This window comes from Procambarus clarkii, chromosome 83 (assembly GCF_040958095.1).
Source record: "Procambarus clarkii isolate CNS0578487 chromosome 83, FALCON_Pclarkii_2.0, whole genome shotgun sequence".
NCBI classification, from domain to species: domain Eukaryota; kingdom Metazoa; phylum Arthropoda; class Malacostraca; order Decapoda; family Cambaridae; genus Procambarus; species Procambarus clarkii.
The window spans coordinates 2,508,487-2,652,665 of NC_091232.1; the positions used below are offsets into that span (position 1 = coordinate 2,508,487).

The 144,179-nt window shown below is 42.6% G+C and overlaps 4 protein-coding genes and 1 non-coding gene across 11 annotated transcripts in view; 3 read left to right on the forward strand and 2 right to left on the reverse strand.

Moving 5' to 3' along the window:
• alpha-Catr (alpha-catenin related) overlaps positions 1–23,873 on the reverse strand; it is a 318,532-nt gene extending 294,659 nt beyond the window's left edge. For all 7 annotated transcript variants that reach the window (XM_045759535.2, XM_069316274.1, XM_045759536.2 and 4 more), the window contains exon 1: positions 23,769–23,873. In XM_045759535.2, coding sequence (XP_045615491.1) covers positions 23,769–23,858 — 90 coding nt within the window. In that variant the 5' untranslated portion in view covers positions 23,859–23,873. The remainder of the gene's footprint in view (positions 1–23,768) is intronic.
• A 4,192-nt stretch (positions 23,874–28,065) lies between these two features.
• Positions 28,066–87,466, reverse strand: LOC123768758 (ADAMTS-like protein 4). The gene is made up of 11 exons (XM_045759528.2): positions 86,620–87,466; positions 39,452–39,641; positions 37,821–37,990; positions 36,855–37,230; positions 36,505–36,628; positions 35,718–35,931; positions 34,361–34,534; positions 32,929–33,096; positions 31,898–32,077; positions 30,892–31,036; positions 28,066–28,679 (listed from the first exon to the last, which is right to left on the reverse strand). Exons 1-11 carry the CDS (start codon positions 86,641–86,643, stop codon positions 28,567–28,569), a joined length of 1,878 nt encoding a protein of 625 aa, XP_045615484.1. The 5' UTR covers positions 86,644–87,466; the 3' UTR covers positions 28,066–28,566.
• A 4,112-nt stretch (positions 87,467–91,578) lies between these two features.
• On the forward strand, positions 91,579–91,893 carry LOC138358338 (S-antigen protein-like). The gene has a single exon (XM_069316172.1). It carries the CDS (start codon positions 91,579–91,581, stop codon positions 91,891–91,893), a length of 315 nt encoding a protein of 104 aa, XP_069172273.1.
• Positions 91,894–126,520: 34,627 nt separating this feature from the next.
• On the forward strand, positions 126,521–126,602 carry TRNAL-AAG (transfer RNA leucine (anticodon AAG)). The gene has a single exon. It is a non-coding gene; the product is annotated as a tRNA-Leu (tRNA).
• Positions 126,603–139,127: 12,525 nt separating this feature from the next.
• Positions 139,128–140,063, forward strand: LOC138358339 (uncharacterized). Its single transcript, XM_069316173.1, has one exon. It carries the CDS (start codon positions 139,128–139,130, stop codon positions 140,061–140,063), a length of 936 nt encoding a protein of 311 aa, XP_069172274.1.
• The last annotated feature ends 4,116 nt before the right edge of the window (positions 140,064–144,179 follow it).

Sequence of the window (144,179 nt, forward strand, 5' to 3'; positions counted from 1 at the left end):
AGTGGTGGTTGTTATGGTTGTAGGTCGCGGTGGTGGATGGTAGTGGGGTTAGTAGACGTATAGGTGGTAGTAGAGGTATATAATGAATTTCTATCTTAACTGCCTTGTGGGGGGGGGGGGGGGTCAGTTTCCCCGGCTGCCCAGTCTCTAACTTGGCCGCATGGTTGACTGTTTGATCGGCAAAATTGTTGGTGTTTGTAGCTCGCAAGCCGGGCTGGTGGTAGGTCAGAGCTGATGGTAGTGACACTGACAAGCCAGTATAAATCTCATCAATGACAAGCCATTATAAGTCATCAATGACAAGCCAGTAAATCTCATCCTCAGGCCATCTTAGCAAACTACACTAAGAGGTGCTCAACACGGCATTAAGACAACAACGAAGCAGTTGAGCCAGTTAGGTGCGTGCTAGAGGCCACTAACAAGTTCCGAGGAGAGTGTTAACAGCCTCTGTAAACGGTGTGAGAGTTAACTGTTGTGTTGACGCATGTAAGGATGTCATGTACAATGTACACGAGGCAGGTGTTCCTGTTGCGTGACGCAAAGGAGGAATGGAATGTACGTGGGTGATTGTGTTGCAATGTTGTGACGCAGTGGGGGAATGGCATGTACATGGGTGGTTGTGTTACAATGTTGTGACGCAGTGGGGGAATGGCATGTACATGGGTGGTTGTGTTGCAATGTTGTGACGCAGTGGGGGAATGGCATGTACGTGGGTGGTTGTGTTGCAATGTTGTGACGCAGTGGGGGAATGGCATGTATGTGGGTGATTGTGTTGCAATGTTGTGACGCAGTGGGGGAATGGCATGTATGTGGGTGATTGTGTTGCAATGTTGTGACGCAGTGGGGGAATGGCATGTATGTGGGTGATTGTGTTGCAATGTTGTGACGCAGTGGGGGAATGGCATGTACGTGGGTGGTTGTGTTGCAATGTTGTGACGCAGTGGGGGAATGGAATGTATGTGGGTGATTGTGTTGCAATGTTGTGACGCAGTGGGGGAATGACATGTACGTGGGTGGTTGTGTTGCAATGTTGTGACGCAGTGGGGGAATGGCATGTACATGGGTGGTTGTGTTGCAATGTTGTGACGCAGTGGGGGAATGGCATGTACATGGGTGGTTGTGTTGCAATGTTGTGACGCAGTGGGGGAATGGCATGTACATGGGTGGTTGTGTTGCAATGTTGTGACGCAGTGGGGGAATGGCATGTACATGGGTGGTTGTGTTGCAATGTTGTGACGCAGTGGGGGAATGGCATGTACATGGGTGGTTGTGTTGCAATGTTGTGACGCAGTGGGGGAATGGCATGTACATGGGTGGTTGTGTTGCAATGTTGTGACGCAGTAGGGGGTAATAATATACATAGGTAAGTGGGTTTTTTTAAGTGTCTTAAATCATGGAGGTAGTTTGATGTTTTTTGGAGGATTTGTTGCAATGTTGCAGCCTCCAAGAGAGATGGAGCTTTGGAGTGTGGTGTGTTTATATGACATCAGACGGTGTAGGTGTTTAATACAGCAGTCCAGGTGTCCAACGAGGCTGTGTTGGTTGGTCTGCAGCATAAGCTCAGATTTATTCATTCACTCATACATTCTAGGGTGGTGTATTCTTAAGCTTCCCTCCCACAAAACATATACACGAACTTTAATCAAATATTTATGCACTATGATATATATTTTGCATCTTGAAATCTCCATATATCGGTATATAACCGATATATTTGATGTATACACACAGCACAGATGTACCAGGCAAAAACTAATGTGCATATACGCAGGGAATATAAATTCTTGAGTACACAAACTCTGGGACGAAAATCAATCAAGTGAAAAAAAAAACTTCAAGGAAAGAAAATATAAAAAAAGAATTACTGGATAATGTTGATTAAGATTTCTACATTTTTGTTCGCCAAACTTGGGCCATTATGACTGAGGTAACACCTGCAGCTTCCCCCCTCAGCGAGCTGGGAATTAACATTGCTACCCCCAAGCTCACGTACTTCATCTTCCAGGTACAATCACGACATTGCAAGATGTTCCTGCTGTTCCTACTGCTGCTGCTACGTCTATGGTGACTAACTTTCAACCGCCCTAAAACTTGGTGGAAACTAGGGCTTCGTGGCAGGAAAAACACAGCCGGGGGAATGGAAGGGGGGGGGAGTAATCCTCTTGCCATGAAAACAAAAGAGGCAGGAAAAGTCTCAGTTGTGGAGAGAGGGTGGAAAATGGGAGACATATATCGTAAAATATATTATATATTCGTATTTATATACGTATAAATACGTATATACCTACCAATATAGTATATTTTGCTACCTGCTACCAAAATAGTATATTTTGGTAGTAGTCTTTCTTGTAAACATATGTTGTTGAATATGACCAAAAGGGTAAGATTAATAATTCTAACACGAATCTTCTCAATATTTCTTACGTTTTTCTTCACTGTCGAGGGTAATTGACAAATTAACTCTCCAATATAATTATTAACTCTTTGCACCCTCTTTATAACATTTACGTTATACTGAGGGTGCAAAAATGGGGGAATCTTTTTAAGAACAGTAACTATATTATATATATATATATATATTATATATATATATATATATATATATATATATATATATATATATAATATATATATATAATATAATATATATAATATAATATATATAATATAATATATATAATATAATATATATATATATATATATATATATATATATATATATATATATATATATATATATATATATATATATATATATATATATATATTATACATGATATTTCCATTTAACACTGTGGGTGATTTATAACTAAGCTCACGAGCTTACATTATTTATGCGTGCACATTTTATGAGGATGAAAAGTGATCTACAGAACGTTAACAGGTAAGAGACAAACAGCCTAAAAAAATAAAGAGCTTCAAATGGAAAAATAAGTAAACCTTTCGTTAGAGACTGGCAAACATGGTATCTAACAATGTGCCGTTAGTTAATATTAAGAAAGTTGTTAGGAATTACCACGATAAATCATTAGGGATACCTATGCACCTCGTATGTGAAACTGTTGCTGAAGTATTCAGCACCTGCTTGGAACCTAAATTTGTTTAAACACTTAAGAAAGATGGAGAGTCCGGAGATATAAGTGTCACTTAATAAGAGAAGGAGTGTCCAAATTCCTTCTAAAGAAAAAAACTTCTTATGTTCTAAGATTAAGGTTACAGCATACCAGAAATGAAACTCAAGAGAGAACAGTTTACGAAAAATTTTATGGATCAATATGGTGGATCAGAGCCACGTACCATCGGAATAGAGTTAAGCAAAGACTAGAGGACAAGGGGGTGGGATCATGACTATGGGACACGAGGGGTATAGGACCATCTTGAGGTTATCTTGAGATGATTTCGGGGCTTTTAGTGTCCCCGCGGCCCGGTCTTCGACCAGGCCTCCACCTCCAGGAAGCAGCCCGTGACAGCTGACTAACACCCAGGTACCTATTTTACTGCTAGGTAACAGGGGCTTAGGGTGAAAGAAACTCTGCCCATTGTTTCTCGCCGACGCCTAGGATACGTTACGTATGTCCCATACGTTAAGGGACAATGGAGTTTCACCATACTAGAAGATATACATTTTCTTCTGTCCTCCATGGATAGGGTTAGAGATGTGTTAAACATATAGTTCAAGGGTTTATTGAACAATCAACCACAGAAGATGGATGGAGATGGACGAAGGAAACTGAAATGGATGGATGGATGGAAATTGAAGATGGCTGGACGTTGTGTTGAGGCAATGTTGAGGCAGGGTTATAACCCACCGCTGCCACCAATATTATACCCCCCTTTGTTGTAGGTGTGTTGTTGGCTGTAGCAAGGAACTAGAGGTGAACACTGATGTCTAAGGCTTGGCTAATTGAGAGGAGCACAGATCTATAATAGCCGAGATCCACCTATTCGAGCTGGATCTCGATCCACCTATTCGAACTGTGCGTCCTGCCTATGGAATGGGCACTCTGGTCCTGTGGCTAAGGGCTGAATTAAGGGGCTGAGACAGGACACGAGAAAAGGGGGAAGGGGTGGATATCGTGACTAAGGGACACAAGGAGTCCATAACTGCGTGACTCGAGGGTTGAGACCATTACTAGGGGATGTGGAACGAGAGGTGAACCATGGCAATGGGGACGTGACACAAGGGGTGGGACCATAAACAGGGGACACAAACGGGTGTCTAGGTCTACTTCTGTTTCAACCGTTTTCAGCTGATGTTTACAAAACAAATCTCAAGAGACCAACGGACGAACTACTTCGAACTAACCTCAGAAAACATTTTTTCACCACACTATTAAGTTATAGGCTCCTGGTATATGGCCTATATATGAAAAAGAAGAGAAAATTTTTATTTAGTAACGATACGTACCATGATAAAAAAATAAAATAGTTACCCAACAAAGGTTTTCTATAATCTATTTATAACAGAAAATGTGTATAATCGCAGAATGACTATACCATAATAACCACTCAATACTGACGTACCTAAAGGTTACCCTATTTAATGAATTGGGTGGGAAATTAAACACGCTAAATTTGTAACCGGTCATCACTATCAGATCCGAGGTTTTTGTCAAACTGTAATTTTAAGAACAATGCACAAATTAGTTTATTTTTCGGTTTAAACTTGTGCTTCAGGGCCACGGAAGTGAAGTTAGGTACGTTTTCGACTCACACTCTGGCTCGAATCTCGAGTGGAGCAGAAATGATTGGGCAAGTTTCCATTCACCTAATGCCGCTGTTCACCTAGCAATACATAGGTACCCAGAAAGGGTGAATAGTTCGTCCTTGAGAGAAACATAAAACACTCTCCCTGTCTGCTTGTTCCCATACAAAGCGAATTAATAGTAATCAACCTCGGAAGAGTAATGGAAGCCACCACTTTAGCTGACCAACAAACTATCAAGTTAACTTGAAAGTGCATATACACAAGTGTATATACAAGATGTATATACACAAGTGGCATATATACACACCTCTCTGTGTATATATATCACTTGTGATTGGCCCAACAGCTGCCACAGCTTACTCCTCAGCTTGCTAGCAGAGAGGGCGACACAGCCACTCTTCCTTACCTCTTGGGACTACCTGGTACGCGCGCTTTCTCTCAGTCTACTTTCACTCCCCTTTTTCTTGCCCAGAATTTACTGAATTTACCTGAGAGCCACTATAATACTAGTGGCCTCGACAAGAACAAAGTCAGCGGCTTGTCAAAGGTCCCCCCTTCCCCTCTCATTTGCTTTGATGATCTTTTCCAGCTGTATTTTAAAACCCAACAGTTTTACCATTTCCGGTTTCGTGTTAATATTACAGTACCCGGTTTTGACGCCAGGTTGGCGGCCAGTACCCGGTTTTGACGCCAGGTTGGTGGCCAGTGCCCGGTTTTGACGCCAGGTTGGCGGCCAGTGCCCGGTTTTGACGCCAGGTTGGTGGCCAGTACCCGGTCTGGGCGCCAGGCTGGCGGCCAGTACCCGGTCTGGGCGCCAGGCTGGCAGCCAGTACCCGGTCTTGGCGCAAGGCTGGCGGCCAGTACCCGGTCTTGGCGCCAGGCTGGCGGCCAGTACCCGGTCTGGGCGCCAGGCTGGCGGCCAGTACCCGGTCTTGGCGCCAACTCACCGTCAACAAGGACACGCCATTCCCTTTCCCTGTTCTCCCTACGGCTGGATCCCCAACGGGGTTTCCATTCGTTTCATCTTCAGGAAACAAAATCTGACCACAAAAAATTAGGCAAGACATAGAAGGTTGGGAAGACTAGCAGATTTGGATCTTTTTGGACTTTTAGAGTCCAAAATATATCCAAATAACTATTTTGGACTTTTAGAAAATCTGTGGCAAAGTTTCCTCCCCTCCCTACCTCCCCACAAGAGACCATTTTTGTTTTTTTGTCTTTTGTTTAATTCATGTTGGTACATGTGCATTTGTGCAGCTGCGCAAATGAAGGGGAGTACAGAGTGTGTCAAAAACTAGTTATGTGATGCTACAAAATATCCCCATCATTCAGGATGGTTAGTTATACAGGGTCGTGTGGTCAGTAGTCTGCGCTGGTGAACGCATAAGTCTGAGAAGCAGACAAGAGTGACAGGAAAGGTGTTCCGGTGAAAAAAGGAGGGCTTGAGTAACAGAAAAAGGCGAGTTACACTGAGGGGCGAAATCTCAGAGTGGAGATATGTTATCAGCGCAATCCCACAGAGGTTAATACTTGAACCTATTCTGTTAAAGATACATGAAAATGATCTAGAACGAATACGTTCTTCAAACTATTTGCTGATGATGCAAAAATTATGACCGAATAAAACAGAAAGATTGTAGGTGACTACAAAATGATTTTTAAGAAACTTTCAAACAATTAGCATCTGGAGCTTAACTTAAGAAACAGCAAATTAAGTAAACTAAGTGTAGGGAACAGAAGGTCGGACATAAGAAACAAAATGGTAGAAGAAAACCTTCAAGAAACGAGTAGAAAGATCTGAGGGTTGGTATTACACCGAGCCTATAGCCAACAGGAGGCCTGGTCGACGACCGGGCCGCGGGGACACTAAGCCCCGGAAGCACCTCAAGGTAGCTAACATCAAAATAATATAAATCAGCAGCATATGCAAGGTTGGCCAACATTAGCGCTACCTTCAATAAAAATTTGTAAGGAATCCTTTAGAACCTTGAATATTATAAATGTCACACCAATCGTGTTATATGGAGCTCGAGTCCATATCTGGTCAAGCACAGACAAAGTTACAGAATGTTCAGAGGTATGCTATTCAGGGTATGCTGTTCAGCTGTGAATGTTCAGAGGGAGCCGGTCGGCCGAGCCGACAGCACACTGGACTTGTGATCCTGTGGTCCCGGGTTCGATCCCTGGCGCCGGCGAGAAACAATGGGCACAGTTTCTTTCACCCTATGTCCCTGTTACCTAGCAGTAAAATAGGTACCTGGGTGTTAGTCAGCTGTCACGGGCTGCTTCCTGGGGGTGGAGGCCTGGTCGAGGACCGGGCCGCGGGGACACTAAGGCCCCGAAATCATCTCAAGATAACCTCAAGATAGATGCCAGCAGCCTTGTCCCAGAACGACGAGGTATACCATGCAAGGAAAGACTTATAAAGTGAACCTCACGTCGCTGGAAGACACAAAAGTTAGACAGTTATAATGTAGAAAATTCTCTGAGGACTTGATAAGGCAGACATTGAGAGACGGGTTAGTACTGGTAGAAATCGAACAAGGGAACACAAAGGGAAACGAAGTACCTAAATGAGCCACTGAGGCATTTAGGATGATTTTTCAGTGTCAAACAAATTAACAAATGAAATGCACTAAGTAGTGAGGTGGTGGAGGCTGACTCCATACACAGTTTCAAAAATATATATGATAGAGCCCAGTAGGCTCAGGAATCTGCACACCAGTTGATTGACGGTTGAGAGGCGGGACCAAGGAGCCAAAGCTCACCCCCCGCAAGCACAAGTAGGCGAGCACACATACACACACACACACAGGTTGTGTGAGACAGGTTGTGGAAGCAAACTCTATTCATACTTTTAAAATTAGGTATGATAGGGAAATGGGCCAGGAGTCATTGCTGTAAACAACCGATGGCTGGAAAGGCGGGATCCAAGAGCCAATGCTCGATCCTGCATGCACAGATAGGCGAGTACAAATAGGTGAGTACACACACACACACACACACACACACACACACACACACACACACACACACACACACACACACCACTTGGCATCACACAACACAAGCCCCTATTTACAACTTACAAAACCTATTTGTGGCACAATAAAGTGCCAGCCCGTCAAGCTACCCAGCTCTACACGGACCATCAATTCAACGTAGCCACCCCGGGTGAAGGACCTGGAGAGCGAACAGGGATCTCAAACTACCATGATTCGCTTAATTATCGATGTGAACCTATAAGCTGGTGGGGGGAAGGGGGATGGGGTGTAGCGTGGCATATGAGATACAAGGAGGAACGAGCGGGTAATTATTTCTTAGGGAGATGGAGAAGAAGGTAATCGAGGTTATCTTGAGATGATTTCGGGGCTTAAGCGTCCCCCGCGGCCCGGTCCTCGACCAGGCCTCCCGCCAAGAAGCAGCTCATAGCAGCTGTCTAACTCCCAGGTACCTATTTACTGCTGGGTAACAAGGGGGGCCAGATAGTCAAGGTTTAATCTTATCTAACCTTTTCTCCATCTTAGCAAACACGAAGCGCTATTACCCATTCTGTGTCTCTTTACCTATTCCCCCTTCGTCCTCCCCTTTAATCCCCCTTCCCCCATCTCCCTCTTCATTCTTCTTTCACCCACCATTCACCCATCCTCCGTCCCATCTTCATATCTCCCTTCCCTTCATCACAACTCCGCCGCCCTCGTAGACGCTTCAGGGAAGGTGGGAGAGACACGTGCTGTTTGTTTATAGTGTGGGAGGGAAGGAGTGGGAGAGGATAACCAACACCTGACCTGTGTTAGGCTTCCGGGTGTTGATGCCTGTTATCTTGGCCAGGCCAGAACACGCAAATGCATGCACGCGCGAGCACACACACACACACACACACACACACACACACAGGGGGTTAAGGGGCCTCGTAGCCTGGTGGATAGCGCGCAGGATTCGTAATTCTGTGGCGCGGGTTCGATTCCCGCACGAGGCAGAAACAAATGGGCAAAGTTTCTTTCACCCTAAATGCCCCTGTTACCTAGCAGTAAATAGGAACCTGGGAGTTAGTCAGCTGTCACGGGCTGCTTCCTGGGGTGTGTGTGTGTGTGTGTGTGTGTGTGTGTGTGTGTGTGTGTGTGTGTGTGTGTGTGTGGTGTGGAAAAAAAAAAAAAGTAGTTAGTAAACAAGTTGATTGACAGTTGAGAGGCGGGCCGAAAGAGCAAAGCTCAACCCCCGTAAAAACACAACTAGTAAAAACACAAACACACACACACACACACACACACACACACACACACACACACACACACACACACACACACACACACACACACACACACACACACGACTTCTTTCAGTTAAAGCATCTGTTGTTAATCTTAAAGCGAAACACAAGACTGTTTGGTGTTGCGACTCCACACCCCCATCGTCTGGCTGTTGTCTCAGGTATTCCCACACACCGTAAGGTCACCATCAACTGAGAAATCTTTGAGACCAAACCGTTTTCTTCTACTTTCATCTAATCAACCACTACCGAGAGAGAGCATCTCTGCCCTGCCCGTGATGAATTTTATGGATTATAAATTATCTGCATTAAAGATATATATGTATACAACATCTGTGGGCCACAAATACCCGATGTTGAGTGTTTTCAATAAAGATCAACGCAGAGATCTGCTATTTATAACATTAACTCGGCGCCAGTATTCATAGGTTTAAGTGTACCATGATTTTAACATTCATTTCATTCATGGTTTTAGTTTTTAGTTTTCCGTTACCACATTCCTTCTGTGAAAAGTGTGTGTGTGGGTATGAAGGAAAAAATTCGAGTGCTAACAGAACAACCCGTCCTGGACTCAAGTCCATTACGTCCAGCGGTCGACCCCACAGTCTCATGCATAAAGTTAACATGCTGTTCATTCAAAATGGGAATGTTCTCAAATATAAATATTGTACATATATAGGCATAGGTTAGGTTAGGTGTTTAGGTTCTGTTGGCGATTATTTGTATTTATAGTACGTGGGTGAAGCATTTACAGCGTCGTGGTTCGAACAAAATTCGTCAGTGAAGCACTTGTTCCGGAAGTGTTCGAACGAAATCAATAGCGAGTCGTGTGTAAACCGTTTTTCATTCATAAACAGGGGGTTTGGCGGGTGCATGGAATCACTTTTGGGTCTTTATTTGGAGAATGGGCTGAACAGAACAGCATTAAGGCACTTTTGTTTCTGCTACAACGAATCAAACCAACGAATCCGAATCACAGAGTACTCACGTGTCATCTTTTTCTAGATTTTTTTCTAGATCTTTTTCTAGTGAATACAAACGGGTTTAATTTGCATTCACTAAACAATTTACGAGCTCCGAATTAAGCTCTACGAAGTCCTCCTCAACCAGAGGTAGGCCTCGACCCGGGGTCAATAATTGTTCTGAACAACCTGGTTGTTCAACACTACCGGGAAAGCTCACTAGGAGGCCGGAACAAGGTGAGGGAGGCCGCTTGGTGCTCGAGCGGGGAAAACAATACCTGTTGTGGAAGGTGTTCATTAATCATGAAAGTGTTGGCAGCAGCTCAGACAATGCATAGAGGCGGTGGGAGAGGCAGATGGAGGGAACAACACGCCTGGTGGTGGATGGAACTAGAGGAGAGTAGCTCATCTAACAATCCTTAATAGAATCGACTTGAGAATGGTCCAGGACGGACCGAAACGTCGTCGTCGTCCCTTCAACTTCTAGTGTGTGGTCTGGTCAACATACTTCAGCCACGTTATTGTGACTCGTCGCCTGCAATCCTTAATATGTGTAGTCAACTAATCTTTCCATTTGTTTAACATTAGGGGAAACGGTACTCGATAAACAAATAAAAACGGTAGACTTGCGTTTGGCACTCGCAAGACAACGAAAGTTTGAGTTAGCATTAATGTTAATGTCCTTGTTTGACTGCCTGTTCACTCGAGACAGTTAAGCAGGTCTGAGCTGCGTCTTGGCACATGAGACAGGATAAACAACTCAGGGGTTTTCTCATAGGGGGAAGGGTATGGGGTGTGTGTGTGGGGGGGGGGGGAGGAGAGTGCAGTACATGTTGCTGTAGCGGAATGTTCAAAAATAGTACGAGTGACGCTGTCCAATAAACTCGGCCCTTTGGTGCAAATTTAAATATACAATTAGAGGGGCACGGCAGTGTAAGTGCAGTGGCATAGTTGAACAGTCAATAGCATCTACCTTAAGTGCCCTCAGACAAGCTCGGGTTTGCGAGATGCATCTTCTTCTTGAGGTTATCTTAAGATGATTTCGGGGCTTTAGTGTCCCCGCGGCCCGGTCCTGGACCAGGCCTCCACCCGTGACAACTGACTAACACCCCTAACACCCATGGTTGCATAAACCAACCCAGGCTATCTTTGTGGTTAGTAACACAAGCTGTTGGCAAAGAAAGATGGGGGAAGGGAACCGGAGAATGAAGGGAAGAAAGGAAGGGAGGGAGGGATTTAAGGAAGTAGGAAGGGAAATAGAATCAGAAACAGCCTGGACCTTCCTTCCTCTCTATACCATCCACCCTCCTCGCTCACTTGTTCTCGTCACAAACGGAGAATTATATATATAGGAACTTAAGTTGTCAGGGTAGAGCAAAGGGGAGGGGCGGGGTGCTAAGAGCTACACGGAATGTGATTGTGAATGCAAGACGAAGGCCGTCAGCCACGAGGCCCCCACGTATGTGCTGGCTGACACTGGCTACACTTGTGACGAAAGCAAATAAAATCCTCCTGAAAGAAAACATTTAAAAAAGGTGTCTCCTTTGAGATATAAGTAATTAAGTATAAGTGACCTTTTTGTTTTAGATTCTTTAAAGAAAATGTGAGATGGCGCGGTCATTGTGAGGCAAGCAAGAATTGTTTTAATTATCAGGGAAAGCGCCAAGCCATTACGACTTTATAGCACTTGGAAGGGGTCAGGATAAGGCTTTGGGATGGGACGGGGGGGGAAAGGAATGGTGCCCAACCACTTGGACGGTCGGGGGATTGAACGCCGACCTGCATGAAGCGAGACCGTCGCTCAACCGTTCAGTCAAAGTGGCAAGCAAGAAATGATCGCTACCTTTCCGCTATAGTTGGGTTTTGTTTCCCAAATGTAATATGATTGAATGTGAGGACTATTTCGTGAACGTGCGTGCATGAGTGGGAGTGTGTCCATGAGTGTGAGTGCGTGCATGAGTGAAAGTGTGTGAGTGCGTGCGTATACTCCTCGTATACTCGACCAGATTGTGTGCGTGTCTGTGTGTGTATTAACAATTTGTGCGTGTAGAATCGAGCTATTAGCTCTTGGACCCCGCCTTTCTAACCAATCTATTTTTCCTCTATAATGTCTCCTACATATCTTTCTCTAACACACACACACACACATCCCCAGGAAGCAGCCCGTAGCAACTGTCTAACTCCCAGATATTGCTAGGTGAATCGGGGCACCAGGGTGAAAGAAACTCTACTATTTGTTTCTGTATCCGCCGGAAATCGAACCCGGGCCCTTAGGACTACGACCCCGAGCGCTGTCCCCTTAGCCGCGACACCCCCAAGCGCGCGCGCGTGTGTGTGTGTGTGTGTGTGTGTGTGTGTGTGTGTGTGTGTGTGTGTGTGTGTGTGTGTGTGTGTGTGTGTGTGTGTAATTACCTAAGTGTAGTTACAGAATGAGAGTTACGCTCGTGGTGTCCCGTCTTCCCAGCACTCTTTGTCATATAACGCTTAGAAACTACTGTGTGTGTGTGTGAGTGTGTGTGTGTGTGTGTGTACAAGCACGCTCGTACACACACACTGCGGCTATAGTCTGTGTTTAGTGACTTGCTGAGCCCGACTGGCTCCACAGCGTCCAGTAGTCTCCTGGAGCCGCCTGATCCAATAACACATAGTCACTGCTTTTTTTAGTTCAGACAGAGAGCATGAAGTCCGCTGACTCCTAGCGGGGATGTCATGATCCAAGTTCTTGATGTGTTCCCTCATTCTGGGAGAAGATGAGGTCTGGTAGACGTGTCGATTTTCTTTAACTTAGTATTGTCATATTTTACTTTGCTAAGAAAAAAAAGTTTCTTTGCATAATTTCTACAAACTTAACACAAATCGATTTCCCCTCACAATGAGTTTTCTAGATTCCCAGTTTCTCTCTCCATAATTTAGTTCTCCCATAAATTGTAAATTTTGCGAGTTTATTGGGCAGCGCTACTCATCTTGTGAGTGGACACACCGCCATAGTGACAGTATTGGGCAGCGCCACTCATCTTGTGAGTGGACAAACCGCCATAGTGACAGTATTGGGCAGCGCTACTCATCTTGTGAGTAGACACACCGCCATAGTGACAGTATTGGGCAGCGCTACTCATCTTGTGAGTGGACACACCGCCATAGTGACAGTATTGGGCAGCGCTACTCATCTTGTGAGTGGACACACCGCCATAGTGACAGTATTGGGCAGCGCCACTCATCTTGTGAGTGGACAAACCGCCATAGCAGCATGTACAACACTCCCCAATAATTGGTCATTCTGATGTGTGTGTGTGTGTGTGTGTATGTGTGTGTGTGAGTGTGTAGCAATTTTTTGTTTGTTGTTTGTGCATGCACGCTTCATTCCTGTTTATCACAATTTTGTATTGGTCTTGTATTTGCTTGTGGGGGTTATATTTTGGCCTGAAGTGTGGTATATTGCGAAGACCATAATCTCTCCTCCGTCTGCCGTTAGAGGTCTAGTGATGGAGTCTGTACATCCGTTTGTATTACCATATGCTATTTCTTAAAAAAACTTCACTTTCGTTTCACTAGCAGTGTAACACCATTAATGTTTTGTTTCCAATCTTTCGTTATTAAGTCCCAGCTGTGTCTGGGTACAAGTGACGGGATGAACAACTCAGCGGGTTTTCTTCCTATTGGGGAGTGTTGTACACGCTGCTATGGCGGTGTGTCCACTCACAAGATGAGTGGCGCTCCCCAATAAACTCGCCCCTCGGGGCAAAATTTAAATTTAAAATCTGTTATACTCCTTGAAATAAAACACACGAACACAAGAATTCTTACATTCCTGTACAGCCAATAGCACGCATAGCGTTTCGGACAAGTCGTTTGGGACAATGGTTAATCCTTATAGCGTTTCGGACAATGAGTAATCCTATGTTCCCTGGAATACGACCCGCCAAATTCTTAAATAACCACGTACTACCCATTTTACCGTTGGTTAAACAGAGGCTACAGTTAAGGATTTGCGCCCAGTAAATCCTCCCCGGCCAGGATACGAACCCAGGACAAAGCGCTTGCGAAACGCCAGGCGAGTGTCTTACCACTACACCACGGGGACATGTAATATATTGGAGTTTATAGTTATATGCACACAACTCTAGAGTTTATAGTTGTACATTGGCTGGATAACCATTCAAACTTTACAAATGAAAATTTCAGAATTACCCAAGCACGTATGTGAAACCGGTCACCCAATGATAAGATTCTAATGTATTTGTCCTCAAAGTTGTGGCTTCAAAATTAAAATAATTGAACCTGCTAAAATAATTAATCAAATTTATAATATTTTCTTAGGACAAAGGATACCAGCGAGTGATTATATAACATAATAATTGGAATCTGATGCTTATCCTTGTTCCACACTACACCTGACGCTTATCCATGTTCCACACTACACCTGACGCTTATCCATGTTCCACACTACACCTGACGCTTATCCATGTTCCACACTACACTTACCAGAATCTTACCTTAAACTCACGTTGTCAGATGCGCGGCTCCACGACCACATTTAAGTTGCCAGATGTCGAAAATATCGAGAAGAATCGTCACCGATATTTACACTTTCAAAACCGAACACTGCAAACGGCAACTCTAAATTCCGATTTCGAACGCGTTAGCACACACTTCAGAGCAACACGTAGTTCGTAAACGAGATGTCTAAAACTTGTCGTTCTCCTTCCACGAGACCCTTCGTTGCCAGAAGCAAAATAATTAACAAAAATTATGATTCCTACCTGTCCTCAGGCTGTGCTTGTTAAAGTGGTGGACTCATTCATCAATTTTAAAGTACTGCGTATTCGAAATTTGTATTTTCTTATATACAGGGAAATATTATTGCATACTTAAAAGGTGTTGAATATTTGGGACTAAAAAGGCTAGGTGGTTAGGTTCTGTTGGGCATTATTGGTATTTGATGTTCGTGGGTGAAGCATTTGTGCATCTGTGAATCGAGCCGAGGACGTGAACGAAGCACTGCTCGAGAGAACATACACACGTCCTCAGTTACGAGTCGTGTGTAACATGTTTTGCATTCATGAACAGGGTGCAGACGAGGACACGTGACTGAAGATATGATGACCGGACCACACATTACAAGATGGAGAAACGACGACATTACGGTCCTTTCTGAACCATTCTGTGAGTCGTGAGTGAGCTGAGTGAATGAATCTTCCATACAGTATTAAAACAAACACTTTGTTCTCATTTGTAAATTAAAATTATTACATATTGTGGATTTATGTATTCTTATGTCTAGGTTAGGTAAGGTAAGGTTAGGTTAGGTTAGGTTAGGTTAGGTTAGGTGCTTCCGTTACGTTGATTTGGGGGAGTGTTTACTCTGTACGTGAACGAAGCACGTTTCGAGTCATAGCTTCGAACATGGCTAGGTGGACTATATGTCCAAATACTGTCTTATATCGAGGTTTCGTTGTAAGTATTCAGCCTGTCCTCACATACAAAGATCCAAGCTAGTTAATCCAGCCGCCGAACCTCGTGTTTACATATGAAAAGCTGTTTACACACGACTCACAACTTATGTCATCCGAACACTTCCGGAACAAATGTTTCGCTCACGTCCTCTGTTCGAACCACAATTCTATAAATGCTTCATCCACGTACTTCAAATACAAATAATCGCCAACAGAATCTAAACACCTAACCTAACCTACGCCTAACTATACATAGAATTGTAATGTATAATAATATTAATTTATGTATGAGTACAAACCAATTTATAATACACAGTATGTTAACTTTGATGAATGCGTCTGAGGAGGACGGCCGCTGCTTTAAACAGCCTAGTGTGAGGACGTATTGTAATATTAGACTTTCAACCTGTCCTTATTCTATGTACATTCCATCTAGCGGTCGACCCCAAACACGCGTTCAGCAATTTTAACATGTTGTTCATTCAAAATAGCAATTTTTCACATATATAAATTAATATTTTTTACATTAGCATATTGTGCACATTTAGGCATTGGTTAGGTTAGGTGTTTATTTTCTGTTGACGATTATTTGTATTTGTAGTACGAAACACAACGCCTGTACAGTGTTGTGGTTCGAACAAAAGTCGTGAGCGAAGCACATGTTCCGGATATGTTCGGACGTCATCAGTTGTGAGTCGTGTGTAAACCGTTTTTCATTCATAAACAGGGGGTTTGGCTGGTGCATGGAATGGACTTTGGCCATTGTTTATGAGAATGCAGCCCATCCTCCAAACAAAGATCCAAAAGTGATTCCATGCACCCGCCAAACCCCCTGTTTATGAATGAAAAGCGGTTTACACACGACTCACAACTGCTGACGTTCGAACATATCTGGAACAAGTGCTTCACTGACGAATTTTGCTCGAATCGCAACGCTATAAATGCTTCACCCACGTACTACAAATACAAATAATCGCCAATAGAACCAAAACACCTAACCTAACCTATCCTATGACTATATATGCACAATATGCTAATATATTATAATATTAATTTATACTTGAGAAAATTCCTGTTTTGAATGAACAGCATATTAAAATTTATAAATGCGTCTGTGGGGTTGACCGCTGGATGTAATGGACTTGAGTCGAGGACGAGTTGTGATGTGAGTCGTGTGTAAACCGTTTTTCATTCATACACAGGGGGGTTTGGCGGATGCATGGAATGGACTTTGGCCATTATTTATGAGAATGGGCTGTGGGCTGGAGTAAAAAAATTCGAGTCGTGCAATTCGAGCATATAAAATGATCGAAACTGTGATTAAGAAACGTTCGAACGGAATCAACTTCGAATCATAATATCTTAACATTATTTCATTTCCGTCCGCGAAGAGTCTCCTGAAAGGGAGATATCAGATATCTTGTTTACGAACTATGTGTTACTCTGAAGTGTGTGCTAACTCGTTCGATATCGGAAGTTTGAGCTGAAGCTCACAGTATTCAGATATATAAGTGCAAGAACTCGTGACGATTTTTCTCGACATTTTCCACATCTGCAAACTTAATTGCAGAGTTGGAACCGGGCGTCTAACAACGCGGGGGCTTAAGGTAAGGTTCTATGTACCCAGTAACTACGTACATTCATGATAACTGTCTTGCTATTACTAGTAAAAATTATGGTAAATAAAATAACGGCTGTGAGTTGCAGGTATGGAATAGCAAAATGCAATATTTTATAGCATTTCTGAGTTGCAAAATGGAATAGCTTGGGGCTAGCCTTAAACCGCTTCGGATTTCTCCTTTTACAATATTAAACAATCACTTAATGCTTATATTCACTAGTTAAACAAATCACATCGGTTGACCCACATACCTAAACGAACGAATTAGTACGTGTTAATACCACGTGTTCTAAGTAACGTAGATAAGCGTCAGGTATTCATTGTAAATATTGTAAATAAGGATTATTGTTTATGTAAGTAGATTCAATTATTTTCCTTTTATGAAGTCATAATTTAGGGTTAAATTATAGACAAAAATATTCCTAAATGATTCAGTGATCGGGTTCACATACGCACTTGTGTAGTTCTGAACTTTGTTGGCCACATCTAACAGTTTGTAATATTAGGGGTCTACATATCGGGCAGTCTACATTTCGGACAGTCGTAAGCCTTGCTGCAATGTTTACAACGGATGTTGTAAACAGTGTTTACAACTGATGTTGTAAACACCGGCGCCCTCAACATTAACCATCTTTCAGATAAACATTCACCACTTCATAACCAATATTATTTGGGTAACTAAAAATTGTCTTTCCTACTTATATTCTTATCGGAATATTCCTCGTTTGAGCAATATGAAATAATTAAGTTTCTCATGAGAATGATCTTATAAAGTCTGGTGGTTTATTATCATATAATTAATGACTTACGAATCCCTTCAAAACTTTAGTAAGAAACCAGCTGGGAGATCCTATTGTGTTGTTTGACTTGTTTATTTCAGTATCTAACATTTGAAGGTAGAAATAATGTATACTCTTAAGAAAAGAATCAACGATTAATGTTTTCATTGTTCGGGAGGTTTACCAGACTGTTCGTGTCAGCTCCCTGTCCTAGTGTCTTGTTCTGTCAGCACTGAAGGTGAGATGATGTTTAAGATCTAGCTACTCGGAACGAAATGTCCATGTAGCACGGGCTATAGTGAGCCCGGAAGAGGGTGAGGAGGTTTTGTTCTTAAATACCCAGACATCTAAGAATAGAAATTAGCCATCTGACCCTCCATTTATCTTAAAATTTAACACTAGCGATTAAAGATTTCGATAATATCCCACCTTTTGCAGGCGAGGAGTCACAATAACGTGGCTAAAGTATGTTGACCAGATCACACACTAGAAGGTGAAGGGACGACGACGTTTCGGTCCGTCCTGGACCATTCTCAAGTCAATCAATATCCAACCTTTCACTGAGAAGCAGTATATTAAACACAGTAGAGACAAAGGGAGCATTATACATGTCCACAAGTGTCTGATTAGCGTAAACGAGAAGCATTATGTCCTTTGACAGGGCGTGCCAGATTCCGAGCGCTCGTATTTATACTTGGCGAATTCTCCCCCCATGTATAAATACGAACGCTCGGAATCTGTCTCGCCCTGTCAAGGGCCATAATGCAACCCATCCTCCTGATGTTATGATACTTATAGTAACTATACTGGTCGAATGTGCCGACGTGTTGTGATGGATCACCTTCAAGTTCGTTTTCTATCTGGCGCTCGTCCTCTGGGCGGTGTGGGGAAGCCTTTTATAAAGTGTTTGCATTAGTCCAGACTCTGGATGGAAGCCATTTTTGCCAGCTAACAGGTTACAGCATTGATGAAATACCTACAGAATTTGCAGACATACGTTATCAAGTTGAGTTAGTGTCCGCAGAGTTCAACGCTTTCTGTATGTCCAATCCAAATGTAAAGTCATTTAGTCTCTAGAACATTTTTGTTAATTTTCTCAAACCATTAAGTGATATTCATGTTAATTATGATCAACTAACCAAGGGTGTCAATTGTCCGTTGATGTATTTGTTAGCAAACTCTGTGACTAGCTCATCAATGTTATAACTAGCGTAGCTAGTTATAACATTGATGACCCGAATATTGGAGTTCAGCTCCTGGAGTAGTGTTTAATAACTCAACATGTACTTGAGCAACTTTCATGCAGTGTCAAAATATAAATTTATATATACCTATGAGAGAGAATGTCTGTGTAGAGTTGGAGGACAGACGCTTGGGGCTAGTCTCAGCCAAATTTGCAGGGATAATGGTCTGGGGTACGGAAAGAACATAGGCTGGTCGGGGGTAAGCCAAGTTAAATTATTTAAAAATATTAGTAATTATTGATTACCCCCAAAACAATTCTCATGGATTAAATTCTGGTCAAGTGTGAAATATTGGTTGAGATGTCCTCAAATTAATATTTAGAGAGACGAATAGGAAGGGAACTATCAGGGGGGGGGGGAAAGCGCCAAGCCATTACGACTATATAGCACTGGGAAGGGGGATCAGGATAAGGATTTTGGGATGGGACAGGGATGTAGGAACGTAAGTGTCCAACCACTTGGACGGTCGGGGATTGAACGCCGACCTGCATGAAGCGAGACCGTCGCTCTACCGTCCTGCCCAAGTGGTTCGACACTTCTGTTCTTGGTCGGGGAGGATTTACTTGGCGCGAATTCTTAAGTGTAGCCTCTGTTGACCCAGCAGTAAATGGGTACCTGGTTGTTCAACGATTGGGCGGGTCGTATTCCAGGGAAAATTAAAATTAAGGATTTGCCTGAAACGCTATGCGTGCTAGTGGCTATACTAGAATGTAAGAACTCTAGTAGTAGTAGTAGTAGTAGTAGGCATCCATCAGTCTCAGGAGACTATGGTGTTGCTCTTTGGTTGTCGGTCTGGAGTGGCCTCACCAGGGCGCAAAGCCAGGGTAGGTTGATTCGGGGGGAGAAGCTGTTACCCAGGCAGCAGGTCATCCCCTTTCCACGGCGCTGAAAGTCTCCAATGGAAAGGCATACACCAATACGATTGGTTCCAGCGCCAATATATTTACATATACAAGAACTCTATGCAAGAGTTCTAACTCTTGTATATGTAAATAAAACCTAATAAAAAATATTGAGAGAAAGGGAAGGAGGCCCGATGGAATGGGGGTAAAGAATGAGATGGGAGAACAAGGGTGGAATGGGTGTAGGGGAAGGGAGAGACAGACTATTCCAGGTACAACGAGGTATCCCTCCTATATATATTTAATATATATAATATTATATATATGTGTGTGTGTGTGTGTGGTATAAGTATAGGAAGGTGGTAAGAACCACAAGCTTCCCAACACCCCGCTACACTCGTGGTTCAGAGGCGCAGATATTTCATCAACTCCCTGACCACGCTGGCAACATGCGGGGCATCGCACTATGTGTGACGCGGGGCTCAAGACACGAAGATTTCCTAAATACCTCTTATCCTTTTCAGTGTGAATTTCACACTAAAATATCGAAGACATTTTATCCCAGTGACTTGGGGACTTGGAAGCGGCTAAACACATTTGAGCAGAAACAAGTTCCGATGTTTCAGAAATGTTAATTTATAATTTGATTATGTTCTTTGATATGAATTGTGAGTTTGAAGCTGAGGAGAGACAGCTGTATATGAAACAATAGTTCGACACCTGCTAGAAATGAGGGTTGCTTCACTCTCACCCAGCCAGCCCTCACCTGACTCATTATCTAAATATAATATAATTTAGCTGAGAAAGGTGTGTGTGTGTGTGTGTGTGTGTGTGTGTGTGTGAGTGTATTTACTATTTTGTATATTTACTATTTGTGTCTGCAGAATCGAGCAATTAACTCTTGAACCTCGCCTTTATACCATTCTTTTTTCCTCTATTTTATCTACTACATATATTTCTCCTTAAAACACACACACACACACACACACACACACACACACACACACACACACACACACACACACACACACACACACACACACACATGGAAGGAAGCAGCCCGTATCAGCTGTCTAACTCCCAGGTACCTATTTACTGCTAGGTGAACGAATGAAACATCAAGGTGACTAAAACGCTACCCATTTGTTTCCGCCACGCCGGGAATCGAACTCGGGCCATTAGGACAACGACCCCCGAGCGCTGTCCACTCAGCCGCGAGGTCCCCAACGGGAGCCACACTCCCCCAAAGTGTGTGTGTGTGTGTGTTTTACACGTGCGTGCATGCTTCTATATGAAAACTGAGGCAGGGAACAGAGGATTTTTTACAAGGCCATTCGCAGGTGTCAGGACTCTCCCTCCGTCCACCCAATGGTGTTACATTAGGCCAAAAAATGGTCGTATTAGAAAAGAGGGAAGCGACTTGCGAAAGTGACGTACTGTCCCGTTTTCTGTTTTGGGTCCTCTGGTAGGTTAGGAGAGACCACTTTAAATTGAACGTTTTCGCGACGTTGACAAACCTTAAGAGGACGGGCTTGAGAGATGATGATGAGAGGAAGGTGAGCAGTGAGGGAAGGTGGAGAGGGGATTTTATGAGGTCATTCCCCTTTGGTTGAGGGAGTGAGATGGTTATCCTGTAATCTTGTGGGAAAGATATGTTTTATCTTGCCCTGGTTTTTGTTATCGTTTATGTCTTTCGTGGGTGTGGTCATTTGTGTGGTGAGGCTTTTGTGTAGCGAGGTGTGTGTTTGGTGAGGTGTGTGTGTTTGGTGAGGCGTGTGGTGGGTTGTGCGTGTTAGGTGAGGCGTGTGTTGATATTGTGAGGCGTGTGACGGTGTGGGGTGAGTTACTTGGTATATACCTGGATCATACCTGGTGTGGTTACTGCGAGTACTTTAATGTACTTCAAAAATGCATCAATACGAGGTGTTTATTAGTGTGTGGGTGTAGTAGGGTGTGTGGGTGTAGCAGGGTGTGTGGGTGTAGCAGGGTGTGTGGGTGTAGCAGGGTGAGTGGGTGTAGCAGGGTGTGTGGGTGTAGCAGGGTGTGTGGGTGTAGCAGGGTGTGTGGGTGTAGCAGGGTGTGTGGGTGTAGCAGGGTGTGTGGGTGTAGCAGGGTGTGTGGGTGTAGCAGGGTGTGTAGGTGTAGCAGGGTGTGTGGGTGTAGCAGGGTGTGTGGGTGTAGCAGGGTGTGTGGGTGTAGCAGGGTGTGTGGGTGTAGCAGGGTGTGTGGGTGTAGCAGGGTGTGTGGGTGTAGCAGGGTGAGTGGGTGTAGCAGGGTGAGTGGGTGTAGCAGGGTGTGTTGGTGTAGCAGGGTGTGTGGGTGTAGCAGGGTGAGTGGGTGTAGCAGGGTGAGTGGGTGTAGCAGGGTGTGTGGGTGTAGCAGGGTGTGTGGGTGTAGCAGGGTGTGTGGGTGTAGCAGGGTGTGTGGGTGTAGCAGGGTGAGTGGGTGTAGCAGGGTGTGTGGGTGTAGCAGGGTGTGTGGGTGTAGCAGGGTGAGTGGGTGTAGCAGGGTGTGTGGGTGTAGCAGGGTGTGTGGGTGTAGCAGGGTGTGTGGGTGTAGCAGGGTGTGTGGGTGTAGCAGGGTGAGTGGGTGTAGCAGGGTGAGTGGGTGTAGCAGGGTGTGTGGGTGTAGCAGGGTGTGTGGGTGTAGCAGGGTGTGTGGGTGTAGCAGGGTGTGTGGATGTAGCAGGGTGTGTGGGTGTAGCAGGGTGAGTGGGTGTAGCAGGGTGTGTGGATGTAGCAGGGTGTGTGGGTGTAGCAGGGTGTGTGGGTGTAGCAGGGTGTGTGGGTGTAGCAGGGTGTGTGGGTGTAGCAGGGTGAGTGGGTGTAGCAGGGTGAGTGATGGTGTAGGTACACTAGCGTGTATAGAGTACAATAGTGTTACACAATATTAAGTGTCACCACTTTACATTAACATAGTAAATATGTGAATTCAAATTCCGTCATTATATAAATGTCACTACATATATTTTTCTTCAAAATAGACCGCTTCTCCCTTTAAATATTAAATTCCTTGCAAGATCTTTGTTGCATTAAGTCTTGGGTCGAAACGCTACGCGTGTCTGTGGCTTGGCAAGAATGTGCTGGTTCATCACTAATAAATGTACATTCACAACTCATTTCACCTTCTTGTATATATATACACGAAGGTAGTCATTTTCGCTTCATTTTCCTAGTGTATAAATACGCATTATTATTGTTATAACAATAATATTATTGTTGACGACAGGTGTGTGTGTTAAGGAAGGGAAGACTACGCTTGTATCTCTACTCCATTCACGTACTGAAACGCTTGTATCTCTACTCCATTCGCGTACTGAAACGCTTGTATCTCTACTCCATTCACGTACTGAAACGCTTGTATCTCTACTCCATTCGCGTACTGAAACGCTTGTATCTCTACTCCATTCACGTACTGAAACGCTTGTATCTCTACTCCATTCACGTACTGAAACGCTTGTATCTCTACTCCATTCACGTACTGAAACGCAGCAAGGATCCAAACTTTCCCCTGATCTTCCCTATGTTTTACTCGGTACGAATTCCTTGAAGAGCTTGAGCAACACGTGCGAAATGTTTCCAACCTCTAGTGTGGCAAGGGATCATAGCAACTTTGGCACTCTCTCAAGCGCGTGTCGAATTTACGCGCAGCCGGTGGTCGCTGGGACACACGTACGAACGCGAGAACTCTTGTGAGTATTTGCGGTAGCTGTGTGGGGGTAAGGGGGTGAAGTTTCGATAGTTCAGGCTCAAGCCAAGGCCAACTGCAGGGGTCGGGACGCGGTGTCAGCTGGCCGGGGTAAACAGAGCGACGCGGCGAGGGTGAGACTGGCCAGACCACGAGGCCAGTTGGGCACTGGGGCACTCACAGACACCCGGGGGGCACTCACCTGGGTTACGAGGGGTAGCAGTGTCTTCTCTATTGAGCGAGTCTTCACCTGCGGGTCCATGTCGTTATGTTCCCGAGACGGGCTCGCCATGTTGGCCACACTCGCTAACCCGCGCCACTGAGGGCCCCCGGCGTGCCCTTGCCAGCACCCACCCACCCACACGCACGCACGCACACACATCTTCGCTAGACAGGCGTGGGAGCGCACGCTCGCACACTCACGCATACACCCGCACATACACACACATTGGGGCCTCGCGGCTGAGTGGACAGGGCTCGGGGGTCGTAGTCTTAAGGACTCGGGATCGAATCCCGGCCGAGGCGGAAAGAAATGGGCAGTTTCCTTCACCCTAACACATCTATTCACCTAGCAGTAAATACGTACCTGGGAGTTGGACAGCGGCTACGGGCTGCTTCCTGGGGATGTACGTGTGTGTGTACTCGCCTAGTTGTACTCACCAAACATCATTCAGAAACCTAAATAAAGAGGCATTCAGAGCGCTTTACACTGCCTACGTAAGACTAGTCTTAGAGTATGCAGCCCCATCATGGAGCCCCAACTAAAAAAAAACACGTTAGGAAACTGGAAAGGGTTAAAAAATTTGCGACGAGGTTAGTTCCGGAGTTGCATGGGATGGAATATGAAGAGCGACTGAAGGAACTGAACCTGACGACGATAGAAAAACATGGGACATGGGTGAAAGCTGGAAACTCAGCTGAGTCACAGAGATGTTAGAAAGTTTTCTTTTAGCGTGAGAGTAGTGGGGAAATGGAGGGAACTAAAGGAGCACATTGTGGAAGCAATCACTATTCATAGCTTAAAAACTAAGTATAGTAGAGGAGAAGCACACGAGTCATTGCTTTATACAACCGAAGGCTAGGAAGGCGGGGTCCAGGAGTCAGCGCTCGATCATGCTGAACACAAATAGGTGAGTGCATACACACACACACACACACACACACGCACACGCACACACACACACACACACACACACACGCACACACACACACACACACACACACACACACACACACACTGTTAACAGCCGGAATGCACTAGAAAGTGACGGGGTGGAGGCTGACTCCATACACAGTTTCAAATGTAGATATGATAGAGTCCAGTAGGCTCAGAAATCTGTACACCAGTTGATTGACAATTGAGAGGCGAGACCAAAGTTAAAGCTCAACCCCCGCAAGCACAACTAGGCGAGCACAGAAAGGCAGCAAGCGTGCATGCCATCTACTCCCTCGTGCGCGCTATTGACTGCACAACACCGCTGCCTTCAGTGCTCGGACGCCAAACCGAGCGTGAACACTGAGGCTTATAAATGGTCCAACATGAGCATTATGACGTCACACGCCTCGTGCACGAAATACAACATTTGTGTCTGCTTTTACTCCTGAGGTTTGGTCAGGATTAGCTAGATTGGATTTAGGATTGGTTAGGTTGGGATAGGTTTGGATTGGCTAAGGTAGGTTGGATTGGGTTGGGTTAGAATGGACTGGAATGGGTTCGGTTGGGTATGACTGGGCTGGGTTATGTTAATATTGGTTAGGGTGGGATAGGTTTGGATTAGCTAAGGTTGGATTGGGTTAGAATGGACTGGAGTGGGTTCGGTTGGGCATGACTGGGCTGGGTTATGTTAGGTTAGAGTTGTTTATAGCGTAGTGATGACGTAGTAGATTCTTCTCTCAGGTCTTTGACCCTACTCGCCTGAAGTGATGATTGATGAAGAATTAAGCCACCCAAAAGGTGGCACGGGCATGAATAGCCCGGAAGTGGTGGCCCTTTTGAGCCATTACCAGTATCGAGAGCTGATACTGGAGATCTGTGGAGGGGGATTCGCACCTCCACAGCCAGCAGATATACCACGCCTACGGCCAATTCAATATTCTTGCAAACCAAACCTCAAACTTAAATAAAGTCATTAACAAAAATACAGTAAACAGTACACAAATACCACATAACTAGCCAGTATTGTTTTTGAACCGGAGTGGAGAACCCCTTTCTAAATTCAAAAATGTTGATCTTCCATTCAAGGGTTACAGAAAGCATAAGAATAGTAAGAATTCTCAGTAATTCTTATTCTGAGTAAGAATTCTTATTCTCGGTAAGAATTCTTATTCTCAGTAAGAATTCTTATTCTCAGTAAGAATTCTTACTGAGAATGTAAGAATTCTTATTCTCAGTAAGAATAAGTGGGTGTTGATTGACATTGAATTCATTTTTCTTATTCATTTTATATATTACAATTTTTCAAGGATTACATAACTATTATTTGTACAGCATTGCAATTGACAATTAGAGAAGTCATTTAGATAACACTCTGCGTGATATTTCATTAGATATTACTAATCTGCTTCAATAAAATTATGACATTTATTGACATAGATTAATGTTTGTTTACATTTTTTCTTCTACTTAAAACAAAATATGTATTTAACGTGCGTTGTAATTAGTAATAAAGATGTGTGTCCCTTATGTGTAATGTTATTTATTTATATACAAGAAGGTACATTGGGGATTAACAGAGAACAGAGAAATTGAGTTGATTTTACATTCTTGTAAAGCACGCATAGCGTTTCGGGCAAGTTAGTTTAGATCTACCTCAAAGGAGTTACGGTGTCACAGGGGTGTATAATGCTTCAAGATGGAGAAGTGACGACGTTTCGGTCCGTCCTGGACCATTTTATCAAGTTGTGTGCTTGATATTGGTCCAGGGCGGACCCGAAACGTCGTCGTTTCTCCTTCTGAGTTGTGGGTTGGTCATCATTTCTTCAGCTTATTGTGACTCGTCCTCTGCATGTCATGGTTTAGTGTGTGTGTGTGTGTGTGTGTGTGTGTGTGGTCTGGCCCTTGTCCACACACTTTGCGTTCCACGTGATCTACATCACTATACAAGCTGAACTGCCAGAGATACTTGTAGTCTAGTCGTATTCAATATAGTAGGGATTCTGCTGCAGTCTTGGGTGACTATGGAGTTGCGCTCTGCCTTGGCTGGAGTGTTCTCCAGTATATGTCGATATGTATTCCAATACATATCGAATATGTATTCGATATATAACACCAGCAATGTTGCTGTGTAGCTTCATATAGGTGTGCTTTATTTTACACATTTTCTTGTAATAGACTAACATTGATAAATGTTGTATCCAATCATCAATTCATCTGATAGATATTTTCTTAATACTTAGACTTTAATTTGATAGCTAAATAATATAATTTTTTAATCCAAACTTAAATAATCAATACATAAATGAGCATTAATAATAAAATGATCTGAAAAAATCTATAAACGAGGGAATCAGCGTTTGTTGGCCGCTAATTCCTTTAATAAATAAACGTATTTATGCCTGGTTTCAGTGACAATTATATTGCATTCTGATTTTAAGCTATTTAGAGCTAGCAATAATTAATCATAGTTGGATATATTTAAGCTATAAATAGCAGTGTTTTCCTTACGAGAGTAACAAGAATAACGGTTCAATTTGTATAATGCATTCTCAGTTGCTGGTTCCTAGACTTTATGATTCATCCGGCTGATAGAACTATTTGTGTGTGCAATCTGCATGCTGCTGCTTTCCGTTTGTAGATTGCGTATTTAGAAGACTTAAGTAGAGAATGAAGAACGCTTAACAGTTAGTTGAATATATCGCGTGTGATTAGTTTCTTAAGGGACAGATAAATATAGTGATGTCAAAATTACATCTATCAGGACGCCGGGATGAGCTGTGGTTTTCTACGAATATTTGGTATAATCTAAATAAATGAATGTAAGTGGTTGGTCACTGAATACAAAAATAATCAGTCGCTTCTTTCATCATACATGCGTTAAAATTATTTTGTTATAAAATTTTCCTTTCAACTGAAAAAGCTTTAATTCTGTCCTGTGTGACAGTGAATACCAGCATTATCCTCACGTTAATAGGACAATAAGACATGAGATTAGACAAAATTGTAATTAAATTTTGTCAATAAAGATGTTAATAATAATAAGTTCTGTTATATGCTCGTTCTCTGAAAGTTTAGCTTGAATCCTAAGGGTCTCGTAATTCTTACAATCATTCAAAGCCTTGATTGTTACTGGGCAGCTAAGTCCATTTGTTAGGGGAATCATTGTACAGTTCTTGAGTGTATCATTTTGATTACTATTTTACTGTACCAAGCTGGTGTGACACCATTATATGTTTCGTGATTCAGGAGTTCCTGGGACATTACAGTAGTTCTGTTTTATAGTGGCCAGAATTGAACAGTACCATTCTAATGGGAGCCAAACAAGGACAAGGTAAAGTTGAACAATAACAGAAGTTTTATTAATATCAGTTCTAGATATGAATTCCAGTATCCTAATTGTCTTATTTTAAACATTTATACATAATTTTGTCTTAAGATTCCTACTAATAATGGCTCTTAGATCCTTTTTTCTCATATTTAGCAATTGCTACGTTAAGCATATATCCTGTATATTAACATCACCAGAATCCTACATTTGTCACACTTAAACTGCATATGCCAATCTTTCGTCCAATCCACAATGAACAAGAGATTATACACGAGAAGGTCGATTATGCGAAGGAAAATGAATGATCACTCCCCCTGTACTGAAATGGAATTGAATATGTTAAATGACAGTATGTGTACGAAATAAGGGATGAGGAACTGTGTTTGGCTTCTGGGCTCGTGTGAGTTTAGCGAACTCAAGTTATCCCAACGAACCCAAAGGGAAATAGCGAAGGATGCTGGAGTGAAAGGTTGGGCAGCAGGCGAAGATGATGATGTGTGGGGAGGCGCTGCTGATCTACAGCTGCTGGAAGCAGGAGGCGCAGCAGACGGTGCGGTAGTAGGAGTAGCGACAGAGACGGGCCTGCTGGACCAACACGCAGTTCTTGAAGCGGTCCACACAACTCCTGTCTGAGAAGAAAGTCAAGGAGAATGAATGTAAAGAAGTCATTAATGAATATCAATAAGTAGTTGGGGAAACAAAATTTTACCTGAATTTACCTGAGGGGCCACTAATACTAGTGGACTCGACGAGGGGCAGGAAGCCGGTGGCTTGTCAAAGGTCCCCCATTTGGCCTGATGATATTTTGCAGTTGTATTTTAAAACCAGAGTTTTGGCATTTATGACTTCGGCGGGTAGGCTGTTCCATGGATTTATTAGAAAATGAACCAATATTTTAAGAAATTAGGCAGTTTTTTTTGGGCAGTAGTGAAGAAGGGCATAAAAATAATAAAGAAAACTCGTACGAAATAAACATGAATGTTAAATCAGAAAAAAATATTTATAAGAGAGTTGAAAGAATACTTTAATATTGTGACGGGTGAAGTGCTAAGGTGCAGATGTTACCGTGATTGATTTTACTGGTTTCTGAAGAGTGCAAGAAAGAATATAATAAGACTGAACAGAAAGAATATTCGGTCCAGGACGGACCGAAACGTCATCGTCCCTTCACCTTCTAGTGTGTGGTCTGGTCAAGAATATCCCCCCACATATAAATATTGACCAGATAAGTACATCAACGTAGGAGCTGCAGACTTCTGCCTGAAGCGCCATGCGTGTTAGTGGCTTTGCAAGAATGTAAAACATCAATGCTATGTACTCCCATATTCCCAATGTACCTTCTTGTATATAAATAAATAAACTTGAGAAAGTTACAGGTATTGATGATGCCATAGAGTCGGGTTCGTTCTCGACTCACAATCGAGAATTCCGGGTTCGAATCCCGGACGGGACAAGAAATGGTTGGGTGCATTTCCTGTCACCTAATGCACCTGTCCATCTAGCAGTAAGTCAAGCTTGAGAGTAAGTCAGCATGTTATAGGGTTGCATCCTTGGAAGAGTCAGTAATTCGACCTGGGGGGGGGGGTGGGGAAAGGGTCCTCGATATAAGCCTAACATATATTGTATGTGTAAACTGGCTGTCTGTGCCCCGACACAATGAATTATTATTATATAAGCTTCTGAAATTTGGATGAAGAGTTTAGCCCTAATTTTACGTTTTCTTTTTCTTGTTGGAATCATAGAAAACACAAAATATATATGTATGACTAAAATAAAATGCAAATAATAGTCAAACAATATTTTGCAGAAATATTTTTTGGAAGCAATCATGCCACATACTAACAAAATCTTCTGATAAATAAACTAGTAGGTTTATTTTCTTATTAGGTAGTAATAGCTGGAGAGATCTAAAATCTAAGTTATTCTAGCTGCACGCTAAGAATTACGTGAAAAGGAACACCTGAACAGCAGATATTTAACAACTTGGCAAGTGTTAGTAGAATAACGAATGAAAATGTCATGGAAATATATAAATTGCTAATGTTAATAATCTACAAGATTGAGCAGAATGCTAAGAGGTTTAGTCATGTTGAATGAATGGCTCAAGACAGACTGAAGAAGACATTGTATTCAACTGAATTTCAGGGCAAGAGGAGAGGAGGATTTAAGATAATAGGCAAGCATGATGAATAGGGAAGAGGTACAATATGAACATTGCACAGGATGTGGCAGGATACAATGCCGGGTAGCACCAGTTTATATCATTCATTGTGTCGGGGGACAGGAAGCTAGAGTGTATTCATACACGTTTGACTTTAATCGAGGTTTTTATTGATAATTAATTTGTGCACTTAGTCGTATGAGGTGGCGAAGTGCTGATGTATATGACTTACTGGAATGTGATGGTTCTCTGTCATGTGCCAGATATGGTGTATATATAGACTGGTTGAATTGTTTAATATCTTAAAACATTTATTCCAATGCGTTTTTGTTTATTTTGATGAGTAAGGTGAGGGAGGGATGAGTATGCCTCCAACTGTTTAGGTGAGAGGATAGTTGACTAGACCACACACTAGAAGGTGAAGGGACGACGACGTTTCGGTCCATCCTGGACCATTCTCAAGTCGACTGTGACTTGATTGTAACACAATCGACTTGAGAATGGTCCAGGACGGACCGAAACGTCGTCGTCCCTTCACCTTCTAGTGTGTAGTCTGGTCAACATTCTTCAGCCACGTTATTGTGACTCATCGCCTGCGCGTGGGAGGATAGATTATGATGATTTATTTATTTCTAGATTTTTAATCTAAGGGTAGGATTGTGTAGCTATTGCGACCTTACCACTCGGAGCATTACAAGGCTGCTCCACACAGTTGCGGGTGGTGGGCGGCTTCTCCTCCAGGTTACAGCGGGTGGATGGGTGCTGGTGGTGGTCCAGGCACTGAACGGACCGGGTGCGACTCCCACGTCCACATGTACGGGAACACTGCGAACGGTGAAAGTTTTAGTGACCATTGGCTGTTGTTGCTGTTATAGATTCAGCTACTCAGAACAAGTTCCAAGTCGCACGGGCTATGGTGAGCGCGTAACTTACCTGGCACAGGAGCGGGGCAAGTAGCACGGGCTATGGTGAGCGCGTAACTTACCTGGCATAGGAGCGGGGCAAGTAGCACGGGCTATGGTGAGCGCGTAACTTACCTGGCACAGGAGCGGGGCAAGTAGCACGGGCTATGGTGAGCGCGTAACTTACCTGGCACAGGAGCGGGACAAGTAGCACGGGCTATGGTGAGCCCGTAACTTACCTGGCACAGGAGCGGGACAAGTAGTACGGGCTATGGTGAGCCTCGTGGATGGGAGATGTGTGTGTACCATTAGCAACCACGTCCCAATATAAGGTGTCCCAGGAAGGTGTTCCCTCAAGGTGACCATTTTGGTCTTGTGATAAATGTGTGTTTGAACGAAGCTGGGTGTAGGGAAGGTCAAAGGAACTATCAGGAGAAAGCGTTGTTGTTGAAATATTGAAACATAACATATTGAAATGACATATTGAAATGAAACATAAGAAATATTGAGAAAATTCGTGTTAGAATTATTAATCTTACCTTTTCGGTCATATTTAACAACACACAATATATTTATTTATTTATTTATATACAAGAAGGTACATTGGGTTTGTGAGAATACATAGCATAGTATTTACAATCTTGTAAATAATAAATAAATAAATAAATATTTATTTAGGTAAGGTACATACATACAAGAGATTTTACAAAGTCTGTTGGATTAATAGATAGAATGATATAACCATATATATCCATATATATATGGATTAAATAATATAACTAACCTGAGACCAGTCGGTGTAGTACCAGTGTGGGGGGCACGGGTCGGGGTTACAGACGAGAGTGTCATTAGGGCGGATCTCGGAGTTACACTCAATGTCGAGTGTGGCCCGGAAGGTCCCCCTCAGGAACACCACGCACACAACCTCCCGCGACTTTGTTCCGTTCCCGCACTCTTCCGAACACTGTACCACGCAAGCACAGATAGGTGAGGACAAGTGAGTACACACGTTCAGAAATAACTTGTTTAATTATTGATCTGAAAATTTGTGTGATCATAAGGGAAAAATTATTCTGAAATGATCGATTACAGAAACTTATGTTTCACTACTAAACAAAATATTAATGTTAACTCTGATCAGAAATAAAATTAAACTTATAAAATATACTTAGCTAATACAAATTTCAATGTAAAGAAGGAAGAAAATAATACTTTTGAATTCCAGAAACAAAATAAAAGATTGATGATTGATAGAATCTGGTAACATAATTGACATATACGGGATATTCATCCCCGTGCCATCTTTTGGCAGGCTTAATCTTCATCAATCAATTAGTAATTGACAGAATCGATTGGTTGTCTTAACCGTAGGCCTAGACGCATATATATATATATATATATATATATATATATATATATATATATATATATATATATACATATATATATATATATATATATTTATATATATATATATTTATATATATATATATATTTATATATATATATATATATATATATATATATATATATATATATATATATATATATATATATATATATATGCGAACAAGCCTGAATGTTCCCCAGGACTATATGCAACTGAAAACTCACACCCCAGAAGTGACTCGAACCCATACTGCCAGGAGCACTCTGCAACTGGTGTACAAGACACCTTAACCAGTTGCATGTATGCCTGGGGACCGTTCAGGCTTGTTCGCATATATGAATAAGTTTGGCTGGATATAAATAGAAACTGCCTCGTATAGACAAGCGGCCTCGTATAGACCTCCAGAAAGTCTCGTGTATACCTACCGGGGTCCAGGGCCCCGTGAACCAGGCAGCAGCGCAGGCGTCGGCTCGAGGACAGGCCCGAGTCTCCGGAGGTCTGGCCTCCAGGTCACACTCCCCCTCCACCGAGTTGACTCCAGGAGAACACCAGACGCGCCGTCGCTGTACTCCGTGCTCACACCCGCCCACACACTGTAACACCACCACAACAACAACAACACTATCGTTATCACTCACAACTACGGTAAACATATCGTAGTTACCCAACGCTGTCATACTCCATGAGTAGCATACACATAACTGTATCAATACGCATTATGACTAGTCATGACTATAGCGTATACATCATAACTAGTCGTAACTATAGCGTATACATCATAACTAGTCGTAACTATAGTGTATACATCATAACTAGTCGTAACTATAGCGTATACATCATAACTAGTCGTAACTATAGCGTATACATCATAACTAGTCGTAACTATAGCGTATACATCATAACTAGTCGTAACTATAGTGTATACATCATAACTTGTCGTAACTATAGCGTATACATCATAACTAGTCGTAACTATAGCGTATACATCATAACTAGTCGTAACTATAGCGTATACATCATAACTAGTCGTAACTATAGCGTACACATCATAACTATAGTGTATACATCATAACTAGTCATAACTATAGCGTATACATCATAACTAGTCATAACTATAGCATACACATCATAACTACATATAACTATATCATTCACATCATAACTGTACCATACACATCATAACTAGACATAACTATAACATTCACATAGCTACGCACAATTCAGCGTATACATAATTAAATCATACGTATAAACACACATTCACACGTAGTGTCCCATAATTACACCTCTCAAGTATTAAACACGCATCAGGGTAGGATGTAGGTTCCTACGTAGGACTCTCGGACGTATGTTCGAATCCTCGTCACGGCCCTTGTGGATTTGTTCCCATAATGGTGTTGCATCAACATTACTCTAGCTCTGACGGGAAATATGAAACATGTAATATTATATAGTTATCTTCGTCAGCAGCATCTCCTACTGTGCACTGAAAAACAAAAATCAACAATCCAATCTAAATTAACATTCTCTCGCTATGGTGCATTCGATTCAAATCTCAGAAACTCCTAAACAATTATTTTCCCATTTGTACAGGTGGGTTGGGAGTTAATGACCACCCCACTGGGTAAAAAAAATTTATAAAAGTAGATCTATAGTGTATTCAATTTCGTATGTTATTATTTTTTAATCTCGTGGCTAAACAAAACTGAAAGGCATTTTATATATTTGTGTTGTGACAATGAAAGATTTTTATTTCTGTTTTTGTCTCAAGAATGTTCCATTTAGTCGTCCTGATCTGTACTGACAACCCATTAGACCTCATATGTCTGTATATATGTGTACAAGATGAATATGCACCTCTTCCGTCCAGTCGGTGTAGAACCAAGTGTGATGGATGCAGGTGTGGGCGTGGCAGAGCTCCTGCTTGGGGGGCTTCTCCTGTACGTTACACTGGTCGTCAGACACCCGACGGCCCTCCGCCCGACACGTCACCACCCGGGTCTTCAGTCCCGTCCCACACTCCACCGAACACTGCCCAGCGCCACCAGGGGTCAGGTCAAGTTGGAGAATTTAATACACAAATCGTTATCTCAATGACCAAGTTGACTATTATATAATATATACAATTAACATGGAACAAATTTCATGATTACAGTACTGTATTTACAACAGTATTTTTTGGTTTATGTACTGAAGAACTGTAGCGGGTACTGCTTAAGACAAACGATACATTTGTGCAAACTTCTAGTTTGAAGTCTGAAGGGCGATTTGTTGCAATATAATTTAGAGCCAAGGCAAATGATAGAAGCAGATATCTAGTGGTATTTACTACTAAATAGACTGTAATGTTTGGCTAAGGGATTCAGTCGTAATAATCAATCATTGCTGATCCCAGAAATTTACATCTAACTCCAAGGAATCTATTTACTGCTAGGTAGACAAAGAAATCAAGTGGAAGGAAATGTGTCCAAACGTCTCGATCTATACTGGAAGTGGACGCAGGTCCAATGATTGAGAGCCGTCACTGTCTATGTTTGATAAACACTTGTCTCTAGTCAAAACTGAAACGTTCTCTCCTGTACAAATATGGAACAATTTCTAAGTACTGAAACTGAAATTTGAAGGGTCTTGTAGAGCAGAGGTGAGCGCATTCGGATTCCCAGTACTGGATTCCGATGTAGGAGAGAAGCGTTTGGACAATGTTCTCTTTTATCAGTTGCATTTCTCACCCTAGCAGTAAATAGGATCCGAGGAAGGTAGAGACTTGTGGGTTGCCTCCTGGGAAAGGTCAGTAGGTTGCCAAGGGAAGACCATGATAAACCAAGGCATTTAAATGAACCAGGTATTGTATTATCTCTAACTCCGTGTGAGGTTTCCTCGTGTCTTTTATCACTACTGTATACACTTTTTTCAGTTAATTAAATATGAATTACTTGTAAAAATAATGTATTTGTTATAAGATTGGCATTGTCAATCGTTATTAAAAAGACGAGCATGGAATACAAGAGTACAGACATACGTTACTCTAGAACGTAAAAAGCCATGGAAAGAAACAAAAGCTACAGCAACATGACTATCGAAGGGAGGAGGGAAAAGGAGCACTAAATTAACGAAGTCTATGTTCAAAATTTAAGTTTTTTCTAAAAAATAATCTAATAGAAAACCTAACTACTGTATATTTAGGGAGTAACTAAAGTATTCCAACATGACGTACTTGTGTCCAGGCAGTGACTTCCCATCGTGAGCAAGGAGCGAGGGTGCATGGTTGCGTGAGGGGCACCATGGTGGTCCGTGAAGGGGGTGGGCATGTGGAAGGAGGTACAGCACGGACTAGAGTGGGTGTAACCTCCTGCACACACGCCCACGTCCTGGTCATGAGCCCAGTGCCGCAGGTGGCAGAGCATTGCGACCACTCTCCCAGCTGCCATCTGAGACGAACACAACAGTCGTCAAGCGCCTCGTACAGAAATAACAATTAAAATCCACATCGCAATAATTATTGGTGAACAAGCTTTTTGGGGCTGTCGGAACGAGATAAAATAGTAAAGGCGGTGAATGAGAGAAAGCTAGTCTTCCATTATGGAGAGAGCGAGCGAGAGAGAGAGAGGTCCTGTGGGACGTAAATTCATATATATTTTAATTCATGCAAGAAGTTTCAACAGGGTCCGTAAGCAGAGTTCAGGACTGGTAAGTGTGGCTGTATTCAGAATGCTTCTTACTAATTACTCTCGTCATTCTAGCTCACATGAGAACTATCTTTTCGTGTATGAAAAAAGATATTGTTAATATCTGCAGCATTTTTATGTGAATGAATCATTTACAGTGACAATTTATTTATATTTTGACGCCCAAGTTGTTCGGGGCGTCACCCTTCTTAAAAAGACGAGGGCTGATTACAGACGTACTAACCCGGGTTACAATAGGCAAACACAGATTACAAGAGCGCTGGCATGGGTTACAAAGGACTGGCATTGGATACAAAAAAAGAGACCGTTAATTACGTGGGTGAGCAGGGACGGGGGTTACAGTGAACGGTTTGTGGGGGAGGCTTGGGTGCCTGGCACATCTCCTCTTGCATGACCGCGCCGCCCACTCCTGTGCAAATGTACACCGTCTGCTGCTGCCCTGGGGAAGACGAGGGCCCGCGAGGGACCACACACTGTCAGACAAGGCGGCCAGGTGATGCTGTCCATCCATCATCCCTCTTTCCAATCTCCTATAGGCAACCGGTTCATTCATATCCGCGTGAGACATACTAACCCCTTCATTCATATTCGCCAGTCATGACTTATAACTGAACTTCAATTCATTCACCCGTGGAAAGTCATAATATATATTACAATACACTGACCTCCCCCGCACGTCCGGGAACAGGGGGTGAACTTCCACACTTTCCAAGTGGGTGTGGTCGACCTGGCGGCGTCAGGAGCAGCCGGAAGCCCTACATTATTGTCCACGACGTAGCCAACGCTCTGAGTGGCTGGCGGAAGACCCAAGCGGTTGTCGAGGGCGGCGGCGGAAGAGGAAAAATCTCCCCCTACCAGGCCGCCCTCGCTGTTGGTAGAGGCCAGGTAGGCCGGTAGCACATTGTGAAGGGGGGAGTGGCCTCGCTGGGGATGGCCACGCCCACGGCCCCGCCCACGCCCTTGTGGAGGTGGGGGGTACGGAGGGCCCATCGGATGCCAATACTCGTATCGCACGCCCTGATTGGTAGACTGGTAGATTATCTGTTGAATTAAGTTAATCATTAACACCTGTGATACAATTAATCATATTTTTGTCTTTTGAAGTTACTTTGGTAAATCTGTAACGTACATTGTGCAATCATTACAGCACTTAGCTAATTTAGTAATGTTATTTTTGCAAGATGACCAGATGATTGTATTCTGCAGGAACTGATGAATGTATATTGTATTACCAAATGTATTTAAACTGTATGACTCGCCTACATCCTTTCATTATCACCACCAACACCTCCATTTCATCTTTACTATTAGTACATCACCAGCATTGCATTATCACCACTAGTACGTCAACATCACCACTACATTAGCATCACCATCTTTTCGTTACCAGCTCCAACAGGAACATCTCAACATCCAGTCACCAGCACACACATCATCATCTCACCAATCCATCTTTAGCGCCTGCAGCATCTCACCATCCAATCTCTAACACTCATCACTAGCATCTACATACAATCTCACCATCCTCATCCCCATCACTAGCACCCACATGCCATCTCGCCATCCCATCACTAGCAAGCACAGGCTACCTCACCATCCCGCATCACAAAGCACCAAGAACTTCATCTTACCATAATGTCAATAGCCTTCGAGAGGGGACCAGGAGACTGGATCACCTCCCCCACGTCAGAGGGCGTGTTGGGCCTGGTGTAGTAGAAGCCGGTACCGGCCCCCATGTACCGGCCGGGAGGTACCACGGCCCAGTTACCATTAATGATGTACCCGTGGTCCGTCCTCACCGCTGCCAGAGAGAGAGCAAAAAGAAAGTTGAGCGAGTGCTTTAGAAACGTAGATAATACGACGAAGAGATCCACCTGGTCATGTGGGTAACTAACTGAAACGCTAATAATTAGCTGGTTTCCAATCTTCAGAGCGAGAGGTTTGCCCGACTCCTTCTAATCAAACTCGAACATTTACAAAAAAAAAAAAAAAAATTGCACAATAATCTTAAGTGAACTTCATTGCTTTCAATCACTTAATTCCTGCTTGCATTCAGTTCATCAAGGCATAGTTATGACACACATGTGTCTAAATAAGATGCAATAAAAAATTATGTGGATTCCATTCCATATTGGCTATCTAATTTATGATACGTCTTATGAGTTTGCCAAGAGCATGTATGTAGGAGGAGCCAGATATGGACGGGTCAGCCAGTAACGCCAACACCTGGACGTTACTGGTGTTACATTTATATAGAAGTAACTCTGAGAGCTCTGAGAGAGCTCTCTGAGAGCTTACACCACCTAGTGACGCAGATCTAATCAACTCTCAATTTTATCAGTAAATTGATCAAGTACCAAACGTCCCTATGATATTAAATCGAAAGGGAAGAGTAGGGGAGAGGGAAATCAAATAATTTAAAGATAAATCTATCACAAATGTTCAGGAAATACCCGAAGTTTTTCATGAAGGTTGATATATTGGCCAAAAACATAGGCAGGTATCCTAAGCTAGCGATGAGTCACAATAACGTGGCTAAAGTATGTTGACCAGACCACACACTAGATGGTGAAGGGACGACGACATTTCGGTCCGTCCTGGACAATCGACTTGAGAATGGTCCAGGACGGACCGAAACGTCGTCGTCCCTTCACCTTCTAGTGTGTGGTCTGGTCTATATCCTAAGCTAGCCTACTGTATATAGTACAAATACTCTCTATAAGCTAGCGTGCCTTGCATATTTCTTATCTGTTAACCACAGAACTTCATTAACATTAATTTCTCTACTGGGTACAGACTACTGCTCAAGTAACCTTATCAGAAATGCGAGGTACAGGAAAACTTTAACTACCTCACCACAAATACATTTTCTTTTACTTTGAAAAGTATCGGGGTTCAGATCTTGAACGTTTTATGAATATGGAGTCGACAATAAACTATAAAGCCCGTGATGACAAGAAAATAAGACAGCCCTCATTGCTGAAGCTTCCGAAGAGACCTGACCCCAGGAGACACTGACCCCAAGAGGCACTGACCCCAGGAGGTACTATAAACACAAGAGGCATTGACCCCAGGAGACACTAACCACAAGAGGCACTGACCCCCACGACTGACTAACCCGACGAGGCACTGACCCCCCAGAGGCACTAACCACAAGACACTGACCCCTGGAGGCACTAACCACAAGAGGCCCTGACCCCCAAAGGCACTAACCACAAGAGGCCCTGACCCCCAAGACTGACTAACCCGACGAAGCACTGACCCAGGTAGTTGGAGGAGCCACTGAGCTCGGTGACGGAGAGGTTGCAGGCATGGGGCGGCACTCTAGCGATGAGGTTATACCCGACGGGTAGTGTAGGGCGGGTGAAGAGCCCAGTCACCTTCCTGCAGGGGGTCGACAGGCACGACAAGCATTCCTCCGCCACCCCCACGCCCACGCACGCCCACGCCACCTGCAAAGACACATGGTCACTAATGGTCAGGATCAGCACAATGGGTCCTTGTGTTTTTATCAGGGGAAACATTAGTGAGCAGACAGTGAGCAGACAGTGAGCAGATCTGGCAGGGGTCAGAGGAAGCCCAGCACACAAGCGTTATAATCTTTGCGAGCTTGTTAATACACTGAAGCTGAGACACAGCTGCTTATCAGTTTCTAAGAGCTATAGAGTGGTCCATTTGTTAAAACTGTGGCTTAAATGAAGCTTAAATGCAAATAAATTTATGTTTGATATGTTTGATATGTTGGTTTTGATATATTTTGATGAGTCACATTAACATTCTAGACGTATGCAGAGCAGAGATGATGGGTCGTAGTTAATATTAGGCTTTCTCTATTATACTCGAAGTTATTTTTAATATATAAATTGTATCTATATAAACTCTTTGGCCGGCCTCATGTGAGTCTTCCTGCGATATATTTGCACTGATCGACCTCACGAGTATGATGATGTCGAGTATGTTTCAAAGAATTGTACTGTCGAGTATTCTCGAGAGTCGTAATTCTAATGGCCCGGGTTCGATTCCAGGCCGAGGCGGAAACAAATGGGCAGAGTTTTTCTCACCCTCTGTTCACCTAGCAGTAAATAGGTACCTGGGAGTTAGACAGCTGTTACGGGCTGCTTCCTGGGGATGTGTGTGTGTGTTAGAGATAAATATATGTAGTAGATATAATGGAGTAAAAATAGATTGGTTAGAAAAGCGGGGTCCAAGAGCTAATAGCTCGATTCTGCAGATACAAAGAGTAAATACAAATAGTTAATACACAATCACACTCACGCCACAAAGGCAAATTCTTACAATTTACATCAGAGAAACTTCAGTCCCTACGTGAGTCTCTCTGTACACACAACTATTCAACTTATAAAACGCCAATTATAATTACTAAAATGATTCGTCCAATGATTATTACGAAGGCAATAAATAAAAGAATTAGACCTGACTGGGTTCCCTCCGGACACAATTATACCTTCTTCAGTCGAAAAAAACTTCGGTCATATATGTACACCCGCATTAACAATTCTCAAGAAAAAATCAAGAAATTTTAGGGAGATTTCTTTGGCTGTTTGTTGATCATATCAGAGCACAGATAATTGTTATAATTTTCCATTTTTTTTACATGTTTCTAAACTAATATCAAGAAAACTTCATGTCTATGTTTTCACCACACTCGGTGGTGAAAACAAAATAGAATTAACGTTATCAGCACTTGATTAACATAGAATTAACGTTATCTTTGCTAAATCAACATAGTCAGCGTTAATTCAATCTTCCATGTTTTCTTTGATTAGGTAATGGGAATTGAAGAGAAAAGGGGAAACTAATCTAGTTCTTATTTTGGTCAACTAAAAGACAAGAGATGTATGAAAATAGTGAGGAGAACGAAGAGGAGAAGCGAGTGATGGAGGCGTGACAGTGGCGAGATTGTGGGAGTGATTGTGGGAATGGGAGGGGAGGGGGTAGAGAGGGAATGGGGTTAGGAGAGGGGGGAGGTGGAGGAGGAAGAGGTGCAGGAAATACCAAGCCAAAAATAGAGCAACTATCCTTGTTTGTCAAACAGGACTGTTCAAAGCTCACATGATCTGATGTTCGCTGCTATTGTCCTTTGTCACGTGTCCTGTTTGTTGACCTCTACCGTTGTTCTGGGTCACGTGTCCTGTTTGTTGACCTCTACTGTTGTCCTGGGTCACGTGTCCTGTTGACCTCTACTGTTGTCCTTGGTCATGTGTCCTGTTTGTTGACCTATACTGTTGTCCTGGGTCATGTGTCCTGTTTGTTGACATCTACCGTTGTCCTGGGTCATGTGTCCTGTTTGTTGACCTCTTCTGTTGTCCTGGGTCACGTGTCCTGTTTGTTGACCTCTTCTGTTGTCCTGGGTCACGTGTCCTGTTTGTTGACCTCTTCTGTTGTCCTGGGTCACGTGTCCTGTTTGTTGACCTCTTCTGTTGTCCTTGGTCACGCCTCCTGTTTGTTGACCTCTACCGTTGTCCTGGGTCACGTGTCCTGTTTGTTGACCTCTACTGTTGTCCTGGGTCACGCCTCCTGTTTGTTGACCTCTTCTGTTGTCCTGGGTCACGTGTCCTGTTTGTTGACCTCTTCTGTTGTCCTGGGTCACGTGTCCTGTTTGTTGACCTCTTCTGTTGTCCTTGGTCACGCCTCCTGTTTGTTGACCTCTTCTGTTGTCCTGGGTCACGTGTCCTGTTTGTTGACCTCTTCTGTTGTCCTGGGTCACGTGTCCTGTTTGTTGACCTCTTCTGTTGTCCTTGGTCACGCCTCCTGTTTGTTGACCTCTTCTGTTGTCCTGGGTCACGTGTCCTGTTTGTTGACCTCTTCTGTTGTCCTTGGTCACGTGTCCTGTTTGTTGACCTCTTCTGTTGTCCTGGGGTCACGTGTCCTGTAGCCCACCACTAGTGTCCCGGGGTCACTGCACTTCCTAGTTGCTAACCTAACCTGCTGTTCTTGGATCAAGCGGTCTGTTGTTGCCTGCGGTGTGTTCGGGTCACGTGATCTATATGTTTACGCTGTTGAGGTCTCTCCAGCAACCAGAGAAGCAATATTCTCTCTCTCTCTCTCCTCACCCACCTCTTACTGTATACATTATGCATTATATGTATGTATTATAACTGTGTATACATTATAACTTTGCATGTACAAAATTGCTTTTGTTTACCATCATTAGTTATGCTAGCGAAAGAAAATAACATATTTCCTTAGGTATAAATATATGAGTTTCTAAATAATATATATTCACATTTTTTGCAGTTAAAAGTTCATCTATGCAATAAGATTTAAAAAAAAATATGATATGTAAATACTTAAATTTTGTTGTAGATATAAAGTCTGGTATGATTTGATGTACTGGAGAAAAATTACGAGAATTATAACCATGTAAATTATTTTTGTCTTATGTTGCTATGTTGACGAGAGCGTCGCTTATGTTATCATAGCTGTTAGTTGAGTCAGTCGAAATTACACACGTGAGGACTAAATTGCACACGTGAGGACTATATTGCACACGTGAGGACTATATTGCACACGTGAGGACTATATTGTACACGTGAGGACTATATTGCACACGTGAGGACTATATTGCACACGTGAGGACTATATTGCACACGTGAGGACTATATTGCACACGTGAGGACTATATTGCACACGTGAGGACTAAATTGCACACGTGAGGACTATATTGCACACGTGAGGACTAAATTGCACACGTGAGGACTAAATTGCACACGTGAGGACTATATTGCACACGTGAGGACTATATTGCACATGTGAGGACTATATTGCACACGTGAGGACTATATTGCACACGTGAGGACTATATTGCACACGTGAGGACTAAATTGCACACGTGAGGACTATATTGTACACGTGAGGAATAAATTATATTTAGGGTTTCTCGAGTGTTTATCAACACTGTATCACAACACCTTTGGTAACCACACGAATTTATAACCAACGTGAGTGTTCAATTACTTCACAGTAAATACTGAATTGCTTTATTCCTCTTTATCTAATTACTCCCTAGGCACAGTTTCATTTGACTTTACTTGACAATGAGTTAATTAGACGTTATAAACGTGACTCGGGTGTAAGATTTGTTTTAAAAACGCCATTGTTCTCACTACCATGGTGCTAGAGTTGTAATCAATCAATCAATCAAAGCAAATATGCCACCTGAGTGCAATAGATTAAAAAGAACCAGTCAGGAACAATTCCTAACACTACTTAATTACTCCTCATGGGTATCGAACCTAGAAACCATGAGCACAAATCAAGTGCTAACCATATATCCAAATTACGAACAAAGGGAACGTTACGCCAGTTGTTATTACTAAGTGTTATCCTCTGTGAACAACAGTAATTGGAGATCAGGATTTTGAGAGAAATCTCTCAAGGAAAAAACATGAAGATGAATTACCTGTTATCAACGTCAAGCTCGAGGCCTGAATGCAAGCATAACAGAAATTGCTCCAAGATTTAAGAAACTAGATTCCGTATTTGCAAGAAGCTACGTAACCAGGGATTGTTAGCTGTGACCCTTGGAGGTCATGGGTCGTGTCTGGATCTCTACCGACTCAACTAGTTGACAATGGTCGAGCCCAGGGTAGGGAGGTATTGGGCACTTACCATCTTGAGCACCTCCAAACAATCGTAAGATTAACCTGCTATAAAACATAGCAATATGCTTGCATACAAAAAAATTGTCAGGGGAAAACGCCAAGCCATTACGACTATATAGCACTGGGAAGGTGTCAGGATAAGGATCAGGGATGAGACGGTGGAGGAAGGAATAGTACCCAACCACTTTGACTGTCGGGGATTGAACGCCGACCTGCAAAAAGCGAGACTGACGCACGCAGAAATGGAACGTTCAGTAACCACACATCTGGGCACATAATCTGGCACAATATGTGACAGGTTGTGGCGCACATGTGGGTGCGTACATGCGTGAGTGCGCGCCTCGCAGAGTACACCACCAGCCACCGGACGCACGCACTCATTTTGTAAGTACCATTGATAGTGTGTCATTATATTACATACACTGCAAAGTTCCTTGAGTGCACATATATATGTGCACAGAATATATATATATATATATATATATATATATATATATATATATATATATATATATATATATATATATATATATATATATATATATATATATTATAATATAATATATATATATATATATATATATATATATATATATATATATATATATATATATATACACACACGTATGTGAATAACAGTATATACGTCTCTTTTTAACGTAAGCCTTAGAAATTATATTAGCCTTCTGTAATATATATTTAACAGTTTAACAATAAGATAATTACACAGAGAGTAATCACACTACCGTCACTGTATCACTGAGAAAAGTATTTTCTATTTTTTCTAAAAAAATATCAAAATATTTTCTCATTGATGCAGTCACGTTAGAGTCATTACTCTGTGTATTGGAAGAGGTGCATTAGAGGGAGAACATTCCTGGGTGACAGAGTGCATAGTGGGGATTGTGTGTAAAAATTCTGGTCCGGCTTCGGTACAAGCCTCAGAAAACCCTTGTATGTTCAGTAGAACTCCAGGTTGCATTCCTTTTTACCCTGCCGTGGTCTAGTCGCTAGAAGAACACCCACCGCATAGATTCAAACCCTCATTACGGCTACTACGGATTTTCTCAATACAGTAAATAAGTTTTTTTTCCCCCATTTGGAATATATTCTCGAGCGAATTTACACCCTGAAGGTTTCTGATTTGTATACAAACTAGTGAATTAGTAAGGAACTAGAGATCAGCCACAGCTTCTCCTCCGTGTGAGGGCTGGGGTCGAGTGTGACCTTGTCCTCAGGAAGCTGATGCTCATGCACTCCATCATCAAGGTCGAGATGACGGATCTTTACTTGGACTTAGAGGAGGAGGAGGAGGAGGCAGTGCAAGTGAGCACAACGTGTCGCAATAACTTGACACAGCACCTGACAGGGGTCTGACAGCTGAGTGGACAACGCTTGGGATTCGTAGTCATGAGGTTCTGAGTTCGATCCCCGGTGGAGGCGGAAACAAATGGCCAGAGTTTCTTTTACCCTGATGCCCCTTTTACCTAGTAATAAATAGGTACCTGGGAGTTAGACAGCTGCTAGGGGCTGCTTCCTGGGTGTGTGCAACAAGGAGGAGGCCTGGTCGAGGACCGGGCCGCGGGGACGCTAAGCCCTGAAATCCTCTCAAGATAACCTCAAGATAAGCACTCCATGACCCTATATCTAACGTTCCCGCAATAGTTTGTCATGGGGAGACAAGAAAGGTTCTAGGTTCATAGAGGTTCACTTAACGAGTGACCGTATCTGGGATGCAACCCACAATAGTTACCCAACTCCCTGACACCTGTTTATTGTTTAATCTTCATCAATCAGGACGAGAGGGCACGGGTGGTAGCTGCAGAAGGGAGGCAATTATCAGGAGAGAGTGCTAAGTCATTACGACTATATAGCAAGTGGAAAGGATCAGGATAAGGATTTGGGATGGGACGTAGGGAAGGAATGGTGCCCAACCGGCCGGTCGGCCGAGCGAACAGCAAGCTGTACTTGTGATCCTGTGGTCCTGGGTTCGATCCCAGGCGCCGGCGAGAAACAATGGGCAGAGTTTCTTTCACCCTATGCCCCTGTTACCTAGCAGTAAAATAGGTACCTAGGTGTTAGTAAGCTGTCACGGGCTGCTTCCTGGGGGTGGAGGCCTGGTCGAGGACCGGGCCGCGGGGACACTAAAAGCCCCGAAATCATCTCAAGATAACCTCAAGATAACCACTTGGATGGTCGGGGATTGAACGCCGACCTGCATGAAGCGAGACCGTCGCTCTACCGTCCAGCCCAAGTGGTTGAGGAAGCTGCAGAAACTATAGCATAGTCTTATCTGACAACACTCAAGATATAACTGTACTCTATACAGCATCTTTTATACAAAATCGTAACAAAATTAAATATAAAAAAAATTAACGTGCTTCTTCTCGCAATGTTTCGACGTTTTGAAATGAAGGGGAAAACTTTGGTCTTTGCTGAGGGGTTCAGGGTTCGAGCCCCGGCAGACCTGGGAAGTATTCCTATTTAAAAGTTGGCACTTTGAATCCATTTTTCTCACTATCCACTATTACAGTTTATTTACAAATAATAATACAACTACAAAATATGTAATTAAAATGGAGTGTCAGTATGATTTTATTGAGTAATGTAGCATGTCTTTTGTTTATTGATGAATATATGTATCTGATCACACACACACACACACACACACACACACACACACACACACACACACACACACACACACACACACACACACACACACATGGGATGCTTAGCAAATGACTCTTGACCTTGCAGACCACATATAGACTACTATGACTAGATGAATAAGCCCACACATGCCTGCGACAGTTATACAATACCGGCATACCACAACCCATATCACCCCCACCCCACAACACCCCCACCCCAACACCATCACCCCCACCCACACCCCTCATTAACACAAGCATCACCACCCACTCCCAATCCACCTCAACACTAGTACAACACCCACACCCCCCACACCACCCACACCACACCACCCACACCAAACCCACACCACCCACACAACACCCACACCACACCCACACCACACCACCCACACCACACCCACACCACCCACACAACACCCACAACACAACCGGCTCACCTACTCTAGCCTGCTCTAAGACTCACACTACACCCTCACACTATAACCCCGGCCCACCATCACACTAAGTGTTCCTAACTAACACTTCCTAACTCCAGTGTTCTAATTACCGAACATGAATATAGGGAGGGGGAGAAGGAAGAAGGGCGGAGGGAGAGAAGGATGGAGGTAGAGAAAAAGGAGGTGAGACAGAAGATAAAAATGAAGGGATAAGCAGTTAGAGATGAGCAAAAGTGTAGGGTGGCATATACAAATTATCTAGAAATTGAGGGGAAGCGAACGGAAGAGGAGGAAGATAGGGAGAAGGATAGGAAAAGGAAAAGGTGGAGAACAAGAGAAAAGAGTGGAGGTGTGGGCCAGGAAATATAGGAAAAACAGCAATAAAAGAGTACAAAGAGGGCGGAAAGGGAACATGGAAGAGGAAAGAAGGACGTGAGGGGTGGAAGAACATGATGGGTATGGAGGGAGGGGTAGAGGAAGTGGGGGGGATGGGAAGGGAGGGAGCAGCATTCCAGCATGCGTCTGGGTAAGAAGTGCATGGCCATGCATGAGGCGGAGCTGCCATGCACATACATGGTGCTGGTGGTGTCATGTTGAGGGGTAGTGAGGCCCCCCACCCACCCCAACACTTAGTTGTGACCTAACCTAACCTTCCACCTCACTCCTCACACAGTATGTGTGTATGGGAGAGAGAGAGAGAGAGAGAGAGAGAGAGAGAGAGAGAGAGAGAGAGAGAGAGAGAGAGAGAGAGAGAGAGAGAGAGAGAGAGAGAGAGAGAGAGAGATTGGACCTTGTATGTATTCGTCTAGATGTGCTTGCAGAGTCGAGCTAGGCTCCAAGCACCGCCTTCTGAACAATCTAAGACTTAATACCGTGACTCATTTCTCACACTTTCATCTTAATTACATTTCAAACTCTGATTCGAGTTCCAATCACTTCTGCATCTAACCTGTTCTATTTATTAACGGCTCCAACACGGATAAGAATTCTTCCTGATGTGTCTATAACTTATTTGCGTCTCCAGTTTCCATCTATGACCGTTCTGTCGTTTCTAGCTTTGAACAATGCTGCTTAGTATACTGCGTCAGTTTCCCTTAAATTATTATGTTATCATGTGACCCGCTATCTTTCCTTCCCTCCAGTGTGGTAAGGTTAAGTTCACTCAGTCTTTCCTCATAGCTCCCTCCCCTCAGCTCTAAAACGATTGTCGTTGTATATCTTTGAATGTTTTCTAGTTTCTACTTGTTCTTTTTCAGGTAAGGGTTCCATGCTGGAGATGCATATTGAAGAGTGGGTCTCACCTTTGCTGTATATATAGGGCCATTGTCCAAGTTTCTGAACGATACTCGGACGTTGGCCAGAAGAAGGGTAAGTCCAGGGTCTCAAAAAAGGACTCACTATAAATATGCGTTTCGTGTGTGTGTGTGTGTGTGTGTGTGTGTGTGTGTGTGTGTGTGTGTGTGTGTGTGTGCGCGTGTGTGTGTGTGTGTGTGTGTGTGTGTGTGTGTGTGTGTGTGTGTGTGTGTGTGTGTGTGTGTGTGTGTGCTAGTTTTTGCGTTATTGAATACGGTCAAAATGGGTGAAATCGTTAACTTTTGCGTGAACCATCAATGAATTTCTTAGGTTCCTCATTTAGGAACCAATTTGAGATCAAACTGAACCGGTAATAGTTCCTTACCAATTTCAAATAACAGAGTGAAGGAAGAGATAAGGTGATAATTAAAACGGTTAGATAACGGGAAGATGTTAATTTAGAAAAAATAAGAAAGGATGAGTAGGCAGGGTAAATGGCAGATGAGTAAACAGTGAGACTAAAAAAGATGGGTACAAGAGGACGCTAAATGGTGAAAAGGAGCTGGGAAATAGGAGGAGATATCACTTTGAAAGTCTAGTGAGTGGAAAATTATGAATGAGGAGCTAATGTAAACAGGATTGAAATTGATGGTGCGAGAGAAAAAGTGTTTAAGGTCACATGATAGATGATAGGACTCTGAAGGATCTAGGTACATCAGCAAAGAAGCTGAAATGAGGAATAATTCGTGGTTTTAATGACGTATTTGTTATTTCAAGAACTAAATGGAGTGTTGAGAATGTGTTAAGAGGCAGGCGATATTGGTAATGGGTCAATATTGAGCAAAATAAATGGATAACTATAGAAGATTAGAGGGGGATAAGTCACAATAACGTGGCTGAAGAATGTTGACCAGACCACACACTAGAAGGTGAAGGGACGACGACGTTTCTGTCCGTCCTGGACCATTCTCAAGTCGATTGTGAGAATGGTTCTCACCAGTTCTCAATCGACTTGAGAATGGTCCAGGACGGACCGAAACGTCGTCGTCCCTTCACCTTCTAGTGTGTGGTCTGGTCAACAGAAGATTAGAGTCTTTGAAGAGCAGACATAGAGTAATAATATCACGGAGATGTGGAAGGTAAATCTAGAGGAGAAAGCGCCATGCCATTGCGACTATCTAGCACTTGGATGGGGGGTCAGGATAAGGTTTTGGGATGGGACGGGGGGGAAGGAATGGTGCCCAACCACATAGACGGTCGAGAATTGAACGCTGACCTGCATGAAGCGAGAATATATGTTTGTGTGTATGGATGTGGGCATACATATGTATACAACGAGGACGGGTTATACCAATTAAGCGAGATTCCCGTCCATCACAGCCGAGTGGGTCGCCCGGATACAGAACTGTGAGGAAGCAGATTGTAAATAGATTCAAGAATGTCTTGATGTTAATGCTAACCACTTCACTTATCACCAAGGGTCGTTAAGAGTGCTACTGAAGTTCCTGATTGTTCTATGGCGTTCCTCTAGCTTTAGCAAGGCTGAGTCGTGACAGTGACGTCTTAATACTTTTGATAAGCTCTTGTGTTGATAAGTGACAACCATTGATGTAGTTGCAGTGATATTTATAATGATTTATGAGCTGTTGTGTTGCTAAGTGACGACCATTGATGTTGAAGCAGTGATGTTTATAATGATTTATGAGCTGTTGTGTTGCAGAGTCACGTTCTTTGGTATTATGGCAGTGATGTTGAATGTTAGAAGACATGTTGAACAGTGTTGCACGCCAATGGCAACATCCTTACACCGCCTTATTAAATGTGAGGAAAATGCAAATGTGAATGAACACACACACACACCCACACACACACACACACACACACACACACACACACACACACACACACACACACACACACACACACTTGTGAGGAAGGTAAGAGGCACTTATAAGTGAGCTCTAAGATACAAGATAACTCTGCCCAGGTCCTTAACCTCCTCCTCCTCTCCTGAAACACTTTTTCCAATATATACGAATTCTCCTTCTTTGTTCTGCGGGTGATTTACCATCTTAAATGTAATACAAATCTTGCTAGAAGACAAGCAGATGTCTTCAACATATTGAAGTTAAAGGATGACTCAATGCGAATTCATTGTCTTAAAACATTTGTTCTTTCATGTTATTAACAAATTATTTTCATGTAATTTCATGTCTATGTTCTTCAGTTGATTGTTCTTCTGTAATCTGTCTTGCCTGCTATCATTTCTCATTTCTCACTTCATTTCTTCATTCTTTGCTTCCCGTATTCCTTCCTCTATTCCTTCTTTTCATCATCCCTTCCTTCATGCCTTCTTTCCATGATTGCTAACATAATTCCATTATTCATTCCTTATCTCATGCCTCTAGGGCACAGCAGGGTTGATACCCTGAGCGCCTTTGTCCGTATTGAGCGCCTCAGTCCACTCTAAAAGTCTTATTGCACCTTGAGCACCTGAGTGTGTCCTGAGCGCCAGTGTGCTGTCCTGAGGGGCTGAGTGCTGTCCTGAGGGGCTGAGTGCTGTCCTGAGCGCCTGTGTGCTGTCCTGAGCGCCTGTGTGCTGTCCTGAGGGGCTGAGTGCTGTCCTGAGAGGCTGAGTGCTGTCCTGAGAGGCTGAGTGCTGTCCTGAGGGGCTGAGTGCTGTCCTGAGAGGCTGAGTGCTGTCCTGAGGGGCTGAGTGCTGTCCTGAGGGGCTGAGTGCTGTCCTGAGGGGCTGAGTGCTGTCCTGAGGGACTGAGTGCTGTCCTGAGGGGCTGAGTGCTGTCCTGAGGGACTGAGTGCTGTTCTGAGGGGCTGAGTGCTGTCCTGAGGGGCTGAGTGCTGTCCTGAGGGGCTGAGTGCTGTCCTGAGGGGCTGAGTGCTTTCCTGAGAGGCTGAGTGCTGTCCTGAGAGGCTGAGTGCTGTCCTGAGGGGCTGAGTGCTGTCCTGAGAGGCTGAGTGCTGTCCTGAGGGGCTGAGTGCTGTCCTGAGGGGCTGAGTGCTGTCCTGAGGGGCTGAGTGCTGTCCTGAGGGGCTGAGTGCTGTCCTGAGGGGCTGAGTGCTGTCCTGAGGGGCTGAGTGCTGTCCTGAGGGCCTGAGTGCTGTCCTGAGGGCCTGAGTGCTGTCCTGAGGGGCTGAGTGCTGTCCTGAGGGGCTGAGTGCTGTCCTGAGCGCCTGGGTGCTTTCCTGAGCGCCTGGGTGCTGTCCTGAGCGCCTGAGAGCGTCCTTAGGGGCTGAGTGCTGTCCTGAGCGTCTGAGTGCTGTCTTGAGCACCCTGAGCCTCACTGCATTTAGTGATGCAAGCAGAAAGGTCAGCCTTGAATTATACTCGGCTGGCGAGAATTTATGTCTTCATTATTCCGGTAACCTTCGCAGCATTTCTGGACCACACACACACACCCACGCCCACCCCGTGGCTCTCCCACGCCCACACCGTGGCCCTCCCACGCCCACCCCGTGGCTCTCCCACGCCCACACCGTGGCCCTCCCACGCCCACACCGTGGCCCTCCCACGCCCACCTCATTGTGGTCCACCCACGCCCACCTCATCTCGCGGAAAAAGGGATCTACGCTACCACGAGGTACACCAATGTGATACGAATCTCGTATCCAAGTGACCACTTACGCTCGTCTTAGGACCACGTCGTCGTCGTTCACATCGTAGTATGGTTCGTATTTTGTAGTAATCTTAATCAACACACCTGTTTCTGGATCGTAAGATATGCACGTCTTAAAAGACGTGTCATGTCTTAAAGGACAGACAAAGAGATGCCCTTGAGGTGCATATCAATATCGGTATTCACGAACACATCCCAACTGCTCAAGCACACAGCCCACCTGGTCGTATGAACCCCCTCCCCCCACTGGCAGGTTAATTGTTCCTGCAAGATGCTTCGCCTTATAGCATGTGTTCTCCACCTATTGCTGAACTGGTTTTTAATTTAATATTTTGGGGTCAACTTAGGAACGATTATATGGACATGATACTGGAAAATGTAGAACAACTATTGCCATGCGAGTGTATGGCAATACTGTATTCCAACCATTCACACGAATACATTCACAAGAATACATGCAAGAGTTGTATTCAACCATTCACACTTGTGTATTTGTCCAATTTATGCTTGAAACTATAAGTTAGTAACTTGATTTGGTAACTTGTTTCACAGACTTATAACTTTATCTCAGAGCCAGCGATTCCTTATTCTTTAAAGTCTGTCAAATCTTAATCCATTTTGAGACCATTGTGTTTTGATTAAAAATATGCGCTCATACAAGGTATACAACTTTTATGTTTACAACCTTTTATGTTATACCGATCTCTATAGTGGTTTTTGTCTTCCTCTTTTCTAATATATATAACATGTTATCCATTTACCAAGTCTTCTTTAGGACCCCATTTCAAGTGTGTGTGTGTGAGTGTGTTTGTGTGTGTGTGTGTGTGTGTGAGTGTTTGTGTGTGTGTGTGTGTGTTTGAGTGCTTGTTTTGTGCATGTGTTGTATCCGCTCTTGTATTGCCTAGGAGGGACCACGAGGAGGTAACGATAGGACTTAATCCCACATACAAGAAAATTATAGTTGTTTCTAATTACTTTGGCATGATTTCAACACCTACAACCACATGTAATATGAACCTTGCTCACTGAACTGAAAACTTAGTCGTTCTATACACACACCTGTCGTCCTCCATACCTGCCATCCATCACATCTACCAACATCCACACCTGTTGCCCTCTATACTTGCTCGAGAAAAACTGATACCTATCCCATACTCGGTGAATATAATCTTCCAGGTATTTTCCACAGTATACACTAGATTCGAGGTTAATAATTAATAATTAATAATAAAATTAATAATTATTCAAGCAGATAATAATACATTTACATTCATTACGTGTATAATTTAAGTAGTCTTTTAACACTTACATTGTCTTAACCTGTCAGTGAATGTGTATGATCTTATCAGTAAGTTAAACCCCAAGTAACGAAGGAACATTATGAAATATTATATATTCCTATGTTATACGATTTTCCTGCGCCTAAGATGGTCGTGGCGGGAGGAATAATGATAGAGCAAGGTGGAAAAGAGACAAGCTAAGGGAGGGAAATGAAGGAGGGAATTAAGGAAGAGGAGGTAGAGAAGGGAATAAAAAACGGTTGGGAAGAAAGGAAATTAGACCAGGAAGGAATAGAATTGAAAGAATGAGGGGAAAAAGGGTTGTTTTCAGAGATTGACTATACGAGTGAAGGGGAATTTTGAAGCAGCTTGGAATTTTGCAAAGGAATCTGCCGCTCTGTGATACTTCGGATAGTCCTATTTAATGCCACCTCAGGGTGCAGTTCTCCCCCCCCCCCACACACACACACACACTGCTGAAACTACGGCTCCTCTTGTTTATTTGTTTGTCAACTACACGAACGTCTCCATTCAGTTAGAATGTTAACCAACATATCTTCACTTTCTTACGTTTTCCATTGACATATAAAGCCCTTTTGCACAATGTGAAGTGGGTTACTGAGCACTCGACCGCAGAGGGGTGAATGAAGTGTTATTTTCAATGAAGTTGACAAGTTATGAATTCAAGTTCGATGGCTTAAACTACTAGTTCAAGTAGCTACTACTACGACTACTATAACTACTACTACTCCTACTTTGGGCAATATTGCCACCATTAGGACAGCATCCAATACCACCATTAAGATCCGATACTCTATAACCATAACCAAATGACTAATTATCAACTATGTTTATATAGTTATGACAACACATAGTTGGATAATTTCATGTGTTGATAAACACAGCCTCAGATTGACTTATGAACCTGAAGAGATCGTTCACTGCTTGATATATATATACCATTGTTCATTTTGGTTTATTTTAAAGTGTCTTGTGCTCGAGGGCCTTCACCATGCATGTTCTTAAGAGACACTTGAGTGATTAGGATCTCTTAGACAGTTCTCGCGGTTGGGCTAATCCTTCTTTAATTAAATAATAATATACAATTGAGTGAAGAACTGGCATAATGCAAGGTATCCAGGGATATATTACAGGTATGTGGTATAATTCGTGTCAACCACTCGTATAATTCCCATCAACCACTGGTATAATTCCCGTCAACCACTACTCAGATGAGTTACAGAGATGTTAGGAAGTTTTCGTTTAGCGTGAGAGTAGTTGGAAAATGTAATGTACTTAAGGAACACGTTGTAGAAGCAAATACTATTCATAATTTTAAAACTAGGTATGATAGGGAAATAGGACCAGAGTTATTGCTGTAAACATCCCATGCTCAAAAGGCGGGATCCAAGAGTCAATGCTCGATCCTGCAGTCATTGTATAACAGTTCGATAACAACCACTGGACAAGGAGAAACCCCACCAGCAAGCCAAGTGTTAAGAAAGATAGCGAGGCGTACAACGACGTAGTTAAGAGTAATGGGATAGTTTAAAAAGGTAACAAGCTGGTTAGCAGTAGTTAGGAGGTAGTTAACGATGAGGGATGTTGGGTAAGAGAAACGTATGCTGGCAGGATGTGAAGTTAGCACTATCTTCTATAACCCTTCCTCGACTCAAGTTGCTGACTCAAGATGCTGACTTAAGAAGCTGACTTAAGCTGCTGACTCAAGCTGCTGACTTAAACTGCTGACTCAAGCTGCTGACTTAAGATGCTGACTTAAGCTGCTGATTCAAGCTGCTGACTTAAGATGCTGACTCAAGCGGTTGTTGAAACATTTATGTGTATTGAAGACAAAGTTTCGTGCGAGTTATAAAGAAACATTCGTGTGTATATATTAGAGATTAGAAATATCAGTGCCTGTTAGAGGTCATTTTTCGTGTGTATTAGATGTAAAATAAACCAAAATCAGTGTGTTTTAATGCACACGAACATTGGTGTGAATGAAACATATATATTCGTATCTGCTAAAGATAAACATTCGTGCGTTTTTTAAAGATAAACATTCGTGCGTTTTTTAAAGATAAACATTCGTGCGTTTTTTAAAGATAAACATTCGTGCGTTTTTTAAAGATAAACATTCGTGTCCATACTCGTGTGTATTAAAGAAAAATACTCGGGGTGTAGTAAATAAAAAGATTCGTGTGAATTAAGGAGAAACATACGCGTGTATTAATGATAAAACATACGATTGTATTAAGGATAAAGATATACGTGTATTAAGGATAAAGATATACGTGTATTAAGGAGAAACATACGCGTGTATTAACATTGCAAAACTAACGTTACCCTCGAAAAAGTATTTGTGGAAATGAACAAAAAAGGAAGGGAGGATGCTCACGCCTTTTCCTAGAAAACATCTTGGTTGGGGGATAGTAGGGGAGGAGAGGGGGAGATGAGGGATTGGTGGAGGGGAAATGAGGGGTAGGGGAAGGGGAGATGAGGATGGGGAGTTGTGACCTAATCATGAGGGGAGTGGGAAGACGACACCCTACCCTCTCTCTCTCTCTCTCTCTCTCTCTCTCTCTCTCTCTCTCTCCATCTCTCAGTTTCAAGCATGATGTCTCAGTTGCATGTCATGTTAGCCAGTCTACGTCCCCTCCTGCCCCCATCTCTCAAGCCTTTCAGCCTGTCACCCCCGCCCACCAGCCTGTCACCCCCGCCCACCAGCCTGTCACCCCTCCTACAAGCCTGTCACCTCCCCCCAGCTTCAACCACATTGTCACGCCTGTCACCCAACTTAATTCCACACTCTGTCACCCCATTCCCCCCCCCCTCACACCTTTAGCCCACTACCTTGTCACCCCCGCCCACTGCCCTGCCACTCCTCCCCCCCCCCACTGTAACCCCTCTCCTCGTGGTCACAGCCCTATACGGATTACCTTACCATCAAGCACATTAGTTCACGCATACCCAGTTGACTGGCAGCCATGAGGCTGGCTGGCAGCCATGAGGTTGACTGGCAGCCATGAGGCTGGCTGGCAGCCATGAGGTTGACTGGCAGCCATAAGGTATAGTCAACACAGTCAGTTCGCTGCAGCTTGATGATCCCAGGTTCGATACCCTCAACAGGACGATCGAGACGTTACGAAACGTGTATCCTTGACCCTGATCAACCTGTTCATCCAGCAGTAAATAGGTACCCGAGAGTTAAACGACCTATTGTGGGTTGCCTCCTGAGGTCCTGTTGCCTGTAGATCTTATAAGATAACCTCAACATGGCCAAAACGCTTCCTATCAGGAAGCGTAATTATGGAAAACAGGAGATAGGAAGTAAATTTACGTTAATTAACGTTGTTGAACGTTTGGCTCATAAATCAACGAGTTAATGCGTCTCAATGTGTACGTTAAATGGTCTGCCAACGTGCAAAATACTATGAAAAAGCAACGGGTCACAAATATATCCATGATTAACAAAACCACAAGGGCCGTGATGAGGATTCGAACTTACGTCCGAGAGGATCCCAGACGCTGCCTTAATCGCCTGAGGATCATGACTGTTGATCACGCGTGATGCATCACGCTATTGTGATTCCTGTGTGTAATATCCATGATTTCTATGCACCGGTTGGTTAGGTTAGGGCTCGTTGGGTTAGGGGTTAGGTTGCCTAGGGGTCGTACGTTCCTGGTTAGGTTAGTAGGATGTATTTTGTACGTTTCGACAAATCAAGATAACGGGGCTACACTGTCGCTGTGGATAAGGCTGTGAAAGATGGGATAAGGTTGTGAAAGATGGGATAAGGTTGTGAAAGATGGGATAAGGCTGTGAAAGATGGGATAAGGCTGTGAAAGATGGGATAAGGTTGTGAAAGATGGGATAAGGTTGTGAAAGATGGGATAAGGCTGTGAAAGATGGGATAAGGCTGTGAAAGATGGGATAAGGTTGTGAAAGATGGGATAAGGTTGTGAAAGATGGGATAAGGCTGTGAAAGATGGGATAAGGTTGTGAAAGAAGGGATAAGGTTGTGAAAGATGGGATAAGGTTGTGAAAGATGGGATAATGCTGTGAACCCGGAACCTCAGGACTACGAATCCGAAGCGCTGTCCACCCAGCTGTCAAGCTGTCAGGGCCTAATCTAACTTAAATACCCCACCCCCCTCTCCAATCCCGCAAGCCTCTGTCTTTTTAATCAGTCTGATATGGCAATATATCAAAAGCTTTGCTTGAAGTCGAGATGAGTTACAGCCCCGCTCCTGTGCCAGGTAAGTCCACTACGGGATCACCATAGCCCGTGCTACTTGGAACTTTTTGTTCCGAGTAACTGAATTTAAATCGGCAAGAAGAAGAAATCTAGGTAGACAATGTCACAGTCCTTTCCACTATCAACTGCCTCAAATATGTTGGAATGCGCCCCTTAGTAAAACCATTTTGTGAATGATTTATTCATCTATGCTTTGAAAATATAGATGAATTGCATTTGCGATTATAAATTCATGCAATTTTCCTAAAAGTCATTTACCACTATGCCATGAATTGGCTGACCCGGTTCAGAAGCAATTCTAGAATTGAATGGTTGATTGTGTCGCCTCTTACTCATCCTGTGAGCGGTATTCGTCCCTTACTCATCCTGTGAGCGGTACTCATTCTTACTCATCCTGTGAGCGGTACTCATCCCTTACTCATCCTGTGAGCGGTACTCATTCTTACTCATCCTGTGAGCGGTACTCATCCCTTACTCATCCTGTGAGCGGTACTCATTCTTACTCATCCTGTGAGCGGTACTCATCCCTTACTCATCCTGTGAGCGGTACTCATTCTTACTCATCCTGTGAGCGGTACTCATTCTTACTCATCCTGTGAGCGGTACTCATCCCTTACTCATCCTGTGAGCGGTACTCATCCCTTACTCATCCTGTGAGCGGTAACGCAAAAAGGATTACAAAGGGCGCAACAGATCTTAATCAGACCTCAGTGGGATTTTTTTGTTTACATTAACAATTATATCTAACTTAGTTGAGATCTTCAGAGCCTTGCAGCTAACTTTACCTTCAGTTAATACTTCTTAATATAGATGCAGGAAACTATATGCGGTCTGACCTTCGTATCTCTGGGCGCCTCGTCCTGAAACAGAGGAGCAACGACCTATCGTCTTCAAGCGCTGAGAGCTGCCTCTTGGCTCTTGCTAAATATACTTCTCATAACTTCTTTAATGTTCTTTACCTCCTGTGTTTCCCTCTGGCGATTGTATAGCGACTCTTAGATATTAAAGATAGAGGTAGACTCTTATTATTAAGAGTCTAGATAAGATTAAAGATAAAGATAGATTCTTTTATTAAATATAGCTTAAAAAAAGCAGTCTCTTCTACAGTATTTATTTCCACAGTTAAAAAAGTTCTAATCTTGCAGACAGTAATTTTAGATCAATAACGTGGTTGAACATTTGACAACCTGGTTGATACCTGGTTGATGGGGTTCTGGGAGTTATTCTACTCCCCGAGCCAGCCCGAGGCCAGACTTGACTAGTGAGAGTTTGGTCCACCAGGCTGTTGCTTGGAGCGGCCCTCAGGCCCACATACCCATCACAGCCCAGTTGGTCCGGCACTCCTTGAAGAAAACAATCTAGTTTCCTCTTGAAGACAACAAACGGGAACGTTGTCAATAATTTTATATTCAGAGTTATGCGTTCAGTGTCTAAGTTGGCGCCTTCTTTTGATAATTCCTTCCTTCTAATCTCTCATGTTTTTCTTAACATGTTTCTTCTCTGCGCTCTCCTTGTGTGGTTTAGGAGAGTGTCTATATGTTCACGTCATTGTCAACAGTTAGTCCAATGATCACTCAAGGATTCGAAACTAGGCCACCAGGGTACAGCTCCTCGAGGGATCATACTCTTGACAAATTGTGGTTTGGAGACAATTCAAGCTTTACTTTTAATGTTTATTTATATGCTGGCTTGCTTTGTTCTCTCTTGTGTATCCTATAAGTCTTCGCTTGAAGAAATGTGACCGCCCTTACTTCCACTGCCTAAAGATCTTTTAAATGTATTAATAGAAATGGGCGCTTAAATTTACATAAAACTAGGACAAAAAATATATATGAAGCCCTTTGAACGCTGTAAACACTCTCCTGGTCACTTGTAAGGTTCATTTTTATGCTGGTGATCTTCCGAAACCCCAAACATATCTAATCTTGCGTCTTGAATATGACGAATCTCTTGTCAAAACTTTGAATATCTACGAAACTTTTATCAGAGAATGATACAATGTGTACCTGCAACCAATTATCTTTTTGGCTTTTCATCTTATCCCAAGATACATTTTGTTTCTCTTCGATTGATAGATCTAATTTGATGTAGGTCTAAGTTCTGTAACTTGTTGCTGTGAATTGCGACGTTCCACAAGGCTTTCCATTGTCTATTATGCTCTTGATATTCATGCTTCCTTTATGTCTCACATCCTGCAGCTCTCATTGGATGTCGTGATAAATAGCTCTCAGTTGGATGTCGTGATCAATAGCTCTCAGTTGGATGTCATGCTTTTTCTTAATTCTGGTTTGAATTTCATCTCTGTCTCTCTCGCTGTCTCTCTGTCTGTCTCTCTGTCTGTCTGTCTGTCTCTCTGTCTGTCTGTCTCTCTCTCTCTCTCTCTCTCTCTCTCTCTCTCTTTCTCTCTGAGACACCTAACTTAGATTAAATTTATTCCAATTAAAAAAAGATGTATGAAAGTTACATTAAGAAAACTCCTGTCAGTGACAAGTTTTACTGCGAGAATTGTAATATCTCTTATCTCTATTTTAGGCATCAAAATTACTTTCGATATATCCTGAAAATCTCAAAGTTTAAATAATAAATTAATTATAGAATTTCTTATTAGTTGTTTCAGGTCTACAGATAAAAGCTTAATCTCTCTTGTCTAAAATGTTCTTGTCTTGTGTCTGGTAATACTGCAGGTCTTACCCAATGCACTTCAGAGAACAGAGATTAACAATTTTCCTCATTATTTTACATGAGAAATTTTGGCCTTAACGTCTAGCAGGAAAATTTCATCTTAATCTTATTCAATTACTTTTTTTTTAACAAAGCTGGGCTCAGCAGAAGACAAACCTTACTAATAGATTATGGTAAATTTTACGTAGATTACGACCCGTTAATCGGCTTACAACCAGGTCCCCAGTTACTGCTGGGTGAGCAGGGGCGAGCCTTCAAGGAGCAGTACCCGGTTGACTCTCCCTGCTCAACTGATAACCTACGGCTCCTGCTCTCGGGAACTTGAGAACTGTGTTCATTCCTGTCACTTAAGGTCGCGCAATGCTTCCTATACTGTTTCATTATACCTTTCCAGCGCCATCTTGAGAACCAAACTATAGTCTCCGGTCATCACCGTCGCTTGTAACCTTCAGATTAAGAGGCTGAGAAGTTATTCCTTGGACAATAATTTTAACAATCTGTTGAGCAAACATTGATTGCATCACCAGCTTCGACGGGACCGATTCTGAGGCCGTGAGGAACAAGTACCTGGTTGATACCTGGTTGATGGGGTTCTGGGGGATTCTTCTACTCCCCAAAACCCGGCCCGAGGCCAAGCTTGACTAGTGAGAGTTTGGTCCACTAGGCTGTTGCTTGGAGCGGCCCACAGGCCACATAGTCTCCGGATAGTGACAGAGGTGACGGCCTGATGGCTATACACTCCTATGATGACCCAACACGCAGGCGGACGGTCGGCAGCTGTCTGGCGGGCCTCAGTGACTCACGGAGAAGGTAGACACTTAACTCGCTGTTTATGGTAAGGCGGAGCAGTGCGTCAGACGCTGGAGAGCTGCGGCCCGGCCGCTGAGAAGCATTCAACGGTGAAAGTGTCCTGAGAGTCACTGAGCGGAGGTGGGAATGGGAGTGGGTGGGAGTGGGTGGGATGAGTGGGGGTGGGTGGGGAGAGTAGAAGAGGGTGGGAAGAATGTGAAGGGAGGAAGGAAAAAAGGAGCGGAGAGGGGAAAAAGGAGGAAGGTTGAAGGTTATATAATGTGTTTCCATTGCTTGAGATTTTCCTGTTTTTGCTGTTCTGTAAATGCTTGAGAGGATGTTGTCCTGACATCTAAAGGTTGCTTTGGGCATCAATTCTCGACCCCTTCTTGTGATCTACTGTACCTTGACCCCTTCTTGTGATCTACTGTACCTTGACCCCTTCTTGTGATCTACTGTACCTTGACCCCTTCTTGTGATCTACTGTACCTTGACCCCTTCTTGTGATCTACTGTACCTTGACCCCTTCTTGTGATCTACTGTACCTTGACCCCTTCTTGTGATCTACTGTACCTTGACCCCTTCTTGTGATCTACTGTACCTTGACCCCTTCTTGTGATCTACTGTACCTTGACCCCTTCTTGTGATCTACTGTACCTTGACCCCTTCTTGTGATCTACTGTACCTTGACCCCTTCTTGTGATCTACTGTACCTTGACCCCTTCTTGTGATCTACTGTACCTTGACCCCTTCTTGTGATCTACTGTACCTTGACCCCTTCTTGTGATCTACTGTACCTTGACCCCTTCTTGTGATCTACTGTACCTTGACCCCTTCTTGTGATCTACTGTACCTTGACCCCTTCTTGTGATCTACTGTACCTTGACCCCTTCTTGTGATCTACTGTACCTTGACCCCTTCTTGTGATCTACTGTACCTTGACCCCTTCTTGTGATCTACTGTACCTTGACCCCTTCTTGTAGCCTACTGTAGCTTGACCCCTTCTTGTAGCCTACTGTAGCTTGACCCCTTCTTGTAGCCTACTGTAGCTTGACCCCTTCTTGTAGCCTACTGTAGCTTGACCCCTTCTTGTAGCCTACTGTAGCTTGACCCCTTCTTGTGGCCTGCTGTAGCTTGACCCCTTCTTGTAGCCTACTGTAGCTTGACCCCTTCTTGTAGCCTACTGTAGCTTGACCCCTTCTTGTAGCCTACTGTAGCTTGACCCCTTCTTGTAGCCTACTGTAGCTTGACCCCTTCTTGTAGCCTACTGTAGCTTGACCCCTTCTTGTAGCCTACTGTAGCTTGACCCCTTCTTGTAGCCTACTGTAGCTTGACCCCTTCTTGTGGTCTGCTGTAGCTTGACCCCTTCTTGGTCTACCATAGCTCGACCCCTTCTTGGTCTACCATAGCTCGACCCTTTCTTGGTCTACCATACCTCATCTAACCTATTCCACTTGCTTCCCTTGAACACTACAGAAACACTAATGTGTTCCGTCGACTCGTCAGAACTTGAACTGTTACCAAGTCTCCTGGCTATCGTCATGTTGTCATGTGAAGTAAACAAACATTGTTCCCTCAACTCTATTTCCCTTCTATTTATAAGTTGTGACAACTTTGTACCCACGGACTAACGCTGTCGCCTCGATGTTGTTAGGATATATGTTCACTGGGCAGCGCAGGTCTCATACTGGTTGACAATTCCCATTTTGTTTTAAGATTGGTTTCTTGGTTGGGATGATTGGTATTAAGGTCGTCTTTGAGTGGTGAAAGGGTGAAGACATAAAGGGACTGGCACGGTGTGGGTTCCAAGCTGGTGCACCATATTCTAGAACTGGCCAATCGAAGGACGTGTATCATATAGATTTATTTTAGGGGGTTTTCTAATGGTTCTTCAGAATTTAAACATTGCTGTTTATGCCTGTGACGTTATCCTGTTTGACAGCTGCCGGCGATAGATGATTTGGAGACCACTTATATATACTTTATATATTTCTGAGTGAATTATATATACTTTATATATTTCTGAGTGAATTATATATACTTTATATATTTCTGAGTGAATTATATATACTTTATATATTTCTGAGTGAATTATATATACTTTATATATTTCTGAGTGAACAGTCTTACCTTAAGGTAATTTCCGTCGAATTGCTTCAATTCTCTCGATGCTTTCCTCATTACCTTGTATATTTAGGGGGTAGAATTACATCAGCAGCTTTTTGAAACTATTATGTTTCCTGTTCAAATCTTTCCGCAGCATTGGCACGCCGTTTATATGTTATTCTCATTCAATTTGCATTTGGTTCGATCTTCAGAAGTATATTTTCTTGTGTTTATTTAGCAACATTATGGGTTCCAAGACTGACCTCTGCTGAATATATAACTTTATCCATTACAACTTCTACATCACAACTTCTCCTATTGGCTTATTAAGCATTCGGGAACTCGGTTTAATTCTCTTGTTGTCACTCTAGTCTGCTTTTCCTTTTAGCATATGCTAAAAGGACCTACCTTACTGTGCCGAAGGGCTACTGTGTGCCGAAGGGCTACTGTGTGCCGAAGGGCTACTGTGTGCCGAAGGGCTACTGTGTGCCGAAGGGCTACTGTGTGTCGAAGGGCTACTGTGTGTCGAAGGGCTACTGTGTGTTGGAAGGCTACTGTGTGTCGAAGGGCTACTGTGTGTCGAAGGGCTACTGTGTGTCAAAGGGCTACTGTGTGTCGAAGGGCTACTTTATGTCGAAGGGCTACTGTGTGTCGAAGGGCTACTGTGTGTCGAAGGGCTACTGTGTGTCGAAGGGCTACTGTGTGTCGAAGGGCTACTGTGTGTCGAAGGGCTGCTATGTGTCGACGGGCTACTGTGTGCCGAGGGGCTACCATGTGCCGAAAGGCTACTGTGTATCGAAGGGCTACTGTGTGTCGAAGGGCTACTGTGTTTCGAAGGGCTACTATGTGCCGAAGGGCTACTGTGTGTCAGAAGACGTCAGGAAGGGAGGGCTGGTGTGTGTGTATATACCCAAGAACTTGTGTGACGTATACCTCTTATGTCTGACAACTTCTGGCGCCGTGCTTGTGTTCCGGACGGCCCCGTGTGTCGAACGCCCCGTTTATCGGACATTGCAAGTCAAACAGTCAGTGTGTCCGGAGGTCACACACATGTGCCTAATGAGAACTGCTGCATCGTCATTTCGAGCCTGTTGCAGGAGCCGATGCTTGGAGCGTCGAGTCTGCCCTTGTTTTGACTCTTCACCAAGACCTGTGACAAAGGTGTTATGTCGCGTCTTATTTATGACTTGTTCGCACGCTCACGTCCCCTCTAAAGTGGGATGCCGCTGGATAAACTAATATTTTTCTTTCATTACCGTAAAATTAGAAGGCGTGTTTTTAAGCTTCTCGCAATGACCGGTGTGGGGGCTTCTTTCGCAGACGGGTATGTGGCGCTCGTAGCCCCATGTTGCTTTTGTAACTGATCGGCTTGACACCGGAGAAAAAGGGATTTGTAGATGAGGAGAGATGTCACTGCTTTTTATTACGTGTGCAAGCTAGCTCTGGAGCACTCATGGATGCTCCCACTTACCTCACTGCAACATGTCCTCCTCATGAAGTCATAGTTCCAGAGACTCTCATACTCACCTCATGAAGTGAGACACACACACTCATGGTATCAGGAAGAGAGGTTATGAAGCCTCACCAAGTAACACACAATCATTTCAAGTCCTTAACAATTTAACAATAATGTTAACAAAGATATTCAAACCGGCGGACCTTCACAACGATACAATATTCATTATTTCTTTATCCACCTGTGTGAATTAATGTATAATACATCTTGCAAATGCAAGTTGCATTAGCTTGCAGCACTCAGTAGCTAGAACCTCTAATATTGAGGAAGCTCTCCAGTTGTGGGTGGGGTAGAGTGGTTGTGAGGTGGGATTGTGAGGTAGGGTTCTGTTGTAGAGGTATGGGGCGGGGGTTTGTGGTTTTGGGGTGGGGGTCGTTAGTGTGGCATGAGTGACATTGGTGACTGTGCTTCGGGGGGTTGTGGTGTGGGGAACAGCGTTGGGGTAGTTAAGGTGTTGGGGGAAGAGACTGAAATATGTGATGGAGTAATTGTGGTATTAGAGCTGCGGTGACGAGGAGGGGGGTGTTGTCAGCCAGTTGGGGATGCCTTCGGGGGTTAGAAGAAGGGATGTGGGATGGGTGTTTGTGATTTAAGGTCAGCAGTCGGGGTGTGTGGGAGGGAATATGATTGTGTGGGGGTCGGATGTCGGGGCCTGAGACGCATGGTTGTGGGTGATGGACAAGATTGGCTAATCCTACGTTGATGTGTCTTCAAAACCTGATATGTATTTGTGAACTGGCTATCATCGGAAGCCAGGGCCACCTCTCACGTTGTACTAATTTATCGTTTTAACTTACAATTTACATTAAATATAAAAGTAACATGCGTTAGCTTTTTGTAAATCGGTTTAACCATTGTGACTTGCGTTACTTATATAACATTGTGTTCTGGGCTCTTGTTACACTCTGTAACCTCTCCTCTTCCACACAAGGGATGGGTACAAGGGATATATTTATATCATATCATAAAGGTTATATAAATACATCGTCCCATTTCCACAAAATCAATTCACGTTCACAAGAATACATTTCATTATACGAGAATACATTCCTTCAATACGTTAACACGTGGTATCTTCACACAGACTCTTTGAACGTTCATACTCACAAATACACCGAAATATAATGGAACTATCAGGTGAAAACGTTTAGCTGTAATGACTATATAGCACTTGGAAGGAGTCAGGATAACGATTTGGGATGGGACGGGGGATAGGGAAGAAGGAATATAGGAGGAATGAACTGAAACATGAACATTAATTAAAAGAGGGGATTGAAATTGAAATTGAAATTGAAATAAGTTTATTGATGTAAAATACACACAAAGGGATGAGGTAGCTCAAGCTATTCTCACCCCGTTCAGTACATCGTGTTAATACATACATAGACACACATCACAAACAATAAACATATTACCAAACATTCTGAGAGATAAACATCTACATTTCCTCCTTTAAAAAAAAAAAAGAGGGGATTGTACGCAAGAAATTAAATCACTGGAACGCCGACCATGAAGAAAGCGCATCCATCGTTATACCACCTAGTTCGAGTGTATGAACTAGCCCATGTGGTCATGTGGCAGGTCACTTGACCACATGAGCATTCTTCACTTGTCCACTAAGACACGCAATAACGTGTGGGAGGTCGCAGAACCATTCCCCTAAACTACCATACCTGAGGTCTCCAGAAAAACAAACCATCGGTTGTAAAAAAGGCGTCTCAACCTTTTTTTTTTGTCAGAGTAAACAAAAACACATGACAAGGTGATTGTATACGGGTGTATTTAGCAAAGATTTACAACAAAATGGTCGGTGAACCCCAGAACCGAAATTTATGTTGAAGAATTATAATATGAATTATCATTTGCAGATAAATATTGAATAAATACCCTAAATACAGCATGATGTGAAAAAGTGCAAATTCGGAGTAATTTCGTCGTTTTTAAGTGCCAGGTTCAGGAGGACAGAGGGAGGACCTTGAGGGACGCTGACAGCTAGTTTGACATCTTGAGGGGACGCTGACAGCTGTGTTGACACCTTGAGGGGACGCTGACAGCTGTGTTGACACCATGAGGGGACGCTGACAGCTGTGTTGACACCTTGAGGGACGCTGACAGCTGTGTTGACACCTTGAGGGACGCTGACAGCTAGTTTGACACCTTGGGGGACGCTGACAGCTGTGTTAACACCTTGGGGGACGCTGACAGCTGTCTTGACACCTTGCGGGACGCTGACAGCTGTGTTGACACCTTGAGGGACGCTGACAGCTGTGTTGACACCTTGAGGGACGCTGACAGCTGTCTTGACACCTTGAGGGACACTGACAGCTGTCTTGACACCTTGGGGGAACGCTCAGGTCATACCTGGAGTCTCAAGAACCATAGAACTCACGAGCACTACTCGCGAGAACCATCTAAGACCCACGAAGGCCCATATAAACACGAAATGACACACGAACTTTCCAGGACATGGGGGGGGGAGGGGTCGACGCACGCACCCACGCAGCACCTCGTTTACCAACCAGAAACAGGGCGACATAAGAGACCGTAAAGAGTACAAAGGGTACTCATTCACGCTCATATTACGCCAGAAACGGCCATTTTCAACATAGTCTTTCACAAGAAAGATTTTTTTTTAAGGACGACAGGTAATAGGCGGCAAGGTATACTGCTGAGAGACGAGTTGATGAATGGGTTGTTGAGATCTTGACACTGATAGGGTTGTGGAAGTGTGGGGTTGTAGGGGGGGTTGTTAATAATGGGATTGGTAGTGTGTACATTGGTTGTTAATATTGGTATTGGAACCCTTCGAGTGTGTACTCCTGTTGTTAAACCTCTCTCTCTCTCCTCTCTCTCTCTCTCTCTCTCTCTCTCTCTCTCTCTCTCTCTCTCTCTCTCTCTCTCTCTCTCTCTCTCTCGCGTGCGCTTCTGCTGCTAACGTTATCTTGCAACTGTCACAACTGTATGACATCTAGTGAAAGGACACGTGCCCAACTGTTTCTGTCGCGGCCCGACGATCGAACCCTTATTTCCCGACTTTAAGTGTAGAATGTAGAAGACTATTTTGTATTTCGTAATTACGATACAAGAGAAATACCAGTTATTGTCTTCATTTGATCTCCAGATACCAAGAAGAGCATTAAAGCAGCATTATTGATATTCAAAGAACAGGGCATCGCGGCGCCCAAGGAGACGGACATCGCGGCGACCAAGAAGACGGGCATCGCGGCGCCAAAGGAGACGGGCATCGCGGCGCCAAAGGAGACGGGCATCGCGGCACTCAAGGAGACGGGCATCGCGGCGCCCAAGGAGACGGGCATCGCGGCGCCCAAGAAGACGGGCATCGCGGCGACCAAGAAGACGGGCATCGCGGCGCCAAAGGAGACGGGCATCGCGGCACTCAAGGAGACGGGCATCGCGGCGCCCAAGGAGACGAGCATCGCAGCATCCAAGGACGCAGGGCATCACGGCAGGCGTGAAACAAGAGGAAAGAATGTCGCTTTGTCCATGTCTCCTCAACGGCGCACATCGCCTTGGAGGGTTTCGTATTAACATGCTTTTTTAGATATAAACTAACCTCCCTTTAGCAGTAAATTGTTGAAGCCGCAACACATGTTTAAACACAAGAACACAAAAGCTCCTAATTTGACCAAACATTGCAGAATTTTTGTTATTTTTTGTTTGAGTTTATTTTCTGCCACATACGTATCTATAAATTTTACAATGTTAATCAAGATATATATTTTTTTTTCCTCAGTCCTCCATGGGCAGGGTTATAGAATTCTGTCAGGTAATGTGTTTTTTATTAAGTTATTGAACACTCAACCACAGAAGATGGTTGAATGGCTTTCAGAATGCTAGCCACCATACATACATTTTCCTTCGTCTTATAAGACAAAAACATTGTCCTCCTTTTCCCACTCCTAGCTGTCCTATCCTCGTATTACTTCTACGTGTTATGAGTCAAATTATTTCACAACTTTCTCCTCATAATTTCTATTCCTTTCTATCGAAAATGAGAAACATATTTCAGAGTTTCTCAGACGTTCGAGAGATTGATTATAAGATGTTTTAACGCACCACATTCTGGTATGCGACAATGAGAAAGAGTATAGGAAAATAAGAAACAGTATTGAGAAATGGTATAAAATAAATGTCCCTTTATGTTTCCTTGGATGACTATGATGTTAGAGGGAAATGACTCAATTAGAAAGCATGAAGATGTCCTTGTAGCTTACTGAGGAGGAGGGGACGAGATCTTGTGTGGGGGAGGAGCAGTGTGCTGGTGACATGACATGACATGACGTAAATGCAGTAGTAGTAATGGTGGTGTCGTTGACATGTTAAATGACGTAGATGTAATTGTGGTGATTGATGTTATGAGGAGGTTTTAATGACGTATTTGTGGGTGTGTGGTTATGTTGACTTTTTTGACTTTGGTGGTAGATAGGTTGACGTGTTGATGACGTATGTGAATTGGTGGTGCAATGTTGACGTATATGTGGTAGGGATGTTATAAATATTTAACGTATGTATATAGCTGTATTTTGACGCATTTTGACGCACATATTGGGGATGCTAATCATGCTGACGTATTATAAAGAACGTTTGTACTATAGCATTGAACGACTGAATCCACATTGATAGGGATTCAGTATTCAAGTAGTCTGAAAGACGTTAAGCTGAACCCAGGAGCTAGAGTTAAACCCATCACAACCGTAGAGAAGCAAGTCTGAATCTATCCCATCCCCTTAAAGTCTTAAACCAACTGCCACCCAAAAAAATATTAACATTTTCAACGTGCATAATAAACATTTGACCACTTAAGATAACATTAAGATAACAACAAGTACCAAACATTGCCATTAGTATGAGTGCGAATCACAGGACCCGCGACGAACGCCCAGATGTCAAAACATTCATAAATTAGATTCACGTTGAGAGTAAATAAAAAAATGAGTGACAGGTTTGGTGAGTCTATTCAGAGCTAAACTTCTAGTACTCAGTACTCTCACCCAGCGTATAGCCAACCGTCCTTACTGTAAAGAGTGAGATCGTATATAGGTATATAATAGGTATATGCATCGCGTGAGTAGGCGATGCATATACCTATTAAATCTATAATACATCCAGGGACATGAAAATAAGGCGTTTGCTAAGCTAGATCTATGACCACCTTATGTGAGATGGTCACATTATTGTGTACGTGTGACCGTGTTCACATTGGTTCGAATCCTGCCTGTGTCATTTAGAGTTCTTAGTGATATATATATATAAACCAAAAAGGTTTCCAGGGTTTATTTTGTGAATACTTGAAAATTTCAAGTTGTTCATGAAACCTGAATGCACCCATATAAGGGACTGAAACAGCTTAAGAATACTGTTCCTTACTTTTGGGGTTCCGTGGTCCAGTGGTACAGCACACATCGTTGCAACATGGGACTGGAGGTTATCTTGAGGTTATTTTGAGATGATTTCGGGGCTTTAGTGTCCCCGCGGCCCGGTCCTCGACCAGGCCACCACCCCCAAGGAAGCAGCCCGTAACAGCTGACTAACACCCAGGTACCTATTTTACTGCTAGGTAACAGGGGCATAGGGTGACAGAAACTCTGCCCATTGTTTCTCGCCGGCGCCAGGGATCGAACCCGGTACCACAGGATCACAAGACCAGCGTGCTGTCTGCTCGGCCGCTCGGCTCGACCGACCGCTCGGCCGACCGGGAAGAGAGGGAGAGAGAAGGAGAGGAACATGTCCGTAAAGATAGGAAGGAAAAAAGGAGGAAGTGGTAGCATGTAGAGAGGGAAGGCAGTGGAAGGAGAGGGGGGGGGGGATGATGACTAAGATGAGAAGTAGATATTGGAAGGGAAGGAGTAGACAAAAGTAGATGCAAAAAAGGGAAAGAATAGACAAAAGTATCCGTAAGCTGGGAAGGAGTGGATAAAAGTAGATATGGAAGAGAAAGAGTTGGCTATGGGAAGAGAAGGAGTTGGTAAAAGTAAATGTATGAAAGGAAGGAATACGCAAACGTAGATGTAGAACAAGGGTAAAAGTAGGGTAAAGGCAGATGTGATGAGAGAGAGAGAGAGAGAGAGAGAGAGAGAGAGAGAGAGAGAGAGAGAGAGAGAGAGAGAGAGAGAGAGAGAGAGAGAGAGAGTAGGCAGAAGTAGAAGTGAGAAGTAGGTGATACACAAGAGCCAGACAAGACCCAGTCCTAGCTGGAACACTCCCCTCCCCTTCCACCTTCCCCTCCCCCCCCTCCCTTCCCCCCACCCCCCCTAGCTCACACCACCACCACTCCATCAATGTCACTAAACACAAATACGCTCCATGAAGGGAATTCAGAATGAGACCCTCACACACTCGTGGCTGCGACAAGCAAACGTGATAAATTGCCTCTTACGTTCCTCTTACGACTAAGCACAGCGAAAACGAGAGAGACAAAAAAATATTATTTTTAGAAGAGGCAAAAAAAAAAAAACGCAAACCGGATGATCTATCCACCAAGACAGACAACTTTGAAGCTGATAACGCAGGAGTTGTGACAAATGTCTCGTTACTTTGGCCACAGATGGAACTAACGCTTGATATCATCACCTCTCGTTACTCTCGTGTAACTATGTAGATAAGAGAAGTATGACAGTTATTGGCGAGTTAAAGTAAAACAAAAATTAAACTGCATCTGGACGCTTCTCTTTCAAAAATTCTTACAATATAGAATATACAGAAAGTCATACCCGGTGGTGCCCGGGTCGACCCATGTATCTTAGATCTCTCTGTCTCTCTCTCTGTTCATGTCTTCCTGTTACTGTCTCTGTCTGTCTGTCTGCGTCTCTCTCTGTCTCTCTATTTAAGCTTAGACTATGGTTCATAAGGGCTATCAATTGACATATCTAGTGAGCTGCAAGCAAGAGCTGTTATCTTACCTCACTCAGCTTATATGAGTCCCGCTCCTAGTGACTCGTTTATTTCATGAGAATGTACTTTGAACCTATCACATGGGGGAACTGTAATATAATGAACCTAGTGAACCTCCCCTAAAAAACCTCTCTCTCTCTCTCTCTCTCTCTCTCTCTCTCTCTCTCTCTCTCTCTCTCTCTCTCTCTCTCTCTCTCTCTCTCTCTCTCTCTGAAAGAGAGTGGTGCACATCAGATCGTGACTGACTTGGGAAGTCAGAGAGGGGGGGGGGGTATGGGGTCCATGTGTTGATAATGTCATGATTGACTGGAGGCCTGGTCAGAGACCGGGCCACGGCTACACTGATCCTCGAAATAGTCAACAGGTAGTCAACAACAGATAAAAACATCTATATATGCTCATTAAAGTCTAAGTATGATTGGTAGAATTATTTTGTATTTACGGAAGGGAAGGGAAGGGAATTATCAAGCCATTACGACTATATAGCACTTGGAAGAGGTCAGAATAAGGATTTGGGATGGGACGGGGGAAAGGAATGGTGCCCAACCACTTGAACAGTCGGGGATTGAACCCCGACCTGCATGAAGCTAGACCGTCGCTCTACCGTCCAGCCCGAAGGGAGTGTGCCCTTGTGAGTCAGTAAACAAGTGAACGAAGGCGCTTCCCGACGTCTCTCCTAATCCACTGAATATCATGTCTCTCCTCTCTCTCTTCTTATCACTGGTCAGCAGGAACAGACGGCCAGCTTTGTGTTCATGTCAGTGACTGTGTACTCTCTCATAATATTACGACTTCCTTATCTCGTCTACGTCAACTAATCGTATAATATACGACACGGTAGATCGTAACTCTGCATTTTTAATGTTATATATCCGAGATCGCAGTAGAAGGGGCGAGTCACATGAGGGAACAGCAAACAGGATTTTTTCGATTCGTCTTATAATACAGTTTAGCAACAGTCACACAGCAACACACATCGTTTTATAAGTTAATGAAATATAAACATGCGAAGTGTCCAAGTTGCTAGTCCCACAACAGCCCGTCCTCCTAAGGTTTGCCAATGTCAAGAAAACGGTTAGTTTAAAGTGGTCTCTCCTAACCTACCAGAGGACCCAAAACAGAAAACGGGACAGTACGTCATTTTTGTCAGCCGCTTCTATTTTCTAGTACGACCATTTTTGTCCTTAAGTAACGCATACGAGCGAAAGGCGACGTTCTTTGTAGGAGGACAGGTTGTAGGAGGACAGGCTGTAGGAGGACAGGTTGTAGGATAACAGGTTGTAGGAGGACAGGCTGTAGGAGGACAGGCTGTAGGACGACAGGTTGTAGTAGGACAGACTGTAGGAGGACAGGTTGTAGGATAACAGGTTGTAGGAGGACAGGCTGTAGGACGACAGGTTGTAGTAGGACAGACTGTAGGAGGACAGGTTGTAGGATAACAGGTTGTAGGAGGACAGGCTGTAGGAGGACAGGCTGTAGGACGACAGGTTGTAGTAGGACAGACTGTAGGAGGACAGGTTGTAGGATAACAGGTTGTAGGAGGACAGGCTGTAGGAGGACAGGCTGTAGGAGGACAGGCTGTAGGAGGACAGGTTGTAGGATAACAGGTTGTAGGAGGATAGGCTGTAGGAGGACAGGTTGTAGGAGAACAGGTTGTAGGAGGATAGGCTGTAGGAGGACAGGTTGTAGGAGAACAGGTTGTAGGACAACATGCTGAAGAGTAACAGGGTAACTCGTCTCTAGCATCTTCTAATCACACGAACGAGACTCGAGGAGACGCAACCAGCTTTAATTCACGGACGAGCCCCCATACAAATACACCCATCACGCTTCACTTCACGAACGAGATCCTGGGCGATACAGCCATCACGTCTCACCTCACGGACACGACCCAGAGATATACATTCATCACATCTTCACACTTATCTCGTACACACGAAGCGCCTGGCAAGGTCCCTACTGTGTATTCAGGAGCATGACTTAATCAGCCCGCGTGTCAGAGTGCTCTACTGTTGCAAAACAAATATTGGCTAGCTTATGGAGTGTGGTGAGCGGTTGGGCGTGTCTGTAGAGACAGTGGTGGTGGTGGTGGGGCGTCTCCTGCCATCTTCAAGTATCTCTAACCACGAGAACATGTTACACAGCTGTCAATCACAAACTCTTACTCGGCTTCATTCTTGTGGAATGTGACAGCTTGTTAACATTAAATAGTGGCGCAAGAATAGAATACAAGTTGAGTGAATTGTGAGGGAGGTGCGTGAAGGGGTCGGTAACTAGCCTGGGCATCCACAGCAATAAAATATACAATGAGCCCTGCAATTGGTACGGGTTGACGACGCAGATAATTTAGAAGGTTAGACAGGATAGCGTCAAGAATGATTTGGAGTTATGTGTACACAAAGCCAAACATAACTATGTCAGTTATGACTTGAACTATACTTTGAGAAATTTATTTAACACCTCTCCCTGTCCCACTTTGCAGAGGTAGTTCTCATCCCCTCATTAATAATGTTAGCTACTCTAACTCCTAAGAATAAATGCCATGACCACATCTGCTTGTCACGGCCTCTTGTTAACTACAAACACCGATCCTCTTACACTAAGCTACACACAGATAACACAATAGCGTGATGTGTCAAACGATTAAGGCAGCGTCTGGGATGCTCTTTTCCTATTTATTTAGGCCTCTTTTGGGTCTTTTTTCTATTTGTTTCAGGGGCTTGAAGGAAGTCTTACTTCCTTCACTGTGTGGTGTCGTCCTGGTCTTATGTCAACTGTCCACAATCTCTACACCTTCCATTTGCTGGGACTGAGATTCTGAGTAAATTTATCTGTCAAACTCTGCGATCTTCTTGGAGTATCTCTCCATTCTCACCTGTCGTTACTCTGCTGATTGTACCTGGATGGGGTTCTGGGGGTTCTTTTACACCTCAAAACCGGCTCGGGACCAGGCTCGTGACTTGTGAGAGGTTGGTCCAACAGGCTGTTGCTTGGAGCGGCCCGCAGGCCCACATATCCATCACAGACCGGTTGGTCCGGTACTTGAAGAAAACTATCCAGGTTATTTGCATCGTCTGTAAATCTCGACATTTAAGAATCTAACCTCTCTAGTTCACAGGTGTATCATTAACATTAATTGGAAATAATAGGGTTCTAGCATCAGCAGCAGTAGCAGTAGGCATCCATCAGTCTCAGGAGACTATGGAGTTGCTCTCTGGTTGTCGGTCTGGAGTGGCCTCACCAGGGCGCAAAGCCAGGGTAGGTTGATTCAGGGGAGAAGCTGTTACCCAGGCAGCAGGTCCTCCCTCTCCACGGCGCTGAAAGTCTCCAATGGAAAGGCATACGCCAATACGATTGGTTCTAGCATCAGTCCACCAGGAACACTGCATGTTACTTCATGCTACTTTGAGTTCTCACCTCTCACTAAACTCCTTCGGTCACTCTCTCCTGCTTCTGAAGTTTGTGTAGAAGTCTCAAGTACGGAACTCAGTCAAATGCTTTTTGGCAAACTGTTAATTAGTTATATATATATATATATATATATATATATATATATATATATATATATATATATATATATATATATATATATATATATATATATCCCTTAAATTAGCTATACTCCCTGTCTTTATGATGTTGGCCAGGTACCTATGTTGCTCCTTTACCACCATGAGAACAAACCAGTACTTTCCCATGTCTGAAACTTAACTCAATGAAACTCAAGTTTCTAAAGGCCGTACTTATGTTGGCCAACCTGGCATATGCCGCTGATGTTATCATCTTGATGTGAGCTTCAGGGGACAGGTCTGGCGTGATATCAACCTCCAGGTTGACTTCTCTGATATGTGTGTGTGTGTGTGTATGGGAGTGTATGGGAGAGTGTGTGTGTGTACTCACCTATTTGTACTCACCTATTTGAGTGTGTGTGGGGGGGCAGGGGGGGGGGGGAGGGGGGGAGGGTGGGGGGAATGTCACGTTGACACCCTGGATGGTTCATCGTCTTACCAACAATAGACTCCAGACCCGACATGGTGCGCCCCCACGCCATGGTGTCGGCCCAATATGGTGTTGGATTATCTCGCTGGGCGGTGAAGAGACGATCAAATCCTCTTTGCTCGTCATTTATAACTATTACTTCCCCTGATGAGGAATATGCGCATCAATGAGGAAAATATATCATAAATGAGTATGTTGAGTGTTTTTTATATTGGTATACTGGTAGACACTTGGGGATAGGACAGTGGTGGTGGGATAGTGGTGGTGGTGGTGGGATAGTGGTGATGGTGGTGGGACAGAGATAGGGTGAACAGTGGTGGCGGCTCTGTGGTAGTTGGATAATGGTGACGGGACAATGATGTTTGGAAAGTGAAGGGACAGTAATGGTGAGACAGTAGTGAGACCCTACCTGTGGCAGGTGGCTACAGGTGACGGATCTCCAAATCATGAGCACTCCAGGTACAAACTCTGTGAGCAGGAACTACGGCATGATCTCCCCCTCTACATTATTGATTTCCCAATTATTAGACCATTCCATTGGTCTGATAATGTGAATTGGAACCATACATTCCATTGGTTTGTATGGGACCCATTGACATGAGGTACCTGGAGCTTAGCAATTACTTTATTCACTCTCGTGTTCTTGAAGATATCCTCATAATGCCCTCAAAATTTGCTAGTGCAGGCTACTGAACATATGGCCCTGTATGACTTACCTTCCTGCGAGATGGGGACTTTTAGTATCACTGCTCCCTTATTGACTCTTGTGTTGATGATGATATACTTATAATGCACCTAGAGTTTGCCAGTGCAGACTACTTATCATATGCCTCTGTATGACTAACCATCCTGTGTGGTGGGGATTTTTAGCATCACGTTGCTAGTTTTTTGACACACACTGTACTCCCCTACAAATAGTCTAGGGCAGCTGCACAAGTGCACATGTAACTAAATGTGTTAATAAAAAAATAACAACATTTACTTTCTAAGGGGAACCATTTGGTTACAGCGATCGAGATAACGTATAGGTAAAATTATTACAATGATGGAGATAAAGGGAAGAGATGGAATGGGTGAGTGGAGAAGCAGACAGAGGTGTGGAAAGGTGGTATATATATATATATATATATATATATATATATATATATATATATATATATATATATATATATATATATATATATATATATATATATATATATATATATATATTCAAAATATGACTACAGACGTAATCAGACGTAAAAGCTTCTTGTTTTCACGGGAGATTAATGATAAGATTAGACTATGGAAAGACAATAGAATATTATCACTGGGTGAGAAACGTGATCCATAAGAGGGTGCATAATGGCCAGAGGGCAAGTATACTCGCTATCACAACAACGTTCTCTCCTCTCACTATATCTCAATCCCAAGAGAGGCTTTGTATATGTCAACATCAACCCCCCCCCCCCCCCCTCCTATCCCCCACCCCAAAAAAATGAGATAATCCAGACGACTTGCAAAGATTGCATAGCACAGAAGTGCGAATGATACTCCGAGAGGGAGCCATGATAATAGAAAAACTCAGGCCACACACACACACACACACACACACACACACTCAAGCAAATACGAACACTTATGAATATACACAAACACCTTCCCAAACACACACAATTAATTACCTGCATTGATGTTGGAATACATAGCAGCAGTGTGATAACATCACCACAGGAAGTGTCTGTAGGATAGACAGGACAATGTGATGTGTTTCACACTGGAAATGATTAAAAATGGCTAGATAGATAGCGCTGGTCACATTGGAAGGAAGGAGGATAACGGGGAGGTGATAACATCCCTCAAATGCTCCAAAGAAGGGAGTGAGTTATCAGGAAAAAGCGTCGTGCCATTACGACTATATAGCACAAGGAAGGGACCTGGATAAAGATTTGGGATGGGACAGAGGGGGGGTGGGATGAATGGTGCCCAACCACTGGTAGACGGTCGGGGATTGAACGCCGACCGGCATGAAGTGAGACTGTCGCTCTACCGTCCAGCCCAAGTGGTTCGGCATGCCGCAAAGGAAACGAAAATGAGTATAAACGCATTTTATCGTGCATTTTATCTTCTCTCCCTTTTAAGAATAACCTATTAGATCCTTCTGAAGAACATGTTAGAACAATTTGTAAAACTTTCCCTTGATGACTGTCAATGGAAACAAGCCACTCTTCCAGTCAGATTCGGGGGCCTTGTTGCCCACACTGCCACCCAAATTGCTGTTCAAGACTTTTTATATTCCTCTTCCTGCACTGGATGCAATATAAACGATAGCAACAAATATATATTCCTTGTTTATATAAGCTGAAGCGATTACTAACCGTAAATTTCTTTATAGCGAGTTGCAAAACATGTATTCAGTTAGAAGTAACTTGATCTTAACATGTTTTTCTTAAGTCCTGTCTTAACAGGACCTAGAAATCATATTACAGAAACAATAGTATTAAAGACAACGAATCTCTCCTTCTCTCTCACTCTCTAAAAAAACCTGCAACATTCCTATCAGCTTTAAAACATTGTTTTAACCTTTAAATTGCTAAAGGTCATTAAACATTTAGTTCAAACATCATCCTTATGAATTAATTTAATTTAAAACATGGATTTTTTAACTTAATTCATGAATTCTGTCCATGAATCTACACAGGATCTGTCCCTGAATACTCACAGGATGTCCTTAATTTTTTACAGGATGTCTCTGAATCTTCACAAGATGTGGTCTTGAATCATCACTAAATTTGGCCCTGAAACATTACCGGATCTTGCCCTGAATCATAACTGGAAGATGCCATAAATCAAAATAGAATTTGACCCTAAATTAGCATAGACACTGGCCCTGAATCATCACAGAGTCTGGCTCAGAATGACCACAGAATCTGGCGTGAATCAACAGTAGTATCTGGCTCCGGATCATTACAGAATCTGGTGCAGAAACATAACAGGATCTAGCCCCTGAAACTTTACAGTATCTGGCCCCGAATCATGACATGATCTTGCCCTCAAACATCACAGTATCTAGCATTGAAACATCATATAATCTGGACCTGAAACATCCCAGTATATGACCGTGAAATATCAGCTTCATTGAATATTCTTATTTTTATCTCGAGTTCCTATGTAAACAAATGCTCAGACTCACGTCAAGCATTTGTTTACAAGCCCATGTGTGAGGCAGCACATTGTTTACAAGCCCATGTATGAGGCAGCACATTGTTTAGAAGCCCATGTATGAGGCAGTACATTGTTTACAAGCCCATGTATGAGGCAGTACATTGTTTACAAGCCCATGTATGAGGCAGCACATTGTTTACAAGCCCATGTATGAGGCAGTACATTGTTTACAAGCCCATGTATGAGGCAGTACATTGTTTACAAGCCCATGTATGAGGCAGCACATTGTTTACAAGCCCATGTATGAGGCAGCACATTGTTTACAAACAAATGAAAACGTCGCTTTTCAGACAAGTGAAATGCATTTAAAAAGTGGCCGTAAAAAATAACAAAGCCTCAAATCTTCCAACTCTTAGAGTGCAAGCCGACACACACACACACACACACACACACACACACACACACACACACACACACACACACACACACACACACACACACACACACACACACACACACACACTCCAACCACGAGTCGTGTTATGACAGGTGAGTGCATGAGCTCTGGAGAGTCTCTCCACACGCCCCCCCTCACTCTCCCCCACCTCCCCCACTCTCCCCACACCACTCCCACTCTCCCTACATTTTCTTATTCTTGTGGTCTCATTCTTATGCTCCTGTTCTTTTGTTCCTATTTTAATGTTCTTATATTCTCGAGATATCCAGAAATTGCTTCCTTGACAGAATGTTTACATTCTGTCAAATGAACATGTTTAGATTAGTGAGGGTAGAACATGTTTAGATTAGTGAGGGTAGAACATGTTTAGATTCGTGAGGGAAGAACATGTTTAGATTAGTGAGGGTAGAACATGTTTAGATTAGTGAGGGTAGAACATGTTTAGAGTGGTGAGGGAAGAACATGTTTAGATTAGTGAGGGTAGAACATGTTTAGATTGGTGAGGGAAGAACATGTTTAGATTAGTGAGGGTAGAACATGTTTAGATTAGTGAGGGTAGAACATGTTTAGATTAGTGAGGGAAGAACATGTTTAGATTAGTGAGGGTAGAACATGTTTAGATTAGTGAGGGTAGAACATGTTTAGATTAGTGAGGGTAGAACATGTTTAGATTAGTGAGGGTAGAACATGTTTAGATTAGTGAGGGAAGAATATGTTTGGTGAAGGGACAATGTGTTTAAACTAACCAATGCACATTAGTTGCACTAATTCCATTCTCCTGCAAGTAAAGTACGTCCTATGACTAATTGCTGGCGAGTGGTTATTCTCCTCTCCCAAATACTCAACACTGTTCCTCCTCTGTTTAGTTTCTTACGCTGACCTGAGCCATGCAATGCTCGCCTGATGACTTGTGGTCTATTTGGGCTCTGTACATCCTTCCTGGCCAGTTGATTTCAATTCCCCTTCATTGCAATGTTGCTATGACCTCTAACTCAATGTTTAATTGAAAAGGCGTCCTTAAAGTGGCACAGTTTTTAAAATATGAAAGATTGACTAGTCCTTGATCCAAAATATTTCCGGATATACTCTTCACGATATATTTTTTCCGGATATATTCTTTCGGATATACTGTTCCTGATTTAATCTTCGTGTATCGTTGAATGCTGAACGTCAAATGGAAGAACAAATTATTAATATGAAACCCAGACCAAGACGTTGAGAGTTCTTGGGTAAGAATTTGTAAATATTGTGAATTTAGGACAATGACGGTCTTCGCTATTTGTATATGAGCTTACGGGGCTCTGCGCTACTTGGATACAAATACCACGGTGTAGAGAGGCTGACCAGTGGGAATATAAGCACCATTAGGGGGCTGCTCTATTTGAACACAGGTGCCATAGGGGCTACTCATCAACACAGGTACCATAGGGGCTACTCATCAACACAGGTACCATAGGGACTACTCATCAACACAGGCACCATAGGGGCTACTCATCAACACAGGCACCATAGGGGCTACTCATCAACACAGGCACCATAGGGGCTACTCATCAACACAGGTACCATAGGGGCTACTCATCAACACAGGTTCCATAGGGGCTACTCATCAATACAGGTACCACACGGGGGGAGGTGCTACTCAGTTTCAACAGAGTTTGGTTATGTGATAGGGATGACGGAGCTCCCACAGTTGACCACCTTCTCCTCAGTCCTTCTCAGTCCTTCTCAGTCTTCTTAGTCTTCTCAGTCTTCTTAGTCTTCTCAGTCTGACTACCATCGTAGTTAATGACCGATTGCCAGTTCTTACTTAACGATCGAACTCCACTTAGTGAGCTCCTCTGAGCGGAACTTCAATGAACGAGGCGAGTTCTTCTTACTGAATTTCACAGAGAGAACTTCGCAGAAAATATGTCAATTGGTCTCCCTGTTTAGTGAGATCCTTCATACATTCATTGCTCCTACAATAAAAGATTGGGAATTCTGATTCTGATTCATCGGCTGATTCATCAGCAATGGCTGATTCTTCAGCCAGTGCCTTTCATCAGCCATTTTTTTTTTATCAACGGCTGATTCATCAGCAATGCATCAGCCGTCCTCACATTCATCTCTACTTCAGAAACGACAATGGTTATCGTATGGTGCCATTGTCTCCGGTCTGAGGTCTACCCCTACGTCCAGATATCCTCGAAACGATAGCCACGCCAGCAACATCTGCAATCGTTGAGATCTTTGCTACGTTCATTTGTTATCTACTGGCGGCTTATCTGTTGACTTTCCATTTGATGTCACACTTGTTCATGTGGATAATGCCTTACTGGTCCTGCTTTTAATGGTGTGGAGTTATTGTTGAATGGTTGAAGGTTTATAACACTCTTGTAAGCTACGGTGCTGAGAGTGAATCTGTTGTTATTTGACAGAGCTATGTAGTGCTGTGTGTGTATTCATCTAGCTGTGTTTGCGGGGGTTGAGCTCTGCTCTTTCGGCCCGCCTCTCGACTGTTAATCAATCAACTGTTACTAACTACAATTTTTCCCAACCCCCCTAGGATGCAGCCCGTAACAGCTGTCTAACTCCCGGGTACCTATTTACTGCTAGGTAACAGGGGCATTAGGGTGAAAGAAATTTTGTCCATTGTTTCTCGCCGGGAACCGGGAATCGAACCTCTGACCATTGGATTACGTGTCCAGCGTGCTGTCCACCGGCGCCACCTGTGTGTGTGTGTGTGTGTGTGTGTGTGTGTGTGTGTGTGTGTGTGTGTGTGTGTGTGTGTGTGTGTGTGTGTGTGTGAGTGTGTGTGTGTGTGTGTAACACTACCGTCGTGGCAGCAAGCGCACCTGAACTGCGTGTGTGAGCATCGCAGCTCAGCATCATCTTAGGATACCGGCACCCCACGACGATGCAAGCCGGGGCCAAGCACCAAGGTCCGCACCGCTGACTCCCAGAACACACTCTCTGGGTGTCTCTCCCAGAACACACACTCTGGGTGTGTCTCCCAGAACACACACTCTGGGTGTGTCTCCCAGAACACACACTCTGGGTGTGTCTCCCAGAACACACACTCTGGGTGTGTCCCCCAGAACACACACTCTGGGTGTGTCTCCCAGAACACACACTCTGGGTGTGTCTCCCAGAACACACACTCTGGGTGTGTTCCCCAGAACACACACTCTGGGTGTGTCTCCCAGAACACACACTCTGGGTGTGTCTCCCAGAACACACACTCTGGGTGTGTCCCCCAGAACACACACTCTGGGTGTGTCTCCCAGAACACACTCTAAGATGTACTGGCGTTTATTGCATGAAGGATTTTGAGAGATAAATTAGGTAAATATGATTGATTAAAGAAGAACCAGCCACAACATACAAAAGTAACGTTAATTCAACACTGAACACCGTTGATAACGTTGATTGAACGTTGAATTAAACGTTTCATAACGTTGATTCAACGTCCGATGAACGTTTCACTTGGATATTGTACCCACTACCTGGCTGGCGGGTTAGGAAGGCTAGACTCTTCAATCTTCTAAGCTAATAAGAAAATCGTAGAAAGGTTGATTTTGCTTGAGGAAGAGGTAGTTATAGAACCACTTGAATGGAACAATTAAAGGTGAATCAGCCGGGTAGATGTTATAAGAGCTTCCTAACTAAAATACGAAGAAACTCTCATTAATTTTTTTTTTAAGAATGTCTTTCTGAGAGATGTAATGCACACTTACTGCGAAGCCTTCCACACTAAGAAGTATGTCATATTTAGAAAGAGCTGAACCTACCAAATTTTGAGACAAGGAAGAAAATATGACATTATGAAGGTAATAGAATGAAAATCTCTGATATTCAAGATGAAGACATATATTTTTAAATACTTAAATTAATCAAATGAAACACAGCTATATATTTTTAAAACAGGTTGATTGTTATACAAAATACGATAATATCGAATATGTGTTTGAAATAGGATGAAGAAAACACTTATTTTTCAAGCTTTTGTCTTACAGTCACTTACACACTTACACTCAAAAGCTTTCAATTATCTGATTTGTTTGGATCCAGTAGTCTGTTATGGTTGAATGGGCATGGAAATAAGGAAAAGGGTCGTGAAGATGATGAAGAGGTTATTGATAGAAAGGGACGAGGGAACATAAAGGGGGGGGGGAGCCGGGTGTGACGAAAGTGAGGGAGAAGCAGGAGAGTGAGGGAGGAGTAGGGAGAAGGTGAGAGAAGGGCAGAGAAGGGCAGAGAAGGGGTTAAGGTGCGGGAGAAGCGTAGTGGTACTGGAGGAGTGTGGCGTGTGTGAGAAAGAGAAGAGTTAAAATAGTTAGGAGAATCCTAGCGAAGAAGTGGAGAAGGAGGGAGAGGGCGAGAATGAGAGAGGGATGGATTACGATGAGACGTAGATGTCGGTCAAGTTCGCCCTCAAGGTCATCCTCGAAGATCATGCTCCACAGCAATTGGTTGTCACTAACTGGCTTCTGTGAAAGATTATCCTCTTTGTTTCTTAATGTTCAGACATTTTTATTCACCATCTCTGTTTTCCATTCTTCCATCTTGTATGTATCCCCTCTCTATCTTTCTATCTGTTTATGTATCTCTGTCTCCTTCTTTATCTTCCAATGTCACCCTCAATGTCGTCAAACATTTCACTCTATCTTTCTATCCCTTCCTTCTCAATCTGTCTCATCTGTCTCCCTCTGAATCTGTCCTATCTTCTGTTCTCTGTCTTCTATCTTCGTATACGTTTGCTGGTCAGGGAGTTCATGACCCCCTTCTTCCCGGTAGCTGTGGTTGATCGTGGTTCAGTGAAGGGGACGCGGAACACACTTCCGGTGCGTGTGTCGTGGGGTGCCAGTCCAGAGTGCCAGCCCAGAGTGCCACCCAGAGTGCCGGACCAGAGTGCCGGCCGCTGCCACTAGTGGGCTGCCTGCCTTAGGTCATTGCCCAACCCGACTACAAGACAGCTGAGGAAGTCACCTCTGTCCGCTACTTTGTGGTCAGATTCGAAGATGAATTCAATCTTCAGTAAAGTCATCGTTTAGCGCCACGAGTATAATTGTCCAATACTAATAGGCATGACATGGGGAGCTGGAACTCGCTTCCCCAAAGTTACTGATAGGTAAGCATGTTTATGCTTACCTATCACACACACACACACACACACACACACACACACACACACACACACACACACACACACACACACACACACACACACAAAGGGGGCGCCGGTGGCTGTGTGGATACGTAATCCTGTGGCCCAGGTTCGATTCCCGGCGCCGGGGAGAAAAAATGAGCAGAGTTTCTTTCAGCCTGATGCCCCTGTTACCTAGCAGTAAATAGATACCTGGGAGTTAGACAGCTGTTACGGGCTTCTTCCTGGGAATGTGTGTGTGTCAAAAAAAATAGAAGTTAGTAACAGTTGATTAAGAGTTGAGAGGCGGGCCGAAAGAGCACAGCTCATCCCCCGCAAGCACAACTAGGTGAAAATACACACACACAAAATTAGAGGCTGGGATGGTGTTATGATAAGTTGGATAAAAGCTTAGTTATTTCAAATAAAGCAGAGTTAGCATAAATGAAGTAAAGTTCAAGTGGGAGACCGATGTAAGTGCTGTGCTTCAGGGCTCTGTTCCAGGACCTCTGTTCTACATTATAAAGACAATTTAGACACAGAATTGAACATCAACATTCCAAATTTGCAGACGATGAACAAATAAGGTGGGGAAATAAATTTAACAGAAGACACACACTGGTTGCAATATTACCTAGATTGACTTTCAACATGGACGAGAGATTGACAGATTCAGTTTAATGCTGAAAAATGTAAGGTTCTCTGCTTAGGATGACAGTCACTAGATATCAGCTGGACAAAGTTAATAATGCGAAAGCTGTATGCGAGAAGGACTTAAAGAGTCACGATTAGGAGGGATCTTAAGTAGGGATCTTAAACTATTAAATTACTGCTTAAATACTTCTGCCTTCTGAGAATACTTCTGGGAATTATTTCTGCCTTGTCAGAAAGATTTCTAATATATGTTCTTGAGTTTTATCTTCTCCTTATTTTGCCCCATTTAGATTATGCAGTTCAGGTTTGGTCTCCATACTACAGAATGAATTACGGGCTCACTATATCCCGTGCTACATGAACATTTCGTTCTGAGTAGCTAAATTTAAAACAACAAACAACATACAGAATGAACATAAACCACGTCAAGTTAATCCCAGGGATTACAAACCCCACTTATGAAGAGAGAGAGATTAAAAAAGATTTAATCTGTTTTTAAAGAAAAAAAATTAACAAGATTTAATTAAAAGTCTGCGTTGATATTAACTACATCAACATAGATAGAACTCGGAACAACATATGTAATTTTGACAAATTTAGACATTAGAAATATTAGTATGCAAACAGGATTGCCGAATTATGGCTCAAATTATCAGGAAGATAATAGTCGGGAGATTGTTGGATTGTTTCAAATATGGGTTAGATAAATATATGAATGAGTTTGGGGGGATACAAATAGAAGCTGTCTTAATGGGTTAATGGGCTTTATGCAGTTCCTTCATTCTTATATGGCTCTTATGTTTTTATATTCCTCATTAGCTTTGCGTCATCTGGGGACATTGACACGCACGAGTTCACCCCCTTCGGACAAGGTCATTCACATAAATTGTAGTTAGAAGTGGTGTGTGTGTGTGTGTGTGTGTGTGTGTGTGTGTGTGTGTGTGTGTGTGTGTGTGTGTGTGTGTGTGTGTGTGTGTGTGTGTACTTACCTACTTGTACTTACCTAGTTGTGCTTGCGGGGTTTGAGCTCTGGCTCTTTGGTTCCCGCCTCTCAATTGTCAATCAACTGGTATACAGGGTCCTGAGCGTACTGGGCTCTATCATATCTACACTTAAAACTGTGTATGGAGTCAGCCTCCACCACATCACTTCCTAATGCATTCCATTTGTCAACTACTGTGACACTGAAAACATTCTTTCTAATGTGTTTATGGCTCATTTGGGTACTCAATTTCCACCTGTACTCACCTAGTACTCACCTAGTAAACACACACACCTGTGTGTGTGAATGATAATATTTAGAAGTGTGAGACTAATTGTGTGCGAAATACATACACAGAGAGATGGAGAGATAAAGATAGCGTAATCTGTCTCATTACGATTATCTCTCCCGCCTACGTCTCTCACTTCCTACGACACACACACACACACACACACTACACTGCCATCTACCTCAACTACAAGATCCAATACTGTTACAATCAAAATATTTTATATTAACCAACTCCCACAGTAACTTTATACACACCACCTCATGTAAATGATCCCTTTTTTGTTGCCATAGGAACCTCATGGCTATCAGAAGGACCCATGACAATCAGAAGGACTTCATGGACCCCAAGAGAGACTCCATGACACCACTAAAGAGGGATACCAAAGCATTAAATGGGTGATTCTTAATATCTAATGGCACCCAGCGAAATCCATGAGATTCAGTGGACTCTCCACAGTCCCCAGCAAGAACCACAAGTGCCGGGAGAGTCCCAACAAGACCCACTTGCCATAGGAGAGTCCCCACACTGTCTAACAGGATCTTTCAAGCCCAGGAGAGTCCCATTAGACCATTAATGTACTCACCAGCAGGAAGTATGTTGCTGTCATCGTTGTTGGCGAGACGTCACTCAGGGTGATGGTTGGTCACTATTACACACTTTTTTCCCTCTCTACTCTCCCCCTCTCTCTCCTCTCTCTCTCTCACTGTAACATTCGTCACTGCTAAGCGCTGTCTTACACTGAGAATATATATATTTATCTGTATATATTTTCCTTTCACATTTTTTTCTGAGCAGCGACTGACTGAGCCTCGATTCTCTAACAAATTATCAGTTATTTGTAATCCTTGTACGTTTCCGAGTATTGGTGAGTTTATAGTATAACTATTATGTATTTACTTATGGGACTTGCACACGGAGTCAAGCTTGATCTAAGCTTCGGCGATTCACGAGAATATGGATCATCACTAGTATTCCGAAGCGGGTTCACAGGTTTTTATATTTGAGGATGATGGCATATACCCATAAGATCAATGATGCCCAGCCTGAGCAGGTAAGTTGAGACGTAGATGGATGAGTTAGGTGTCAGGAGGTGGGCAGCAAGTGTCAGGAGGTGGGCAGCAAGTGTCAGGAGGTGGGCAGCAGGTGTCTGGAGGTGGGCAGCACGAGTGTCAGGAAGTGGGCAGCAAAGGTTCTAAGCTCTAGGCGATGTGGTTATCGAAATGATCTTCAGACGAGGTGAGCAGAGCGAAGGGGCCTCCGGTCGATATTGGCAGCGTTTAGGAACTTGTTGACAGCGAAAAGGGCTCCGGGCGAGGGTGTGGGCAGCGTGGCGAGGCTCCAGTCGAGGAGGGCGCGACACGCCTTGTCAGTGGTAGTGGGTGTCGACGACTGACCACCCGCAGGCCCGAACACCATGCTGCTGCTGCTGCTGCCTCTACCATCCCCTCCCCCACAACCACACTAACAACATACCCTCCCCCCCTCCCACTCCCCCCACACTCCCTTTCTCTCGACTCCTCAGACCTAACAGCCTCTCACACAAGCACTCACCTCACACCTTGCTTTTTATGGGCTGCGACAGGCTGCAATTGAACTCCCCCGCCTTCAAATGCAAGTATTGATGTCACTCTTAGTGAAGAGTTACGGGGTATTCATGCCCGTGCCACCTCTTTGGGTGGCTTAATCTGCATCAATCAGTCGTTAGTAAAGAGCCGAGAGTAACTAGGATGTCAACAGTAATTATTAGTTATGCACTTCACATGGTTGCCAGTTTTACACTTTAAAAATAACTAATTCCGGTCAAACACGAAGGGATTGACCGGATAATAGACAAGGAAACATTACCTAATGGGAGCATATAGCTCAGAGTGTCCCCATTGGTGCTGCCTTATCTATACGTTAATATCCCTGCCAACAACAAAACAAACAAACTTGAAGGATTATGTTATTCCTCCTTAGAAGAATTCCTCTAAGGGCACTTTTAAAGTTAGGATACTTCTTGAATGGTGTTTTAAAGTCCAATGGGGGGTAGAAATAGCCTAAGCTACTCTATCCCATTGAGATATATTTTTTTCTTGTCTCAATAAACTTACTTGAACTTGAACTTGAAAGCTCACTGTGGTGTCTTGGCTGTCACACTCGCCTACCACGCGAGGAGACTTGAGATCGAACCCTGAACAAAGTGGGAGGATTGCCCGACTATGAGTTATCACATATCTCTTATAGTCTTTGTAACTCCTCGACGCTGTGACACAAGAAGCAACTGTGGGACCTGGACGAAATAGATTAGAGGAAGGATTTCACTGAGCTGTTGGTGGGAGAGCTGAGGGAGGAAGAGGTCTTAGGTTCCAAACATTTAGCTGAGGTAAGAAGGGCTCTAAGTCTGCCAACAGCCAGGTATGTAGCGGAGTGCTCCTGGTGTGTGTGAGCAGTAGTCTGCTCTTGTACATTCTCAATACACAAATGAATTAGGAATAATTACAGATTTTGAGGCTTCAAAATTTTTCGGTAGTTAAAAGTATTGTTTATTCATTGTGTTGGGGTACTTGGAGCCAGTGTATATATATATATATATATATATATATATATATATATATATATATATATATATATATATATATATATATATATATATATATATATATATAATATATGACAAAGAGTGAGAGAGAATCAAGAAGTTGCAAATCACCAGAATTATATTAGAGTTAATGTCAATCTTATTGTAAACGCTAAGCTGGTTTACGAGGCAGTACTTAGCACGTGGTCACAGAATAGCACTTGAGCACGTGGTGGCCGAGTAGCACTTGAGCACGTGGTGGCCGAGTAGCACTTGAGCACGTGGTGGCCGAGTAGCACTTGATACATTCCTCAGCACGTCCGTCACTCCTCCCGAGACGAGGTACCACATGTGCATTCTTTAAGAGTTCTTGGAAGTTATCTCAAGTCTTCCGCCGCTGGTGGCTAGGTCTTCACCTCGTCTCACACGCCGGCTACGAGGAAGCTGAGACAGTTAACCAGAGAGTTAACCGGATATTACCCAATTATCCGAAACGCTGTGCGTATTAATGGGTATAGGCATTCCCTCGTTCATAGTCTAGATTTCTCTCTCTAGAAATCCCACATTCTGCTTGTAACTCATTTTGTTTATATGTACTTTTAACTAAGTAAAGTATTTTAATTATTTTTATAATTAATATTATAGAGGAGAGCGAGACGCCAACAGCAGTAAAATAACACGTTTTAACTCTTTATTTCTGCTGGATACAGTAGAAAATTTTTTGGAAATTGATTTCTGGCATAACTAAAGGCTATTTAAAGCCATTATTTGCCAATACTGAGTTGAGGAACGAAGCTATTTGAGCAGCACTATAAACTAAACTACAGTTATGCCATATCTTTTATAGAATAGTCTGTCCTATACTTGCTCAGTTTTCTATCACTTGTCAGGTCCCACACACCAGGGGTAAACAAACCAGACGAGGACCAACCCAAACAATGTGCGCGTTTCATACCCTCACTTTATTGTTTACGTGTCAGACTTAGGTTCTGACTGCTGCACGTGTTAGTGTGTGTTTTGACTGCTGCACGTGCCGGTGAGTGTTCAGACGGCTACACGTGTCGGAGTGTTCGGTGTTCAGAATGCTGCTTGTAATAATCGAGCATACCATTTAGATTCACATGTTGCTAATGTATTTAATAATAATAACTAATTATTATTATTATTATTATTATTTTATTCATAAAATATACGTAAGAACGTAATACAGTGGGTTATTTGTACGTACAGTGAGTTTGTATTAAATAAAGCCTTATTGAAATGTATTAAATACGAGAAACCTGTCGGTTAAATAGAGCCCTTGAGCCCAACGGTACGAGACTATGCACTATTCTGCACATTCCATGCGACCCCTGAGCTTAACATGCCCTCTCCTCCCCAACCCTTCCCCCTCCCATTCCATACTCCTTCTCCCCTCCCTCCTTCCTCACCCCCACCTCCCCTATATAACCCCCCATTCACCCCCCCACTATAACCCCCCATCCCCCCCCCCCCCCCCCCGCACCCGCCCCGTCTACAGTCCGGCCGCGGCGACACTAGTGTCGTAAGTCCGCCTCCCAGCCGACGGACAGGACGTGTTGCTTATCCGTCGTACACTCCGCATTGGTGCCCTGGGGACCTCTTGATCTCTACTCCCTCAACCTGCAGCCACTTGGGCAGGACGGTGGAGCGACCGTCTCGCTTCATGCAGGTCGGCGTTCAATCCCTCATTGTCTACAAGTGCTTGGGGGGGGCACTATTCCTTTTTCCATGTCCCATCCCCACATACATATCATGACTCTTTCCAAGTCCTATATTTGTCGTAATGGTTTGGCGCTTTTCCCTGGTAATTTCATCACTCCTTCCTCCCCGCCCCCCTTTCCCTATGCTCAAGCTTTTGTTGTTGTTGTTTTAGATACAGCTACTGGGAACAAAAAGTTCCAAGCAGCACGGGCTATGGTGAGCCCGTGGTGCACTTATCTGGCCCAGGAGCGGGGCTGTATGTCTAACGTGTTATATTGCATAGAACGTCGCTTTGCGCTCGTATGCGTTACATAGGGCCAAAAATTGTCGTACTAGAAAATGGAAGTGGCTTGCGAAAGTGACGTTCTGTCCCGTTTTCTGTTTTGGGTTCTCTGGTAGGTTAGGAGAGACCACTTTAAATTGATCGTTTTCTTGACGTTGGCAAACCTTAGGAGGACGGACTGGTGTGCTGCATGCGCAAGCACACACCCGTCAGCCAGTCTTCTCGAGTTACCACAACGGACAAAAAATGGTGTATTTGAACACCCTAACCTAACCGAGAAGGGGAAGAGAACTAAATCAGGAGAAGCGCTTACGACTATATAGTACTGGGAAGGGGGTCAGGATTTGGGATGGGACGCCCCTTTATGTGTCTGATGCGGATTTTGACCTCAAAATGCGGTTAAATTAGGCAAGAGAACAGGTTGCACACGCTCACGGATGCAACCCGGCCTCCGACTATGTTCATTCCATCCGGCGGCCGACCCTAAAGACGCATTCACCCTTTCTAACATACTGTTCATTCAAAATATTAATTTCTTCCTTAGAAAATTTATATTAATATATAGTAGCATGGTGAGCACATTTAGGCATAGGTTAGGCAACCTGTCATCTGGCCAGGCTCGTTAAAGCGGCGGCCGTACCCCCCCCCCCTTTAAATCGCATTCATCTGAATTAACATGGTACATATTATATATAGGTTTCTTCTGATATATTACTTAACATTATTATTTATTAAATTTCTATGTACAGTTAGGGGCGTAGGGCTGGTGATTAGGTTCTGATGGTGAATATTTGTATTTGAAGTACGCGGGTGAAACATTTACAAAACTGTGATTCGAACAGAGGTCATTAGCGAAGCACTGTTCGAGAAATGTTCGAACGTCATCAGTCGTGTGTAACTGTTTTCATTCATAAACAGGGGGTTTGACGGGTGGATTAATGAGCATTTGGCCTTTGTTGATGAGGACAGGTTGGTTGATGAAGGTTGAAACAGTTACCGACGCGGAGGTTGAAGCAGCAACAACAATGGAGGCTGAAACAGCAACAACAACGGAGGCTGAAGCAGCAACAACAATGGAGGCTGAAGCAGCAACAACAACGGAGGCTGAAGCAGCAACAACAACGGAGGCTAAAGCAGCAACAACAACGGAGGCTGAAGCAGCAACCACAACGGAGGCTGAAGCAGCAACCACAACGGAGGCTGAAGCAGCAACAACGGAGGCTGAAGCAGCAACAACGGAGGCTGAAGCAGCAACAACGGAGGCTGAAGCAGCAACCACAGCAGCACCATAGCCCCCAACAAGAGCGCCGGGTATCCTGGCGGCAGCTAAGGGCCGTTCATCAGAGCGCCATATTAATAAGTTGATAGCACTTGAGCGGCGCCCAAATCAACTCCCTGGCGGGTACACCTTGATGAATCACTTCCATTGACGTTCCTCATACATTCTTGTCTCGTTCCGCCCAGTTGCTGGTGTGGCGTTCGTTCGGACGTGCTTCGTAGTGAGACGGAACGTTGAGACGTGTGTCTGTCTCCTCTATCCTAATAGAGTATCCTCTAGCAGTCTAGCCTAACCTCTAATAATAAAAATATCCTCTAGCCTAATCGTCGGATATTTTTACGGGTCGACCAGTCCATTAAAAATGCGGTGTAATAGCATTATTGATGGCACTATATTGATGTTTTTCTATGGTTCGGTTTCGATTGAGTTCGTGGGTGATATGGGTTTGTATATTTTTTGTAAGGTAAATCTTCTTCCATCTCTCTCTCTCTCTCTCTCTCTCTCTCTCTCTCTCTCTCTCTCTCTCTCTCTCTCTCTCTCTCTCTCTCTCTCTCTCTCTCTCTCTCTCTCTCTCTCTCCCCCTCTCTCTCTCTCTCCCTCTCTCTCTCTCTCTCTCCCTCTCCCTCGCTCTGGGTACATAGAATTAATTTCAATTGATTTAAATTCAACTAATAATAACAGTTCCTGAAAATATATGAAGAGTTTCACCTTAATTGTGCTTTTTTTTACGATTCATGGAAAAAATTAAATATATATAGTAGCCATCGTGCCTCAGGTTCCAAACTTTTTCTAGTTAATGAGTTTGAGTGTATAATATCAAGATTTATGTATTTATTAGGTAATAATGGCCAGAAAGATATCAAAGCTTAGTAATTATAGGCATTTATAAACAAAAATTATAGACAGTTACAATAACGTGGCTGAAGATACAATGACAAAAAGCACACAAGAAGATGGAAAACTACGACGTTTCGGTCACTCTTGGACCATTATCTTGGACCAGTCAAGATACCGTCTTGGACCGTCTTGGACCAGTAGGGGGGGGGGACTTGATAATGGTCCAGGACGGACCGAAACGTCATCGTTTCTTCATCTTCTGATGTGTAGTTTGGTTATAAAAAAAAAAAAATTGTATAGTGAAAAATGCCGTAGGATTTAAGTCGACCTTAACCGGACATGTGACGCAGGCTGAGAGTTAAGGGTTATCTGTTGCTTCTGTTAGTCTCCCGAACCCTCTGTGAAGAATGTTACTGAGATTGTTAATATATTCTTGTGTTCACTGATGCGTAACAGATAGGAGAGGGGGGGAGGGGTTGATTCTTTTTCATTTGAAGAAACATTTTCATAATATCTGTTGGCAACACCAACCTGTAGAGTTTTTTTTTTAGTCTTGCAACTGGAAAGTCTTTTTTACAAAGCCTTGCTACCTGTACTGGCTTTTTTTTATAAAATCATAAGAAAAACTTATAATAATCAAAACTCATAATCAAAACCTATAAGAGTTTTAGTTAATTTGTATAATTTTCTTCCTTTACATGGCTAACGAGTGTTGGTTAGTAGTGTATTATGCGACGTTGTGAAGGTTTTCACCCACACAAACATCAGTCGAATGTTGGTTAGCTTTAAATCTGTCGAGTAGACGCCAAGGAAACTTCCTAGGAAAACTTCCGCGGCAATCCATAGATAAAATACTTCATCATAATCACTAATTCTTATTTAAATGGTGGAATGTAAACCTTGGTAGTTTATGTAATAGTAACAGTAGTCCAAGTGGAGTTTAACATTGTGGGAATGAGGTTTTGATTTGTTTAGTGTTTATGTGATGATTCAGCTGAGATTAGTTTATTTAAATCCCTGACATTTACTCGAAGGGAACAGTTACATGAGCTCATCTTGGGGAGTGAGTGGGAGGGGGAGGGGGGGAAGGAGGGTAGTGAGGTGTGTGTTAGGGGAGTGGGGTGAAAGTGTTGGGTAGTAGGAGTGAGCGTTGGATGATGGGGTTGAGAGTTGAATAGGGGGTGAAAGTTGCTGGGGTGAGTGTTGGTTGGTGGGGGTGAGAGATAAATGGTGGGGGTGAAATCTGGGTGGTGGGGGGGTGAGAGGTGAGCTTTTCAATTACGTGATGCACTCTGATCTTGTTTTTGAAAACATCCTCATAACGCCTACAAAGTTTACCAGTGCTGGCTATAGAAAACATTCTCTTGTATTGACTCGCCATCTTGCAAGATAGAATTGCAACTCCAGTGGAGGCTGCCAATCAGCAGAACTGGTCGTTGCTGACGTGTGGAGTCATAATCCTGGCACCACACTTTGACTGCTCATACACTATCTTGAATTTCGACGCTAAATATCCGTGGCACAAAATGAGAATGAAAACAATGTTTTCATTCTCATTAGTTCGGCAACTATGGTGCCTAATTTATCCCTCAAAAGCTTCGTGAGGTGTGTGTTTCAAGCCAGTGCTGCGTGAGCCTTGAATTAGTCTCTCCTAAACTCCATATACTATATTGAATGACTTTTTATGAAACTTTTTAAATACAGTTTAAATAATTTTTTTTACCACCTGAACACATGACTGCGATGCTTCCCTGTTTACTTAGGCCTCTTGTATTGGTATTAGAAGTATTCTCACTATGAAGTCTATTGATGAGTGCGACTCCTGTAACTGACTTCGCCTTGTGGTGAAGGTTGCTCTTTGGAGGTCCGTAGTGAATATTTTTGTCTGGTTAGTTTACTATTTTGGAGGCTTGTATTGAATACTGGAGGTTAGTGGTATATTTTGGAGGTTAGTGGTATATTTTGGAGGTTAGTGGTATATTTTGGAGGTTAGTGGTATATTTTGTAGGCTTGTAGTTAATATTGGAGGTTAGTGGTATATTTTGTAGGCTTGTAGTTAATATTGGAGGTTAGTGGTATATTTTGGAAGATAGTGGTGAATATTGGAAGCTTGTAGTGAACATTGGAGGTTAATGGTTGATATGGGAGATCTGTAGTACATGTGCGAAGCGGTAGAGGTGCGTGATGATGGTGGGATGAAGAAAGGTGTGACGCAAGATGCGTCTACATGAGACAGCCTTTGGGTAGTCGAAGCTGTCGTTTCATGCACTTAAATCTGCATCATTAAAACGCTGCTAATGATTTGAAAACCAACATTTGTCAAGCTGAGGAGACCATAAATATAGGCCGCATTAAACAAACACTTAAACCTCACACTTCCTCATGGAGTAGCGTCCACTTTGAAAGTATGAAAGGAAGGGGACGAGGTGCAAATATGTAATTGAGCTCACCTGTTTGAGGCTACGAAGGTTGAGCTTCAGCTCTCTTTATTATTCCTCTCGACTGTGATTGGCGTACATAGGTTCCTGAGCCTATTGGGCTATGTGATATATCTACATTTTGAAGGCGGGTATGGAGTCGAGCTCCAGCTCTTCACCTCTTAGTGTATTTCTCTTATTCTCTTCTCCGACACTGAAAAAAAGTATTTTTAATACCTCTGATGCCCATTTGGGTATCAGCTTCCACCTGTGTTCCAGCGTTCGTGTTCCATCCTTGTAAAATTGTCTGTTGTTCAGAAATTATTATTGCAATGGGAAGATTCAACTTGCAACTCTGGACTCCTACTGACTGTTCTTGTTCCTCTTGTTACTGCCTGTTTGTTCCAGTGTTGTGAACACGTCTCTCTCTGTTTGTTCCAGTGATGTGAACACGTCTCTCCCTGTTTGTTCCAGTGTTGTGAACACGTCTTTCTCTGTTCCAGTGTTGTGAACACGTCTTTCTCTGTTTGTTCCAGTGTTGTGAACACGTCTTTCTCTGTTCCAGTGTTGTGAACACGTCTTTCTCTGTTTGTTCCAGTGATGTGAACACGTCTCTCCCTGTTTGTTCTAGTGATGTGAACACATCTCCCCCTGTTTCTTCCAGTGATGTGAACACATCTCCCCCTGTTTGTTCCAGTATTGTGAACACAAAGGATAGTAGCCTATGGATACTAATTGAGATGTACACCGGTCTGTGTATACTCGCTAAGATGTACGCTATCCTATGTATACTTCCTGAGTAGCTCACCTGAATGTGCAGTCTCATTGCAACTATTGAACCCTTCTTGACCCGAAGGTGGCGCAACACTCAGATGTTTATATAATTACGCAAGTATTAGCAGGTGCTGCCATCTCTTGGACGGATGTGTCTCTAGTTATTAACTTGGGAAGCTCTTCAAGCTGCCTCGCAATAAAGTATTACACACACACACACACACACACACACACACACACACACACACACACACACACACACACACACACACACACACACACACACTGTGTATGTGTGTGTGTGTGGTTGTGTGTTTGTGTCAGAGTGGTTGACAAATGGAATGCACTAGGAAGTGATGTGATGGAAGCAGACTCCATACACAGTTTCAAGTGAAGATATGATAGAGCCCAGTAGGCTCAGGAACCAGTACACCTGTTGATTGACGGTTGAGAGGCGGGACCAAAGAGCCAGAGCTCAACTCCCGCAAGCACAATTAGGTGAGTGCAATTAGGTGAGTACACACACATAATACTACTACTACTACTACTAATAATAATAATAATAGTAACAATATTGAAAAAAACAGAACAGATGAAACAGTTCAGAGAACAGTAAAACAGAAAATAGTGACCAAGCAAACAGACAAACATATGTAAATACTGTGGAAGGAGAGTATGAATATGGATACACTGGAAATAGAAAGGGAATAGAATGCAGTAACTTTCATCCATGAAAACTCTTGAATTTTTCTCAGGAAAGAAAAATTTCGCTTTGATGTTGGAATTTCCACCCAAACATTTACAAAACCTCACTTGACGAAAGGAAATCTTAAGATATATATTTGCCCAGATTCCCATGTAAAAGGAACGCTACAGATGGAAATGAAAAATCTGGAAAATGGCAATTGCAGAGAAGTAAAATAAAATTATGCCCTGATGAAAGAGGAAGGAATGCATAGTATACCAATACTATGAATACCAGGACTACAGTATACTCACAGTGAATATACATCAAGAAGCAAGTTACTCATCCCAGTGTATATATCCCAGTTAACAAATGGATTACAAAGAGTTACAGTAAACCAAACACAATTCAGACTGAGTCCTGTGTGGTGTTTGAGGCAACTAAGATACAGTCCTTGTATTGTTTATAGGTGTATTATATGTTTATATTGTTTATATGTGTTTATATATATATATATATATATATATATATATATATATATATATATATATATATATATATATATATATATATATATATTACTTATACACTTTTCCTCTTCCTCATCCTCATACAAAAAAGACAAATAAAATTATAAGCCACAATTTTGCGTTTTTTTTTTTTTTGCTGGCCACACCAAAGCAAGCATAAAAATGGCCTCAGAGAAAGACTCAGTCTTATATTCAAGCCTTATATTGACCAAAAATATTAATTACCAAATTATTGATTAAAAACTCAAGCCTCATATTGACAAAAATCTTCGAATGGGCAACAGGAAATAAAAAAAGGAAATTTCAACAATGACAAAGTCCATTTGTCATTGTTGAACTCGCGAAATAGTCAAGAGGTAATGAACAGGTTCTCCAGAATGGAATCAACGCCCCGTTAATCAACGCAGTGGTAAACAACGGGCAACTTTACCGTTGTTACAGCTCTGTGCAAAGTTTCTTTAAGTCACCCCCATAATCGCCTCTCTTACAGACTAGAAAAACAACATTTTAAATCTACAAAAATTTACAGAGGCAAAATGCTTGATTATTGTTGATGGTAAGCAGCACCAACAGCGGTGCAGCAAGAGAGCAGCAGCACCACCAGCAGCATAACGGGAGAACAGTACCAACAGCAGCAACAACAGCAGCATATCAGGAGAACAACAGCACCAACAGCAGCGCCAACAGCAGCGTAACAGGAGAGCTGCATTACCAACAGCAGCCTAACAGGAGAGCAGCAGCAGCACCAACAGCAGCCTAACAGGAGAGCAGCAGCAGCACCAACAGCAGCGTAACAGGAGAACAGTACCAACAGCAGCAACAACAGCAGCATATCAGGAGAACAACAGCACCAACAGCAGCGCCAACAGCAGCGTAACAGGAGAGGAGCAGCATTACCAACAGCAACGTAACAGGAGAGCAGCATTACCAACAGCAGCCTAACAGGAGAGCAGCAGCAGCACCAACAGCAGCGTAACAGGAGAGGAGCAGCATTACCAACAGCAGTGCTGCAGCGTTAATGGGAGATACTGGCGCCGGTGGCCTGAGCCTCCACAATATATATATTTTCCTCATGAAGTGCTGACGTCATCTTGGTGAGCCCGCCTGTGCATGTGTGAATGCGTGAGCGCCCTTTTGTGCACGTGTGTGTTCTTGCGTGCACGCAAGTGTGTACATCTGTAATTGCTTGAACGTGTTCATATACTTTTCGCCTTCTGTTCTTGCCCTCTAAAGACCTCTGGCGTGAACTAAAGGATTTGTTCCTGTGTATTTTTGCGTGTACCACCGTGAGACATCTTGTGTATAGAGTTTCTTGTACACTTTTTTTACGTCCTTATGTACACGTGTACAATGTATACAGACAAGTGGCAGATACATTTGCCATGTGACAGTGTTTATATGACAACAAAGGACTAAAATGAGGCATGGCATTCAAGAGGCGAAGAAATATGACCTCAAGAGAGTTTTTATTGTGTGAATTCATTTTTTTTTTCCTTTCGTAGTTTTTTTTGTTTGGTGATGATCATGTGCGTCTGTACGTATGTGGGCGTCTGTGTGTACTTAACTAGTTGTAGTCACGTAGTTGTGCTTGCGGGGGTTGAGCTGCGGCTCTTTTGGTCCCGTCTCTCAACTGTCAATCAACTGGTGTTCAGATTCCTGAGCCTACTGGGCTCTATCATATCTACATTTGAAACTGTGTATGGAGTCAGCCTCCACCACATCACTTCCTAGTGCATTCCATTTGCTAACTACTCCGACACTGAAAAAGTTCTTTCTAATGTCTCTGTGGCTCATTTGGTTACTCAGCTTCCACCTGTGTCCCCGTGTGCGTGTACCACCCGTGTTAAATAATCCATCCTTGTTTACCCTGTCAGTTCCCTGTATGTATGTGTGTGTTTGTGTGTGTGTGTGTGTGTGTGTGTGTGTGTGTGTGTGTGTGTGTGTGTGTGTGTGTGTGTGTTTGTGTTTTATCGCGTATTTGAGCTCATATTGTTTTTGTTTATAGAGTGGATCAATATCCTTTTTATCCTTAGGACAGTTATTGAAATGACTTATATGTGCCTACCCTTTATCTGAATACCTACACCTGCATATAAGCAAACATCTGTATATATATGTGCCTCCACCTGCAATGTGCCAACACTACCACATGTGCCAACCCCTGCTCAACACTAGGCCACGTCTTGAATCGCATAACATCAAATTAGTTCGCTGTGTTGATATAAGGCGATTGGGGCGGCAGAGATTGGCTGAGTTAGATGGAGGAGAACTACGAGGGATTAGGGATTATCGGATGGATTAAATTGTGGTGGCGGGGCGTTTAGAGAGAGAGAGAGGTGGATTTGAGTATATTGAGATTGGGATGGAGGGGGTGTGGAGTCAGTTAGGGGGTGGAGAGTGGCATAGTGGTGTGAGTGGAGTTGGTAACAGTGAACACTCATTAAGATAAAAATAGCAGGAAATCCCTGAGTGACTCAATGATGGCACTCAGAGGCACTGTGCCAGGGAAGGGGTGGTAGGGGGGGGGGGAGGGACATCATATGAGATACGCTGAGAGGACATGATAGCGAACTTGTGATGATGAGGAGGGTGGTAGAGAGGGTGGACGTGCACACTTTATTGAAGGGGGTGGAGTGGGTGCCTATTCACACTGAGGAAGGTAGATGGGTAACATACTCATGTTGAGTGAGGTAGAGGAGGTAACATACTCATGTTGAGTAAGAGAAAAGGTTAACATACTCTTCGTGAAGATAAGGATTTAGTTAACTTAACTGTGATGATAAAAGAAGACACGTAGATGATCGCTAATGATTTCAAAATTAAAGTAGGGTAATATTTATTCTGACACATATGATACGTAACGAATTAGATGAAAATACTCATTATGAGAAGAAATAAAGAGCGAGAAATACTCATAGGGAGAGAAAATGAATAAGAGAACATACTCTTGAGATGTAAGAAGAGGGAACATACAAAAAAAAAATGTATATACTCACGGCGAGAAATAAAGGAGAAACGGTCTTATAAGAAGAAGCGAAAGGAGAAGATAATAACCAGAATAAGCGATGGAGGGGACATAAGAGAAGAAGAAAATGCAAAGTATAACATGATCACAATATCCGCTTTCATTAACCACAACTATAACCAGGGGATCAGAGTGAAGTCACTCTGACTGAAGCAAGATTAGCCAATAGGCATACAGCATCGTCTGTGTTGATATTGTGTGTGTGTGGGGGGGGGGGAAGGGGGGGGGGGAGAAACACTCTCACTCACAATCACTTCACTTTATATCTCAGAAAGAAGGGACTGAGGTCTTCATTCGAGTTGCTTCACTCAGGCCCTTCAGGTTGAGTCTTCATGCTGCATTTCATTAGATTTTAAATATTGAATAATCCATTCATATTAATATTCCCTTGAAATCATATTAGACTCACAAGCCTCACTGAATTAAATAAATATACAACTCTGTTGTCTAAATTTATGAACATGATAAATCATACAATCTTTACACTCTATGTAAACAATAATGGCTTAGAGCTTTCCTCATAATAACTTTAAAAATCATAATATTTCCTTGTCAATCTATATTATCAAAATTATACCCTCCAATGCTAATCCAGGCTTTTATTATGTGTATGCTTTATTGGTCAAAGTTACATGGTTCTAAAATTTATGTCACAAAATTAGAACATTTCAGTAACATATCAATATGTAGAAAATAAGTCACAATAACGTGATTGAAAATTGGAGAGCCAAGCCACACATCTGAAAATAAAGGAAGTGAGAACATTTCAGTCTGAAGTGTGTGTAAACGCCAAGTTAAACAAAAAAAATCAACGCCAAAGTTGCATCCTGTTGCCACAAACAGATCAGTAAAAACTTAGGAATACACACACACACATACACACACACACGGCCTGTCGGCTGAGTGGACAGCGCTCGGGATTTGTAGTCCTAGGGTCCGGGTTCGATCCTCGGCGGAGGCGAAAACAAGGCAGAGTTTCGTTCACCCTAATGTCCGTGTTCACCTAGCAGTAAATAAGTACCTGGGAGTTAGACAGCTGCTTCGGGATGCTTCCTCTGTGTGTGTGTGTGTGTGTGTGTGTGTGTGTGTGTATGTGAAAAATCAGTTTATTAGTAGTTCAGAGACGGGCCCAAAGAGCCAGAGCTCAACCCCCACAAACACAACTAGACAAGTACACTTGGGCCCGGATCAAAATCAAAGTTCAATCAAAGTACACACTGGCACCGACCTTGGTGTGATGTTGACACATAAACAAGGTCTTGAAGCCCAGAAAGCCCAGAAAATAGAGACAGGAGGCTCGCATAAATAAAGTTCATTTGCACTTCAACCTTAAGTACAGGGAAGCGTCTTTGTAAAGTCACAATGGGACTATTTGCCCAGGGTTCTTGAGACGGTGGCGCGTAAGAAGTTGATGGAAGGCCGTGTGGGTTTGAAGTGTAGGAGGAGGGAAAGTGGGGGTGCCACGGGATGGCGTGGAAGTTGTACAAGCGAGGCGAGAGAAAGAATGTTGAGGAAATCGTGGGAGTTGGTGAGGATAGAAGTGGTAGAGAGATGGATGGAGAGAGAGAGAGAGAGAGAGAGAGAGAGAGAGAGAGAGAGAGAGAGAGAGAGAGAGAGAGAGAGAGAGAGAGAGAAAAGGGAAGGGAAGGGAACTATCAGGGGAAAGCGACAAGCCATTACGACTGTATAGCCCTGGGAAGGGGGTCAGGATAAGGATATGGGATGGGACGGGGGTGAAGGAGTAGTGCCCAACCACTTGGATGGTCGGGGATTGAACGCCGACCTGCAGGAAGCGAGACCGTCACTCTACCGTCCAGCCCAAGTGGTTGGGTGAGAGAGAGAGAGAGAGAGAGAGAGAGAGAGAGAGAGAGAGACAGACAGAGACAGAGAGAACTGAAGTGCTATTAATGATTGAAGCATTCAGTTCATGCCATCCGGTGTGCATTTTCTACATTTTGAACCAAAACAATCTTAGTAACTTCACATAACCTAAATTTCCCGATTTTTAAAGTAAAATTTGATGAATATTAAATAATAAATAATCCTACAAATATGTTAATATAATAATAATAATAAAATCAATTCCCGCGAATATGCTCGTAATTTTGATCAATTCTGTTTAGTTTGACTCGACTCTCCATATTTACAAAACCCAGTCGAACAGTTCTGGCTAAAAGAAACGCCGCGAATTTAAATTTGAATATCTGTCTACTGCTCGAATTTGAAGTATTGGAATTATATCCACTCGCAGCTCTCTAATTCCTCAAGTTGCCTTAGTTTATGGTGTAGACACCTACTTATCTTCCTTCTCCATTCCCCATTTGTATTACCTTACACTTATTGAGATTGAACTCCAGCAACCATTTGTTTTCCCACTCCTGGAGTGTGTCAAGGTCTTCCGGCAACATTCTGCAGTCCTCCTCTGTTTTTACATGCTTCATTATGTTTGCATCGTTGGCAAACATTGGCATGTACGAGCTCACTCCTTCGTGTAGATCATTAACATAATATTTAGGGACGGTAGTAGTAGTCACAGGACTGACCCTTTGGTGACCCATTATTACATTCCTCCAACTAGAGACCTCGCCTCTGACCGTGACTCTTTGTCTTCTGTCCTTTAGGTACGCCCTTACCAGTTTAGGATCTTCCCAATTATCACAGCCTGCTTCTCCATCTCTAGCTTTGGTAAGCAACTTTGGTAAGTTTTTTGAGGATATGAAAATGCAATCTACACCCCAGCCTTCTTTTTCCTGTCATATTTGGAAACCTTATCAAGGAACTCAATCCAGTTTGTCAGGCACGACTTTTCACTTCTTAACCCACTAAACCCGTTTAGTTACGACAACAAGGGTTTACTTACGACCGGTCTGTAATTTAGTGCCTCTTATCTGGCACCCGCTACCTTTCATGACTATTAGGATTACGTTTCCATTTTTTTACAGAATTCTGGGAGATTTCCTGTTTTGAATGTTTTATTGCTATCACGTGTGGTAGCTACAGTACAACCTTCGTCCTTTCTGACGCTTCTCAGTGTTACCACACAACCCGTCCTCGACTCAAGTCCATTACATTCAGCGGTCGACCCCACAGACGCATTCATAAATTTTAACATGCTGTTCATTCAAAACGGGAATTTTCTCAAGTATAAATTAATATTATAATATATTAGCATATTGTGTATATATAGTCATAGGATAGGTTAGGTTAGGTGTTTAGGTTCTGTTGGCGATTATTTGTATTTGTAGTACGTGGGTGAAGCATTTACAGCGTTGTGGTTCGAACAAAATTCGTCAGTGAAGCACTTGTTCCGGATATGTTCGAACGTCAGCAGTTGTGAGTCGTGTGTAAACCGTTTTTCATTCATAAACAGGGGGTTTGGCGGGTGCATGGAATCACTTTTGGATCTGTGTTTGGAGGACGGACTGTACCACAGTGTGGTAAATACGGAACGCCATGAACTACGTGGGATATATTTTTTCGATGTCGCTTGCAAACATCCTGACTTTGCAAGTGCTGTAATTACTATTTTTGCCGTATTATATATGCATAAACGGAGGTGGACTCGCCTCCGGCTGGCTTTCACATCTTAGAGGGAGTTTCTTTCCTTTGCTCTCGTTTCAATAGAAAACCAGTGTTACTCTCAACAACATTTTTTTCCTTTCTCTGTCCTCGACTCTTATCTTTTCCTTCCTCCGTCTCCCACTACTTTTCTCTCTCCCTCCTTTCCTCCTTTTCGCCACTTGCTACCAGGTTTTCTAAAGCTATTAAAAATCTTCAAACACACTTTCAAAGGATTGATTACTCTTGAAATGAAAGAAATATTGCTCGCCTATTTTTAAATACATGAATTTAAAACTAAGTTTATACAAGGTAAAAAAAAAAGATTCATGTATGCAAGCCTTTTTTTTATTCCTGGCTAGATTTGTAAAGGTTTCTCCTCGTAGATTCATTATGGATTCAGAGGAAACACGAATTTTGTTAACATTCCCTTGTGAAATAATATTTAATGTATACCAGAAACAGGTTGTGCACAACTTGTGATGAAACCTGAATAATCTTTTGAAATGCACTTGAATAAAATCATATTCGGAGCGACAATATTATGATTATTATTTCATTCACCTGGGCTCTGGGAGACTCGAACCCTGAACCCCAGGGTTCAGGTCGAAGCTCTATCCACTCAGTTATGAAATGAAATGAGGTATTAAATTATTATTATTATTATTGTTATTATTATTGATTTTTTTGTATATGAAAAATACATATATAGAGGACAAATATGTAATTGTATTATATTTTGATCTTAAATATTCAATACAATATACAGGAAAGTATGATGTGTATTCGACGGTCTTCACAGTGACTCATTATACACAGGCGAGGGCCTGTGGTGGCCTAGCCTGGGTGCTCAGTCTCTGGTGGCCTAGCCTGGGTGCTCAGTCTCTGGTGGCCTAGCTTGAGTGCTCAGTCTCTGGTGGCCTAGCTTGAGTGCTCAGTCTCTGGTGGCCTAGCTTGAGTGCTCAGTCTCTGGTGGCCTAGCCTGGGTGCTCAGTCTCTGGTGGCCTAGCCTGGGTGCTCAGTCTCTGGTGGCCTAGCCTGGGTGCTCAGTCTCTGGTGGCCTAGCTTGAGTGCTCAGTCTCTGGTGGCCTAGCCTGGGTGCTCAGTCTCTGGTGGCCTAGCTTGAGTGCTCAGTCTCTGGTGGCCTAGCTTGAGTGCTCAGTCTCTGGTGGCCTAGCCTGGGTGCTCAGTCTCTGGTGGCCTAGCTTGAGTGCTCAGTCTCTGGTGGCCTAGCTTGAGTGCTCAGTCTCTGGTGGCCTAGCTTGAGTGCTCAGTCTCTGGTGGCCTAGCTTGAGTGCTCAGTCTCTGGTGGCCTAGCTTGAGTGCTCAGTCTCTGGTGGCCTAGCTTGAGTGCTCAGTCTCTGGTGGCCTAGCCTGGGTGCTCAGTCTCTGGTGGCCTAGCCTGGGTGCTCAGTCTCTGGTGGCCTAGCCTGGGTGCTCAGTCTCTGGTGGCCTAGCCTGGGTGCTCAGTCTCTGGTGGCCTAGCCTGGGTGCTCAGTCTCTGGTGGCCTATCCTGGGTGCTCAGTCTCTGGTGGCCTAGCCTGGGTGCTCAGTCTCTGGTGGCCTAGCCTGGGTGCTCAGTCTCTGGTGGCCTAGCCTGGGTGCTCAGTCTCTGGTGGCCTAGCCTGGGTGCTCAGTCTCTGGTGGCCTAGCCTGGGTGCTCAGTCTCTGGTGGCCTAGCCTGGGTGCTCAGTCTCTGGTGGCCTAGCCTGGGTGCTCAGTCTCTGGTGGCCTAGCCTGGGTGCTCAGTCTCTGGTGGCCTAGCCTGGGTGCTCAGTCTCTGGTGGCCTAGCCTGGGTGCTCAGTCTCTGGTGGCCTAGCCTGGGTGCTCAGTCTCTGGTGGCCTAGCCTGGGTGCTCAGTCTCTGGTGGCCTAGCCTGGGTGCTCAGTCTCTGGTGGCCTAGCCTGGGTGCTCAGTCTCTGGTGGCCTAGCTTGAGTGCTCAGTCTCTGGTGGCCTAGCCTGGGTGCTCAGTCTCTGGTGGCCTAGCTTGAGTGCTCAGTCTCTGGTGGCCTAGCTTGAGTGCTCAGTCTCTGGTGGCCTAGCCTGGGTGCTCAGTCTCTGGTGGCCTAGCTTGAGTGCTCAGTCTCTGGTGGCCTAGCTTGAGTGCTCAGTCTCTGGTGGCCTAGCTTGAGTGCTCAGTCTCTGGTGGCCTAGCTTGAGTGCTCAGTCTCTGGTGGCCTAGCTTGAGTGCTCAGTCTCTGGTGGCCTAGCTTGAGTGCTCAGTCTCTGGTGGCCTAGCCTGGGTGCTCAGTCTCTGGTGGCCTAGCCTGGGTGCTCAGTCTCTGGTGGCCTAGCCTGGGTGCTCAGTCTCTGGTGGCCTAGCCTGGGTGCTCAGTCTCTGGTGGCCTAGCCTGGGTGCTCAGTCTCTGGTGGCCTATCCTGGGTGCTCAGTCTCTGGTGGCCTAGCCTGGATGCTCAGTCTCTGGTGGCCTAGCCTGGGTGCTCAGTCTCTGGTGGCCTAGCCTGGGTGCTCAGTCTCTGGTGGCCTAGCCTGGGTGCTCAGTCTCTGGTGGCCTAGCTTGAGTGCTCAGTCTCTGGTGGCCTAGCCACGGTGCTCAGTCTCTGGTGGCCTAGCCTGGGTGCTCAGTCTCTGGTAGCCTAGCCTGGGTGCTCAGTCTCTGGTGGCCTAGCTTGAGTGCTCAGTCTCTGGTGGCCTAGCCTGGGTGCTCAGTCTCTGGTGGCCTAGCCTGGGTGCTCAGTCTCTGGTGGCCTAGCCACGGTGCTCAGTCTCTGGTGGGCTAGCCTGATGGCCAGCCTTTTTTGACCTAGCTAAGGAGTGCGGAGGGGTTGCCTCTAGTGGCCTAGTCTTTTGGGAAAGCCTTAAACTTTATTTTCCCAAAGTGTGAAATTTTTCAGCAGTGATATTCATACAGTGCCGTGAAAATATCCTTCAGTAAAGATGTATAAGGTTAGGTTACGATAGATTAATTTAGATTAGGATAGGTTTTGTTTGGTTATGTTAAAGGGATGTAAAATTTTCAACAATTTATAGCAAAGTCTTCTCATACTAAAGATACATTTCGGTCAACAAGAATTTTTTTTTTAAGAGCTATGTGATACATTCTAATTTTAGTTGAACTATAAATATTAAGGTAAATGAGATTACAACCTAAATCACCCAAACAATCTGATTCTTCTATAAAAATTGCTTTTTAACTTTACCCTGCAATCGCCAGACACACATACACACACACACACACATATATATATATATATATATATATATATATATATATATATATATATATATATATATATATATATATATATATATATATATATATACTCCAAGGAAATGGTACTGCACAAGCGATTCTTACTATAAACTATATTTTTTTTATTACATAGAGTTATTAGACCTTTAGAATCTAGAAAATTTATACGTCAAACAATAGAGAAATTCACTACAATACCGTAGTGCTTAAATGAAGGTTAAGGCAAGGAAGAAACTAGACCAAACAATTTAGTTCAAATGTACAGTCACTGGTAGTTGTACCAGCTTGCCAATGAACATATTCAAACGACAGTGATTTCCAACCTCGTTGAAAGTTTCCTGAACGTTTTCCAAACTCCTGAAATTTTTTGATTGAAGTATAATTGCTGGCTGTTCAGTGAGGGAAGGTTGATATAACTTTAGCCCAACACCTAACTCATCAATGAATGATTGATGATACACAGAACGTTGCTGCTGCTGGTTTGTAACTTTTAAATTGCTAAAAGATTTCGTGAAAGTAAAAAGAATGTCAGAAACATAATCATTGGCTCTGTTCGAATCAACTTTTATAAATAGTTTTGATTGTGGTAAACTGAACAGGTCTGCAACAAACTTTCATTTTTGGACATAAATTTAGAAAAAAAGACACTTGGCTAATCATTTGAATGGTGATTTATATTGGCAAATCACTGTGTAGTAATGAACACTGTTAATCATTTCTCTCACGCCCACTGACGATCAGTAATAAAAAATAAGTTTTTGTTCAATTTTTATTTAAGCTACCATGACTATTTTGCAACCACTCACTAATCTGCAGAATGTAAAAACTCATACATTAACCTCATAGATGCCACTTTTTTATAATTAGCCAAATAGTAATATGGTTTGTGTGTAGGTCAAACTGCATTATTAATAATACCAAGTATACTTTTTATAATGATATATTACTCATATTGGCATATTATTATTATTATTACTATTATTATTATTATTATTATTATTATCGGTAATTATTGCTATTGCCTTTATTTTCATTATCGAAATTATGCAATTTGTAGAAATAACCTTTATCAGGTACAATATAATTGAATTATCAGGGGAAAGCGCCAAGCCATTATGACTATATAGCACTTGGAAGGGGTCAGGATAAGGATTTGAGATGGGATGGCGGGAAGGAATGGTGGCCCTTCCACTGGGACAGTCGGGGATTGAACACCGACCTGCATGAAGCGAGACAAGTATCTCAATGGCAGAATGAATGATGACTATGATGACTATCTCCACACTGTAACCCTTGTCCAAATTAAGAAAATATTGTGTCAACGCTATAGTGTTCTTTATATTCTCCCTTAACTTTCTCCTCTCAGTTTAATCTTTTCTTAACAAAGTTATGCATGCCTTAAAAATATTCTTGGAGAAAACTCAATTTAGCAACAACAGAGCAGCGGTAGATCCAGTTAAGAAATTTGTAGAGAGGTCTCTTTCATATATATATTTATTTTTAATAGAGATTTTAGAGAAGATAAAAGGAATCTCTTCAGGCAAGCCCTCGAAAGCCTTTCAGAAACCCTCCGCAGCAAATATTGAGATTCCGCTAATGATTAGTACGACTGAGAACATGTGATGAAAAGGGGAGATTGTCACCCATTACAGAGAGGTGGATAGTGGTTGTCTGTGAGAAGAAGGAAGGGACGAATTTCTCCTCCCTGCGTGTCTTTGCCCGATCATGCTCAGCTGACAGGCCAGCCATTGTGCATAAATTTCGGAAGAGGAAAGTCTGGCAAAACTCTAGCACGGTAATTAATTCTCCGTGTTGAAAGTTAAAGGTGCGTGGTCGCCTTAAAAAAACTCAAGACTTGGCAAACAGAGTGGCGTCTTGTTTAATTAATCCTGCCACCCCCCTTTCTTTCCTCCCTCCCCCCCCTCTTTCTTTCCTCCACGCCCCCCCTTTCCCTTTCCATGCTCCCTACCTCTCTCTCCAGCCCTCTTCCTCTGCGTTCCCTCTTCCCATTTTCTTGCCTGGCATCTATCAGGCTCTGCTGTTGGTGGAGTGGCATTGGAGAGGTAAGCGTCCAGTGGGTGTTTGATCATGTCTCACGGCGGAATAAGAAGAAAGAAGGAGGGGAAGGAGAGAGACAAAAGGGGATAGATGATGAGGGAGTGAGAGAGGTGGAAATATGGGAGGGTATGAGAGAGAGAGATAAGGAAGTGGAAGATGAGCAAGCGGGTGAGGGAGTGTTCGACGTGAGCTGATATATTCCTAAATGTTCCTGCAGTGTAAAATGTCACTTGGTAGTTTCACCTTTCGAGTCTTCATTCGTTAGATGCAATGACTCACTCCTTGTATTCTCCTGGAATTGCCTTTTTAAAGAGATGTATTGACTGTTTAATGTCCCTTCTAACGTAACCTTATTCTTTCTGTACATTTGCTATTGCTCATCTGCAGCACTAACAAAGCTTCCAATGAAAGATGTACTAAAAAGATCAGGAAATAGACTAAAAGATCAGGAAATAGACTAAAAGATCAGGAAATAGACTAAAAAGATCAGGAAATAGACTAAAAAGATCAGGAAATAGACTAAAAAGATCAGGAAATAGACTAAAAAGATCAGGAAATAGACTAAAAGATCAGGAAATAGACTAAAAAGATCAGGAAATAGACTAAAAAGATCAGGAAATAGACTAAAAAGATCAGGAAATAGACTAAAAGATCAGGAAATAGACTAAAAATATCAGGAAATAGACTAAAAAGATCAAGAAATAGACTAAAAACATTAGGAAATAGACTAAAAAGATCAGGAAATAGACTAAAAAGATCAGGAAATAGACTAAAAAGATCAGGAAATAGACTAAAGGATCAGGAAATAGACTCACAAAACAGAGAACAAAATAGCACAACTCCCCACACACATGCACGAATTTCCCGGTATATAAACACCTCCTTGACTGGGACTGACGAACTGAACACTCCTCGATTGCCACAAAACACATAATGGTGTTATCAACAACGTGATATCTTTATGAATATATATATATGGAACGAAGAACACCAGTCACCTCGTTGATAAAACGGTGCAGTAAAGGGTGAAGATAAAGTGATTTAGTGTTCACTTTCTAGGAGTCTAGATAGTAGAAGGTATTTACGTAGAAGTATACAAATCTTTAATAAAATTAGCAATTGAAATAATGATGTTGTGTTCAGTTCCAGGTTTAATATAGAAAACATTATATATATATATATAATAAATTTTTGAACCTGCGTAGAGTTGATGACAAGTTGCATTATTAAATACTTTAAGTGGAGTGTACAGGACCCTCTCTCTATGACTTTTATTTTCTGGGGCTTTGTCCAGACCCTTCGTTCCTCGCCTCTCATGTGTTGAGTGTTTTCTGTTTTCTCTCTCTATATCCTTTGCTTGATTACTGACGCGGCACCGGCAGCCGGCTGTAGTTTTCTGTGCTACAACTCTACTCTCAGTTTTAACACTGTAGGATGGGAGTCCCAGTCCCATGATACGTCATGGGAGTCCCAGTCCCATGTTACGTCATGGGAGTCCCGGGCCCATGACGTAAATATGAAATTTTTCATGAGTAGATTGGCCGTTTTGGGGGTTTTATAGTAAATCGTCAATTGTATTTTCTGATTTTTGTCTGTAGGGATAACGGTTCTATCAACAATATCTTTCAGGACCCTTTCCTCCGTTTTATGAGCTGTCGAAAAGAAGTTCCTGTAAAATAGTCTAATAGGGGGTACAGGTGTTGTGTTAGTTGTCTCTTCAGAGGTTGCATGGCGTTTTACCTTTCTTTTTATATATATATATATATATATATATATATATATATATATATATATATATATATATATATATATATATATATATATATATATATATATATTTATATATATAATATAGGGGTGGTAGGAGAAAAAAATATCAAAGTGTTCAGGGAGGATCCACAAGGTCTTCTCTGAGTACTCTCTATTTTATTCTCCAAGGCTATGGGTCTCTACATATATATATATATATATATATATATATATATATATATATATATATATATATATATATATATATATATATATATATATATATATATATCTGTGTTTCTGCGAGGCTTCACTGGTGGAAACTCCTGCTCCAGGGAGTTACACTAAGGCATTCGATTTAATCATCAGCCTGAGTGACATGCATCACTCCTTGTCACCAGAATATCTGATATGAGTGACATGTTCACATCCATTCAGGTCACGTTGTGTACAATAGTCGGCGTTTATATTATTTCTGACAGAAAGGATTTTAAATGGAAGAAAGAAGGAGTGGCCACGTCCAGGACTCCTCTCCATTTGGCGAATGAAGCCGAAACTTCTTTTCTGCATTTTTCTGTATTTCGAGTCTTTAATATTTTTGCGTTTCATCACAACCACAACGTGCCTCCAGTTTCTCTGGTTGACGGCACGTCTCCAATGCAATGAATTACTATCCGGAAAAACAATGTGTTTGTCAATACCGGCCAATTTTTCAACAAATACATTTACGTTCTATTAACCTGAATATCCAATTACTGAAACTGGACCATTCGTCACTATGTTAGGCCCAGAGACTATGTTTTAAATTGTTTACTGCAGAGCACAAAATGATGACCCAGAGAGATTCGTATATTTATGCATGCACTATGCATTTATATTCATCACGAGAGTTAAATATATGTAGATAACATTGTTTTTTTTTTTAAATGCCTATTTTCAGCATGACTGCCATATTCTTAGAATCTGTTTCCATCATTTTTTCTCTATTTCTAGAAGTTACATTTACTTATTTTTAAATTTCAGTTATATATATATATATATATATATATATATATATATATATATATATATATATATATATATATATATATATATATATATATATATATGAGAGAATGTTTGGCAAGACCAGACGCTTGAAGCTAGCCTCACCCAAATTTGTAGGGTTAATCGGCTGGGGGTACTGGACAAGCATAGGCTGGTCGAGGTAGATTTAAGTGATTTAAGAAATATAATCCAATGCTCTGTGCGATTCTCAGGTATTCGGTAATGCAATTTAGAAATGTTGTCCGTAGAGTATTGACGATACTCCCGCCGTTTGCCCGCGCATGTTCAAAATTAATTTAACTCTAAGTATAAATTGAAATGACTATATGATCGAAGTCGGAGGGTAGGGAGATGGGGGTTAAGGAGAGAGAGGGAAAGGGTGGGGATAAGGCGGAAAATGGGAGAGGTGGAAGGGAATGTGGAAGAAATGACCATGAGGGTCGACGCGGTCGCTTCTGCCATCTGGCGGCGAGAGCAGAAAGCCTCACTTTAAGCTGTAGCTCAGTTCTCAAGGTAAATCTTCCCCACCGTCTTCCACATTCATAATTAATTTTTCCCCAGTCTACCACATTCACAATTAATTTTTCCCCAGTCTACCACATTCACAATTAATTTTTTCCCACCGTCTTCCACATTCATAATTAAGGTATATGTCGTTTTGTAAATTACGACGTATTAAATTCGATTTACATAATTTAGTTTTTTTTTTCAAATTTGAGGGTATGTAAATGTTTTCTTGTTCAGCTGATGACTCTTACAATTGTTTGAAAAGAAGAACGAATTTGTATCTGTGAATAAAAAACATAAAGAAAGCAACACAAATCAATGTGGAAACAAAGATGTTTGGTTGTATTTTGCTGTATATATATATATATATATATATATATATATATATATATATATATATATATATATATATATATATATATATATATATATATATATGTATATATATATATATATATATATATATATATATATATATATATATATATATATATATATATATATATATATATATATATATATTTATTGTACCTAGTAGCCAAGAACTGCGTTCTGGCTACTAGGTACAACATATGTCTATATATAATATAAACCTTGCTATTTACCATGAGATCATTTCGGGGCTTAGCGTCCCCGCGGCACGGTCCTCGATCAGGCCTCCACAACACCACACCAAACACGAAAGCACGAAACAGCATTTGCACGTTTTCACCAAATAAATATCTCAAGAGAACCCACGACTGGTCCACAAAATCCTGATGTCCGAGTTGTTATTAATCTCACGTATTTAAACTGTCATGTTAGTTCAGTCGCTGCTGGGAGTAATAGCCAATTCCACTCTAACACGGCTGTATCCTCGCTACGCAGTGCTTCTGGCTTTGGCCATTTGATTAATCCTTCCTCCGCTTGAGGGTGTCGGGTATTTACTTTCGATTAATTAGATGGTCCCTATGCAAATTAATCGATGCAGTCTAGTGAGCTGGCCGAAGCTGATGTCATATTGGAATTGTGTGGACATAGGAACCAAGGAATTTGTGCATGGTTGTGTCCATCGGTTTTAACTCCGTCGGACCCATTGTGGCCATTTTGACCAGTGACTTGAGCTCACATTGACAACTTGTTGATGGATGTTTATACAAACTAAATGTTCTGTTGTGGTTTGTAGCTTATCTCAGTGCTTCAAGTCTTAGTGTTATTTACATTTTATTATTTTGTGGTAATGTCTGTGAGTTGTGAATGCTGAATATTTGGTGTTTAGGACATCTTAGATTGGTGTTTTGATTTCTTTCCTTTAAGGAGAATTGTATAAGAAGAAAATTATTTTGAAACGCATCGCATTAAACACGAATGCATTCGTGATGGTAGTTAGGCATGCTAGAGAATCCTATGACTGGGCGTGCTAATGTGTCAATAGCTGAGATATGTTGCCCTAGTCTGAACTATTCACATTAAAAAAAAATCACACGGCAGACATAAGGAATATTGAGAAGTTTGGTTCTTAACTGGTCTCCTAATCTAGGCGACAAAACTTCGAGGAAATGTCGAACTGAAATCATTAGGTACGTTTCCTTTCACCTAATAATACTTTTCCCCCTAGCAGTAAATAGGTACCTGGGAGTTTCGTAACTCTTACAGGATTAAATCCTGGGGGAAGGCCGATAGGTCGACTTTGGAGGAACCTTGATACGATCCCAATTATATATATATATATATATATATATATATATATATATATATATATATATATATATATATATATATATATATATATTGTTTTATATTATAAATATATATAATTTGCTGTCTGTTCCCAACAAAAATATTATTTATATATTTATATTCTCGCGAAGCACGCGATACACCACACGAATGCATTCAGGGGTCCAAACTTCTTCTCAAAACTCGAGTCCACTAAAGGAACTGAGCGTCGTAGATAATATGTTTACACTCCAATAAATCCCGCGGAATAATTAAGCACGTTGGGCGAATGCCGTGGAATGACTAACGCAGATCCACCTGGCGGTTTTATATATCACATCAAGGACAGCCAACACCTGCTGCAAATGAGTTCTATATATCACTTCTCGCTTTGATATACAACCTGGATTTATTGCAAGCCACCATTCACCTGAAGACTGCATAAAGCGTGGGAAAGCGTCGGTAGGGATGCGTTCCTGTAATTGATTACCTCCAACGAGGAAATTTGTAAAGAAACAGCAGACCTTGTGTGTGTGTATGAAAAAGTGCCCAACAACTCTAGATGAAAGTGAGTGCATGAGTTGTGGTGATTAATGAGTGCATGTGTGTGTTGTTTTTGTCAGCGTGTGGGGGGCATAACTGCACATAAGGGGCATAACTGGCCGACCCCTCACAGTGTTCAACAGAGAACTGGATAAGCACCTCCAAAGGATACCTGATCAACCAGGCTGTGACTCATACGTCAGGCTGCGAGCAGCCGCGTCTAATAGCCTGGTTGATCAGGCCAGCAACCAGGAGGCCTGGTCGACGACCGGGCCGCGGGGACACTAAGCCCCGGAAGCACCTCAAGGTAACCTCAAGGTAAGGTGTGGACGTCCACACAAGTCTGAGTCACCCAGGGGGAAGTGTGGATTGGGATTCGCATCAAAATATGCTGTTATTCCATCCATAACTTGTATGGAACAACGTCCATCCAAGGTGGATCTACCCGTTCAACCACTTAGACTGGACGGTAGAGCGAGGGTCTAGCTTCATGCAGGTCGGTGTTCAATCCCCCGACCGTCCAAGTGGCTGGGTACCATTCCTTACCCCCGTCCCATCCCAAATCCTTATCCTAACCCCTTCCCTGTGCTATATAGTTGTAATAGCTTGGCGCTTTCCCTTGATAATTCCCTTCCCTTCCATCCACAACTTCATCCAACTACGAAGGTACATTTGCTCTGTTTAAACTTATAAAATACTTATAGAGTCAACTTATAAAGTACTTATAGAATCAACTAATAAAGTACTTATAGAGTCATCTTATAAAGTACTTGCAGAGTCAACTTATTAATTACTTATAGAGTCAGCTTATAAAGTTTATTATAGCTAATTGCCCCAAAGAAAGCAACATACATCAACGTATTAAAAGGTATTTCTCACTGATCAGTATATTCTGATTATCAACAAGACTGGTTGGGCATATGAGAGATATTTACACAGCAAAATATAAGAGTTTCAGGTAACGAGTAAAGCAATCAGCCTAAACACACGTATATTGGGGAGTTGAAACATACGGCATACTCGAAGCAACAAGAAACTATTTTCCAAGCTAACAAAAATCCTTGTTTTCTTTTATAGCTAATTTGCAAAATCTCGGCTCAGTACAGAAGTAGCTGGCCCGATGGTCTGCGGGGCTGTTCAGGAAGCCCCACCCGGTATAACCAGGGATTAGAAAGGGGGAGAAAGTGTGTTTAGGTTCGCTTAAATATGTGTCAGTTCGGCTAAAGCTCCAGCTAGGGTGAAATATTAATACCATAAAGATGCCCTAAGAGGCTGCCCGTGCGTAAATAATACCAGGGGGCAGGAACCACAAGCGTTCTCTGGGTGGTGGTGGGAGAGGTGGTGGTGGGAGGGGAGGTGATGGGAGGGAAGATGATGGGAGGGTGGTGATGGGAGGGGAGGTGATGGGAGGGGTGGTGATGGAAGGGGTGGTGATGGGAGGGGTGGTGATGGGAGGGGAGGTGATGGGAGGGAAGATGATGGGAGGGTGGTGATGGGAGGGGTGGTGATGGGAGGGAAGATGATGGGAGGGTGGTGATGGGACGGGTGGTGATGGGAGGGGTGGTGATGGGAGAGGTGGTGATGGGAGGGGTGGTGATGGAAGGGGTGGTGATGGGAGGGGTGGTGATGGAAGGGGTGGTGATGGAAGGGGTGGTGATGGGAGGGTGGTGATGGGAGGGGTGGTGATGGGAGGGGTGGTGATGGAAGGGGTGGTGATGGGAGGGGTGGTGATGGAAGGGGTGGTGATGGAAGGGGTGGCGATGGGAGGGGTGGTGATGGGAGGGGTGGTGATGGGAGGGGTGGTGATGGAAGGGGTGGTGATGGGAGGGGTGGTGATGGAAGGGGTGGTGATGGGAGGGGTGGTGATGGAAGGGGTGGTGATGGGAGGGGCGGTGATAAGATAGGGTGAAATAATGGAGAGTAAAGGTGATTACATAGGGTTATTTACAAACAGCAACAGATCATTAGATCCAAAATAAGGCTGTCGGTTTATGGGAAGTCTATATAGGGTTATGGACATAGGGAAGAAGGGAGTTATCAGGGGGAAAGCGCCAAGATCTTACGACTATATAACACTGAGAAGGGGTCAGGATAAGGATTTGGGATGGGACGGGGGGGAAGGAATGGTGCCCATCCACTTGGACGGTCGGGGATTGAACGCTGACCTGCATGAAGCGAGACCGACGCTCTACCATCACATTAACATGACGTGTCAATGAGAAAAGCAATTGGAGCCATATGCCAAGGATTCGAACCTGCACAATGCGTTCTCCCATGCACACGCCTTAAACCACTGAACCACGGGATGACCCGCGCACACTTTGGTGTGGTATAGGGGTGTAAATTCAAATCCTCTGCAAGGGTTCAATTGATTTTCTCAGGAACAAGGGGGGGGGGCAATTTCGCATTTGAGGTGATGTGCTTATCTTATGGAATTCTAAAGATCTTTACTCTACCACAGTGTCAACTCCTCTGGTACAGTGTCTCTTGTGTTTATCACTCGTTTAAACAATATGTTTTAGGCTACAGCGGAATGAAATCTTTTATTTAATAATAAAATTAAGGACAATTTAAGGATAAAATAAGTGTCTTATTTTGAATATGTATGAATATGTATAACGCCTATTCATTTTCCATCCAACTAACATTTTTCGCTGGCAAAATGACCAAAGCAATTAATAATACAAGTTAAAGACTGCTAATTATTGTTTGTTTACTTGTGAGGTAACTGATTCTTACACAAATGATTTGTTATTAAATAACAAATCAGAAATAACTGATATCATATTACATAACAGGAAGCATAGGAAGCAGAAACATTACAATATACGTACAAATATCCAATACAAATAAGATATCGAGTTAAGAAACTCTGTCCCTCTAACTATAACTCACTTGAAGTACCACAAAAATCGCCCTCAATAACTAAATCATCAATGTAAAATGAACACAAAGTTGTAAGAGTAAGTATGTAGGTCTGGGATGCTCCTTGACGCAGGTTCGAATCCTCGTCACGGCCCTTGTAGATTTGTTCAAGTCTGCAGGTACATTCCTCCAGATGCGTGAATAATATACAGAGAGTTTGACGTGTTGTGGCTCGTTAACCAGGACAAACTACAACACACGTCTCACTGTAATTCAACTGAGAAGACCTCATTACAGGATAACATGAGAATGCCAGCCGCTAAACACAATAGCCTTGTTGTAACTAATGACACTCGGGCGGTGATACAGCGTTACAGACCCAGAATTACAGGGCACTACAAAGTTCTGGTCGCTGTGGAGCAGGTGTGTGAGAGGGTAGAGTGGGGGAGGAGAGAGAGAGAGAGGGGGAGAGTGGGTGAGAAAGATTGAAGAGGAAAAAAAGTGGGGGAGTGGAATTGGGCCAGAGGAAAATGTTAGGGGGGAAGGATGATGGGGAAAAGTTAGCAACGGAACGGAGAGGATAAAAAGGAAGAGCAAAGGAAAGGAATGGCAGAGTGTTTGGAGAGTGAGCCATAAAATTTGAAAAGACAAAGAGCAGAAATTGTGTGCTTCTCAGAAATGTTGAGTCTTCTGAGTTTATCTCCTGCCCTATTTTTTCCTTAATTAATTTTTTTAAATGTTACACACACATTAAAATGTCACAAAACAGAGCTATATATAAGGCAAGTTAGAGGTATCCAGACAGTATCCTAAGACACTCAACTTTCAACACTTTTCCCACTGGACTTTAATTTCAATTATGGTAGCTTTCTGTTAAAACAGAAATAAACATACTTTAATCCAACTTAGGATAATCCTCCCCAGGACAAATTAGTTAGACTCCTACCAAGCATTTTGTGAAACTTTGATAGATATGGCTAAAGCCAAGACATATACCGTAATGTCTCTATCCTTACCATTGTGAACTGTTTGAAATATACTGGAAAATATCACGAATAAATTTGATATGTTTGTTAATACCATATTATTCCAAGTTTTTAAAGATGTAAATGAATGGCTTTTGCGATGATTAATTCGACCAATTTTTCCTATTTATAGACGTCAAGTGACAAACAAGTGGCTGACAGTTTGATGCAAAATTGGCACCACATATCTCAGCTCTCTGTAATCCAGTCCTTTCCTGAACTCCAAGGACAAATTTTTTTTAAAACAAATGCTTTCTAAAGGCATCTTTAAAATCAATAAAGGACCCTAGCAAATACTGTGCTAATGAGGACTTTTTAAAAATTTAAGTTTGATAACTTTGTTCCTAGGAACCACTAAACTAATTACCGTGTCCTCTTAACCACTTTCAGAGATATCAAGTTCTCTATTAAATAGATACAAAATGCATATATTTAGTTTCCTTCCACCGGAAAACTGGTTTTGGCAGAAATTGGTTGATCTCTTCAGAGCTGACACGTGATACGAAAGTTACCGGTAAGGATAGAAAGATAGGACAAAAAAAATAGCTGAAGTATATTAAAATAATGTTTTAATCAATAGGGAGGGGGGGGGGAATTACTCTTCCCCGAAAGCGACCACAAATGTGAATTATGAATTCCTATTGGTTGCATCTCTTATTGTTCAGTTTCAGTTTCTTTTGGTATCCTTGTATTGTATGTTTGTATTGTATTGTGCGATGCCGGTTAGCGATTGTTCTGCTTCTAGGGGGAGTCACTTCATTTCATAATAATAATAACAATCACTTATTGTTATGTATAGGATCATTGATAGTCTTCAATTTGCTCTCTCATCTAGATCTCATTTCACTTCTCACCATCTTTCCTCTATCTCTAGCCAGACCTGCTTTCAATCCTCGAAAACTTTCCTCCATCTCTATTGAGACCCACTTTCACTCCTCTCCATCTCTCCTCCCTCACCTTCAATAACTCTCTTCCCTAACTCGCTACTAACTTTTCTCGCTACTATTAAAAAAAAATCAACTTTTCCTCACATAGTTTCTCTATTTGGCTTCACTCTTGGCTTCCCCTTTTCCCCTCTCATCTCTTCCCATATTGCGAACACAGCTATTTTGTTTCCTGTTTAACATATTTTGTTTCCTTCTTTTTCACTTGCCTTCTCTTTTTCCCCTCACCTCTTGCTTCCTCCCTCTTTCCCGAAAAGGATGGGAAGAATTTTTCACAGTAATTTAAGAGCATCAGGTCCCACTAAGCAATTTGCATAATTTTGCTGCCAGCTTGAACATCATTTAATAAACTTGCGGTTATATATATATAATATATATATATATATATAATATATATATATATATATAATATATATATATATATATATATATATATATATATATTTATATATATATATATATATATATATATATATATATATATATATATATATATTTATATATATATATATTGCATTCATTTAAAAAGTATTTGTTATAAACAAGTAGCACTATTACTCTACAAACCTTATTATCACATGTATGGTTCAATGACTTTAAATTGAATATACCTGTAACTGTTGAGCATTCTGATAGTACTCTAATATACTCCTTCGTTAAATACCCAAGGAACGTCTTCCCAATACTCAAAATAATTGGATGTGAGACTGAGAAGTGTAATTTACTATTGTGTTATTCCTAAAGCAAATGAGTTGTTGGAAACCCAAATGAAAGGCATGTAAGGAGGGGGAGTGGGAGCCTTCCACACTGTACCAGTATCTTATCTCCAACCATTAGCCTGCTCTTAGGAGCTCTCTCGCAGCCTGAGTTAATATAAGAATTTGTCAGGTAAAAGATATCTTCAGTTGCCTGATAAACACCATCTTGAGAGTCATTATAGTTCTCAGTCGAGCTGGGAGCTCCTTGAGGAATATAATTCTCACTCATGTTCCCAGATTCATTAACACCAGAAGTCGGGGTTTTGTGGGATGAATTATGTGCTGGTCATTACCCCATATTGTATGTCGTCACTCAGAGAGAGAGCTATGAAACTTATCAACGAAATCTACAGCAAACTTGGATGTTGACCCAAGTTAGACTTCAGGCCATGGATGATACGAGCTTAGTTCACGTAAGATGTCTCGAACGTAACCGTGCGTGCACTTCACAGATACGACAAAGTGGATAATTACTGAATTCACGAGTGAAAATACAAAAATCATGATCCTCGATTCAGTGAGCACATGATTTAAATACATCTGCAGTCTCTGTACCTGCAGCTGGCGTGTGCGAAGATAGGAGTAAATTTAGGAGAACAATCTTGAAAGTGCATGGTAACACTAGCAGTGAGAACCTCAACAACGATATTGCTTGCAACATCTATTCAGAAAATACCGAAAATATTCACCTTATGCAGGCCTTCCTCCGTGATATGTGATAAAGTATCGATCGCACGCGATTAGACATTCCTTCAGGAAGTGCCTGAGGAGCTGGGATGGAATGGACACTTAAGACTAGTCGAAATAGCATTACCAATTAAAGTCTTACCTAAAAGGTTCTTGCCAAGACAGCTGGGATACCAGAGTACCACAAACAAGCCGCCGGTAACCCACACAGGTAAACATCAACGACTAACCAACGCTCTATATTTATCTTCTTAATAGCATCCAGGCAATAAATTGTTACATAAAATAGTTCAATCCAGAGAAAAAGTGGGTACCCGTATTGCTGGCGGAACGATTGGGCCATAAAACATGTGATGGCTTCGTGAAAGGCATTCTGGAGTGCGAGAAGGCGATGAAGGCTCTTATGTGGCAACATGAGGCAAGGGCCTGCTTGTGGCAACATGACGCAAGGCCTGCTTGTGGCAACATGACGCAAGGTCTGCTTGTGGCAACATGACGCAAGGTCTGCTTGTGGCAACATGACGCAAGGTCTGCTTGTGGCAACATGACGCAAGGTCTGCTTGTGGCAACATGAGGCAAGGGCCTGCTTGTGGCAACATGACGCAAGGCCTGCTTGTGGCAACATGACGCAAGGTCTGCTTGTGGCAACATGAGGCAAGGGCCTGCTTGTGGCAACATGACGCAAGGTCTGCTTGTGGCAACATGAGGCAAGGGCCTGCTTGTGGCAACATGACGCAAGGCCTGCTTGTGGCAACATGACGCAAGGTCTGCTTGTGGCAACATGACGCAAGGTCTGCTTGTGGCAACATAAGGCAATTCCTCCTTGCAACTCAGGGCGACAAGAGCCATGCAGGGAACAGTCTCTGAACGTTGATTGCTGGCGACCATGATGGCTTGAGTCTGTCTGAGTCTGAGTCTGAGTCTGAGGCATACTCTGGCTGGCTCCACTTTGTGGTCCTCTCATATAAACAATACATATTTTGTCGACAGATTTTCCGAATTAATTTTAGCTAAAATGTATCTGATGTATTTTACAACTACTTCTTTACTTATACTGATAACTCTGCATATGTAAATAAGTCTGACCACGGTCAAACATAACTCTACTGACTATGCTGACCTGACAGACCACGGTCAAGTGGTCTGTTTGGCCTCCTCCCCGTCAACAATAAGATTTCCTTTTCATCTGATACAACTTGTAAGAATATTTCCTTCACCCATATATTTACGAGCCTGATACAGTGGTTCCGTAACACAAGTGTAAGTAACGCAACAACGAACACCTCTTCTTACTTGTCTTTCTTTCTTTCTCGCATTCTTAACCTCTCCTTCCTTCCATATCTCTCCCCTGAGCTCTTGTATCTTCGCAGGCTTGAACCTGTGCCTTAAAAATATGGTTCTTTAACTATTTGTATATCCATTTTTTATACGTGTTCCTCCCTCTCTCTTTCTGTCTCTGTCTCTGTCTCTGTCTCTGAATCTGTATCTGTCTCTCTCTCTCTCTCTCTCTCTCTCTCTCTCTCTCTCTCTCTCTCTCTCTCTCTCTCTCTCTCTCTCTCTCTCTCTCACGTTTTCACTTACTCCAGCAGTACCCCACAATTAGTGCAGCTTTATGGCAGCAAACACAGTGGGTAATTTGGACAATGTTCAACTCCTGTGTGTAAATATCACCTCAGTTGCCAGCAGTTGTTGGGAGCTGAGTTAGGATTGAGGGAGGCGGGAGACTTTGTGCATTTAAAAGAGAGAACACGTTAAGGAGAAAGTGAGTTTGAGGGATACTAAAAGAACGTGTTTTTTCTCCATCATTTCCCTCATATTGGCGTGTTCGTTAGCTTTGACGTGTCAGACGGTGATTGGTTCTTTAAATGCAATATACTCAATACGGTGAAGCATTTACCCCATTAGTGCTTTGAAGAAAATAAAATAATGACAGTTATCGTTGAAGTATTTAGAAAGTCACATAAGAAAGCGTGGGCAAATAGATAAGACATTTTGCATTCAGAAAGCATCATGCTTCCTTGTATAATTGGGATGAGCTTGCAACGAACATATGATGCCAATTTAGATATATATTTTTTGCAACAGTTTATTATAAACGTTTAATACATTTGAGTGTATTAAACGTATTGTAGTGATTGTATCAGGCATATTATAGCGTCCATAACTGCCCCTCATCCTCGTTCCTGTATCTGGTCCTCCTACACTTTATTATTTGTTTCTCTACGCACTATTTTCATCACTGTATAATTATCTTTATACACATAATCATCATCACTGTATCCATTTTATTATATATTTTCTGCATCACTCTAATCATCTTCATTCATACCGTTTTTATCGCAGAAACCACGTTCACTAAACACTACTCTATATGATTGTATCTATCTTTTAATTTCTCAAAATCATTAGCGCTCTGACAATCATTATACACTGTATTCCTCTCTACAACCATCTTCACCACACGCAACATGCCTCACTGTAGCCATCTACAGTGTACAGGACCTTGTCCATCACTATGACCATCTACAGTTTACAGGACCATCTCCATCCCTTTAACTATCTTGACTATCCGGGCCTCCCTCCCCCCTCTGGATGCCCCCGTCGAAGATCATCATCATCACTAAACTGTTCATCAATTCACTGTTCTCATCACTTCAACTATCTTCACTACACAAGACCCTCATCACCGCAACTACGCTACACACGACCAACATCACTAAAACCACGTTCAGCACGCTCTTCATCACTTGTAAGTACGTTCAACACACTCTTCATCACTTGTAAGTACGTTCAACACACTCTTCATCACTTGTAAGTACGTTCAATACTCTCTATTTTCATCACTGTAGACATCTGAAAAGCACAGTACCTTCATCACTGTAGTCATTTTTCTACGCAAAGTCTTCATCAATAAACTACTTGACAATCAAACAATTTAGATTTTTTTTTAATTTAAATCTTTACAAACACACACATTAATGTTGCCCATATGGGTTAAGCATTCTGCTGTAGCAAGGTTTCTGTTTAATTCTGGGGCTGCTAACATGTAATCATTATATAGAAAATATTTTGCCATTTGAATCTTAGAAAGGATGAATTTTAGAACTTGATTATAGACTGGTATCATTGCATGAATAGGGGTGGACATGGGGGGTCGCGTTCGCCTACCTATGATCATGCCCCAACAGCACCCCAGGCACCCTGAAAAGTTTGATAAGGCTAGCCCCGAGCGTCCAGATTCATGAGCTATACAAGGTCTAAGAATGTTTAAATTTGGGGGTTTTAGCTCTTTTCCTGGACATTTTAAAACTAACAGTACAAGTCGTGGGTCTTTTGCATGTGTCCAACTGTACATATTGGAACGTTGGATCGAATAATTGCTCCTCGTACTGTTATTTCTGGAGGATGGTGTGCGTGGTAACCAGAGCCTCACGCAGCAGCAGCATCCACACTCTCCCCTTAGATAAATGTTTCTGCCTGTCGCACACCATTGTCAACTATTCGCATATATTCTACCTCCTACACAACCCCACACTCTTCCTTTTGTCTATTGCTTGCATTTATACACTGAGAGTTTACTTAAGACATGCACTGTATTCAGGAGTAACGTGTACCTGTTTATTAGTGGGTGAGATATGGTGGTGGCTTTGGTAAGTTCTCCAGAGGTTGATAAGTCTTAAGCTCAACACCAAATTAAGCCAATAAATTATATCGATCTGCTTGATTTAGAGCTTATCTGGAAATTTTATGGATTATTCACAGGTGTAGTGGTATCAGTGCTGTGTTCGCAAGTGAGGAGGTGCGTGGAACCCCCTTGCTGTCTGGGTTCGAATCCTTCTGGGGTGAGGAGTTTTCTCTCACTCACACATATGTGTATGTGTGTGTGTACATAAATATAATGCCCTGTATATACTTAAATTTAATATAATGACTCCCTTTCTGCAAGTTTCTTATCATATATACTTCTAAAGTGCGTATGGAGTTAGTGCCAACAATATTTCCTTTAATTCCCCCAAAAAATCGCATTAAAGTGATATGTCAATAAGAAAATCAATTCTCTTTTAAACTGTTCCGTGTTTCTTATTACTACTACGAAGGTCTTTCCCTCTTGTCTCATATTTATTTATGTCTCCACTTTCCAACCATCACATCCCGTTCTCTAATTTTTTGTTCAGATTGAACATCTTATTGAACCTATTATGTCGATACTCGTAGAATTTTGTTTATTTTAATTTCATGTGTCTGTTCTTTTCCTCTTTTGAAATGAAATCGTTTTTTATTTTGCCTTTTTTTTATCTTATTTTCTTGCCTTATATGTCATAATCATAATCAATTAATTAACAAAAGTGTGGTGCAAATTTAACATCCTTTGGTTAGTTTTTCGTCAAAGGTTTAGTGGCAGAAGATAAATTAAAAATTAACAGCTCTATTCAACCCATTGAAGGACTATTTCAAAATAAATTTTAACTGTAGCCTTCATGACATTTGAAAAAAAAAATACTTTAGTTATTTTTTACTCATAAAAGTCAGGTTGGGATTCATATATATGAAGGAGGTACGAGAAATTCGACATTTTGGTCAGTGCCAATAAGCTCAACAGTTTTAGGCAAAGGATCTCTCGAGTTATTATAGAATCCTGAAGGAGGACACAAAGAATCCTACAAGGAACCTTCTTCATATATTTCTTTCCTCGGGGCATCCTCTGCAGGACTGAGGAGTTGATTCAATATACCTGGAGAGAGAGTGGAGGAGGAGCAACACTGTGTTGTGTCGGCTAGTGGACGCTCAGAGATGCAATACTATGTCCACTCGTGAGAGCAGCGAGGGAACACAATAATCTCAAGAAGATTAAAATGTTGACTACAACAGCCGTGGAGCAGAGACACAATGTCGGCTGTCAGGATACAATAATTGCCTCATTGTCCACTGTATGACGCTGAAGACCATCTAGGTCCCAAGTGCATGACGCTGAAGACCGTCTAGGTCCCAAGTGCATGACTCTGCAGAGGTCGTCGCGAAGTACACTTCAACACAATGGCAAAAATTTCTCAACATGACCTGGGGGAAATGCAACAAGAGATTTTGCAATTCCGGCTGCTAATGGGGCGACTAATTTTCTGACTGCATACAGAAAACAAGAAGTGAAAATATTTAGAATAGTTGTTTGAACACAAATATTTATATATTAAAGAATATTTCAATTATCTCTCTCTTTCTCTGTCTCTTCTCTCTTTCTCTCTCTCTTTCTCTGTCTCTGTCTCTTCCCTCTTTCTCTCTCTCTTTCTCTCTCTCTCTGTCTCTTCTCTCTTTCTCTGTCTCTGTCTCTTCTCTCTTTCTCTCTCTCTCTCTGTCTCTTCTCTCTTTCTCTCTCTCTTTCTCTGTCTCTGTCTCTTCTCTCTTTCTCTCTCTCTCTCTGTCTCTTCTCTCTTTCTCTCTCTCTTTCTCTGTCTCTCTGTCTCTTCTCTCTCTCTCTCTCTCTTTCTCTCTCTCTCTATTAATTTTTCATCCCCCAGTCTTTATCTTGCTCTGATGAAGGCGAATTGAGCCGAAAACGACTTCAGCTTTGTCTAAATCTTCAAATGTGTTTTTTCCGCATACTGGGATCAGTGTTTTTGAGATCCATAATTATAAAAAATGAATAACATTACATATTAAGGTGTTGCGTAGGTATCAACTCACGAAGTCCAAATTCATGTTGGGTTCGTTGAGCATTAAGGTAGCGTGGCCGAGCGGTCTAAGGCGCTGGTTTAAGGCACCAGTCTCTTCGGAGGCGTGGGTTCGAATCCCACCGCTGCCAGGTGTTTTATTCGCGAAATAATATTTAGTTTGTATTATTACAATCCATCTTCCAAAATTGATGACACATATCAACTACTGAGACAACATACAAATATGAACTCATGTACATAATAGCAAGTATTATGAAACGTATAAAAATGGAATTCTATACACACAAAAATATATATTTTTCATACTATTAAAATTAGATGTACTATTTCGTACATCAAATTACATTGCAAAGTAAACTTAACCTATCCTAGGCCTAAATATGCATTGCTAGTCCTAATATATGCCATCTAAGGCCTAATTTAATATATATATCGACCAACTCGACCAACTGCGCAGTTGGTCGAGAATGCGCAAGCATTCTTGCTTGCGCATTCTTCTAGATCACTAGAAGAACTGTAAATGACCCGACCGGGATATGAACCCATGACGCCCGAGATTATCCCCAAACGTACACCACCAGCCACCAACCACCACAACAACACCCTTCCCACCAACCACAACACCCTCTCCACCAACCACAACACCCTCCCCACCAACCACAACACCCTCCCCACCAACCACAACACCCTCACCACCAACCACAACACCCTCCCCACCAACCACAACACCCTCCCCACCAACCACAACACCCTCCCCACCAACCACAACACCCTCACCACCAACCACAACACCCTCACCACCAACCACAACACCCTCCCCACCAACCACAACACCCTCCCCACCAACCACAACACCCTCCCCACCAACCACGACACCCTCACCACCAACCACAACAACCTCACCACCAACCACAACACCCTCCCCACCAACCACAACACCCTCACCACCAACCACAACACCCTCACCACCAACCACAACACCCTCACCTAACCACAACAACCTCACCAGCAAACCCAAAACACAATTCAAGTCCAAACGAGACTATCCAACCAGCCTCTCACTAGAGCTCGAACCCTCGCCTTCCTCATTATAAAAATGAAGTCATTTCAATATATAATGCCTTCCGCTGACTTGTTGCTGACCCTTTTTTTTACAATGAATATCGTGTTTCAGGCATTGTTGCGTGAATAATGTTCCAGGCGTCGTGATGCAAGCATATTTTCTGTTGTTGACATGAAATGAATAATATGAAAACATGTATGACCGTAATGCAAAAATTAAACGAGAAATGGCTTAAGAAATTTTGTGTAATTCAACACATCTTCAGAAGTGCAATCAATGCATTTAGTGGAAATATATAGGCAGGAAAAATATATTTCCTACCTATATATTTTTCCTATATATAGGCAGGACCCATACGTCAGGCTGCGAGCAGCCGCGTCTAACAGCCTGGTTGATCAGTCCAGCAACCAGGAGGCCTGGTCGACGACCGGGCCGCGGGGACACTAAGCCCCGGAAGCACCTCAAGGTAGCCTCAAGGCAGGACAGCTACTTGGGAGAAAAACGGTCTTTATGATAAAAGTTAATAATTTATAATTAGAAATGGGTCCAATTACCATTACCAATATTCTTGTTATATTTGTAAGTTGCATTAAAGCAGAATCAGTAATATTTTTAAAATACTTCTAAAATTTTTGATTGAAGAATGACCATCCAGATCTATTTGGTTAGAATTTTCCGACAGATGAATAAATAGAGTATTATACATTTCGCAAATTCTTATAGAATATAAAAGTTGAAAAAATCTATATTTAAATTTCAAATTTGTGATAAATGTTGTATAAGGCAAGTATGCAAAAATTTCTAATATATAATTTGCCAGCATAAATATTCTGTAAGAAATGATAAAATGTTTAATGTGGTGCTTGGTTCATTTCTCTCTCTCTCTCTCTCTCTCTCTCTTTCTCTCTCTCTCTCTCTCTCTCTCTCTCTCTCTCTCTCTCTCTCTCTCTCTCTCTCCACTCTTCCTACCTCTCCCAGTTTCCCTCTGTCATTCCTCCCCATTCTCTCACTTCCTCTCTCCCTTTCCTCCCTCTCCCATCTCTTCCTTCCATTTTGCCCTCTCCTCTCTCTCTCTCTCTCTCTCTCTCTCTCTCTCTCTCTTTCTCCCTCTTTTCCTTTGTTTCCTTCTCTCCCTCTCTCACCAGTACTATGTGACACTATGTATCATTTGTCACTATGTAGCAGGAGCCAATATGCTTCCCTACCAGTGTAAACTCATTCAAGAAAAGTGTTTCCAGCTGACTACTAAAGCATTGGGAGGCGTGTATGGTGGGATGGGTGGCGTGTATGGTGGGATGGGTGGCGTGTATGGTGGGATGGGAGGTGTGTATGGTGGGATGGGAGGCGTGTATGGTGGAATGGTAGGCGTGTATGGTGGGATGGGTGGCGTGTATGGTGGGATGGGTGGCGTGTATGGTGGGATGGGAGGTGTGTATGGTGGGATGGGAGGCGTGTATGGTGGAATGGTAGGCGTGTATGGTGGGATGGGTGGCGTGTATGGTGGGATGGGTGGCGTGTATGGTGGGATGGGAGGCGTGTATGGTGGGATGGGAGGCGTGTATGGTGGGATGGGTGGCGTGTATGGTGGGATGGGTGGCGTGTATGGTGGGATAGGTGGCGTGTATGATGGGATGGGTGGCGTGTATGGTGGGATGGGTGGCGTGTATGGTGGGATTGGTGGCGTGTATGATGGGATGGGTGGCGTGTATGGTGGGATGGTAGGCGTGTATGGTGGGATGGGTGGCGTGTATGGTGGATGGGTGGCGTGTATGGTGGGATGGGTGGCGTGTATGGTGGGATGGGTGGCGTGTATGGTGGGATGGTAGGCGAGTATGGTGGGATGGGTGGCGTGTATGATGGGATGGGTGGCGTGTATGATAGGATGGGTGGCGTGTATGATGGGATGGGAGGGAGTCAATGGGTTGTGGGATCCACTGGTGACGTTATCAACACATATTTCCCTATCACATCTAAAGTATAATAGGAAGATTAATTGTGACCTTTTTTTGACAAATAACATTGTATAATATTTTCCTAAATAGTAATTTTTTATTTCGTCTTTTAGAACGTTTTAAAGGTCATGCCAGTCTAAGATTGGCCAGAAGGTTCACTGGGTTCTCTCGAGCGTTGCACCATGATGTAGTCATGTGATAGGAGAAGACCCTGACTAGCCATGTTGGGGACTTACCCAACAGCAATTACTGGAAACAATTGGACGAGGCTAGCCCCAATCTTTGAACAGTCAGACTTTTCCATTTGCAGATGTTGATATTCAAGATGGGGTCCCGGGCGGTGCGCGACTATGTCTTTCTCTCTGCCTCCCTCTTTCTCCCATTATCCCTTTCATTCTCTCTCCCTTTTCTCTCCCTCTCTTTCATTCTCCCTTTCTGGCTTCCATTTGCCCTGCCTCACATCTGTTCTTCGTCTACTCCGCTTTTCCCTCATTCTCATTCTCTCTCTCTCTCTCTCTCTCTCTCTCTCTCTCTCTCTCTCTCTCTCTCTCTCTCTCTCTCTCTCTCTCTCTCTCTCTCTCTCTCTCTCTCTCTCTCTCTCTCTCTCTCTCTCTCTCTCTCTCTCTTTCTCTCTCAACCAACATGCATCGGGTAACACTTGACAACTGAAGGATTCGAACCCGGCCAGCCAGGGCCTCCATGCTCCTTGGCGTGTCCAGCACTATAACCACTCAGTCACACTAACTGTACAAAAGTATTGGAAGTCGTGTGACCCTTTACCCAGTATCAGACAGCTCTCGATGACCATTTTGGGAACAGCTGTTATAGTCCTGGACACTCCAAGGGACATGGAGGCCCTGGCTGACTGGGTTTGAATCCTTCAGGGGTCAAGAGTTTTCTGATGCATATATATATAAATATATATATATATATATATATATATATATATATATATATATATATATATATATATATATATAAAATCAAATTTATACGTTCAAATATATATTTTATATAAGGAGCAAGTTTTAAGTTCCGCAGCCTAACCAATATTCCCAATCGATTGCAAACTGACCAGGTGGAATTGGTCTATAGTGGAGAATATTGCTTCGACAATGCAGGAAACAGACATATGTGCATCACAAAGGAACCTCCAGATGAAGTCAACCTGCATCCTTGGTGGGGCTGGGAAACAGGCTCCCACCTGGGCCCACCTGCAGTCCAGTGAACGTTAAAGTGGTGGTGCCCACTATGTTCAGTGGGATCCACAAGCCCAGAAAATCCGAAGGCCGTGAAAGTGTTACTGCTTCACGTCACTAGGCTCATCAACCCTTGGCTCCGGGGGTAAATGGGAACTTGAGTCTCTGAAGGAGTTGGCAAGAGAAACTCATTAGACAAAGCAGATATCCCTGAGTAGCCATTTCTCCTGTTTCAGCAGCTGACTGTACCCTACAGTCAGGGTACGAACTGTTGATGGGGGGAGAGCCCAGGCTCTTGCTGCCTGGGCTTGAATCACAATTTCCATCTCAATCCTTACTTCACTTTCTTCTCCCCTACTTCTCTCTTCGGCCTTGTCAATCTCCCATACTTCCTACTCTATTATTAGTGTCCCTCTTTGACCGAGTATGTGCCTCTACCTTGTGGCCAATTGAGTCCGTGAGACAACAGAGAAGTGTTTTGATGTTGGGAAGCATCAGACACTACCCACGGTAAAATTCCCTTGCCGACCTTTTCACTAATACAACGGATGTGCTGAGGTTTTCATGGTAAGTCTTTACTTGATTCTGTATTCTTCCATATCAAATAGAGCCTAAAGGTGTCACTCTTACTCAGTCATATTAAACATTCAATAGCAACCCAAATGTGGCATGAATCACTATATTTTATTCTGTAATATTCAACATCCAGCAAAAGCCCTAAGGTTGACAATGCGATCAAGGTTGGAGGAACAATTTCACGCAACAGAGACTTCGGACTTGGCTCTAACAACCCAGTTCCACGCGGTCAAAACTCATATATTTTCTTCTGGGGCTTCTGGCATTGAAATTTATTTATGAAGCAAAATTTTACACTTTATAATCCAGTTTATAATATTTATTTTATTTTGTTTAATGAGGAATTCATCAAGTACTTTCCGGATCTACTTAAGACAATAGTATTGCCTCGACCTTGGAGAATGTTTTGCATATAGAAGAATAGAAAACAAAGTTGGGCTTAAGTTATAACACTCAAGTTGAAATTTTGCAGGTAATTGACCATTGTGGTCCCAGTGTTTACTGGGTTTTTGTTGGCTGTCAAAGCTTAAGATATCTATTAAATTTCATTGTGTCAAATATTATATTGTGTCAAAATACATTATTCAGAAAGAAATATTAAGATAGCGTTTTCAAGTTTTATTAATTGTTGTAATAGCTACGAAAAATAAGATTTTCACTACAAAGTTATTCAAGATAAGAGTCACAAGAAGAATGATAGTCACTTTGTTTTGTAAGGCATTAATATAGTTTATTAGCATTTCCAATGCCAAATTAAGCATTTTTACTCTTTCGTAAATAAATAAAATGACCTTCCCTCAAGCGTATATAGTCAGTAGGATATCTCTCTCTCTCTCTCTCTCTCTCTCTCTCTCTCTCTCTCTCTCTCTCTCTCTCTCTCTCTCTCTCTCTCTCTCTCTCTCTCTCTCTCTCTCTCTCTCTCTGCATATATATATATATATATATATATATATATATATATATATATATATATATATATATATATATATATTATGCGTGAGTGTGAGTTACAGGAACATTACAATTATTCTTTCTGTTTTGCATCACAGGATTTTTTGTTTTGTTGTTATAAAACTCAGGAAACATGTCTTCCCCACTTTATCTGTTGGAATTAATTGAGGCCCCAGATTACGTAAGCTCCAGAAACACCTCACATAGAAAATTACCCAATGAGATAATCATTGGCGAGAATTAGTATGTTTAATCCCTGTTCCTCATTAATTACCTTGTCAGAATTGGCGATTGATGTCAGAGCGACGTCCTCTGTCTGACAGGTGAGTGGCAGCCACTAGGAAGGGGTCCAGCCGACCTGATAGCCTCGGGTGACAGTGATATCTCCCTCACAGGGAGTGATAGTAATTTCTCCATCACAGAAGGAGTAAGGGTTATATATCCATCACAGATTGAGTAACAGTGCTGTCTCCATCGTCGTTAGAAGAACAAAAAACAGTGATATATGTATTATAGTTAGAGGGAGGAATAGTGTTATCTTCATCATGGAGGGTGATACAGTGATATCTTCATCATAGAGAGATGCACAGTGACATCTTCATTATAGAGGGATGCTCAGTGATATCTTCATCATAGAGGGATGCACAGTGATATCTTAGTCATAGTGGGAGATACAGTGATCGTTCCACCTCACGGATCACAGTAACAGTGATGACTCCATCATACTAATTAGAGAAAGTGACAGTGTTAGCTGTAATAACATAGTTACAAGTTTACTCTCCACGTTAAACTTAGAGCTGATTAACTTTCTCCTTCTCCTGTCTATATCCAAAAATATCATCACTTACACAGTGGATGGAAAGGTATGTTAGTGAGTTATTATTATTTTTAGTTTTTTAGTAAAGAATAGATTTTATGGATCTTGTATCCCAAGGGAAAACTAGTTCTTATCACTGATTATGAGTTGTGAGAAGGGGCAGCTCTCAGCCTGATAATAAGAGTCAGCAGTCGTCTGTTCGTGTAACCACCTGTGTACAATTATTATCTGACCAAATGAAATCAGCAAAATTATTCGTACACTCTGCATCACTTTGTTTTGGAACGCGAGAAAATAAATACATTTTTAGATCATGCTATAACAAATGTTAACAAAATGTGTATTTCAAAATTATCTGCTGCCAGAAATGTTGATCAATTGTCAAGAGTAGTGCATAAACATGATTGTAACCTTTTTATTCCCACCCATTGGAGTTTTGCAAGGTGCATAATAGGCCAATTCAAATTGCATGAAAATGGTTAAACTAATAAGCTCTCACTCATTTGAGTTAGGTTCTCTTAAGGTCACAGTGATGTTATTTTGTAACCTCGCTACCGCTCACAGGATGGGTACTGCATAATAAATGAATTAATCTAAATATATATGACTGAAAACTCACACCCCAGAAGTGACTCGAACCCATACTCCCAGGAGCAACGCAACTGGTAACTACAGGACGCCTTAATCAGTTACCAGTTGCGTTGCTCCTGGAAGTATGGGTTCGAGTCACTTCTGGGGTGTGAGTTTTCAGTCGCATATAGTCCTGGGGACCATTCAAGCTTATATATATATATATATATAATTATATATATATATATATATATATATATATATATATATATATATATATATATATATATATATATATATATATAACTTATTGGTAGCCTTTCTTGCAAACATATGTTGTTGAATATGATAGAAAGGGTAAGATTAGTGATTTTAACAAGAATATTCTCAACATTCCTTTTTTTTCTTGTGTCGAGGAAAGTTTAAAAAATAACTCTCCAAAGTTCATTTTTACACTTTATTCTTGTCTGACGCCTAGCGATGCGTTTCGCAAGGTACACCTTACATTTTCAAAGACAATGATATCATGATTAACATCGGATTATAATCTCTTTGGGTGAGATGGAGAACAAGTGGATTAATGGTATAACATAGGTATTAATTGGGTATTAAATGTATCAATGCATAAATGTGTCATGGGTATTAATTGGGTATTAAATTTATGTTTCTTAGATTGGGTCATTGGATGTTGTCTCTGTATTGGCTCTGGGTCTTGAAGTGGGTAGAATGTAATTATATGTTAGCTGGTTGTTGAGTGTTGGTCTGGACTTTTTGATATGTAGTGCCTTGTGTAGGCGATGAGTCACAATAACGTGGCTGAAGTAAGTTGACCAGATCACACACTAGAAGTTGAAGGGACGACGACGTTTTGGTCCGTCCTGGACCAAGTTGATTGCAATCGACTTGAGAATGATCCAGGACGGCCCGAAACGTCGTCGTCCCTTCACCTTCTAGTGTGTGATCTGGTCAACTGTAGTGCCTTGCTGATGTCCAGTCTCTTACTGTCTTTATACCTGACGATTATTTCAGTGTTGCTTGTCAAGATGTCTCTGGTGATGATCTGTATGTGTGTGGAAGTTATATGTTCCTTGACAGAGCTCTATTGTTTGAGCAGTGTTAATCGCCTAGAGAGAGACGTTGTTGTCTTGCCTATATACTGAGATATTTGGGGCTGACAATCCCAAAGTGGGCATGTGAAGGTAATTATTGATATTTTATGAACGATTGCCTTTTCCAGAGTAGTTAATGTTCTCAACCACTGGCTACTCTACCAGTGGCTGAGTGGTAGAGTAGCTACCATTTCTATTTCATTGTATTTTCACTTTATAATCTAGTTTTGTGATATGCACTGATTTTCCTCCTGATATCCAGGCTCGAGGGGTCACCTGTTGTAAAAACAAATACTGCATCTAGTATGCTTCTCAATCAGCCCCTCAATTTTTTTTAAATTCATATAACTAATATTTCTCTTCGTGTAGATTTTAGCTACTTGTTTCTATATAAACCCCATGTCTTTATTGTTTGTTGCTGTTATGGATTTCTAAAGAAAAAATATATTTATCTGGATGAATTGGCAAAGTCGACCTTGATTGATGCTACTCTAAAATTTATGGAAACTTCGTCTCTGAAACTTCCCTGGAATAGTAGAAAAGTTAATGGAGTTTGATGAGATAACCTTTCTCTTCTGGTAAAAAAAATATGCGGTAGAGAAGGTCAAAATAATCAACCTTTATCACTTTAAAGTTCATTGAGATTAAATTCTCGTAAATGAAAAGCTTTCATGGAAAAGTAGAGGAGCTAAAAATGTATATATTTTTAATATTTTCCAATTTGAACAGATTATTTTTGTGTGAATTGTAGTGTGGAGTGTGAGAGGAGGAATCAGTGGTGGAGTGGCGAGCAAAAGCAATATAGAGGTGCTCGTGTCACCAACACCGATTTGTAGAGAGCTTTCGTCGCTCGCTGAGTGCAGGACTCGAGTGCATGCGAGCTTAAGGCAGCATCCACAGCCAGTCTCTGACAACGACTTGAAATCAGAGGTATTTAGCACGCCTGAAAGTTCAAAGGCAAGTAAAGGTACAGATGGACACAGAGATAATGGAATAAAGGGAAAGGCCAAGCCTTTATTTTACAGAGCCTTTGATGAATTTTTAAAAAGTGTGGAAGTAAAAAGTTTAGTATAAATGCTGTTTTACTACTTAGTAAAACAGTCTTACTACTGTTTACTACTTAGTCTTCTTCTGATCAAGTATACAACATGAAGACTAATATGGATTATAGAGCATACTAATTGTTTTCTTTAATACGAACTTTGTAACATTTTGAAAACGCACCAACCACCTCTTGATGTTAAAACTAAGTAAGACGTAAGAAAAGCTTTTGGAACAAAGCGGCCCCAGACACACGCATAGCCCTCTAGACCATGATGAGCTTATAAGAAGATAATGCAGGCGTCTGGAGTGTAAGGTCATCTCAGTCTCAATACTTCAATTGATTTTCTTACGGATGTTTCACGTTATCTTAACCTCATTATGAAGTAAATATCTGTGTTTCTCCTTTCGGGTAACACAGATTACTTATCAGCAACTCTGAATGCTACTCTTAGCGAGTAATTATTAGGTGTTATCTTAGTTATCTTCGGTGTTATCTTAGGTGAAGTTATCTTAGGTGTTATCTTAGGTGAAGTTATCTTAGGTGTTATCTTAGGTGTTATCTTAGGTGAAGTTATCTTAGGCGACGTTATCTTAGGTGAAGTTATCTTAGGTGTTATCTTAGGTGAAGTTATCTTAGGTGTTATCTTAGGGGATTATTCATATTAAAAATGCTTCATTTGATAGAGTACCCGGTAGTGTGAGCCAGAATTCGGCTCAAAAATAACGCTTATGAGTCAAATTTTCGATATTTTTGATATTGTGAAAACTGTAGGGGGGTTTTGGGCATAATTTGACCTATTGCCGTTTTCACTAGATGACATATATATATATATTAGGTATAAAAAGCCGTAATTTCAAACTCCAAATATGTGCAGTGAGCCAGAAATGTTTATACAGAACATATATATGACAGCTAGTGAAAACGGCGATGGGTCAAATTCTGCCCAAAACCCTCCCTACAGTTTTTATAATATCGAAAATATCGCAAATTTGACTCATAAGCGTTATTTTTGAGCTGAATTCTGTCTCAATGCACATATTTAGAGTTTGAAATTACGACTTTTTATACTATGTGCCACCTCTACATGGTATAAAAAGTATACATTCCTTACCACCCCATACCTTTCCTTCCTATCTCATTCCTTTCCATGCCTTGCCATCCCATCCCTTCCCTTACCTTCCCATTGCTCTCGCCACCACTACCACTCGCTTTATGAACCTATTTGCTTCCCTAATCCCCATCAGGGGAGGTAATAGACAATTTGGATGTGAGTCAACTAACTCAACACCAGGAATGAAAAGAGCGAATTTTAACAGAGAATTGTTGTTTCTCTTGTTATTCTCTGTTCTCTTTTGCTTGTTCTGTTTCGTTTATTTCTTAGTTTGGGCATAAACTTTTGGTTTAAGGTATTTAATGAGACTGATGAAGGAGCACTACATAAGCAATATGTAGTTATTCTGCATGATTATAAGTCACTGGATTTATCAATGTTATTTTTAGCATTTGTGTGTGAAAGCGTTTTGTTTTCCGCCTTCCTGTATTTGTTTACATATTGCATTATATTCATTATATATTTACATTATATTCATTATAGTTATAATTAAAATAATTTTAATTATGTTAATAAGATTCGTATTATAGGTAAAATATTGTTCCCTGTTATCTACATTTAAAATTTTGCATTTCAATGTTCAACTTGAAAGATCTTCCTGCTAACAATTTAATTGTATTAGTTTTGCATTTTGTGAAAGTATTTGAATATGTATATGAAAGCTAGAGGGTATATGTCTCCACAATCGTCAGGCCGAGGTCTCCAGATGACCCAATACACTCTCGTGGTGTTGGCTCGTTGATGAATCAACGTTATTAATGATAACTCAACGTTAAGTCATCGGTGATAATGATGATTCCGTGTTATTTGGCCTTGGTCGTGGATATTGTGTTCATTGGGTTCTTTGCCAGCACATATAACTTGCCAGCTGAGTAACCTCTCCCTCTCTTCTCCTGTATCTAAAAGCTGCTCTCTATCTCAAGTAAATTATCAGGTGATATTCAGGGATGTTCGAAAATTTCACTAAATAAATATGTGCGATAAACAGGGAAAAAAAAAACAGCAGTAAAGTTTGAACGCTTAAATCATGATTGTAAATCCTGGAGTTTATCAGCTAGCAATAAAATTCCCCAACATTTTTATTTATTTTTTATTAATAGGCTTAGGTACACAGTTTTGTGTTCTTACCCTAGTTTGTATGAGGGGTTGCAAAATATAATTTAGTGGCTTGATATGTTCACTTAGCACTTGGGATGCGTGCACAGAGTACTTGCTTGCACTAACAAATTCTGCGATGACAATAAATATTTCATCTCATATCCGGAAGAAAAAGAAGTAATTTCAAAACTCTAGATATCTGAACTAATCCACAAGGGCCGTGACGAGGATTCGAACCTGCGTCCGGGAGCATCCCAGACACTGATCTGTGATGATCATGAGATGTGATCTCTGTGTGCTCTAGATATCTCATTCCATTTAGAACCGGGTCCCACCTGGTTCACTGTGGGAAGGCGCTATGCAAGGTCCCAACCATCATAGTGTTATCTGGCGCTACAACGGAGTCCGTCCACACTTAAGGAAGATAAGGCTTTGAAATACAAGTTTTGTATTTTATATATGTTTTAGTCCTGAAGGTGAAGAGATGAAAAAGGGAGAAGAAGAAGGAGGAGGGTAAGGATGCAGAAATGGAAGTGTGGGAAATAGGGGAGGGATAGGGAGAGAGGAAATTGAAAGAATACTTTAATTACGAATATTAAACTAAGAATAACCCGATAACACAACCCGTAAGTAGGCTGTGGACACCACAGCTAACATCCACCACCATTTTCACCACTGCTTGTCACAGTGGTGTCACATTTTCACCACAGCCGCCGCCACATCTCCCCCGCCACCACAGCTACCACGCCGCCACAGCTACCCCGCCGCCACAGCTACCCCGCCACCACAACTACCCCGCCACCACAGCTACCCCGCCACCACAGCTACCCCGCCACCACAGCTACCCCGCCACCACAGCTATCCCGCCACCACAGCTACCCCGCCACCACAGCTACCCCGCCACCACAGCTACCCCGCCACCACAGCTACCCCGCCACCACAGCTACCCCGCCACCACAACTACCCCGCCACCACAGCTACCCCGCCACCACAGCTACCCCGCCACCACAACTACCCCGCCACCACAGCTCCCCCGCCGCCACAGCTACCCCGCACTCGCTAACATACCTCTGTGAAATATGACGTTATGATCTAAGTATTGGAAACTTCCCCCACAGGGTCAATAATCAATAGGTGGTTATGATGATGCCGCCGCGGCGACATGTTGAGGAAAACTAGGGATAATATCATTGACCCCCCCCCAGGCTACCAGCCTGGCCTGCGTGGGGAACCTGCACCAGGGAGCCTACACCAGGGAACCTGCACCAGGGAACCTGTACCAGGGAGCCTACACCAGGGAACCTGTACCAGGGAACCTGTACCAGGGAACCTGTACCAGGGAGCCTACACCAGGGAACCTGTACCAAGGAGCCTACACCAGGGAACCTGTACCAGGGAACCTGTACCAGGGAACCTGTACCAGGGAACCTGTACCAGGGAGCCTACATCAGGGAACCTGTACCAAGGAGCCTACACCAGGGAACCTGTACCAGGGAACCTGTACCAGGGAACCTGTACCAGGGAACCTGTACCAGGGAACCTGTACCAGGGAGCCTACACCAGGGAACCTGTACCAGGGAACCTGTACCAGGGAACCTGTACCAGGGAACCTGTACCAGGGAACCTGCACCAGGGAGCCTACACCAGGGAACCTGCACCAGGGAACCTGTACCAGGGAACCTGTACCAGGGAACCTGTACCAGGGAGCCTACACCAGGGAACCTGTACCAGGGAACCTGTACCAGGGAACCTGTACCAGGGAGCCTACACCAGGGAACCTGTACCAGGGAACCTGTACCAGGGAACCTGTACCAGGGAACCTGTACCAGGGAACCTGTACCAGGGAACCTGTACCAGGGAGCCTACACCAGGGAACCTGTACCAGGGAACCTGTACCAGGGAACCTGTACCAGGGAGCCTACACCAGGGAACCTGTACCAGGGAACCTGTACCAGGGAACATGTACCAGGGAACCTGTACCAGGGAACCTGCACCAGGGAACCTGTACCAGGGAACCTGTACCAGGGAACCTGTACCAGGGAACCTGTACCAGGGAACATGTCGGATGAGGCAGCGAAATACAAACGGAATAATGTAAAGAGAATGAAGAAAAATGTAGAATGGAACTGACTTAATATTGGAGAAAAATTGTGAAGGTTACCTGCAGATGGGTGTCGATAGGAGTCAAGATTCTCTCACTGTTGTCTATCATAACTTTCTCTCCTCCATTTCGGGAACGATTGAAAAGACTTCCCACAGAAGAGTTTAATAGATGGACCGGATCTGTAGTTATGTTCCGATAGACATCAATGTCCGTTAAGAACACTCCCGACTTGCTGGTCCAACCTCTTGGGCTGGACGGTCTGGCTTGATGCAGGTCGGCGTTCAATCCCCGACCGTCCAAGTGGTTGGGCACCATTCCTTCCTCCCCCGTCCCATCCCAAATCCTTATCCTGACTCTTTCCAAGTGCTATATAGTCGTAATGGGTTGACGCTTACTGCTGATATTTCCTTTCCCTTCCCAACTTGATGATGTGGAATTCTCCTAACACTAAGTAAAACAGCTTTAAAGACACAAGTTTAGTTTAGTTCATTTATTATGCACCCCATACCCAGCTTGTGGGCGGTAGTGGAAAGGGTTACAGAGGCACATAATGGGCTCAGGGACTGAACCCCACAATTCATTTAGCTAAGCAAGTTACAATCTTGATGAGCTAGTTACAAAATTCAGTATAAGTCGTCACAATGGGTTCGAGATCGACCACAAGTACAGTTTCTAAATTAAGCAACTGACACAAGTGTCGTCTAGGCCTTCACATAATTATTTGGGGACCATCAGGCCTAATAATGCGAAAAAATGGGGGAAGGAAAAAACATCTCTTTCAAGGCGCCTGATAATATATAAACGAAAAAGATTAGATCAAAGATCACATCACTTCACACACTGCAAATACAAGCAATTGCCAGCAAGTGATCACCAAGAGAAAGCACCAATTCAGCAAGATCACATAGCACCAAAGTGCAAAATTTAACCATTCAGCAACCAGCTTCCAATGTCGAGTCTCTTCCTCGTGGACCCACGCCTCAGTGAACTCAAAACAGAAGCTGGAGAACAAAAGAACATAAAACTGGAGAAGTAATATTCCTCTCATAAGAACATACATAAGAACAAGGTAACTGCAGAAGGCCTATTGGCCCATACGAGGCAGCACCTATCTCCTTCACCCCTATCTTCCTTTATGGTGATACAGCTAATCAGTCCTTGCGACTATATTACGTACACTCAGTACAGTATGTTAAGTACTTTTTCCCAAGATAAGTGGCAAGGAATGTGGGCGTTTATTACGGCCGCAGAATGAACTGGCCACTTTGTCATGGTTACAAATGACGTTCTCAAAACTACAACGATTGTAACTCTCCTCGTTTATTACCCGATGCGTAAATCTCCATTTTTGGGAGCCGAGTCTAACAAAAGTTGCAGAACTGTAACGTATAGTGTGTATATATATATATAATATATATATATTTATATATATTTATATATATATATATATATGCGTGTGTGTGTGTGTGTGTGTGTGTGTGTGTGTGTGTGTGTGTGTGTAATATATATTAATATTTACGGTAAGTGGGTAACCTGTCCTCAGGCCTGGCACATCCAAGCAACAGTCAACTCCAATAACACTGTCTTAAATTTTAGCAAGTTGTTCGCTCAAAATAAGCAATGTTCTCAATTTTAAATTAATATTTTATATTAGCATTTTGTGCATATTTAGACGTAGGTTAGTTGATGTGTTTAGGTTCAATTGACAATTATATGTATTTGTAATATTTGGGTGAAACATTTATAGAGTTGCTATTCGAAGAGTTGTCATCAGAGACGCACTATTTGAGAAACGTTTGAGGGACATAAGTTGTGTGTAAACGGTTTTTCCTTCTTAAACAGGAAGGTTTGACGGCTGCTGCTTTAAGGAGCCTGGCCTGAGGGCAGATCGCTCTAAATGCCTTACCCACGGGTTGGAAACCCGTGGGTAAGGCAAGGGAGATTAGCAGGACTTAGTGAGGGAATGATCGCAAGCAGCATGCCAGAGTCACACTTTCGGGTAAAAAATGTAAATCTCTGGCCTGGTCGACGAAAAACACCTCAAGGTAACCTCAAGGTAAGGTCCCTCATTCCAGTAAGTCTAATCATCATTACTGTAATCTTTATATGTGTATCTTGCGCAAAAATAATCTTAAAAACTAGATATTTACCAGTCCATAAAACTTTTAAAACAAGAATTCTGTCAATTTTGCTGTTCGTATAAATCTGTTTTCTTACGTTGATTCTGATCTGGTATCAACTTTAATATATTCGAATGCACAATCACAATGCCAAGAACGTTGTGAACCAATAAATATGTAATGAGTTCTTACAATCGAAATGAACAGCAGTTTTTGAACATGTAATTCAAGAAAGCACTTCTGTTTGCACTAACCGTCCTCAGTCTATGTCCATTCCATCCAGCGGTTGACCCCAAAGACGCAATCACAAATTTTAAAATGTTGTTCATTCAAAATATGAATATTCTCAAATATAAATTAACATTATTATATACTAGCATATTGTGCACATTTAGGCACTGATTAGGTTAGGTTATGTTAGGTTAGGTGTTTAGGTTCTGTTGGCGATTATTTGTATTTGTAGTACGTGGGTGAAGCATTTCAACCCGTTCTCGACTTAAGTCCATTACATCCAGCGGTCGACCCCACAGACGCATTCATAAACCTTTACATGCTGTTCAGTCAAAACGGAAATATTCTCAAAGGTAAATTAATATTATAATAAATTAGCATATTGTGCATATATAGGCATGGGTTAGGTTAGGTTAGGTTAGGTTAGGTTAGGTGTTTAGGTTATGTTGGCGATTATTGGTATTTGTAGTACGTGGGTGAAGCATTTACAGCATTGTGGTTCGAACGAAAGTAGTCAGTGAAGCACTTGTTCCGGAAGTGTTCAAACGTCACCAGTTGTGAGTCGTGAGTAAACCACTTTTCATTCATTAACAGGGGGTTTGGCGCGTGCATGGAATGGACTTCGGGTCATTATTTGGAGGTCGGGCTGGTATTTGTAGTAACTGGATGAATCATTTATAGCGTTGCGGTTCGAGCAAAAGTCGTCAGCAAAGCACTGATCGAGAAGTGTTCGAACGTCATCAGTTGTGAGTCGTGTTTAACTCGTTTTTCAGTCGTAAACAGGGGGGGTTTGGCTGGTGCATGGAATCTCTTTTGACCTTTGTTTATGAGAACGGTCTGGTTTGCGAAGCCTTGAAGCTCATCATCGTTCAACCTGTATAGTGAGTATTAAAGAATTCGGAAACGCGAGTTCGACTCCAACATATGAACTCATTCTTTATTTATATTCGAATGTTTATGATTGATACAAGGTGAAGGAGAGGAGGGGAAGCCACCGGTGGTTCCCGAGGAGCGATGAATGCCAGAAAGCTCTTCTGGGAGTAACCGAGGCGCTGCCAGGGCCTCTTCTTCTTCTTTACTCACAGAACTCATCTCGTGAAAGCCGTGAGGCGGTCTGTGTGTCTCCTGGAACGTATCGGGAATTTGTGGGTGTGTTTTACTGTGATAAAAGCGGGGGCGTCTCTGGACCGTGATGAGCAATGCATAGACCAGGAGGGAGAGTGGGGGGTAGATTGTCTATAGCAGGTACACGCACTCTCACGCGCGTGAACGCACGCACACACACACACACACACACACACACACACACACACACACACACACACACACACACATACACACACACACACACACACACACACACACACACACACACACACACACACACACACACACACACACACACACACACACACACACACACACACACACACACACACACACACACACACTTACACACACATATACACACAGGTGCGTACACACGCATGCACGCACACACATACACACAGGTGCGTACACACGCATACACGCACACACATACACACACTCACTAAGGATATCGGAAGAGGTCTAATCCGCAAACATATCTGCATTACAAACAACCACGAAACAATTACGCATATATATATTTAAAACAGATCCAGGCCTTTTCTATAAATTCATTAAAAGCAAATTGAATTTAAAAGATAAAACCTAACCTATCATAACCTAACATAAACTAACATAACTAAGTCAGTAATTCATGTTCTTAATATAT

What these genes read in the sequence shown, in the direction of transcription:
- LOC123768758 (XM_045759528.2), bottom strand. Translation starts at nt 86,643, where the DNA reads ATGACAGCAACATACTTCCTGCTG. An exon ending in CAGCAACATACTTCCTGCTG is followed by an intron (nt 39,642 to 86,619) that starts GTGAGTACATTA and finishes GTGTCTTTGCAG; the next exon opens with GTGGCGTGGGCGTGCGTGGG. An exon ending in TTCCCGGACGTGCGGGGGAG is followed by an intron (nt 36,629 to 36,854) that starts GTCAGTGTATTG and finishes CGTCTTCCCCAG; the next exon opens with GGCAGCAGCAGACGGTGTAC.
- LOC138358338 (XM_069316172.1), top strand. Translation starts at nt 91,579, where the DNA reads ATGAAGGTTGAAACAGTTACCGACGCGGAGGTTGAAGCAGCAACAACA.
- LOC138358339 (XM_069316173.1), top strand. Translation starts at nt 139,128, where the DNA reads ATGTTGAGGAAAACTAGGGATAATATCATTGACCCCCCCCCAGGCTAC.